General features: G+C 36.7%; 15 protein-coding genes, 1 long non-coding RNA gene and 2 pseudogenes across 21 annotated transcripts in view; 9 read left to right on the top strand and 9 right to left on the bottom strand.

The window, feature by feature from the left end:
* Positions 1-5,228: 5,228 nt before the first annotated feature.
* Positions 5,229-8,521, top strand: LOC125211100 (glucose-6-phosphate 1-dehydrogenase, chloroplastic-like). Of its 2 annotated transcripts, none has more exons than XM_048110793.2 (10): positions 5,229-5,604; positions 5,812-6,071; positions 6,190-6,284; positions 6,360-6,474; positions 6,783-6,988; positions 7,085-7,234; positions 7,314-7,434; positions 7,507-7,736; positions 7,805-8,005; positions 8,088-8,521. In XM_048110793.2, exons 1-10 carry the CDS (start codon positions 5,406-5,408, stop codon positions 8,335-8,337), a joined length of 1,827 nt encoding a protein of 608 aa, XP_047966750.1. In that variant the 5' UTR covers positions 5,229-5,405; the 3' UTR covers positions 8,338-8,521. The 2 variants fall into 2 exon arrangements, with proteins under 2 accessions (XP_047966750.1, XP_047966751.1); XM_048110794.2 differs by having other exon boundaries at positions 5,230-5,604; positions 5,839-6,071.
* A 4,498-nt stretch (positions 8,522-13,019) lies between these two features.
* Positions 13,020-15,697, top strand: LOC125211622 (ACT domain-containing protein ACR4-like). Its single transcript, XM_048111498.2, has 7 exons — positions 13,020-13,291; positions 13,446-13,491; positions 13,598-13,712; positions 13,806-13,873; positions 14,309-14,905; positions 14,989-15,093; positions 15,163-15,697. Exons 1-7 carry the CDS (start codon positions 13,218-13,220, stop codon positions 15,505-15,507), a joined length of 1,350 nt encoding a protein of 449 aa, XP_047967455.1. The 5' UTR covers positions 13,020-13,217; the 3' UTR covers positions 15,508-15,697.
* Positions 15,698-17,499: 1,802 nt separating this feature from the next.
* On the bottom strand, positions 17,500-20,810 carry LOC125215186 (peptidyl-prolyl cis-trans isomerase A1-like). Its single transcript, XM_048116526.2, has 7 exons — positions 20,657-20,810; positions 20,361-20,567; positions 19,528-19,678; positions 19,352-19,440; positions 18,749-18,803; positions 18,567-18,652; positions 17,500-17,817 (listed from the first exon to the last, which is right to left on the bottom strand). The coding sequence occupies exons 1-7, from the start codon at positions 20,678-20,680 to the stop codon at positions 17,665-17,667; spliced, it is 765 nt and encodes a 254-aa protein (XP_047972483.1). The 5' UTR covers positions 20,681-20,810; the 3' UTR covers positions 17,500-17,664.
* An 816-nt stretch (positions 20,811-21,626) lies between these two features.
* On the top strand, positions 21,627-24,119 carry LOC125215862 (uncharacterized). The gene is made up of 10 exons (XM_048117431.2): positions 21,627-21,866; positions 21,976-22,047; positions 22,259-22,338; positions 22,467-22,566; positions 22,648-22,701; positions 22,780-22,857; positions 23,000-23,097; positions 23,187-23,244; positions 23,617-23,738; positions 23,808-24,119. Exons 1-10 carry the CDS (start codon positions 21,663-21,665, stop codon positions 23,965-23,967), a joined length of 1,026 nt encoding a protein of 341 aa, XP_047973388.1. The 5' UTR covers positions 21,627-21,662; the 3' UTR covers positions 23,968-24,119.
* A 140-nt stretch (positions 24,120-24,259) lies between these two features.
* Positions 24,260-31,703, bottom strand: LOC125198990 (uncharacterized). Of its 2 annotated transcripts, XM_089069208.1 has the most exons (13): positions 31,328-31,703; positions 30,946-31,002; positions 30,778-30,845; positions 29,353-30,177; positions 29,149-29,242; positions 28,834-28,995; positions 28,656-28,757; positions 27,987-28,520; positions 25,943-27,897; positions 25,723-25,843; positions 25,548-25,608; positions 24,901-25,049; positions 24,260-24,789 (listed from the first exon to the last, which is right to left on the bottom strand). In XM_089069208.1, exons 1-13 carry the CDS (start codon positions 31,401-31,403, stop codon positions 24,461-24,463), a joined length of 4,533 nt encoding a protein of 1,510 aa, XP_088925334.1. In that variant the 5' UTR covers positions 31,404-31,703; the 3' UTR covers positions 24,260-24,460. The 2 variants fall into 2 exon arrangements, with proteins under 2 accessions (XP_088925334.1, XP_088925333.1); XM_089069207.1 differs by having other exon boundaries at positions 27,987-28,757.
* Positions 31,704-39,691: 7,988 nt separating this feature from the next.
* Positions 39,692-40,686, top strand: LOC125215863 (uncharacterized). The gene has a single exon (XM_048117432.2). It carries the CDS (start codon positions 39,799-39,801, stop codon positions 40,567-40,569), a length of 771 nt encoding a protein of 256 aa, XP_047973389.1. The 5' UTR covers positions 39,692-39,798; the 3' UTR covers positions 40,570-40,686.
* Positions 40,687-43,308: 2,622 nt separating this feature from the next.
* LOC148930634 (uncharacterized) lies at positions 43,309-48,347 on the bottom strand (annotated as a pseudogene).
* A 21,143-nt stretch (positions 48,348-69,490) lies between these two features.
* Positions 69,491-71,896, top strand: LOC148930633 (protein FAR1-RELATED SEQUENCE 5-like). Its single transcript, XM_089066568.1, has 4 exons — positions 69,491-69,891; positions 70,465-70,569; positions 70,684-70,875; positions 70,990-71,896. Exons 1-4 carry the CDS (start codon positions 69,491-69,493, stop codon positions 71,894-71,896), a joined length of 1,605 nt encoding a protein of 534 aa, XP_088922694.1.
* A 770-nt stretch (positions 71,897-72,666) lies between these two features.
* LOC148930632 (uncharacterized) lies at positions 72,667-75,340 on the bottom strand. The gene is made up of 11 exons (XM_089066567.1): positions 75,296-75,340; positions 75,077-75,148; positions 74,901-74,981; positions 74,658-74,732; positions 74,493-74,561; positions 74,211-74,348; positions 73,942-74,108; positions 73,665-73,845; positions 73,468-73,590; positions 73,136-73,279; positions 72,667-73,044 (listed from the first exon to the last, which is right to left on the bottom strand). Exons 1-11 carry the CDS (start codon positions 75,338-75,340, stop codon positions 72,667-72,669), a joined length of 1,473 nt encoding a protein of 490 aa, XP_088922693.1.
* On the bottom strand, positions 75,337-76,905 carry LOC148930631 (uncharacterized). The gene is made up of 5 exons (XM_089066566.1): positions 76,633-76,905; positions 75,963-76,547; positions 75,654-75,740; positions 75,473-75,544; positions 75,337-75,357 (listed from the first exon to the last, which is right to left on the bottom strand). The coding sequence occupies exons 1-5, from the start codon at positions 76,903-76,905 to the stop codon at positions 75,337-75,339; spliced, it is 1,038 nt and encodes a 345-aa protein (XP_088922692.1).
* Positions 76,906-92,912: 16,007 nt separating this feature from the next.
* Positions 92,913-100,527, top strand: LOC148930630 (uncharacterized; annotated as a pseudogene). Its single transcript, XR_016136261.1, has 8 exons — positions 92,913-93,308; positions 93,655-93,798; positions 99,319-99,378; positions 99,553-99,632; positions 99,762-99,861; positions 99,943-99,996; positions 100,075-100,240; positions 100,312-100,527. The product of XR_016136261.1 is annotated as an uncharacterized LOC148930630 (transcript).
* Positions 100,528-100,751: 224 nt separating this feature from the next.
* LOC125215861 (uncharacterized) lies at positions 100,752-108,362 on the bottom strand. 3 transcript variants are annotated; one of them, XM_089067032.1, is made up of 13 exons: positions 107,987-108,362; positions 107,605-107,661; positions 107,437-107,504; positions 105,809-106,687; positions 105,605-105,698; positions 105,290-105,451; positions 105,112-105,213; positions 104,443-104,976; positions 102,398-104,352; positions 102,178-102,298; positions 102,007-102,067; positions 101,398-101,546; positions 100,752-101,286 (listed from the first exon to the last, which is right to left on the bottom strand). In XM_089067032.1, exons 1-13 carry the CDS (start codon positions 108,060-108,062, stop codon positions 100,961-100,963), a joined length of 4,584 nt encoding a protein of 1,527 aa, XP_088923158.1. In that variant the 5' UTR covers positions 108,063-108,362; the 3' UTR covers positions 100,752-100,960. The 3 variants fall into 3 exon arrangements, with proteins under 3 accessions (XP_088923158.1, XP_088923157.1, XP_047973383.2); XM_089067031.1 differs by having other exon boundaries at positions 104,443-105,213; XM_048117426.2 differs by having other exon boundaries at positions 104,443-105,213; positions 105,809-106,633.
* A 6,393-nt stretch (positions 108,363-114,755) lies between these two features.
* LOC125212378 (uncharacterized) lies at positions 114,756-115,705 on the top strand. Its single transcript, XM_048112534.2, has one exon. It carries the CDS (start codon positions 114,838-114,840, stop codon positions 115,606-115,608), a length of 771 nt encoding a protein of 256 aa, XP_047968491.1. The 5' UTR covers positions 114,756-114,837; the 3' UTR covers positions 115,609-115,705.
* A 2,887-nt stretch (positions 115,706-118,592) lies between these two features.
* LOC125209878 (BAG family molecular chaperone regulator 6, mitochondrial-like) lies at positions 118,593-119,093 on the top strand. Its single transcript, XM_048109454.1, has one exon. It carries the CDS (start codon positions 118,593-118,595, stop codon positions 119,091-119,093), a length of 501 nt encoding a protein of 166 aa, XP_047965411.1.
* Positions 119,094-119,748: 655 nt separating this feature from the next.
* On the bottom strand, positions 119,749-120,090 carry LOC125209877 (auxin-induced protein 15A-like). The gene has a single exon (XM_048109453.1). It carries the CDS (start codon positions 120,088-120,090, stop codon positions 119,749-119,751), a length of 342 nt encoding a protein of 113 aa, XP_047965410.1.
* Positions 120,091-126,005: 5,915 nt separating this feature from the next.
* LOC125208972 (protein MICRORCHIDIA 7-like) lies at positions 126,006-131,092 on the top strand. The gene is made up of 17 exons (XM_048108521.2): positions 126,006-126,380; positions 127,540-127,614; positions 127,703-127,737; positions 127,811-127,982; positions 128,145-128,229; positions 128,324-128,399; positions 128,596-128,724; positions 128,798-128,896; positions 128,966-129,067; positions 129,161-129,325; positions 129,397-129,544; positions 129,629-129,740; positions 129,820-130,102; positions 130,189-130,310; positions 130,391-130,454; positions 130,561-130,683; positions 130,861-131,092. The coding sequence occupies exons 1-17, from the start codon at positions 126,059-126,061 to the stop codon at positions 130,924-130,926; spliced, it is 2,178 nt and encodes a 725-aa protein (XP_047964478.2). The 5' UTR covers positions 126,006-126,058; the 3' UTR covers positions 130,927-131,092.
* Positions 131,093-133,324: 2,232 nt separating this feature from the next.
* Positions 133,325-133,893, bottom strand: LOC125217031 (glutaredoxin-C5-like). The gene has a single exon (XM_048118854.2). It carries the CDS (start codon positions 133,872-133,874, stop codon positions 133,509-133,511), a length of 366 nt encoding a protein of 121 aa, XP_047974811.1. The 5' UTR covers positions 133,875-133,893; the 3' UTR covers positions 133,325-133,508.
* Positions 133,894-140,850: 6,957 nt separating this feature from the next.
* LOC125210885 (uncharacterized) overlaps positions 140,851-142,336 on the bottom strand; it is a 1,747-nt gene continuing 261 nt past the window's right edge. The window contains exons 2-3 of the long non-coding RNA XR_007174413.2: positions 141,273-141,966; positions 140,851-141,200 (exon numbers count right to left, since the gene is read on the bottom strand). This is a non-coding gene — a long non-coding RNA (uncharacterized LOC125210885). The remainder of the gene's footprint in view (positions 141,201-141,272; positions 141,967-142,336) is intronic.

Here is a 142,336-nt window from a genome sequence, read left to right as displayed (position 1 = left end):
AGAGATCAATTTAAATATATTCACACATTCTAGTACCAGTTAATAGTAGGATAAAATCGCCCTGCAATATAGTTGGTGTGTCACTACCAAATTTAATACTATCAACAGATTTTGCTTTCAATTTTCAAAACTGGCCAAAATTACTTTTTCATCTTTAATCACATTAGTGACGTATTAATCTCACTACAAAAATAAAGTAGAATCAGATGTGAGAATATATGAACGATGTGGCGTCAGTTAAAGGCCATATAATATTGCAAATCTGATTTGGATTTCACTATTTGCATGACGAAAGAAAGCATGCATTTCATTTCTAAATAATTAAATAGTAGTAATTAATTTTAAATATAAAAATTTAATTAATTAAATATGTATGTTCTACAAAGACATATCTGTATTAATATATGTAATGATAATCAACGACCATTTTATTACTCCATCAAGATTTTCAAAATGATATTTATGAAAATTAGTAACATAAAATCTGTCCTTTAGGAAGAAACATAGGATAGTGGGTTTTAGCTTTACATTTTTCATGCTGGAGTTAGATTTTTGAATAGTTGAATGGGCCAATATAATCATGTGCAAGATATATACAATTAAATAATATTTGTTGAAAAAAAAATCTTTGCTTAGCAACGAAGAGATGCACATTGATTTTTCTCCACAGACATATCACATTCCAAGACCTAATTGAAAGTGAATTCTTTTACCTACTCTGTAGTAGTAGTTATTTCAACATTTAACTTTATGAAAGATAATTTATGCATGCTTAGATGAATAAATCATTTGAGTTGGAAGTTGTGACAATGCTTTGATCTTAAACATAATTACGAAAATTGACTCAATCTTCTTCGCTTGTAAATTATCAAATAATTAAATGCTGACTAACACATTATGTGATAGATTTACATTCTGGAAAACTGTCAATAACGTAGTTTAGGAGATTGCTTTAATCGTGTGCATTAGCTTATGTCATGATATATGTTTTCCATTTGGTTATGTTTTCCTTTCTTTTTTTCATAGGTAAATGAATATAAATTTAAAAATTACGTTATATTTTCTTGTGTAACTGAATTGTCTATTGATTTTATTATGTAGGAGTAGTGTTTTTGGATAAAGCGTTTGATTTTGTTATTTTTATCAATGTTTTATGAATAAGTTGCTTATGAGTTATGTCTACTTTGTTGTTAGTCAAATTTGAGCTCTAATTATTTCTTTTGTGCATAAAATGAATAAATCAACAAAGGGTAGTGCTTTCACTTTTTTCACGAAATATAGGGCTTCAAGTTTTGGTGCTGAAAACGACTCAAGAAAGATAGTTTGACTGCCGGTCCGTATTATAAGGCCGATATATTGATTTGACCTCTAAATGATTTTTATACTACTATGTTTAAGGCACTTCTGCAAAAAGCGACATTGTTTTCATTTTATTAAGGTTGTGATTATAATTGAATTTATACTTTTCTATTGGTCGAGGACTCGAGAGTGAAGAGACATTAACAAGATTATAATTAAATTTATAGTACTACTTTTCATTATAGTAAAGTACTACTACTATAACTGAAGAGACGAATTTTTTCTTTAAGGAATTGTCGGTATATACCTTTCATACTTGAACCTCGTTTTGTGAAATTATTTTTAGTAATGCTATTTTGTCAATTAAAATAAAATAAAGAATAAATTAAGTATATTAAATTTCGCTATAACCACAACGACTGAAATGTAATGCGAAAATCCAAATATGAATATGACTCTTTGACTGAAATACCATTATATACTAGGAGTACTACTCCTCTTTTATATTTTTGTGAAGTTAATAATTCAATCAAAAAGTTTGGCGTAGATTCCACCTAAAAAGACCTTGCACATAGCTAACAGCAACAATGTTGTCTCATGTGGTAGGCGCACGTGGATTTTAAGTATTTGAATATTCGCTATATATAAATATATTCTTTATTTTTCATAAAATATTTGTATATCATGTCGACAAAATACTTTTGGTAGCTCAACTTGTTCGGATCTACTTATATCTCTATAGGTATTTCAATTTTAATTTGATTTGAACATTTTTAAAGTTACTAAAAGTTAATGAATAGTGGACACATGAATCATTGTGTATTAGTATCAACTAGTGTCACACCCCGTGCGATGCACGACCCATTTTATTTTTATTATATTTAAATATGAAAATGACGGAAACTTTAAATGGTTTATATATCCAATACTTTGCAACCACACTCATTGGCTTAGCCTCTATTGATAATAATAATTTTAGTAATAACATCGCTTTCTTCATTGAACGCTGCTATCTTCATCATCAATTACTTTGAAAGATTGTAAGAGTTTTTTCTCTACCTGAGCAAAAACGCTAATTAATCTTTTGAGTTACAAAAATATTGTATGTACGTTTTTACACATTGGAACAGGCGCACAGTTGATTGATGACTGGCTGCTTCTTCATGTCAAACAATATGATCTCCCATATCTTTTCCTTTTTCCTTCACTCTTCTTCATTCGACATGATTTTCTTTGGTTCGTCTTCGTAACATTGTTCTTTCTGTGTTTTGTATTAATGGAAACATTGTTTAGTATTTGTGCTGATGAGTCGAGATTCAACTGCATCAGTGAAGACGGAAAAGAGAGAGAACATTGTTGCTTTGTCAATAAGCTCAATAGTGGGTGGTATTTATAGATGTTTGCTTAGAACATGTTTATCTGTACTGCTTAGCACAAAGCTCGGTATTATTTATATACCAGCTACACCCTTCAATTGCAAATGAAGAAAGAGAAGAGTGAGAAAACCAGCTGCAGCCTGCAAAATAGCGGCTCCTTTTTTTTAAATGCAGAAAAACTCGCTTGGAATTAAAAATTGACTTAAGCGTGTGAAGTTGGGTTTCTTGGTTTTAAGATTATGTTGATAACATAAAACATGTGTTAAATAAATTAATTGGCATTTTTGTGAATATCTTCATGTCACTTTAGATATTGATAGATTATTTTGTTTAGAATAAATAAATATAATTAGAGAGTAAAAAAATATAATTAACAGTTTAATTTGGTCAAAAAATGAGATTAAACCCGTTGACCGTTAAATATTAACGGAATTGTTAACGGAGGACCAATTGTGATCCAATTTGAAATGTACAAGACCCAAAAATTCAAAAGATAATGACCAAGAATCATAAAATGAGCATATGTTCAGGACCAATTTTGGCCCTTATATAAAAAAATATATCTAAAATTTAGCCATAGAAAATCGCTTCCAACATCACACATATATAAATTTTCAATTCAAAAAGGAATATACCCCTACAATCAAGCCCTAATTAAAAACTGTTCTCAACATTACATATATACTACATTTCTTTATATTTCGAAAATTCATTACCTATTCCAATGACATAAATGGAACATAAGCAACATCTCTCCTTTCTTTATTCTTCTTCATTGATGAAAACTTTTCCCATCTCTGTCCGCCGGAAATGCTATCGCCACCTAGCATCTTTGCGACCGTTGTGACTCCCTTCACCACATACATTTCATCCCTTTTTCTTTGTCGCTTAGTTCTTTTTAAAGAAGATCAAAGGTTAGAAAGTTCATTTCTTTTGTAGAAGATTAAGGTTGATCAAGGCAAAGGAATCATGGCATGGTGTAAAGTTTTTTCCTATTATAAGAATAAAAGCATCTAACTCTAATCTTCTATAAAGGAGAAATTGGTGAAATAGTGAAATTTTAGTTACCAAATACCATATAAATATAGTATAAATATCTAAACTTTTCACTTTTCCTAGACGTATAACATTAATATTGCTTTTATGTTGTTTATTAAAATGGATAACATATCATTAATATTTTAAAAGTATATAGTAATATAATGTAACGTATCATAAGAATTAATCCTCCACTAAATCTATTGATATTAGCATTGATCTCCTACCAAATAATAAATTCTAACATCGACTCAATTAAATTTATTAAAACATACAGTAGATTAGTATTGATACAATAATAAAGGACATCAATTTCAAGAAATTTATACATATTTAAAACCGTATACTTTTTCAATATATGTTTTACAATTTTGCACTAACTACATTTAAATTAAATTATAATAGAATTTTTGTTATTTCTTTTAAAACTCTTCTTATATATGTATAAATAGATATAGATTAATAGATGATATTTAATATAATTATTTTCTAATAGTATTACTAACGGTGTTTATTTTTTAATCCAATTCAAGATTATATATCTTTTATATTTTTAATAATGTGTCAATAAGATATATAAACAGTCGTATATTCTTACTAATTCTCTTCCTATTATACACAATCATGAGAGTAATGGTAAATAACTGCAAAAATAATTACTCTAGAATTTATTCATATATGATTGGTAGTTACAAAATTTATAAATATTTAAATTTATACCCAAAATTTATACATATTCAAAATATAGGCCAAAACTGGCCTTTTATATATGTATGTATAGATAGATAGATTATAAAAATAATTACTTTTGCAATAAGTAACTTACATGCAAAAGAAATTTATTGCATAAACTATCTTTCAATAGATTTTAAAATTTGATCAGTGATAGGTTCACAAAGATAGGCAAGGTCCAAATTCTCGTCGCACAAAGCCCAAATAAGTGTTAAGACTTCAAGTAATAGAGTTTTAGAAAACGTTAATCGAATAAAGAAAAATACAAATTGGAAAAAAAGGCCTTCACGTCAATGGTCCGAGGAATCTTGTTTATATATAATGATAAAAAAATTGTTACATTTTTTATATAAATATCTTTAGGAAAATTAATTATATTCTTTTTCATATAATATAATACGACCAAAATTACTAATTTTCCCGGATATTTTGTCATGGTTTGGCACATTTAATTTTTACACATTCATATTTATTAATTACTAAGTCTGTTCCTGAAAATTTGATACATATTACCATTTCGGTCCGTCCCTGAAAATTTGATACACTTCACTTTTACCATTTTTGGTAGTGGACCTCATATTCCACTAATTTATTCATACTCACATTTTATTATAAAACTAATACTTTAAAAGTAGGACCCACATCCCACCAACTTTTTCAACTCACTTTTCATTACATTTCTTAAAATCCGTGTCGTGTCAAAGTGTAGCAAATTTTGGGGGATGGAGGTAGTAAAAAATAGCGAATTAAATGAAAAAAGCAAAATTGAATTTGCATCTTCCCGAGATTCCATTGGCGGAGCCCAAATAGCAACAGAGAATCAGGAGAAAGAAAGCAACCTTTCGGAGCCGTCAAGAGTTTAACCCTTTCGACATTTCCTAAGCTTCATTCCCCTTTTCTCCCTTTTCAATTATCACAATAATCCATTGCTGTTCAACGATTGAACAAAACACTGATCAAATGACTGCTCTCCCTTCACCAAATCACTGCTGCTCCTCTTCCTCATCCGCTTATTCTCTCAATTCCTCTATTGGGTTTCGCCAGATTCATAGAAACATCCCTTTCTCGCTGATTCCTCACAACAAATTTGGGTTAAAAAACGTTTCTTTCCGATCCAAATGCACCCCTTCTCTGCCTGATGCCGTTCTCATGCAAGATGGTCAGTTCTTGTTTGAATTCAATCGCATTGCTCTTGTAAAAATTTGATCTTTTCAATTCTTGAATGCTGATTTATTGATGATGTTCTAATTTGGGATGTTTAGGTTTCATCTTTATTGAATGTATTGAGTCTTGAAATGGAAAAAGGCTGCATTTTGTTATGCTGAATTCTGTGAAATATTGAGATTTAGTACTCACATTTTTGCAGTTGTATCTAAAATTTTGAGCTGTTTAGGTGCTTTGGCAACAAAATTGGTTGCCACCAATGAAGCTTCTTATCCTAAGGAATTGAAGGAGGGGTTGTTGACAGTTAATCCTCCGGAAGAAGATGAAAACACCGTTGATTCGGATGCGAAGGGTGATGGTTCGACTGTCAGTATTACTATTGTAGGGGCCTCTGGGGACCTTGCCAAGAAGAAGATATTTCCTGCTCTTTTTGCACTCTACTACGAGGATTGTCTTCCTGAGGTGTGCCCGTTATCCATGCCATTGTGTCGAGATGCGTATTCATTGCAAAATCGAAGATTGAATATGAAAGTTTTGGCATGTGGTGCTTGATATTGATATGTTTTTTGGTTGATTTCAGCACTTCACTATCTTTGGTTATGCCCGTAGTAAGATGACTGATGCGGAATTGAGAGATATGGTTAGCAGGACGCTCACTTGCAGGATCGACAAGAGGTATTGCTGCTAGTTATTCGCCTACGTTAGGATTAGTCCCCAGGAAATGATCCTTATGGTTCGTGTTTTCTGTAGGGAAAATTGTGGTGAAAAGATGGATCAGTTCTTGAAGAGGTGTTTCTACCACTCTGGTAACTATGACTCTGAGGAAAATTTTACACAGCTTGATGGGAAGCTCAAGGAGCATGAGGTAGTACACTCAACATAGCTTATATTAGTTAGAAATTGGAGGTTTCTAATAGATATGTGCTTATTATGGTTGTTGTGGATTCTGGTTGGTTTTTATTCGTTTAGATGATTCTTCACGCTTCATATTTATGTGTATTTTAAATTACTTAGAGCTATTCTATACACCGAGTCTTTAGTGATAAATGAGGAAATGGTAAACAAGCCCGGATCATAATGTGGAAGTGACAAACTTCCATTTGAGATAGGATAAAGTTGTTCAGGTTGGAGAATACGTCCCTTGTATTTAATTGTAATGATTTGATTCTGTAGGCTGGAAGGATTTCAAATCGACTTTTCTACTTATCAATCCCACCAAACATATTCGTAGATGCTGTAAAATGTGCTAGTCGTTCTGCCTCTTCAGCTAATGGATGGACCAGGGTCATTGTCGAGAAACCTTTTGGTCGAGACTCTGATTCCTCCGCTGCATTGACTAGATCTCTCAAACAATACTTAGAGGAGGACCAAATTTTTAGGTAACTTACGTTGTTGCATAGATTGCATTGTAATCGTACACGAGTGAGTTTCCAGTGTTTGACATGTGCGTTTCTGTGTCTCGTTTACACCTGCAGGATAGATCATTATCTCGGAAAGGAGCTAGTGGAGAACCTTTCCGTCTTACGCTTCTCCAACCTTATTTTCGAGCCGTTATGGTCAAGAAAGTATATAAGGAATGTTCAGCTGATATTCTCGGAGGACTTTGGGACCGAAGGAAGAGGAGGGTAAATATGAAACGTCGAACTGGCACCAAACTTCCCTCCGAACTTTCTCCCACTAAATCGTTTCATGTGTTTGTTTCAGTTACTTCGATCACTACGGAATCATCAGAGATATAATGCAGAACCATCTCCTCCAAATACTAGCGTTGTTCGCCATGGAGACGCCAGTGAGCTTGGATGCCGAAGATATCAGAAACGAAAAGGTATTTCCGTTTATCCTAAATGTGTGAATGAAGTTCTCCATTAAGGTTCGCGACTAATTTTTGATCGATCAGGTTAAAGTCTTGCGGTCCATGAGGCCTATACACGTAGATGATGTTGTCGTAGGACAATACAAGGGTCACACGAGAGGAGGGCAGTCGTATCCCGGATATACAGATGACAAAACAGTGCCTGAGGATAGCTTAACCCCGACTTTTGCAGCTGCAGCGCTATTCATCGATAATGCTCGATGGGATGGCGTACCTTTCCTAATGAAGGCCGGGAAAGCCTTGCACGATAGGAGGTTAGAAAAGTTCGTATCTTTATCGACCCAACTTTTTTTTGTTGTATTTCACTTTTTTCGCCTCACAGGGCTGAGATACGAGTCCAGTTTAGACACGTTCCTGGCAATTTATACAACCGGAACTTCGGCACTAACACTGACCGGGCAACAAATGAGCTCGTAATCCGTGTCCAGCCCGATGAAGCGATATATCTGAAGATCAATAACAAGGTTCCGGGGCTTGGAATGCGATTGGACCGAAGTAATCTCAATCTTCTCTATAAAGCAAGGTATATCGAAAACATCTTTGCAACCGTTGAAAAGATTCCGGTTCGAAATTCTTGACTAATGCGTCGTTGTTATGGTCGATAGGTACGCCAAGGAGATACCGGATGCGTACGAGAGGCTCGTTCTAGATGCCATCGAAGGCGAACGGAGGCTCTTCATCAGGAGCGACGAGCTAGATGCTGCTTGGTCGCTCTTCACGCCGGTGTTGAAGGAGATCGAGGAGAAGAAGGTGATCCCGGAGTACTATCCGTACGGGAGCCGAGGCCCGGTCGGGGCACATTACCTTGCGGCTAGGCACAACGTTAAATGGGGTGATGTTGGCGTTGATGAATGAAATCTTGATCATTTTTTTCTAGCTTACAAATGAGGAATTCTTGTTTTAGGTATTTTTTTGAGTTCATTATTGACTTCACCTTTTGTTGATTAGATTTAGCAAAAGATTTATGTTGAATTATTGTGACTTTGAAGGTGAATTAATGTACTCGTAAGCATTTGTAGGCACATTATATTTTCCTAAATACACTATTTTGCATTATAATTTCATTTTAATAAAATAAATAGTATTACTAAATAAATTGGGTTTAAAATTAATAATATGTAATTAAGAATAAAGTTAATTAATTGTTTGAAATAAAAAAAATACTACTAGCAAAATTGAAGCAACGGAATATAAAATTAAAATTAGTACAACACACAAAATAGAATTTAAATACTAAACAAATTACACAACATTAATAAAAGTACAAACTGAAAAAATAAAAATGCAACCTACTCCACCAATTAAATATAAAAAAATTAACAAAAATGATAAAAAAGAAATATTAAGAACGAAACTAGAATTTGATCATTTCTGCTACCAATTGAGAAATCAGAAATATACGTACATAAAGATAAGATGAGATAAGATATATACTATAAAAGAAGAATAAGAAAGAATAAATTAACTATAATCATGTGATATGGTGCCTCAACTTTAATTTCTTTGTCTCTTTTGCAAAATTATTAAATAATTAGCTACTTTCCCAATTTATTGTCCGATAATATTATGGATTAACTCTGTATCTATGCAGAATCCATCACCGGGGATCTTCTTTGGAGCATATCACCCAAAATATTAATTGTATATAAGTACAATAATTTACAAAAACAATTGCAAATCATTTTCATATAAAAACATTTATCATAAATCAGGTTTATTTACCAATTGCTTGCCCACACACAATACACTTGAAGTTGGAATCCAAATTAGATTTAGTGTCACATAATCACATTATTGTACATTCAACACCTCAATATAATATTTAAGATGAATAATTAAATTTCTTATTATTGCACTAAAGTACATTGTTTACATACTTGATAAGAAATCGACAAACAAGATTCTCATTAAAACATTCTAATATAAGTGACACTATTTTCTTTCTACATATCTGTCATTTGTCAACATTGATTTTAGAGAAAATGATTCACAATTATTCATTTTAAAATGGGCAATCAAAATTAGTAGGAAATCAATAAAAATGTGTGTGAAACATATCTAATTCCTCTATTTAGTCAAAGATGGGATTGGATTAATTTACATTTAATCATTAAATTCACACATGACTTGCAGTTTGTTTTGTAGATAATTATGGAGGTATTCAAGGAAGCTGTTTCTAAATCTGCTTGGAAAGATAATATTTTCCTTTATTATTACTGGAGAATATGTATGTAATATACTTTAATATTCATTTCAGATTCATTAATATTCATGGATCAATTTATGTACATTATAGTATGTCATTATTCCATATACGTTGATAAATACGGTTTAATATAAGATTCACTTATTAGAATCTGATGCAGAAAATTGTCATGGCAGGGGCTATATATTCAAATTTGAGATGTGATAATAATTTTCTTATACTTTATCATTTTAGTAGGGGCTTTTGCACATTAATTCACACAGAATAATAACAAAATTATAAAATTATACAACTAAAAAAATAAAAAATAATAATTTGGGAAGGCTTAAACCCTCCCTCACGCTTTATGTGTTTCAGCCAATGATAATAGTTAAAGATTAGTATTCCTATATAGAATAAGAAATTATATTTCTTTCTCTGTAAATATAAAGTAGTATAATTGAAAATATTATAGGATATATCAAATTGGATTGGCCTGTTATCTGGAAAGTGAGAAGTTAAATATTCAAAATTATAATCTGGATCAAATCAGTAAATAATTAAGATTAACTAACTTCCACGATTATGTAATTTAGAGGTAGCAAGATATGATTTATTATAGAGTACCTCTAGTTGATAGTAGTATTTTATTTTGAAAAAATGAAAAATGACAAATCATAAAGAATACGAGGATCTAAACGGAGGAATTAGTCCATTGATTTGTTACATTTTCTCCTAATTAGATTATAATCTTAGTCATGATTAACTAATTGGCTCCTAAAATTTAGATATGGAATTAGTCAAAAGATCTACATCGACTTTATGTTTAATTATTTATTGTATTACGTTGAGGCACGCACATATTGTCTCACGGTCAACTTTACCTATGCAAATTGTGATTATGTAATGCAATTACAAAACTAAAAATATGATCCCATATGGCCAATTAAATTACGTTTTATTAGCTATACTATTTCACAAGAACGAGATTATAAAGAAAATAAAATAAAATTACTTTGCATTGATAGTGTAAAAAATAATAGGGCACCCTTAACACCGGCATCGTATCACAACATGAAACGCTGAAAATTGTATTTTACGAGTGGCATAATCACGTATTTTAATGTGATACAAACAAGATGTTGCACAACGATTCACACAAAAAATAATATATTAAGGCCCACATTATTTGTATTTATGTCCGCAAATGCATGACAGGTCAGTGAACTCGGTGGCGATGGCCGCTGCTGGTCACTATTTTGCACTACAGTTCACTCAAAATACTAAAAATCGGTCAATAACTAGTACAAGTTAAAATAATGAAATTTATTCGCTTTATAGCGGCTTAAGAGCACTCCCAATGGAGTTCCCTAAAAACTCCCTTATTTCTCCCTAACTCCTGCCACATCAGCGCCACATCAGCACCAAAATTTATCCCCAGTTTTTAGCCAAGTGCTACATTGGTTTCTCCCTTATTTCTCCCTTATTTCTCCCTAACTCAACATTTCATTTTTACATCATTATTTTTTATATTATTTAATTTTCCCTACAAATGTATTTAATAAATAGACTAATAATGAACAATTCATCGTTGTATTAATCATTGGAAAATATAATACAACGAGAAAAAAAAAACTACAAATAAAAAACGCAAATAAACAAAGATTTAAAAAAAAAAAATCTAAGACGGAGGGGCCGGAGGGGCGTCGGGATCGAGCCCCAGCGTACTCTGCAGGTGTTGGATGCATTTCCAGAGGGCCGCCTTTTCTTCAGGGGTCCCGCCGCCGGTGAAGTACAGCGTGTACATCTGGGTCAGATTGGCGACATTGCTCGAATAAGTGGCTTTTTCTAAGTCGATGACGGATTCCGACGCGACTTCCGACGTTGCGCCCTTCCCCTTCCGCCTCCCCTTCGCCTTCTTCACTCCCTCCGGGCGCTCGTGCGGACCATCCCCACTCAAGTCGATGTGGGCCGCGCTCCCCTCGCTCTCCGAAACGCTAAGTCGCGAGCGCACCGATTTCCCGTGCAGCGCGTCGTGCATTCCCGTCCGGAATTTGGGGAGATCCTTCAGCTTATCGTAGATGTTCCAATACTTGAAGCCCTTCGTCGACAAGTACTGGCTACTATACATCCGGATGGCCTCATCTCGGACCATGTGCTCGTTCTGGCCACTCGTCATGTGAGTCATCAAGTTAGAATAAATACCGTTGAAGTGCCCGCAGTCCCTCATGAGGCGCTCCCAATGCCGACGGATCGCCTCGCTGCCATGGTCCTTCATTGAGGCAGTCTTGTGGCTCCTGTACTTCGCGGCAATCCGCTCCCAGAATATGATCTCAGTCTGGTAGTTGCTGCGCTCCGCGTCCTGTGACGTGTCCGCCCAGCAGTCGGCTATCAGCTCGGACTCTTGCAGAGTGTAAGTAGTCCTTACCCGCTTCGGCCTCTCATCGGAACCCGTATCAGTCGCAGCCGACGACGCCGGCGCCTTCCCCCTCCCGCTCCTAGAAGGCGGCTCGGTGGGCGTTTCTTCCACCTCGAAGTCCTCCGCGCTCAGTGTCGCGGCCTGAGATTCTTGGTCGCCTGGGGTTGATCCGGGGGTGTCGAACTGGGGCCGATACACATCGTCGGCTGGAAAGGGCATTCTGCCGGCAGAGTTGAAGTACGGAGAAAGTCTCCGCGCCGGAGGAGTCTGCAAAGGAGACGGACCCCCGTATGGAAGTTGGCCGGGAGGAGAACCCATCGCCAACAACGACTGCATCCACTGCTCGTTTGCTTCATCCGTGTTGGGAATTTGTGAACTCGACTCTTTCCCCTTACCCTTATCCTTACCCGATCGGGAACTTTTCTTCCAAAAGCTCATAATTTTGATGAAAATTGAAGATTGGGAGAAGAGATTGAAAATGGAGAGAATGAAGATTGTGGGTGATGAATGGAGGAAGTGGAGGAAATATTTATAGGGATGGAATGTAAAATAGCCGTTGGGTTCAAAAAAAAAAAAAAAAAATTTTAATTATCGCCGATTATCGCCGAGCGTCGCCACAGTGGCCGGCGATCGCTCGGCGATAATCCGGCGTTAGAACGCCACTCGGCGAAGCAACGGCAACATTATCGCCGAATTATCGCCGACTTCGCCACAATGGCCGGCGATAATTCGGCGATAACCGGCGATTTATCGCCGAGAATTCGCCACCTCCATTGGGAATGCTCTAAGCCCTTGAGAGGGGAGCACCGGCCGCGGCACGTCACACTTGCCTCGGCCAATCACGCGACGCGCACCGTCATTTTATTTTTATAAAAACCTCTCACACACACATTTTTTAAACATGTGCATTTTATCACTTCAAATGTGTCCCTCCAAAAAAAATAAGAAAACAAATTAAACAGTCCCTCCAAAATCTCACTGTCCCATTTCTCACCCAAATTACCTTCTCCCTCTTTCCTTTTCCTCCTCACAATTCAGCAAGATTCAATTTTTCAGTCGTTTTAGCCTCTGAATTTCTGACCCCAGAAAATATTTTTTATTCTCTTCCCTTAAAAATTCTTTTTCCGAGAAATGTATTGCTCGTCTTCATCAGTCAGTGTCGATGACGAGTTCGAGAAGCTTGTTTCTAGAATGAATCCACCGAGGTAACAACTCATTTCTCTTTAGTCTTCTTCAATTCTCATCATTTTTCTGTTTTTTTTTATCTGAATTCGAAAATTGCATGCTGGAAATTACATTCTGTGTTTTTGTTTGATGAAAATTCGATTCAATCTTTGTCTTGATTTGGGGATTGTGTAGGGTAACTATTGACAACGCATTTGATGAGAAGGCAACGCTGATTAAGGTATCAGAATTATGTTGTTTTGCTTCGAATTTGGAATATTCTGTCACTGTTTGATTGAAAAGGAATTAGGTTTATTAGGGTGTGATTTTTGGGGGAAAATTTGTAGGTTGACAGTGCTAATAAGAGGGGAAGTCTGTTGGAGGTGGTGCAAGTTCTTACTGATCTGAATCTGCAAATCAAGAGGGCTTACATTTTCTCGGATGGTGGATGGTTTATGGATGGTGAATTTTGCTGAATCTTTTTGTATTGATTGGGAATGTGATGAAGTTTTTTGTGCTGAAAGGCTACTTGTTTTTTTTGGTGTCGAAATGCAGTTTTTCATGTCACGGATGAGTTCGGGAATAAGGTTTATGATGATAACATTTCGGAGAAAGTTCAACGGGTATATTCATACAACTCTTTTTGTCCAGAAAAAATCATTGATTCGTATAGATTATATGGATTGTTAACTGTTAAGTTTGGGAGAATTTATGAATGCTGATGTTTATGTTGTCAAGTCCCTTTGTTGGCTTTCCTATTGAGGTTTTATGTTCTTTTCTCTCGTTAATTGTTGCGATTAGTATTATATGCAATGCAGTTTAGAACTAGAAGATGATTTCACAGGAAAAAAATGCATCACGAATCATATCTACGTCTAAATGTCATAGGTCCTGATTTCTATTGTATGATCAGTATTATATGCAATGCAGTTTAGAACTAGAAGATGATTTCACAGGAAAAAAATGCATCACGAATCATATCTACGTCTAAATGTCATAGGTCCTGATTTCTATTGTATGATCGATAAAAAAAAAAGCACTCTTTTACTATATTACAGTCGTTGGGACCAAGAGGGTGCAGCTTCCGAGCGTTGGAGAGATCTGTTGGGGTGCAGTCCGCTGGAGAGCATACAATGATTGAGCTTTCTGGTCCAGACAGGCCAGGATTGCTCTCGGAGATCTTTGCCATTCTTGCTGACCATAAGTGCAATGTAGTTGCCGCAGAAGTATGGACCCACAACTCAAGAATGGCTTCCGTTGTTTACATCACTGATGCAGCAAATGGCTTGCCAATAGATGAAACTGATCGGCTCGATAACATCAAGCAGCTTCTTCTCTATGTCTTAAAAGGCACCAGAAAATGGAGAAGCGCCAATACATCTGTCTCCGTTGGTTCCACTCAGACTCAGAGAAGGCTGCATCAAATGTTGTATGCTGACCGTGATTACGACAATCAAGATGCTGGTAGTGTGACAGATGAACGGATCAAGCCCCTCGTGACTGTCGAAAACTGTGTAGAAAAAGGATACACGGTGGTGCACATGAGCTGCCCCGATCGTCCTAAGCTCCTCTTTGATACAGTATGCACCATAACCGATATGCAATACGCGATCTTCCATGGAACTGTAAATGGCGAAGGGCCGGAGGCTCAACAGGTAACATTTTACCGTATATTCAGAGCAGTCTAAAACTTTATCTGGTTCTTGTCTGTCTTACTTTCACTCTGTATCGTTGCTAGGAATATTTCATCCGACATAGGGACGGATGCCCCATTAGTTCAGAAGCGGAAAGACAGCGCCTAGTTCATTGCCTCGAAGCAGCAATTAAGAGGAGATCATCTGAGGTACAATTGGAAAAAAAACTATGTTTTTTACTAAGGGATTCCATATGACTTTGCATATTTGTAATGCAGGGGATAAAATTGGAACTATGCAGTGATGACCGAGCTGGCCTTTTGTCAGATTGCACCCGTATATTCAGGGAAAATGGCCTTTCAGTCACCCGAGCTGAGGTCACAACGAGGGGCACGCAGGCAGTGAACATTTTCTACGTGACTGATGCATCGGGAAGCACCGTCAAAAATGAGACCATCGAGGCAGTGAGGAAAGAAATCGGGATGACCATACTACGCGTGAAGGAGGATGCCTACTCAACCTCACCGCCTCAGCAGAGCGGCGGATTCTCTCTAGGTAGCATCTTTCTCTCGAGATCCGAAAAATTCCTTTACAATCTAGGCCTTATAAGATCATGCTCATGAAAAAGTTAGCTCTTGGTGTAAAATGTAAATATTAGTTGGCTTATTAGTAAACATATACCTTAGTGCAGTTGCAAAATCAGTTTGGTTAGGGCTGTAGAGCTTATTGTAACTGTATATTTCAGTGTTTTTGGGCTTCATTTGTTTGTAATTACATTAATATTCTCATGGTAATATTATGTTAGTCCCATTATTTTTGGAGTGAAAATTAATGAATGTAGATTTTGATCCATAAATAAAGAAACAAGAGGCATTTAATTTGGATGAATTGTTGTTGGTGAGGTTGTTTTCCAGCCACAGGTAATGTGATGCAAATAGGCCAACCATGATGAAAATGATGACTTGTAAAATAAAGATGGCATAAAAATATATACTCCCTATTTATTATTGGCATATATTATGTTATGTGTATATTACTACATGTGGGGCCTTATTGTTTTGTAATGTGGCTGTTGTGTGGGTGGGAAAAAGTGTGTGAATTATTTTCTTGGCCTTGGGGAATTGTCAAATGTGTCGTCTACTTGTGCTGGTCCCACAGACAAATATTCAATAATAAATTTATATTGGTTGTCTTAATGAGTGGAATTTTCAGTTATTATTCCTTCTTTTTTTAAGAAAAAAGCGTGCAAAGTTCCAGAAAAAACTAACTAATATAAGAAACACTTAACTTATTATGTAGAAGCCAAATATTAAGTTATGTGGAGATGGAGACTCCAGTACATGAACATAGTTATTCACTAAATAAGCATAATGTGATAAGTAATCAGTAGCAAATATTATTTCTTTTTAACAATCTGTTTAATTTTGTTAATTGTGTTGTTTGATAAAAGGTCTCATAATTTCAGTAGGGGAGTTTAACGGTAAATTATTAAACTCTAATTCAACAAATGAAATTTAGTATTATATGATATTTTTTCGTTGCATGAAACATGACATTATTTTAGTTGACGTTCGATAGTGTTAGTCATCAAGTTATGTCTGTGTTGAAATCTTTGGTTACAAAATCAGAACAAATCAATAATTTAATTGTTAAATTATAAAACAATAGCTCGTGTAATTTATAGGCAGATTTCAAAACTTGTAGCATATGAAAGCCAAAATTTAATGGAAGTTTAGAGCATCCTCAAAGACGGTTGTCCCGGCGGACTTCGGAGAGGCTTTGGGGAAGGGCATGCGGGAAGTCCAGCATTGGGGCGACGGAGGGCGGATACGGATATCCTGTGCGGACACGGGAAGGGCGTGCGGACGTCCGCCATTGCGGCGACGCGCGGACTTCCCATTTTTTTTTAAATCTATATATACGACTCGTATTTTCCCGTATTCGAGGTGAAATTTTAATTCCGAAAATTGTTTAATTTGGTGAATTTGTGATTTTTTTTTTATTGCGGGAAGTCTGCGCGGGAAGGCTATGGGATGTCCGCCACTGTGCAGTGGGAAGTCCTTATGACGTGGCAGTGCTGGGAAGGCTATGGGAGATCCTTATGGCGTGGCAAGAGGTGTTTTTAGGAAGTCTGTCGGTAAGGCTATGGGATGTCCGCCCCGACTCCACTGGGGATAACATGCAAATTACGAATTTCAGATTGAAATCGTGCAAGGGCATACAGTTAACTTGTACGGAGGAATAGAAATGATTATGCTAATTGTTTTTTTGTTAACGTCAGTAATCAAAACCAGAAGACAAATAACAATGATCTTGATTTGACATTAAATAATTGAAAATGTCCCACGTAAAAAGATTTGTCATTATACTCCATGACTCAATTATTTGCACTATAAATAAACAAATTTCAAGTAAACTATGGCTAATTGTTGTCGGTATGTGATTTCGACCATCAATAACAAATTTATCAAAAAAAGAAAACGATTAAATTGTTTTGAAGTGTTGATTTATTCATTGCACAATCATAGGCCATATATGAGAATGTCCATAAAATAGACTATTTAATAATATGATTAATGAATGTTTTTGAGGTGAGACTTGAGACAACCTAAGTGTGAATAAATGTCAAGGAGAATTAATTTCATTTATTATCGAAAAGTTAACATGACAAGTACAAATACAATTCCCTCAACATAGAGAAATAGTTTGACAAAGCCTCAACTGTCCTCTTAGGATTATCCCATCACAAAAAAGCCTCATTCATTGGCCCTAAATCACCCTTAAGCCACTGGAAGTTCACCGCAATCGCTTATCACAACCCTGAGCCTCGGACGATCACCTCTATCGGTTTCTTGTGATTCAATCGTCCTAACAACATCCATACCCTCCAGAACTTGTCCAAATACAACATGCTTCTGGTCCAGCCATGCAGTCTGCAATGAAATTTAAAAACAAAGTGTCAAACACATTCGATGAAAAACTGCATCATGTTTTGTCTAGACTGCACATTTTGATATCTGCTTTTCTTTTTGTGGCCAAAAGAATTTGTTCAACCATCAGTTTAGTTGAGATTGTGATGAACTGAACTAGTATGCCAGCATTTACAGAACATACAGATATACTATGAGATATGAAGTTGTTAAAAGGGAATTTTCTACTCAAAGTGAAAGGAATATAAACAGTTAAGTAGAGCTACCATGTTTAAGAAGAAAGGTGAAAGGGAAAGAATTTAGTCAGAAATATGAGTACACAATTTATCTCACAAAGCCGCTGAGAGGCTTCTGTTTCAGGTAGGTAGGTTGCATATAATCTAAAAAATTGATGAAAAGCACTATTGTGCTCAAGGAAGTAGAGAAAGAAGTCCAAGAGACATGCTAAATGTTCAACAAATCTCAGACTAAAAAAACTAGAAAACCTTATTAAGAAAAGAGCCATTCCTGTCAACAAAAGACTAAACAAACTATGAAATCATATTAAGTAACGAGCTATTCTTATCCACAATTATTAGTGTCGTCCATTTAAGATATCTAAGAAAATTGGAAAAGTAGCAGGTCCAAGAGCATGTTGTTGTTTGTCCTTCGGAGAACAATAACTGACCAGATGTATAGTCATCTATGTTTAGTACTTTCATAGTACTATGTTAAGGTTAAATGAAAGTAAGTCGAACCAGAATGCAACATACCTTGACAGTACAAATGAAGAATTGGCTGCCATTGGTATTGGGGCCAGCATTTGCCATGCTAAGAACTCCAGGTCCAGAATGAACCACTGCAGAAATAGAAGGGGCTTATTAATCAACATAAAAAATGGGGAAAAAAAATAAAATTTAGTAAACTGGTTGTTAGAAGGAAAGTTTAAACTCACGGTTAAAGTTCTCATCTTTAAAGGTACGTCCGTAGATGCTTTTTCCACCAGTGCCCTGAAAACGTGGACATCCAAATAATAGTCATTATCATTAGCAATGCAACACTGCAAAACCTTACATCTTATAAATTTCGTTAGCATAAAAGCAGAAACAAAATAAACACCAAAAACATAGCCAAAGCTAGCAGGACATCAAGGAAGAAACCAAGCTAGTTTCAATTAAAATTGGGAAAAGCTGGAGGCAGAGGATTAAGAATAGCATTATGTTTGATGAATTCGGGCTGCAATATAATCAGTGAAGTCAAGACATTAGAACCAATCCTACAGGTTAGGACATAAAGTTCCTTACATATTGTTAGTATCATAAAGTTATCAGGTTTGGATCCAAAATCTCAACAGGTGCATGCGATGCTTCTGACATTTAATTTGACAAAGTAAGTCATGCACGCTAATTATTATCTTGTTGGCTTATTGCAATCACTTCAAAAATACAAGATATGTGTTTAAAATTTTCTTTCAATCACAAATATAATGTAAAAGCATTCCAAATCAATAGTTACAGCATTAGAAAGGAAAATTGTGCCAGATAAAATAACAGCTTACATTTCCTTTGTCAAAATCTCCTCCTTGAATCATGAAATCCTTGATAACACGGTGGAATGCCGAACCCTTGTAACCAAATCCCTTCTCACCTATTCAATCAAATATTCGAACATAAAGCAAAAATTAATTTAGTTAGATAACAAAATGTCCTCGACTGTGAGTCAGTAGTGACATACCTGTGCATAGAGCACGGAAATTTTCTGCAGTTTGTGGCACGTCATCACCATACAAGCCAATTACAATTCTTCCCACAGACTTCCCTACTGGGTTTCCAATGCTTATATCGAGGAAAACTTTGTTGGTCACTTTCGCTTGCAATGCAGCTTCCTGAATGAAGAATGAAAACAGCTATGATGTAAACTTCAGATGTATAATAAGACAATAGATGTTATCAGCATAAAGAAAAGGAAGTTTTTGCATATTGCTTGCAATAAATGTAGCACATATCTTTTGAAAATTGACTGAAACATAACATAATTTCTCCCTGGTAGGATTATGTGTATTGTTTGTCATCATTGTTCAACTCAAATCTCTGAAGTAGATTGGAACTTTTCTGGAGATATCCCCAATAACCATTTAAACTTCTAGCTGATGGATTGATAATATAAAATACTTAGAAACATAATGGATACCAAGAAACAGCCTACACATGAAAGATATAGTTGATCTATTAACTTATAAATGCCAAATGCAATTACACTAGATACATTCTGGATTCCTCAAAATGCGATTGGTGGCTAATTTCAACATTATTAAGAACAGACACTGTGCAACTATCTCGAAAAATGTAAACCTCACAATCAGAGTATTCACACAGATAACAAACATATCACACCCCAAATTTTCACAAAGGATATCACAATTTCTAGTGTGCTCTAACTTTTAGGAAAAACAGAAGTTACGACTCAACAAACACAATCCATAACCACAAAAGGCTAGAACACATGAATCTATAAGCTTATATAGAATATCAAGCCAAATCCGTAAAATCATCGAGAAACAGGCAAACCTCAGCCACAGCTCGGACTCTGAAAGGCATGGAGGCGCTTCTGCTCCTAATCGCACAACGAGGCAGCGTCAGACCGGAGAGAGAGCTGGATGATGACAGCGAAGAAAATGCACATTTCGGAGGCTTGACAGACGCGAAGGAGCAAAGTGAGCTCGAAATTTTGACCGGCGACACGCTTCGTGGAGTTGAAACCGAGCTGATGTTGGACTTAAAGCAAAACGAGGATAGAATTTCAACGCATAGAAAGGATTTGAGTAAGAAATGGAGAAATTAGGGTTTGGAGGATGTAGACATACCAGAGATGCACATGAGGCCGCCATTGTCGGTTCTTCTCTCTGCTGAAGTGACTGCGTTTGCGTAGAGAGAGAGAGAGGAGGATAGGATTAGGAGGGTTTAGCAATGGCTAGCTGTAGTTGAATTTGAGATGACGGAGATGACGACATTTTAAATTACAACTAGGGTGTTGTATCTTTTGATATTGACAGGTAAGTCCTTTCAGAATATCCGCTCTCACATTCTTCACCCTTTGGAATATTTTACTCTTGCCTAGGTCATAAATATAAAATAGTAGTATCTGTCCAATTTATGAGTTACAAATAAATTTAAAAATTAAATAGTAGTAGGAGTATAAAAATTGGTAATTTATGAGAATAATTGATAAAATTGTCTTGAAATGAGAGTAATATAGTGAACTGGCGAGGGAGTCTGATTAAATATAGTAGTATTAATTTTTGGTTGGTTTTTATTCTAAGACTATCTCATTGTTAGAGTAATCATTCGCATTGTCTACGTTAAAATAATTGTTTCCTTGCCGAGCCAGATTGGTGTACATTCTCACATTTAAAATATGAATCGTTTTAAAGTGGTATTGTAATAACTATCATCATTAAATATCAAAACTAAGTATTCAATCACGCAAAATATAAGTCGTCGTAGAAGGCATTCTAAAATAGTGAGACTGATATCTAATTCTTGCATTAGAAATATGAATAGTCTTACAATTCATAATTTCATGTTATTTACCAAATTATATACTTACTCTTTATCCCTGCTATTTCGTGGGCAATACTCACGGCGTACTATGACTATTACTCTCTTCGTTTCTTATTATGTATATCAAGTTAATACATAACGAAGTTTAAAAAATATTAACGAAAATAACTGAAAAAATGTATAAACGCCATTCATTTTTTTTTTAGGCGTGGAGTATCTCATTTTGATATGAATTTATAAATAAAAAAATGAATAAAAATATTAGTATTGAATAAAAAATGTTAGTATCTCATCCAATGAAGAAAAAATATGGCAACTCCACAAAGATGGGTGCAGCTCTCAGTCACAGCTGAATCCTGTTCAACTCTTTTTGGGTTTGGCTGCTTCAGAAGAAAACGAGTCTCTGCCGTCTCTACTTCACGCCGCCGATCCCAAATGGCCGCCGCCGCCGCTTCCTCCGATCCACCTAAAATCATCGATTCCCATTTGCACGTCTGGGCCTCGCCCCAACAGGTGTGCATCTCCCTCATTCTCAATTCCTAACTCAACCCAAATGTCAAAATTTTTACTTTTCCTTCTTTCATTTTTTTCAATTTCCCTCTTTTTTGTGTTTGATGTTAAGGCTGCAGAAAAGTATCCATATTTTCCGGGTCAGGAGCCTACATTGCCGGGTCATGTTGAATTCCTGCTTGAGGTATGTGCTTAGCTTCGAATTTTGCTGTAATTGATTTTTATTTAACCTAATTTGTCCTAATAAGTTGAGCCCCAATTGGAGCTCAAACCGAATTTCTAGTGAGATTGGTTTTTTCAACAACAGTTTGGAAACCTGTAGGATTCAATTTCAGTATCTGAAAAGTTAAGCCACTATCTTGAATTTTTAACTGAACTGAACATGCTAAAATCAGTGCATGGGGCAAGCTGGAGTGGATGGTGCCCTTATAGTGCAACCCATTAATCATAAGTTTGATCACTCATATGTCACAAGGTTAGTTTCTCCTTTGATGCTCTCGGAATTCGGATTGAAGTAGCATTTTACGAGTTGTGTTAGTTTGAAGCTGAGATCTTTTTATGTTGTTCAATAGCTTTCTTTACATGGGGTTAGTTTTTGGGCAGTGTCTTGAAGAAATATCCATCGAAATTCTTTGGTTGCTGTCTTGCGAATCCGGCTGAAGATGGAACCGGCGTCAAACAGCTGGAAGAGCTCATTTCCGAGGCTAGAAAATCTTGAGTGTCAATTTATCATACACTTTTTGGTTCTGTAAAATCATATTCACATTCAAGTATGTCGTTCCAGGATGGCTATCGCGCTGTGCGATTCAATCCGTACTTGTGGCCATCTGGTCAGTTGGTATTGTTCTTGCCCGAGCTCTCTTGTTGTATGTTTTCTTAGCAAACTGCCGGAGTTAATATTACTGTGTCCTTGCAGATGACAAATGAAGTTGGGAAGGCGATGTTTGCCAAAGCTGGAGAGCTTGGTGCTCCCGTTGGTTTCATGTGTATGAAGGTTTCCAATTTGTATAGATTTACGATCATTGATGTTTTTCTAATTCGTGATGTCACGATTTCAATCCGCTTCGTTGTTGATTCATAGCGTATAACATTTGAAGTTTCTGTTTAACACGAAAACATGGAAATCTTGTCTTCAGGGTCTTGATCTGCATTTATCGGAAATTGAAGAACTGTGCACGGAGTTTCCTTCGACAGTTGTTTTACTTGACCATTTGGGTTTCTGCAAACCTCCAAAGTAAGCTGCAAAACTGATTAGTACTATGATGAACTTTCATTCAGCACAACAAATGTAACATTTCTACTCTTCTATGCTTATTCCTTCAGAAATCAGGAAGAAGAACAATTATTTTCGAAGCTGCTAAACTTATCTAGATTTCCACAGGTAATGTAAAAATTAAACCCAGTTTCTTCATTTATTGTAGTTCTCGTTCCCTATGACCAACTGCTTATACTCTTCTCCTTGTCTAGCTTCACAATTTTCACGTTGTTTTCAAGGAAACGGGAGGAAGGTTAGCAATAGGTTTAACCATTGGTGTTCCTTTATTTAGTCTTGTGAGTCCGTAGGGAGGGGAAATACGAAATACTCCTACATGCTAGGGAGACGAGTAGTGTAGTGGCGGGTTTGGTTCTTCTACATTCATTACTTCTCCTTTTTCACTTTCATGGACTGAACAAGTTTTGAACTTCTTGTACTCAATCATGTGCGTTATAAATCATCGATCACCTAAAGTAAAGTTCCCCTTCGTGTAAACAGGTGTACGTGAAACTCAGCGCTCTCTTCAGAGTGTCGAGATGTCCATACCCGTATGAAGATTTGTCCGATCTTGTAACAAAAGTGGTGTCGAGCTATGGTGCTAACCGCATCATGTGGGGAAGGTAACATACATCCTCTTGTAGATTCGATAGAAGCAGAATGGACGAGTAACATGTTCGAAATTGAAACAGTGACTTCCCTTACGTTGTCCCTGAATGCGGTTACAAAGAAGCAAAAGAAGCAGTGTGGCAACTTCTTCAACAAGCGCAGTTGTCATCTTCTGAGTCGGAATGGATCATGGGTCGAACTGCTAATCAGATACTCTTCAACAATCCGTCATCGTCTTCTTAGATATCGAGCTGAACGCTCCCTGGTGCATTTCCCATCTCATTGATAGTAGCACCCAACTGGAGTAGCTTCATGGTTTGATCATGCAGAATTGTAATAACCAAACTTATCTATCTTCCAAATTGAGGTTAATGAAGCTCCATATATTAATTCAAGTCTATAGAAGAACAATTTTTAACGAATCTAAAATTCATTATTTTTCCGATTGACTTGTAAAGTTGTATAATGAACCAAAATTTAAAAAAATATTATTAAGACCCTAATACATATATCAGCATAGTAAAATAAGGAAGACTGCATTAAATTATTGCCATTTCTATGAAAAATGTTTATCATCGACTATTCCAATTGACCTCTAAAGGGCCAAATGCTTCTTCTCACTCAACTCAACCCCCAAAATAAAATAAAGAATTAACCTCTACAAAAACTGTACAAAACTCTAGTCATGTACAATAATTGTGAACAAGATCAGTACAACACATTCCTTTTCTTCTATTTAATCTTCAACATGCTGAATTTCGCCCATCATGATCCGATTGCTAGTGACCTTGAAACCAAGAAGTGCAGGATCAATCTGTCTGCCTTTCTTGCCCTTCTTTTTGTTCCGAGCCCCAGAAGCTCCATCCAGCGCCTCTGAAGCTGCTGCTGCTGAAGCATGCGTTTCTTGAGGTGTTGGCTTCTTAGCGCTGCTTTTAAGCATATCACTGAATGATGTTTCCAATACATCGGCATCATTACAGGATGATGTTCTTCGGAACTGCACATCTCTTCTGCTAGCCGCTTCAACATTTCCTACAGCTGTAACACCCACCTCCCTTCTCACTCCTGCAACCATGTGGTGAATTAGAGAACATTATTGTGATTTAACAATCACACAAAGTTAACATCCTCCTCAATGTTTACTCAAAGTTCTACAAAATTTATGCCACATCTTACCATCAGGAGTTACTGCACTTGGAACACTTTTCCCTCTGACTGAGTCAACATTCAGCTCTGACAGCGCTTCCTGAGAAGATGCAGCTCGTGATACAGGTGGACGCCTCAGCAAGACATTCTCTGGTCCTTTAGAACTGGACGATCTCAACCTATTCACAACTACACTAGTGAGAACTGATTCCAAAAACAAGTTGTCTGCAGCAAGGTCAGGCAAGCATAAAAGATAGGCATACTTCGAAGACATGAATATAAGGCCAATTGAAGTGCAGATATCTGTAAAGATAAAAGCCAGATAGAGTTGATATGATTTCAACCCAACTATAAATGCAACTTGAATCCCTAGCAACGTACATAAACATCTAAAATAAATGCTTATGATTTCAGGTCGACCAAGCAATTTTAAACTCAACTCTTTCTCATCACATCACACCGCTTCTATAGAATCTTCATGAACCTATTCATTCAGCTTTACTTAAAGCTAATCCAACATGCCTCCACACATCAAAAAATCTTTTGGCCCACATATAGTAGCTGAATATGAGTGTAAGAAATTATAAAGTTCACTGCTAGTATACTTCTATAAAGCACCAATGGAAATTAAGCTTTATGAGTGTAGCACAAAAGGCAAGCAGCCAATTTTTTCTTACCTATCCTTAGCAGCGTCTTCAGGAACAGAATCATCTGATCCAATTTTGATATTCTGAACACCTGACCATTTTATCCACATCAAGTGTTTGTCAACTCTAAAGGATATGAAGGAAACAAAAAGCATATAAAGAAAATTAAGGACAAGAAAATTAAGGAATCTTTAAACAACAATACCAGCAGAGCCAAGTGACTTATTCCTGCTTAGGACATTGACTGGCATTTCCCTTTCCCCTCTGTCATTAGAAGTTAAGCCAGCCTGCTCAATTAAGCCTTCTTGAGCATCAGAAATTATGCCCTGAACATTGCCTTCATTAGTGAGCATTTTTGTTCTTTCTACATTGGTAAGTGCTAATATAGCTGCCACGATGTTTGTACTAAAACTTTCATTGCTTACCTCATCAACAGCAGCAGCAATCATTCCTCCACGTTTAGATCGATAAGGCAATCCACCAATTTCCAGGATACTGCTTATTCCCTCAGATGGTCGATTCTGTGGTGGCAGACCTGAATCAGAATTAAAGGACCCAACAGTGAATGAGTTGTTGAAACCAGATTCCTGGTCTGAAAGAGCACCGAATGACTGGTTTGACATGCTCCTATGGCGATGACCTGAAGGTGGCCTTCTCTCATTTGGTACTCCATTAATCATATCAGTGTGGTCACTTGATGCGTGGCCAGTTTTCTGCTGTAGTAGCTCCATAAGCAATCGCTTAGAACTGTCATCATTTGATCCAGCTGACATCCACAAACTAGGGTCTTCAGTATTTCTTTTGGCATCTATCTCTCTCCTCTGCCTTTCATTATGAAGGTGTTGTTGAACTCTAGACTCCATCCAATCATTCGGTAAATGACCATTATTATCAGACCAATGGCCCTCTGTTGTATCCATTCGTGACTCATGAAATTGATTGGAATGTAAAGGGTGGTTTATATGCTGAGAAAACATGCCTGACGAGAATCCTCCGCCTTGACCACTAGATTGAATCCGTGCAATCTGCTCCTGCATTTCTAGGCCACGAGCCAATGAATTCACAACATCACGATTTACCCCAGCAGGACCCACAGGCAATGACATTGAACGCTCAAAAGGTAACATGCCAGGCTCATAAAGACCATGTTGGAGTCTGTCATGTACAGAAAGATTGCGTTCAAGAAGGTTGAGATGCTCCTCCGGAGGTGGAATTTGTTGGGAATAAAAATCCAATGGACCAAATCCAGCAGTGATGGCTCTATTAGTGGCAGAGGGATTTCTGTGAAAATTACCAGCATCATCAAGCGACCACCCAGGGTTGATTGGCCTTTCTTCCATTTCCAATCGCTGCCTTAGCCCCAAAGGCAACTGCCTCCCATGCAGCTGATCTTGCTGAATGATCTGTTGATCCAGGGGGTGAATTTGCCCATGCCTTCCGTGTGACAAGAGATCCACTAAATCATTTTGATGCCCTTGATGAGGCACTTGACCAAATTTTGCTTGAATTAGCTGCTCAAGGGATGGATCAGAATGCCTAGAAGGAAATTGGGAGCGTTGTTGCCTATCATTCAGAATTTGCTGCTTCAACAAAGCCTGTTCAAGAGCAGCACGAGACTGCCCACGACCTGACTCGCGCATTTGACTCTGCAGCAACTGCTCAAGAAGAGCCTGTCTTGCCTGAGACTGCTGTTGCTCTTTCAACAACATTTGCTGCTGATGGAACTGCTCTTGTTGCTGCAGCTGCTGCTGTTGTTGAAGTTGGATCTGCCTCTGCTGCTGCCGCTGAAGGGCTAATAGATGTTCCATATCTTGCCCCATTTGATTACCAAGCTGTTTGTGGTGCATCAACTTAGTAGATGGGGCCCCTTCTAGCATTGCATCACTCATGTGCGTATTAAGGGAAGGCACCACACCATGCTGCTGGAGATGCTGCTGCTGAAGTTGCTGCTGCAATAGCTTCTCTGCTATATCAAATTGGCTAAATTCTTGGTCCATTCTGGAAGATAGGCGACCATCCATGACATCTTGATACGAATGTGAGCTGCTGCCAAAAGCATCATTCCATGCCTCTGGGGCGTGAGCCTGATTAGCCATGGCACTGAAAGGGGAAAGTCTACCACCAGGTCCTGCATTTACAAGTTTCTCCTGCACGCCTCCACTGAATGGAGGTGCCTGTTCACTCCTTGTGTGTGTACTGGCAAGCTCAGACCATCTAAAAGGATTCATTTTATTGTCATTCTGATTTGACAAACCAGACTCTGTCATTTCATGAGGGAGATGCGACTGGTTCCCACTATTTGAGGCAGATTCCCCATATACTCTCGACGTCTTTCCTATCGTACTGCCACCACTACCAGGTCTTCCAGGAAACACGATTTCTGTTTCAAAATAAAGATAAAAGAATTAGAACTATATTCCATTGTGATGATAAAGCAAAACTAATAAAAAACAGTAACAATGAACCGACCTTCATCTTGGACGCCAAAATCATTGAAATCTTTTCCCTGAGAGTACATGTGTTGTGGCAGATGACGATGACTGTCAGGTACATTTGACTGACCTTGATGTGAAGGGATATTATCAAACTCATGTAACTGCCATCTGGATCCATCCACTACAGTGGAAGAAACAGATTCAGGAACTGGAGCACCAGCTTGTAAGCATGTTTCAGACGCACCCTCCATTACAGCTGACTTTTCTAAATTGGAACTCAACTCATTTCCACTACCATACTCATGTCCAAATTTCAATTGAGGCATAACATCTCCCAATTCAAGGAAGGGTGAGTCATCAGGCGCATCTTCCAAACGAACAGGTAAGTCGGCCCCAAAAAACCCTTGCTCAAACCATGAAATGATGTCCACCCCAAGAAAAGGTCCTTGTATCTCCCCTTGAGGATCCTGATAATACAAACTCAATTCCTCTGGAGGGATTCCTCTATCCAGCTGATATTCATTGGCTCTGCTCCCAGTCTTGTGCAGCTCATCAGACCAGAACTGTTCTGATGTTTGAACAGATAAAAGAGAGTTTGATTCACGGAGTTTATTGTTTACATCAAATGGTGAGACAGATTGGAGACTCTCAAACAAAGGGTGATGATTGACAGCAGCACCTGCAACCTTTAGCTGCAACTCACCATATTGAGCACCATTTAGAGCTTGCAAACGGCCAATATCCAGTTCTTTCTCGTTCATGTTCTCTAAAACTTCATATTGTTCTTCATAATTAACAGTTTTCTCTGTAGTAAAGTTAAAAAATATTTGAGTAAAAGTATAGACTTCAATATCATATTCAAAATGCAGTCTAGTTCTCACCATTTAACAGACCTCCTTTCGATGAAGTATCGTAGAATATGCTATCAACACTAGCTTCATGAATATCAGCTGATGATTTATCGAAGTTATCTGGTATATCTTCAGTGACATCAGCAGAGAAGGAAACCTGTCTTCCGTTGGAGAATTCAACGTCTGCCACTTCTATAAGAAGCATAAAGAAATATTATAAACATAACCAAAAGGGATAGAGAAGTCAAGGCAAGAAATATTAGTGATATAACCAAAAGGAATAGAGAAGTGGAGGCAAAAACGGGCATATTAAAAGGACAAGTGCATCAGTTATGCATAAAACACCTGAAAAGCTATCACCAGATCTGCCCGTCTTAAGTGCACTGTACAAGGCTCCACTGCTAGTTATTTTACCCTTCCATATGTCACTCAGTACAGCCTGTTACAGAAAACATAGTTCGTCAAATTTCGGCAAGGCATCCTGTCTAAAAGTATCAATAATTTAGGAGAAAACTTATGAATAGATATACAAGGATTCATAAGCCACACCTCTTGCTCAGCGTCCGGAGCAACAAAAGCTAAAGGATCTGCAGCCTCTAATTGAGTTATTGGGGGTACTTCCTCAAAAGTGTCTGGCACAGGGGCAAGGGATGACTCCAGCTTTTGCTTACGATATATGTCAAGTAGTTTGCCTCTGGGGTAAACAAATTTTCCATTTTTATCACACTGAGCAGCACCAATTGGAGAAGATGATGAAGGTCTTCCAATGGAAGCAGAAGATCTACCACGCCCTACAGTAAAGCCCACATTTGAACCATCAACTCTTCCCCTTTCAGGTCCAAATCCAGGAGCAGTGCGTTGACCAGATCCAGCAGGATTCCCCTCCATCCTATGCCGAGGCCTCCACTTATCACGAGAATCAGTTTCACGCTCAGGACCAGAACGACTATTTGAAACAAATGGTTGGCTTTCATTATGGGACTCTTCCTTCTCCACATCTGTCCTTTTATCCCCCCGAGAATCCTTTTCTTTGTCATCAGGGCCCCACCTTAAAGACCATTTGCTATCACGCCTTGTTTCATGGCCAGCACTGCGATTATTAACATCATGCCACCTGTCAGTTGCTGGCAAAGATCTGTTCTCAGTAGGTTCTCTGGCCGGAGCATTGTCAACCCGTCTGTCCATCTTCCTGCGATCCTTTCGCCCAAACGTTCCAGTTTCCCTTTCTTCTTCACGCCAGCGGCGAGCACTGTCGGGTTCAGGAGCAATCTTTCTCCAATCTTTTTTTTCCTCAGGAACATCTGAGCGCCAAACCTCCTTTTGGTTCAAATCAGCAGAGGTGCCAAGAGACAGAGAACTTGGGCCACGGGCTTCCTGATGAGAAGAAAAATAATGTGATTATCTGAACATAAAAGAAAAACTAGAAATGTAGCGAGGAAACCAGTAGTTTTAGTTCCTCAAGATCAAAAACCAATACCTTAATATTAAAAATTCTAGTTAAGTGGTATAACATTTGAAGTGGTCAGTTTTAGCAGGCTTTGCAAAGCTATAATATATGTTCAAAATGAAACATTTTTTTACAGGAGGCTAGAACAAAAATACGTGTATAACTAGACAGAAGGCTTGCAAAAGGCATCAAAACAGAAACAAAAAATTGAAAATATTAACAATTATATACATGTACAAAATTGCCAAGCCAACAACATTGATACAGTGCACACTGCACAAAAGCCTTCATCAATCTAGATATTGCATATTAGTATGTGAAATCTTCAAGTCTCCAGCTTAAAAAACAAAGATGTTCATCTAACATGTGTCTATTGATTCAATCACGAATCAAGGCTGAGAACTAGGAGATATTATGAACTATCCAAACTAGTAATCCTCTAATCCAGTTCATCAATGAGTTAATTTAAGAAATCAAGTGACAAATTCTATCAGGTATGCATGGGGACTGAAGATTATCAGATTTACCATTTTTGGCTCATTTGGCTTAGCATACAGCCACTGTGGGGACAGAGGAATCTCAGAAGCTGCTTGATCTGCAGAAAATACACATAGATTTAAGGCAATAAGATGTAAGGATACAGAAGATACACAAGGTGCCAGGTAGAATAAATTGGCAAGCAAAACAATTATTACCCTTTGACTCATCCAGTGATCCCATCAACCCCTTGTCCTCATCATTTCCAGTGGAAGCTTCAGTACCGAAAATATTACCAGAATATATCAGTTACAGATTTTTAAAAATAAAGCGAAAAAAACAATCAGAGCACAAGTAAATAGACTAGAATTCACTCAATCCCAGCAGAACCAATCAATCTTAAGAACTCACTCGATAAGTTGATACTAAATCAGAAGTGAAGAATCTGATTTGAAACCCTAGGATATAGGTCGATAGCTACATTGCAAAAACAGATCCAAAACAAAGCACGGATTCGCACATGATATAGTCAAATCCAAACAAAGCGAGCAAATCGATACAATCACTAGTCGATAAGAATTCAAAAAAATCAAAGATTACCTTTCGGAATCCAAGATTGATCGGACGGCTTCGAACCGATGAGATCCTCCGGGAGATCCAGTTTACTTTCCGCCATCGCAACAAATTGATATTCCAGAGAATTTCAGGTAACAATCAAACACAACGAACGGCGAATCACACACGAAACAAACAAATAGTGAGAGCGAGATTGAGAGAGAAGTGAATCCGCGAGTGGCGATACAGAAATATCAGAGTGAGAAAGATTCCAGATGCAAATTGGGGGATGTATGCATATGTGATATGTATAGGTAGAGCGAGAATTAGGGTTTGTGAGAGCAATTGGAAAATGCAGAGAGAGAAAATGTGATTGAAGAGGAAAAACAGAGAGGGTGAGGGTTTGGGTGGTCAGAACAGCCAAATCAAATAATCGAGAATTATTATTTTTTTATTTTCGAATAAATCTCAGATTTGCAAAAGGCCCCCTTTCAGTTTTTCCTTCTATTAAAGCCCATTGAAAATAAATTGGTATATGAAGGGAAAAAATTATGAATATTGCTAAAAATGATAATAGATTGATTTTTATAGATTGACTAAAGTAAACAAAATGAGGCTTTTATTTATAGACATAGAGGAGAATATTTTCTTTTTTGAAAAAGTTGTAAAAGGATCATTTTCCGTTACAAATTAGGTGGTTGTTTATAAACTCGGCTTGAATTGCTTTTATGGATTCATTCCTTTTTATTTTTTCGGCAAACAATCGATTGACATTTGTATTCAATTTACTCCATTAGTATAATAGACGGATAATACAAGCTAAGATTTCGAAAATTTAATGTTAGAGATGTACTAGCCCCTTTGTACCATAAGTATTGAGTCGTATTCATTTTTGGGTCGTCTCATACTCTCATTATAGTTCAGTCATTTCTCTTTGCGGGAAATCCGATATACTTAATTTCGTTACTTTATTCATTCTCTTATTCTACTCTCTCGTATTGTATTTTCATTTCACTTAACTTACTACATATTTAATTTTGAATCTCCATACTCAAAATATGAGGAATGATATGCTACATTCCTAATGTGAGCACCACTCTCGTTTGACATGTGTTTAGTGTTGCTTGTTTCGATTTATATATTTAATTTGATTCTACTACATTAAAAATGTTATTGAATTTTTTAATTTCACAAAATTCATAAAAATTATAGTTCGATTTGCTAATGTTATCTCCAATTTTAAATAAATTAATAAAATAACAAATCAAACTTTGATTTTTATTAATTGTGCAAAATTAAAAATTTCAATAATATTTTTAATGTATTAGAATCAAACTAAATATATAGATCAAAATGAACAACGTTAAACGTGCATCAAACGAAGTGGTGCACACATAAGGAGTTCACATATCATTCCCCCTCAAAATAAAACATCTCAACACTATTAGTACGAATCTTCTGACAATAAAAAATACGTTAAGTGGCAAAGTTGAATACTGCAAGACTCTCACTGGCGATATGGCTTGAGTTTAATTCGGCACTAAAGTATATCTCTTTATCTCGTGTAGTTGGTTGTCGTTTTCTTTCGATGGATTATATTTTTCATCTCGTGACAGTGTAGTGGTCCCACTTACGTATAATATAATACTCTATCTACTATGTGCTTGTCTAGCACACGGTATGTAATAAAGAGTTATAAATCGACGATATCTTTTATTATATTGATATTATTAACATCATGTTTAGTATGATATGTTTGGTATGGTATGTTAAAATTAAATATATGTAATAGTAAGTATTTGTTATGATTCAGAGTTGTATTAATTAGACCAAAACTTTGGTAAGTAGACACTTTTATGATGCTTTTATTTGTATTCCCGAATTTTAGTTGAGACGCTAACAATAAAGACACTTTATGAAGTGTTGGGGGTATAATCAGACATACAAATTAGTACTCCCTCCGTCCCACGTTACTTGAGTCACTTCTTTTTTGCACTCGTTTTGAAAAAATAATAATAAATAATTAAAATGAAGAGAAAATAAAGTAAAAAAAATGAATAATATAGTTAAGACTCTTCTCTACATTATTCTCTCTCTTACTTTTTTTTCTCTCCATTTTAACTATTTATTATTATTTTTCCAAAACGAGTGAAAAAAGAAATGACTCAAGTAACGTGGGACAGATTATTAGCATTAAAAAGTGTCCTTATATCCAATTTTTTTTTGTTGCAATAATTATTTGAATTTTCAATTTTTAAAATTTTAATGAAGTTGTATGCTATGTTTTGGTATGAGAAAAAAAAAACACGCTTGGCATGACTCTTTAGTATTTTTTTTAGAGTGAACTACAAAAATGATTCCTGAACTTTAAAAATATCACCAGTAGTCCTTGGACTAAGGGTTAATATCAAAAACGGTCATTTTGCACAGTTTTTGTTATTTAATAATTTTTATAATTAAAAAAATTTATTGATATTTAAAAACTAAAATTTAAAATTTAATTTTGTAAAAAATCTAATATTGAAATAAAGAAACAAAGTGAAAGATGACAAAAGGGAAGAAGAATGATAATTTTGAAATAATATCAAATTTAGTACATAACTGAAATAATATCATATTTAAAATGTTAAAAGTGTAAAAAGACCAAATTGCCCAAAACCCCTCAAAAGGGCATTTTCGTCTCGAAACAGTGCAAAAAGACCATTTTTGAGATTAACCCTTAGTCCAGAGACTGCTGGTGATATTTTTAAAGTCCATGGATCATTTTTGTAGTTCACTCTTTCCTTTATAATTAAAAATACTCCCCGTTTAGGCAGATCCCCAGCCCGTGAACTTTATACTTTTTTTTGAAAAAATTGTCAAGACTAAGAAATGACATAATTTATTCGATTATTCAGTATCGAACAGTAATATGTTTATTATCGAACAATAATATGTTTATTTTAACCATTTGTATAAATCTTACTTACTGAAGTACTATGATATATTCATTATTCGGGAATCTTTTACTTGATTATGTTTATTCAAAATTATTTTAATTCTTCATTATATATTTCTATAAAAGAATGTTAACAAAATTCCCATAAAAATACTAGTCGTTAATATAATTTATTTTACGAACAAGAAGATTGATTTACAATTATTGTAAACATGTACACTGTAGTCAGATACCTAATAATGTGTATAGAAAATGGAGTACTGGTTAATAACTTGATTAGTTTGAAAAAAAATTCACAGCTAATTCTCGATCTATGTTTTCTTAAATATTTCTTTTTAATCTAAATTGACCTCGCTTGTTCAATTATTCAATAATTGAGCACGTTGTATTATGCTAACCCTATTGTATTTGTATATACTTTACTTCATATTAGAATTAATATACGTATATTTTAGGGGGCTTTTTTTTTATCGAATGTAGTATATATATTTCAATCAAAATATTATGTTTATTTGATCTCTATATTTGCTATCTCTGATCATTAGAGAGTTCTATTTCTATTTCTCTATATATTTCTTTTAGCATTATAAACATTTTTCCACTAAAAACATCATAAACTGTAATTTATTAGATTGACAATTATTGTAAACACATGTACATGCCTAAAATTGAAGTAATATACTCCATGTAGTACTAATAATTAATTTTCGAATCTACCTCATTCTCTCATAAATTTCATTTTGTATCGATATTATTATCAAAATTCACTCCAATGATTGCGTCGAGATATTTGTAGTATTATTTGCTAGGATGACAAGCTATCAAACATTTATGTTTTGTTAATGAATTTGGAAAATTGATAGTACAACACGCGACTAATACTAAATTGCTGATTACCTCTAATATCACTCTCAAAATTAAATTTTGTTCAAGAATATTAAAGTTCTACACGAACACGTTTGTAATTGTGACCAAAATAAGTAATTAAACGTGTTTATTTGCAACAATTGGATTCTAGCAAAGCGATTATATAACTTTATTAGATGCTAATCAAGTGAAATAAGATGGGTTGGTAGCCAAAAACTACTATAGCTTTTGGTTGATTTAGGTTTTACTACGAACTTTAAATTTCAATATGGTGAAAAAATACATAAACTTTGAACTTATAATAGTAGATTTTTTAACGAATTAAAGCTTATGTATTTCGAAGAGTATAATTTTTTTTACTGAATTATAAGTTCGTCCTATAGACTACATCGTTTAAGGCTATTGACAGTTAGATGACGTAGATATCCTGGTGTGCCAAGTAAAATTAAGTTTTGACAAAATTTAATTTTATAGGAAATTTACTGGAGTATTACAAGTTAAAGTGACATTTAAAAGTTATGGTAAAAATCTGAATAGACCAAAAAGTGCTATTAGTCCAAATAAGATTGATAAAATAGGATGCATATTTATGTATTTTTTGGTACTATGTTTTTGTATATTTGGAATGTTACATAATCTATTGTTATGGGGATAATCATAAGAAATAAAAGGAAAGTATACATTAGCTAGGGGTGTTCAAATGGATAGCGGGTATTGGGTAATTTCAAACCCGACCCGATACACGCTGGGTATCGGATACCCGTGATAAGGCTAATTTCATGCATCGGTTATGTGGTGAAAAACACTGTATTTTGTTGGGTTTAACGCAGTTTTTAAGCCAGGTGTGTGAAGGAGACGCTAGATCCAGGAAGAGCTGGAGACAATGGACTAGAAAAGAAAAATGAAGGAAAGTGAGCAGAATTGAAGAGAAAAAAATGGCTAGACGAAGGAGGTCAATAGCTGAGGGCAACAAAGACTATTCATACCTCGCTGGACCTACTTCAATGCCTATAAATAAAGGAGCATGCAGCACATGCGATAGACATGATTTTTGCTCTTAGCTCACACACTCACACACACACTTGGGAAATGGGAATTCTGGGATAGTTTAGGGTTTCTAAGGGGCTCATCTTCGGCGAAAGTCAGTGGTAACACCGTCCTCTCGGAGGGCGAAGAAACAATCTGTTTTTCATTCAGCTTTTCGCACTTTTATTCCGTCGAACTTCATTGTTTTGGAAGTCGATTTGGTTGTTGCTACTTATCAGTTATCTATGCATTTAGTTTATGTCATGTTGGTGTTTATCTTGTGTTGATTTACGATTCTGAGCTTTTGTTTGAGGTTTTAATTTCGGCAGTTGAATGTTATTCTCTGTTTTGGATAATTCTGTGTTTGATCTGGGAAAGAGGTTGTGGATCTGAATTGTTGTTGTTGATCGGTGGTTGTTTGGCGAATCTGTAGCTATGGATATACTTTTGGTCGGAGTTTGTGTCGGATGCTTGGATCCGGAGTGGATTTAGCATCCGAGGTTGGATCTGAATAGGGGAATCAAGTTGTGCATGGATTTCGAACTCTTTTGCTCTCTTTTCATTTTACTCCGTCTAGTAGCCGTAGATCTGCTTAGTTTTTAATTGTTCTTCGTTAAATTGCTTAAAATCCAGTCTGCTTCGTTTCCGATTCACGTTCCATCTCTGTTTTACTGAAATTTTATGCAAATTGATTGGAGAAGATGATGTCGCTGTTAGTTAGTACTTTAGTTAGTTGTTTTTCAGCTTTTCATCCGTACTTTACCTTTTCAGCAAATGGTCCCCACCGTCAGTTTATTTCTCAGGTCTAGGTAATTTAGGAAATAATTTCTTAGATCTAGTGATTGCCTTGTTTTCCAGTTTACATGCATGATTTCTGTTCTGCCTAGATCTAGCTGTTAGCGTAGCAGATTTCAACTCCAAGTTAGTTTAATTTCCTCAACCCAAAAATGCGTGGCAGCAGCCAACCCAAAAATAGTCCCGAATCCTTGAGCATGCTTAATTACGCATTCATCTCTGTGGGATCGATCCCTACTTCCCTGTGCTAATTTTAGTATACGTGGTTGAGGGTTTTTGAAGCGATATTCTGTGTGTCCGACGACCGAGATCTTCCAACGATCCGTGAGTTCCTAGACCTTGTGATCTAGTGGATTCGCTGGACCTAGGAGACTTGTTATTCCTTTCTGTGCACACAGTACTTAGCAAAAATATTCAGGCTTCAACCCGCTACCCGAAAAAATCGGGTACGGGTTCGAGTACTCTAGGCATGGTAATATCGGGTATCAGGTATACCCGTATAACCGAAATACCCGCAATACCTGATTTAATTATTGTTTAATGCCTTTTAACCCAATACCTATGACTACACAAACTCAACCAACCATCCATTCCACCTCCGATGTGGGACTACTAAAAATTCATGCAAGAATGAAACATCTTTGGAAGAGATTATTATAAACATAACATTTACTAGAAAAATTGATGGTTGAATTTTTTAACTATAAACATTGTTCACTTCTATGATACACAAAACAAATGCTTATATACAAAACCCTATGTATATACACGTATACATATTTTTGTGATGAAAATTGTACAACCAATCAACCAACTGAATTATAAAGAAAAAAAAAGGGTTATTTAAGGTTATTAGTTCTCTAAATGAAAATAAAGAAACAAAAAAAGTCGTGATAGTAGCTATAAAATCAGTAAAATATTTACATATCTATTTGAAAATACTTGATGAAATTTCCTTTTGTAAACAAGATTTACAATCATTTTTATTCAATGATTTCTACTTGTTATCATTATTACTGGAGGTATAGACTATAGTGCTAAAATAAATAAATTATTTCACCATTACTTGTCCATATATTAATTAATTAATAGTAATATTTAAATAAAAAAATAAGTAAAGCTAACTTTTATCATCCGGTATTAAATAAAGTATTCAAGTATTAATTATTAAATATTTAATGTTAACTTGTATGGAATGCATGCTAATCCCACAATGTTAATCCCACATCGGTCATGTATAAAAGAATGAATTAGACAAAATCTATATAAAAATTGTAGTGGTCCATTGCATCTAGCAGCACTCAGCGGGTTCGAATACCCGCAGTTGCGGGTTCAGGTATCTGATGCGGGTATTCGGGATACCCGTTTAGCCTTGCGGGTCAGGTTTAGGTACTTAAAAAGTGATTCTTTCGGGTTTGGATACCCGCAAAATTGGGTGCGGGTACCCATTTTGACACCCGTCATTAGCCATCCACAACGTTGTCTCTTATATATCTCTTAACTCCCTCATCTCTTTACTATTTATGGGCTTCACTATACTTTTTCACTCCATCTCTTAACTAAGAGACAATATCTACGTCCCTCCATCTCTTAACCATCTCATCTGTTAACTATTCATTCAATTTCATTTTTTTATTTTTATTTTCAACAAATCCAATTAATAAAAAACACACTTCATTAAATAAAATAAAATTATAATTTAAAATTCTTAAAATGTAAAAAACACATAATTAAAATTCTAAATAATAAACACACATAATTAAAATCATAAAAAAAACAAAAGACCACACCATTAAAAAAATGGAGGCAAAACGACATTTCAAAATATAGATTTACAATTAAAAATCCTAAAAATATAAAAAAACACATAATTAAAATCCTAAAAAAATAAAAACACATAATTAAAATTTTTAAAAAATAAAAAAATACACCATTAAAATATATGGAGGCAAAACGACATTTCAAAATATGGATTTACAATTAAAAATCCTAAAAATATAAAAAACACATAATAGAAATCCTAAAAAAATAAAACACATAATTAAAATCATAAAAAAACAAAAAAACGCACCATTAAAAAAATAAAATCATAATTAAAATGGAATTTTTTATATATATTTTTTAAATTTTTGAATTTTTTCTGAATTTTTTTAAAAAAATAAAAAAATCAATATTAACGGATATAAACGACGCCCACTCGCGGGCCGACGAGTGGGCGTCACGAACGAACCACAGCTCGCCACGTTGCCAAGGTGCGTGGCGAGACGTCTCGTCAGCTGCCTCTTCGGAAGAAGACGCGGGACGCGATGAAGACGAGATGGCGATGAGACGGAGCTTGCATCGCTGTCTCGCTACGAGATGGAGACACCCACGCGTTGCACTGTGGGTGCCCTAACTAAGCATATCAATAATATTAATTCTTGATTAAGATTTGCCATCAATATCCATTCAATTCGTTTGTTATTCTCCTTTTTTATCTGACAATCTTCAATGATATGATTTCCAAATTTTTACAATTAGAAACATACGGAGTAATTTTTTTTCATATTTAAAATTTAATCTGTAATCTATAATAGTAACAGAAAAGTACTAATACAACTAACATAAATTTTGTAATTAAAAACTAAAAATTACTGTATTAGGAGAAGAAGGCTCCACTAGGATCCAGTAAATTCCACTGGATCAGATATTGACGAAAATATCCCGTGACGAACTTTCCAGAATATTCGAAATCTGCGTTTTTTCCTTCCTTCCCATCCCAATTCCCATATATATGATCATCATTTCACTCAAAATTATCATTAACAAACAATCAAAATCAATCAAAATTTTCAGCTCAATTACATTTCTATTCCAAAATCACTTATATTCCCTCTTTTGAATCTCAGAAATGTATAGTCCGTTCTTCACAAATCACCGGAGGTACCAGCAGCCCTACCCGACTTACCATCCATTTCACTCCGTTTACCACGCCGATCCAGCGGAGAGGTCCGCAGCGCCGAAAGTAGTTCGGATTCCTGTTCAATTTGGTGGATCCGAGCGATTAGACCGGACGGAGTCGGCCGTGAAGATACAGAAGGTTTTCAGGGGGTTTTTGGCGAGGAAGAGCCTGCGGAAGGTGAAGGACGTTAAAATGGAGGTGGATGAGATCGAGGAGAGGCTGAGGAGGCGCGAAACCATGGAGTTGGTGAAGACGGACGCGAAGGAGCGGTTACGGATGAGCGAGAGTTTGATGTCTCTGCTGCTGAAGCTGGATTCGATCCGCGGCGTGGATCTCGGGGTTAGGGGATGCAGGAAGGCTGTGATTCGTAAGGCGATCGGTTTGCAGGAGCGGATTGACGCGATCGTCGCCGGCGAAATTGAGGGCGGGGAGAGTGAGTGTGGCGCGGAATTGGAGGAATCGTGCGGGATGGAGAGGGGTATGGGGGATTGTGAGGAGAAGGCGAGTGGCGGAAGAGAGAGAGAGTTGTTGGAGATGGTGGTGAAGGAGAATGAGAAGATGGTGAGGATGATGAGTGAGTTGTTTGAGAGGAATGAGGCGCAGACGAAGATGCTGAACGCGCTGACGCAGCGCGTGGGGATGTTGGAGAGGGTGATCGTGTGTGATAGGTTGAGGAGGAAGAAGAAGAAGGCCGCGCCATTGCCCTGTACAGACAAATAATTGTATGTTGTTTACTTATTGATGGAAATTCGTATTTCTTTGATGTATTTCACTAATTCGTATTGTAATTGACGGCGGGCAATTGCAACACTCGTATGCATTTTATTTTGTTCACAACTTTTCTCGTGTGGAGTCTATTGGGCATTTGCAAATTGCAATAGTTCTTTTATTCCGTTCTACCGGAACAGGTAACTAAACAGTTCTTCGCGAGAGAGTTATGCGAGGGCGGGCAGGTAACTTGACGTTTTGCATTACGCCCTGCCTCGGACCACAGTGAGACGCACTGATGATTTACCGTACATAAGAGCGTGAAGCTCATTTTTCCTATTTACGAGAGATGTTGCGTGAAGCTCATTAACGGCATAAGAGCCTCCACAGTGGGAGGGCCGCGGCCCTTGGCCCGGGTTTGGGCAGCCCGCGGCCCCCCACTACTGAGGCGAGAGGTGGACGCGGCTCGGGGGGTGGACGAGTGATGGCCGAGGCTCTTGGGCACGTGGCTCGGCCTGCCACTGCAAGGGCCTAGAGCCGCAGCCCGAGCCATGGTTTAAATGTTTTGCTTTTTTTGTTTTCTTCAGTTTTTGTGTTAATTTTCGGGTTTTGGAGAAGATGAAGTGGAGAGAGAGGGAGGGAATGTGACGAAAATTAGATGGTAAGTTTCAAAAAATTTTGCATTAATTTAGCATTAATTTGGGAAACAAATCAATCTCAATCACTAAATTCCTATTAAATTGATCAACTTTTTAATTAATGATTGTGATTTCAATTCACACCCTAATTATGGAAACAATTAAAATTCAAATTTTCAATAAATATATTTACTTGTAATTGTCAAAATTTTTAAAATTAATTTAGATTTTTTATAATTATTATAGTCCAATAAATTTTATTCTAGTTAAATTAAAATATAATAAAAAATGTAAGAAAATAATTTTAATTGGTGATTCGGAGGGCCACCATTGTGGTGGCCAAGTTTTGAGGGCCAGAGCCAAGTTTGGTGGGCATGCCCAAGAAATGGTAGCTTGGGCCCACTGTGGACACCCTAAATATATGTTGTGTGAAGCTAGACATGCTATTCAGCATTTTTTTAATACATTATTATTTTTGTAAAATAGGATAAATATTTTGAAATTCAAAATTCTTCACACTATTCAAATATAGTATTTCTTAACTAATGAGTTTCTACTTATTTTTTATTTTTAATCATTCTATATCACTTATATATATTAAACTGAACCTATACATATTCCAAAAAATCTCTTTAATCAAATTTCTTTTGGGATATACTTTTTTCGTCCAGTTTAATTCGATATAGATTTTAAGAAATGCGAAAAAAATAATAAATTAGTCTCATTTCCAATATTGGTATTAAAATAAGAATATGGTCATAATAATTTAATGTAGTGTTTGGTTATTTACCAAAAATGATAGAAAAAGATAAATGAGATTTTGGACAGTGGATATTTCAAAATAACTAATGGGACATTATCACAAAATTATGCAGAGGAAACATTATTTTAGGAAATGTTTTATTGAATGCATATGGAGTGTTTTTTTTAAAAATAATTATCGTATTATTCATCATTATATATTCCTCTGTTTCCATTATAAGTCACAATTCTTGGCAACATGGTATTTAAGAAATGTAAAGAAAAATGGATAGAAAAAAATTAGTGTGGAATATGAGTCCTACATGTATATATTAGATTTAAATAAATGTGAGTGATATGAATTAGTAGAACGTGAGACATTATTATCATTTATGGTAATAATGAACCGAGAATCTTATTCACGGACGGACTAAAATGGAAAAATGAGTCTCCTATTTGTGGATGGAGGGAGCATTATGTAGAGTCCGTTGAGAACTATTTTGAATTTAGGATTAATAGCTTATACACTGTGATTAAATTTCTATATAGCCCATATTGTTGAAAAGTATATTTCTCCAAATTCTGACTCATAAGATTCAAATTCAGAATTAAAGATTGATGATATTTTTTTAAATCTAATTTTGGCCTAATATAAAACTAAATTAATAAGGAGTTTGTTACTATAACTAATGATGCTCAAAATTCGGGATTATATAAAGATAAATTAATAATTTGTGTATCTTACAATAATAATAGTTCCCTATTTATTTTATTGACCTCTGAACTTATTAAAAATAGCAAATTAAACCTTACTTGGAAATTCTGCTATATGTGAAATCTATAGTAACAGAATCCTCCACTAGAATCCAGAAGAATTCCTCTTTTTTTCCGAATTGACCATAATACCCCGGGATGAACTTTTCCAGAATTATCGCCCTTTTCCCTCCTTTCCCATATATACGATCTTCAATTCTTCATTCTACCAAAATTAAAATCACCAAACAATCAAAATCCATCAAAATTTTCTGCTCGATAAGATTTGTGGTTCAAAATCTCTAATATTTGATATTTCTCGTGTTTCGAATAGAAGGTTGGCCCACAAAATTTAAAAATTCGGCATAATCGCCCGGTCGGGCGTTTTTCACATGCCAAAATGCCCGGCCCGGGCGTTTTCCCTGTCCCCGGGCGATTTTCACAAGCGAAACGCCCGGTCGGGCGTTTTTCCCGAAGCTCCCGGCCTTCTCTGCGCGACTTCCGTAAAACCGCCATAACTCCCTCATTCGGACTCCGATTGGGATGTGCAAGATACCCACGCGAAGCTGTTTCCAAGACAAAGACAATGGTGGTAGTTTCATAGCTTTCGGATGTCATCTCAATAGGAAGATTTCCATTTGAATCCAATTGGTCGGCCCTCGTTCTTCAGCACAATCCTCAACTTTGGCTCATCCGTCCTCCTAGGCTCCTCCCGCTTGGACTTTTGAATGAAAGTTGCGAGTCCATCCCGAAGCCGCCTCGTCATGGCCCTCGTCATGGGTCCAACACGTGAGGTCGTATCATCCTCCCCTTCTTGGAAAGGATTTGTCCTCAAATCCGAACTCCCTACAACATCAAACGGACTCAAATCAGTGACGTTGAACGTGCAACTAACATTATACTCACCGGGCAAGTCGATCACGTAGGCGTTGTCGTTGACGCGTTCCAACACAAGAAAAGGCCCATCTCCTCTAGGGGCTAGCTTGCCCTTGGTCTTGTCGGGGAAACGAATCTTCCTAAGATGTACCCACACCCAATCGCCGGGTTCAAAAACCACCTTCTTGCGTCCCTTGTTCACGTGGCGGGCTACTTGCTCTCCCCTATCTCGGATCCTCTCTTGCACTTGAGTATGCATCTCCTTCACGAACTTAGCCTTTTCCTCTCCCCCTACATCAAGCATAATTGACAAAGGCAAATCCACCGCGGACAAATCCAACGGGGTGAGGGGGTTAAATCCATATACAACTTCAAATGGAGACAATTTAGTAGTGGAATGAAAAGTCCTATTGTATGCAAATTCGGCAATAGGTAGACACTCCTCCCAAGACATATTATTCTCAAATACTAGAGCACGAAGGAGGATTCCTAAGGACCTATTCACTACTTCCGTTTGTCCATCCGTTTGGGGATGAGCGGTAGTAGAAAAAAGAAGCTTGGTTCCAAGACTTCCCCAAAGGGTCTTCCAAAAGAAACTCAAGAATTTGACATCCCTATCACTTACAATTGTTTTTGGAATCCCATGCAATTTGACCACCTCCTTAAAAAACAAGTTTGCAATGAATTTAGCATCATTCGTCTTCCTACATGGAATGAAATGAGCCATCTTGGAGAACCTATCTACCACTACCAAAATGCTATCATTCTTCCGAGAAGACATGGGTAGGCCTAGCACGAAATCCATGGAAATGTCTACCCAAGGTTGTGTAGGTATAGGTAAAGGAGTATAAAGTCCAAAGTTACTAGACTTAGACTTGGCTTGCCTACACTCTATGCATTGACCACAAAATTTCTCAACATGTTTCTTCATACAAGGCCAAGAGAAATGTTCACTCAAAATGTCAAAAGTTTTTGACACCCCAAAGTGTCCCATCAAGCCTCCCAAATGAGATTCCTTAATCAACAAGTCACGAAGAGAGCAATTAGGAATGCAAAGCTTATTCTCTTTATACAAGTAACCATCCATCCTATAATATTTATCAAAAGATCCTTTTTCACATGCTTCAAAAATAGTGGCAAATTCGTGATCATGTCTATATAAGTCCTTAATGAACTCAAAGCTAACATACTTTGAAGCACACACAACAAGCACTTGTTTTCTCACATGCATCACATGATTATCAATCAAGACATCATCACTTGAAAGAGCATGAGGCTTCCTAGAAAGGGCATCGGCAACAACATTTTCCTTCCCCTTCTTATATTTGATCACATAAGGGAAAGTTTCTAGAAAAGCACTCCACTTAGCATGTCTTTTATCAAGTTTATGTTGTCCCCCTAGGAACTTAATGGATTCATGGTCGGTGTGTATTACAAACTCCCTATGCATGAGGTAATGTTGCCAATTCTCTAAACACCTCACTATAGCATACAACTCCTTGTCATATGTGGGGTAGTTTAATTGGGCTTGGCCAAGCTTTTCGAAAAAATAGGCTATGGGCTTCCCCTCTTGCATGAGCACTCCTCCTACCCCCACTCCACTAGCATCACACTCTAGCTCAAAAGTCTTGTCAAAATTGGGAAGGGCTAACAAAGGAGCATGAGTAAGGTCATTTTTTAAGGTGTTAAAAGCTCTTTCTTGCTCCTCTCCCCACTTAAACTCCACATTCTTTTTCACAAGGTGATTAAGGGGAGATGCCTTAGTAGAAAAATCCCTCACAAACCTCCTATAGAAGCTTGCAAGACCATGGAAAGATCGAACTTCACTCACACTCTTGGGTGTAGGCCACTCCCTAATCGCCTTCACTTTCTCCTCATCTACTTTCACACCATCCCTCCCCACAACGAATCCAAGAAAAACAACCTCATCAACACAAAAAGTGCATTTGGATAACTTGGCATATAAGGCATGCATTCTCAACACTTCAAGCACATCCCTAAGATGATTAGCATGCTCTTCTACACTCTTACTATAAATCAAGATATCATCAAAATACACCACCACAAATTTTCCAATAAAAGGACGAAGCACATGATTCATCAAACGCATGAAAGTGGAAGGAGCATTAGTCAATCCAAAAGGCATAACAAGCCATTCATATAAGCCAAATTTGGTTTTAAAAGCGGTTTTCCATTCATCTCCTTCTTTCATGCGAATTTGGTGGTACCCACTTGCTAAATCAATTTTGGAGAAACAATGAGAGCCACATAGATCCTCAAGCATATCATCTAACCTAGGTATAGGGTGCCTATACTTAATGGTGATCTTATTGATGGCTCTACAATCCACGCACATTCTCCAAGTTCCATCCTTCTTAGGTACCAAAATAACGGGGACGGCACAAGGTGAGAGAGATTCTCGAATCAAACCTTTGGCAAGGAGTCCCTTGACTTGCCTTTGAAGTTCTTGAGTCTCCTTTGGGTTTGCTTTATATGCCGCCCGGTTGGGAAGAAAGGATCCCGGTACAAAATCAATTTGGTGCTCAATCCCTCTCACGGGTGGGAGCTTGTTTGGAAGCTCGTCCGGGAAGACATCCTTGAAACCTTGCAAAACACTTTCAATCAACAAAGGACAAGGATTAGTGTTAGTATTTAAACATAAATCGTTCCGGACCATGAGGAGAATGGTTGAACGGCTTTTTAGTGCCCACCCAAGGTCGGGAGTCCTAGCTAACAAGCAACCTTTTCCCTCCCTTGCTTGTGGTTTTTCTTGTTTAGGTACTTTATTTTTACTCTCACCACCCCCACTCTCACTTGGCTTTTTTAGCTCACCCTCACTCACAAGCCTTTTCTCTTTATCCCTTTCCCTTTCCCTTTCCCTTTGTAGATGTTGGTGTGCCTCAAACACATCCTTAGGTAAGAGGGGCTTCAACCTAACCTTCAAACCATTCACCATGTAGAAATATTCATTGGTGAAACCATTCTTATACACCCTCCTATCAAACTCCCAAGGCCTTCCCAACAACACATGACAAGCCGTCATTGGAATGATATCACACATCACCTCATCCTCAAAGACACCATTCTTCAAAGGAACGAGACATTGATCCTTCACTTTTAGCTCCCCGGACTCCCCTAGCCATTGAAGCTTGTAAGGATTGGGGTGTTTGTCAACCTTCAACCCCAACTTGGCCACCAATTGTTCACTCGCCACATTAGCACAACTACCTCCATCAATAATCACCAAACAAGTTTTAGAGTATACCTTGCAATTCATATGGAAGATGTTGCACCTTTGTTCTTTATGCTCCTCAAGATCGGGTTATACATTGAGCATCCTTAGCATCACTAAGGATTTTGACCCCTCATCCTCTTCTTCTCCACTAGAATATGACATTCGTGGCTCTACACTCGCCTCCTTGTCTTCTACCACCACGTCTTCCTCATCCTCACTATGCACGCTACCATCTTGCCCAATAACCATGACTCTTTGGTTGGGGCACTCACGAGCATAGTGACCATAGCCCTTACACTTGAAGCATTGTACCTTGCTACTCTCCGTTGAGGAAGGGCTCTTGGTAACTTGTGGACTTGAGCTTGGAGATCCCTTGTATGGTGCTTTGCCTTGAGTAATAGGTGAGCTCTCCATCTTTTTGGAAGGGATACTCCACTTGTTTCCTCCCATCCCGGTTTGACTAGAAGCCACTCTTGCCTTGCTAAGAGCCACCTCTTTACCTTGCCTCTCAAAAGTCTCGGCAAAACTTAGTACTTCCCCCAATGTGATTCCCCTCAAAGCCTCAATTTGGACTTTATGCTTCAAGGACGTGTTGAGACCATGGATGAAACGGTCTTGAGTGGTTTCCTCTGATTCATTTACTCCAATCTTGTTCATCAAAGCAAGAAGTTCATAGTAGTAATCCATCACACTCATGGATCCTTGCCTTAGGTCTTGAAGCTCCCCACGAAGCTTGAGATAATAGGACCTCGGTACAAAGGACTCCTTCATGATTCGGCACAACTCATCCCATGATCGCACCTCTCCCATCCTAACTATCCTCCTCTTTCTCAACACATCATTCCACCAAGTGTTAGCATTACCCCTAAATTCGGCCAAAGCAATCTTCACCTTATCTCCCTCGGAATAGTTGTGGAGGGAAAATATTTTCTCCACTTGAGATTCCCACTCCAAGTAGGCTTTGGGATCGAACTTTCCATGGAATTCGGGAAGGTTGTGTTTCAAGGTCTTGGACGGATCATCAAACCTTGGTCGGGGCTCCTCCTCATAATACCTATCCCTCCTAAATCTATCCCCATAAGGCTCCATCCCTCCATATTGATTTCCTCCTCCATAGCGACCATACCCCCCATTTCCTCCTCCCACTCGCCTATTGACTCCATTTCCCCCCCCTCCCCAAACCTTCCATTCTCCAAATTGTTAACCCTATCCCGAACATTCCCTCCTTGCCACCCTTCATACTCATCCTCTTCAACATTTTCCTCCGGGATCTCATTAGGCACAAAATTGCCCATAGGAGTGGGAGGCCTCGTCCCCCGCTCTCCCTTCCAAGTGTTGAACTCCTCAAATAAAGTTTTTTGGGCGGCAAGCATGCGGGCTTCGGATTCTTTTGATTGAGCAATGGATTCTTTTGCTCGCACATCCATTTGGATCATCATCTCTTGTTTGAATTCCTTCATCATACGGGCCATCATGCTCACAAGATCCCCATCGGGTATAGGGTGAGTCATGCTTGTTTCCTCCCCCTCCGCACTTGTCCCCGCCATTTTGTTGGACCGGGTGTGAGGAAGCATAGAGTAAGTACCTACAAATCAAACAAACACTAGGAACTAGTCCTAGAGGTTAGTAATAAAAGAAAGTAGAATTTAAGAAGATGAACTCAACCTTGATGTCCCAAACCCCCCTCAAATCACTCCCCAATAACTCTCGACGACGGCTTAGAATATTGTGAGAAAGGTGGATTCACTCACACTCACAACTCCAATTCCAAGATTTAAGTGCTTGAGGTGGATCAATCAAGGTATACTCCTTGATCAACAAAATCAAGAAGACAAAGCCATAAACACATATTAGCAAGATGCAAGTCAAAGAAAAACAAACAAGGGGTGACACTTTTGCTGAAATTTGGCTGATCTTTATGATTTTTTTTGGTATTGATTCCCGCTCCCAATTTGGATGAATTTTGGTGGATAGATTCCCAAACAAGTCTAGATCAAGGGAAAAATGGCCATATATAGTCAGATTTGATGATTGGATATGTTTTGTATGGTTTTCCCCAACTATGCCAAAACAGGGCAATAATGTTAATCTCCACGGTTAACTAGGCAAACGAAGGAAGTTTTTGATGAAATTTTTCAGGTACGTAGGTCACATAACATAGATCATACACACCAAATTTCAGCTTAATCTAAGCACAATTGATCAATCCGATCATCCCAACAAAACAGAGCAAAAACAAAGGACAAAAGGAAAAATAACCCAACCCAAAGCAACAATAGATCAAACACCTAGTGGGTACTAGGCTCTGATACCAAATGATGTGGATCCATGTATTTTGTGATCCATTTCCCAAGGATTTACCCAATTTGTAGGTGATTGATCTAATATTTTTGTGAAGTAGATTTTCTATTGTATCAATAATGGCAACCCAACAAGAATTTAGGAAACTAAGATGATTAAAGCAAGAAGTAACATTGGATAGGGTGGAAATTGAGATACATAGTCATTGATGAGGTAAGTTAAGACACTTACAACATACTAACATGCATCCATGGCTAGATCTTCAAGGAAACCACAAACCTTGAAGCATACCTCTACTTGATCCATACTTCACTAAGAATTGATGAACCAAGCAACCTAAATCTAGGAGTTGGATAGGAAACCCTCTCAAAGAGGAACAAATCTCTCAAGCATATAATTCAGCAAAAACCTCAAAGAAAAGAAATGACATCAAGAGGTATTTATACTATGGGTCCAAAAATAGAAGGTTGGCCCACAAAATCTAAAAATTCGGCATAATCGCCCGGTCGGGCGTTTTTCACATGCCAAAATGCCCGGCCCGGGCGTTTTCCCTGTCCCCGGGCGATTTTCACAAGCGAAACGCCCGGTCGGGCGTTTTTCCCGAAGCTCCCGGCCTTCTCTGCGCGACTTCCGTAAAACCGCCATAACTCCCTCATTCGGACTTCGATTGGGATGTGCAAGATACCCACGCGAAGCTGTTTCCAAGACGAAGACAATGGTGGTAGTTTCATAGCTTTCGGATGTCATCTCAATAGGAAGATTTCCAGTTGAATCCAATTGGTCGGCCCTCGTTCTTCAGCACGATCCTCAACTTTGGCTCATCCGTCCTCCTAGGCTCCTCCCGCTTGGACTTTTGAATGAAAGTTGCGAGTCCATCCCGAAGCCGCCTCATCATGGCCCTCGTCATGGGTCCAACACGTGAGGTCGTATCAAAGCGTTTCATGCTAAGTCCACTCTTGGAATTAATAAGAAGTTAATTAATTAAGTCAATAGCAGACATTTATTAATTAATGGACATTTTAATCTTAAGCGCAGGAAATAAAAGTTAAACGGAAACCCGGATTACTTGTAATTTCGGATTTGGATGGGGAGAGTTCAATATTACTTCTGTGTTGGCTGCTCGTAATATTCCAATTATAACTTGTATTAAATTGTGGGTTCAATTTATTTAGTAAAAAGTAAATTGGATGAGCCCATATCCAAAACCTTCCATAGATCCCTGTCTGGGCCCAAAAAGAACTTAATATAAATAGGAGAATAAAGGAGACAAAAATATCACAATTTTATCATTAAGTCCTAGTAAGATCAGCCCACATTGAAAAATTTCAGCCCCTAAGCTGAAGGAATTTTCGAATTCCTCTCCTGTTTCAAAAAGGATTTCTTCTGTCTTCTTTATTTAAGTCCTAGTATTCTAGTAAGATCAGCCCACACTGATATTGGGATACAGTTCGGGAACCAGAGAGAAGATTTGTGGTCTAGTACTCAAAGCATCACGTGGAGAAGAAGCTAGCCATCTTCAATTCTTAGGAGAATTATTTAGGTATTTTTTTGCTCCGTAGAAAAGCATGTTTTAGGTTTCAATATTCTTAAAGCATGATTAATTCAAGTTATGAGCATGATACATGTGAAAATTACGCGAATAGGTTTTGTCTAAATAATCTGCTAAATAGATCTGATTATTATGTGATTGTTATTTATGCGCCCGCTTCCGCTGCCAGTTCCATCAATTGGTATCAGAGCCAGTCTTTAGCTCTAATTATTTGGATTTAAATTTCGCGAAATTCATGTATGCATGTATTATTTGATTACGAAGCACGTTCTTGTGTTATTGTTATTTTTGTTTATGCATGTTGAACTCAATAACATTCGAATCATAGAACTTGAATTATTCGAACGCACGAGATGTTCGATTCGTCGGCGCTTGCGCCGGGACGAATCGCACTACATGCGATCGGAGAAGGGTTGTCGATTTGAGTGGGAGCCGAGGATGACGGGGCTGGGGCGACGCGCCACCGGCCAAACCCGCCAAATCCTATCCGGCCCTGAATCAAATTCGAGCATCGCCGACGAACAAGTGGGAGCTTGGCAGGAGGTCGACCGGCGATGCGCTGACGAGTATGGTCTCGTGCGCAACGCCGGAGAACCATCGCCGGTGCCGGTGCAACCTGGAAAACGCGCCGATCAAGGATGAATCGATGCGGTCACACGGCGACATGAACACGAGCATGGGCTCGTCCACGCCGCCGTCGAGACCGCGGTGCAGGTCATCCTCGAAGCTAGCGGCGCAAAGGATGTCGACGATGCGACAAGGTGGCGAAGCCACCGGAAAAAGTCGCAAGAACCCTAACCCTAACCCTAGATACCGCCTGAACCCTAATTCGCGCGAGGCGCAACCGGAGCAGCGCCGCCATCGGCGGCGGCTGCTGGTTCACGCCAGATCGACGTGAAGCAGAGGAGTTCGCCGGAGCTGCGCGGCTCTTGCCGCGGAGAATGCTCGACGGAGACGGGGATTCGCGGCGTATAATTGCCTCGAAGAAGAGAGGAAGCGGCGCGCCTGCCGGCGGCAGTCGGGCGGCGATCTCGCCGCTCCGGCGAGTGTCTCCGGGAGGATATCTTCAAATCTTCGTCGTGTAGATTCGTGCCAACCTCGAATCGCAAGATATTGACGAAAGATTATTTTAATTATTATTTAATTGATTAATTAATAGAACTCATTAAAAATAATATTATTTAATGAAATAAAATATTTTGGGAAGATTTCCCTAGATTTTAGGAATATTTGGATTATTTTCTATATCTATGAATATTTTATATCCTAGATGATGTAGATAAGAATAATTTAATAGTTTCCTAAATATAATATATCTAGAATCTATAATAAGATAGATATATATAAGATTACATTAAATAATATAATTTAATTTTCTTCCTAATCTTGAACTTGGAAATTATATGAATTTAATTTTTCATATCTAATTAAGATTATAAATAATATACTTTATTTTAGATATATCTTATAGTATGGCATGAATAAGAATTAAATTCTAGATTAATAATTCCTGAACTAAGATACTAAAGATAATAAAAGATTTAATTATCCAGTCAATTAAATACCAACAGAATTTAATTAGTCTTAATCTGCCTTAAGGCTAAAGGATAATTAATGAAAAACCATAACTAAAATATCTAAGCGATAATTATGAACTATAAGTTTATATATGGTCTCCATCGGTTGGACTGCCAAATTTTGTGAAGCTGATTTTCTAATATTATCGCCACCTACAAAGTAGGGACAATAATCCTACGAAAACAGTAAGTTCATAAGGGCGGACTTCTCACATAATAAATAGAATGAACTAGAAAGTGGTTCTCAATATTATTGCCACCTGCAAAGTGGGGACAATAATCCTAAGGAACTGCAATTTTCAGGGTTCAATCAGAATTTATGAGATAGCTTGATTTTTGTTATCAGCACATGAACATTGTTATGGGAGTGTGTTGTAGAAATAAAATTCTGTAATGCTAAATCTGATGGTCGTGCTTAGGCAGCATTAGGCGTGTTGACCTCCAAAGGAGGAAGATATTGATACGTCGGTGTTGTGACCAGTAAAATTTCCAAAGTTTTGATGCGTATTAACCTCCAAAGGAGGATACAATTTATTAATTTTGCTGTTGTAAGATTTTGAAAAGTTCTATGGTTAATCTACTCAATTTCCTTACATAAGTTTATGACAAATAGTAAAATCTTCTGTTTGCAGTGCAATAAAATCCGTCAAGATATCTTTTAATCCTCTTTCTGCCATTCTCAAAGAAAACAAACTCGAGGGCCAAAATTACATCGAATGGAAACAAAACTTGGATATCGTTCTCACAGCCGAAGAGTACAAGTTTGTGCTCACTACTCCACGCCCAGCTGTGCCGGCAGCTAATGCCGTGCAAGCACTGCGAGATGCGCATAGACGGTGGCATAAGGCGAATGAGATGGCTAAGTGCTATATGTTGGCTTCTATGTCATCAGTACTCAAGCATCAGCATTCTGCCATGGAAACTGCCGCCGAGATCATGACGAATCTCGCAAATCTTTTTGGTACTCAGAATCGAACGGCTAAGTCTCAAGCCTTTCGGAGTATCATGACGAAGTCTATGAAGGAAGGCTCGTCTGTGAGGCAACACGTCCTCGAGATGATGAGTCACCTCAACCAGATTGAGGTGTTGGGAGGGACTATCGATCCCGAGTCCCAGGTTACTATAATCCTTCAAAGTCTTCCCCCTAGCTTCCAACAGTTCAAGCTCAATTTCGAGATGAACAAGCGGAATTACACTTTGGCAGAGCTGCTGACTGAACTTCAGTCGGCGGAGGACCTCATGGTTCAAGCTAAGGTAGCTATGATGAGTTTGGCGCCTAATTCCTCTGGCTCTAAGCCTAGAAAAGGAAAGAAAAAGGCGCCGAACCTAGTGGCAGCTAAGAAATCTAAGGGAAAAAAGAAACAGCGGGGTGACAAGAAGCCTACTGGAAAGTGCTTCAAATGCGGAGAGAAGGGTCATTGGAAGCCAGATTGTCCTAAGAAGGGCAAGACTACAGGTATGACCATGCTCTAGTAGTCGAGTCTTGTTTGGCTTCGACATCTACTCATACTTGGGTTATTGATACTGGAGCAACTGATCATATATGTTTTGATCCTGACTTAATGCAGGTGACAAGACGGCTACATGATCGTGAGATCGAAGTCCAGCTGGGCGACGCTACGAAAGTGGCGGCTGTTGCAGTGGGAGACGTTTATTTGCGTTTTTCTAGTGATAGATTTTTGATTTTGAAGAATGTTTTGTTGATACCTTCCTTTAGAAGAAATTTAATTTCAGTTTCTAAATTGTCTTTTGATGGAAATTCGATTTCTTTTAATGACAATTGCGTTATTAAGAAAGATGGTTCTTATATCTGTCGTGGTATCATGAAAAACAATCTGTACACAATCACTTCTACATAATTTAATCAACGTAAATCAGAACTCAATGTTACATCGAAAATTTCTAAGAAAAGAAAAGAACCTTCAACTTCAATGAATGAAACGTACTTATGGCACCTTAGACTTGGTCATGCCAATTAAAGAAGGATTCATGCGATGGTTGATCAAGATCTTATTAAAGGTCTTGAGAAGGAACCGTTTTCGAAAGTGTGAGTCATGTCTCGAAGGCAAGATGACTAAGAGACCTTTTAGGTCAAAGGGGAATAGGGCCAAGGAAGTACTTGAGCTCATTCATACTGATGTGTGTGGACCAATGTCAACCGAGGCAAGGGGCGGCTATCGATATTTTGTCACCTTTATAGACGACTTCTCGAAAGTTGGATATGTCTATTTGATGCGCTACAAGTCTGAAACTTTTGACAAGTTCAAGGAGTTTAAGGCTAAAGTAGAGACGCGTCATGGTAAGACTATCAAATGCCTGCGATCTGATCGCGGAGGCGAATACCTAAGTGCCGAGTTTTTGGACTACTTATCAGTGGCGGGAATTCAATCCCAAACGACTGCGCCGGGCACACCCCAGCAGAATGGCGTAGCTGAAAGAAGGAATATGACCTTATTAAATATGGTCCGCTCGATGATGAGTTATGCACGGTTACCTACTTCATTTTGGGGGCATGCGTTGCTTTCCGCAACCTATCTCTTAGACCACTTACCTTCTAAATCAGTTCCTACTACCCCATATGAGTTGTGGAATGGGCGAAAGCCCAATCTAGAACATCTCAGAGTATGGGGGTGTCCGGCTCATGTATTGGAAAAGGATCCAACTAAGCTGGAATCTAGGACGGAGGTTTGTGTGTTTATAGGATACCCTAGAGGAACGAAAGCTTATGAATTCTATAGTCTCAGAGATCAGAAAGTGATTGTGAGCACTCATGCCACATTCTTAGAGGAAGACTATGTAATGAATCATAAGCCCAGCAGTGAGATAGCTCTTGAAGAGCTCACTCAAGTCACAACTTCCATTAACCAAGAACAACTACCTAGTGTAACAACAATTCCAGAAATTTCAACTAATACTCCAGATATTGTAGTGCCGCGCCGCAGTGGGAGGGTCTCTCATGAGCCCGATAGATACATTGGTTTGGGTGAGTGCATGGATCACTCCTCGGACAACAATGTACTTGATCCCTGGAATTTTGCAGAGGCGCAGGCAGATGTCGATCATTGCGAATGGGTGAAAGCAATGGATTCGGAACTACAGTCAATGGTAGACAAAGACGTCTACGATTTGTCTGTCCTACCCGAAGGCTGTACTGCCATTGGGAGCAAGTGGATATACAAACGTAAACGTGGACCCGATGGACGAGTTAAAGTCTTTAAGGCAAGACTAGTGGTCAAGGGGTATACCCAAAAGGAAGGCATCGATTACGATGAGACCTTCTCCCTAGTGGCCATGCTCAAATCAATCCGTATACTTTTGTCTATAGCAGCTTACATGGATTGGGAAGTATGGCAGATGGACGTCAAGACTGCATTTTTAAACGGGAGTCTTGAGGAGACCATCTCCATGGAACAACCCGAAGGCTATGTGGTAAAGGGCAAGGAACACATGGTTTGGAAGCTTAAGAAGGCCTTTTATGGCCTCAAGCAAGCATCTAGATCATGGAACCAGTGTTTCGATCAAACAGTTCAAAAGTTTGGATTCGAAAAATGCCCCAATGAAAGTTGTGTGTATAAGAAGGTTGAAAAGGGAAATGTTGTGTTCTTAGTTTTATATGTAGATGACATTCTTCTAATTGGAAACAATAAAAAGATGTTGTCATCAGTGCGAACTTGGTTGTCCAGCCAGTTCGAGATGAAAGATATGGGTGATGCGGGACACATTCTCGGTATCAAGGTTCTTAGGAACCGAGCTAAGAGAATGTTGTGCTTATCCCAAGAATCTTACATCGATACAGTACTTAGACGCTTTAGCATGCAAGATGCCAAGAAAGGTTTTCTACCTTTTAGACATGGCATCCATTTATCTCAAGAGATGTGTCCTAAGACAGCATCTGAGATAGCAGAGATGAGAAGAATACCATATGCCTCGGCAGTTGGTAGTCTCATGTATGCTATGCTTTGTACTAGACCCGATATCTGCTTTGTTGTTGGCATGGTAGCAAGATATCAATCCAATCCCGGCCAAGGACATTGGACTGCCGTAAAGAACATACTCAAGTACCTTAATCGGACTAAGGACTATGTTCCAGTTTAAAATGCAGCCGAGCTCTGTCCTTTAGTATATACAGATTCAGATTTTCAATCTGATGTAGATTCGAGGAAATCAACTTCCGGATATGTGTTTACCTTAGGAGGTGGAGATGTAATTTGGAAGAGTGTAAAGCAGAAATGCATTGCGGACTCTACCATGGAAGCCGAGTATGTGGCCGCTTCGAAGGCTGCAAAAGAGGCTGTATGGCTTAAGAACTTCCTTATGGACTTAGGCGAGCAAGTACATAGAGAGGAGTATCATATAATTCTGGTGCTGTGGCAAATTCAAGGGAACCACGAGCTCATAAGGCGAGCAAGTACATAGAGAGGAAGTATCATATAATTCGAGATATAGTGCAGAGAGGAGACATACAAGTGGTCAAGATTGAGTTAGAGAACAACCTGGCAGATCCTTTCACGAAGGCATTAGCGGTAAAGCCGTATGAAAGCCATGTTGAAGGAATGGGAGTTCGACTAATTCAAGACCTCAATCCGCTTTCAGTATAAGTGGGAGATTATTTAGACGTTAGCACATTTTTTGTATACTCGAAAGTGTTTTGAGTATAAGTGGGAGATTGTTAGAGTTTGTATACTAGAAATCACATTTCGAGTTATTGAATACTGTAAAACTCTTATTTTATTTTCCAATATATAAAACAGATTATTTTTTGTCATAATGTTGTTATGTTTTACATTTAATGGATGTTAATGCATGTTTAAATGTATAAGTTAACTTAACAAAGTCTAAGTCTTTGTTTTAGTAGACCGGTTGTGGGCGTCGTCCACTTTAAGGTTATACGGTCAGTTCTAAACAAAGAAAAAGATGAATTTCACAACCTAGTTGGAATTTGACTATCCAACGAGAAAGGTTGCAATGTCAGTCCGCATATTTCTAAGCCTTACTGAAATAAGATGATATTGGTGTGGTATAGCACTGAACGGATCTAACAGCAAGACTTGCCTTAGGCTATCTACTGAAAGGCGAGGTCTTGATAAATATTTATTTCTTAATCAATGTAGGTTAGCATTGAGCATACGGTATTGATTATGCACTGCTTTGACTTATCAAATGGTGCGGGTTTTTCGTAACCCAATTATCCTGATATATTGGGTAGTGGTGATCAATATCTAGCGGTGCTAGGATTGCTATTATATTGAATCGTGCGCGAGCTGAGTCTCGTTTGATAATGTCCTCAAGAGGAGCGCGAAACAAGGTTTTATTATTCGGAACCTAGCTAGTTGGAGTGTGATTACTCTATAAATAATAAATAAGCATTTCATGCTAAGTCCACTCTTGGAATTAATAAGAAGTTAATTAATTAAGTCAATAGCAGACATTAATTAATTAATGGACATTTTAATCTTAAGCGCAGGAAATAAAAGTTAAACGGAAACCCGGATTACTTGTAATTTTGGATTTGGATGGGGAGATTTCAATATTACTTCTGTAGTGGTTGTTCGTAATATTCCAATTATAACTTATATTAAATTGTTGGTTCAATTTAATTAGTAAAAAGTAAATTGGATGAGCCCATATCCAAAACCTTCCATAGATCCCTGTCTGGGTCCGAAAAGAACTTAATATAAATAGGAGAATAAAGGAGACAAAAATATCACAATTTTATCTTTAAAATTTTCGAAAATTTTCAGCCCCTAAGCTGAAGGAATTTTCGAATTCCTCTCATGTTTCAAAAAGGATTTCTTCTGTCTTCTTTATTTAAGTCCTAGTATTCTAGTAAGATCAGCCCACACTGATATTGGGATACAGTTCGGGAACCAGAGAGAAGATTTGTGGTCTAGTACTCAAAGCATCACGTGCAGAAGAAGCTAGCCATCTTCAATTCTTTGGAGAATTATTTAGGTATTTTTCTGCTCCGTAGAAAAGCATGTTTTAGGTTTCAATATTCTTAAAGAATGATTAATTCAAGTTATGAGCATGATACATGTGAAAATTACGCTAATAGGTTTTGTCTAAATAATCTGCTAAATAGATCTGATTATTATGTGATTGTTATTTATGCGCCCGCTTCCGCTGCCAGTTCCATCACTTGCTCCCACTGACTGACACAACCTGTAGGTAGTATTGCAAGTCTTGTAAAACATGTTGTCTATCTTAGATTGTAATATGGAATCTATCACCTATTCAAAGATGATTATCCAAATTAACCAATACTACATTGTAGTTAGAGGGATTATGTTCAAGTTAATCTAAGACCGAGTCTTACGACACTCTTAGACCCAAGAACTTGTTGTGTTCCAGTGGAACGCTCCCACTACGAGATGGTTCTTACAATCTTAGGTACTGAAGTTGATTTTATTAGTGCAAAAGTTTCTAATGGTATGACTTCTTGGTAATGTGGAAAATCTGATATCTCTCTCCTTATTTTGAGAGTTATCACGCTGTTAGGCTTGTAGTTCATTTCTTGATCTTCATACAAGAATTATATCTTTGAAGATTACAGAACTTATAACCTTACATCATTTGGGACAAACCTTAAAACATGCTTCAGTACTCAACTCCAATTTCTTGGACACTTTTCCAACACGTGTTGGAGCAACATTACACCTTGAGATGTGCTAGACTAGAGACGCTCTAGTCCACAACTCGTGTTTTGTAGAAGGTACTGATGTTGGTAGTTTCTTTAATGTTTATCCTACCAATGATAAGATTTTAATGAGTACAACTCATCACATAATCAAACTTGTCTTAGAAAGACTTTGCTTCCTTCTTACATAACTATCACATTCATTAGATGAATCCTTGGATTCGTTAATGGAGATTAGACTCTCACTACTGATCATAACCCTTTGCTCGTCTCCTTATGGTGTAAACCATTGAGACTTGCTAGTCTTTCTATGTTGCACTTCTATAAGTATTCTGAATCTCTTGAAAAATCAAATGATTCTAACTCATAGTGGATCAAATAGACTTTCTCAACTCTCAAGCTATTTAACGAAATGTTAAAATCTTGATAGTCTAGATCAGTTCGAACAATTTCTAAGTATTTTCTTGGCCTTAAGGCTAAGAGCCATAAATACTTTATCATTCAATGATTAAGAAGTTGATGTGTTGTTGAATACTCAACCTTGTCGCACTTATATTATTTTAATACTATGATACCTTAAGCATCAACCATAAAACAATAGTTAAGCATTAATAGCTCTCACTGCAACAAAAACCTAACTGGATCAAGATCTCTTACTTAGAAGTTGCATTGTCATGTAAGTCATTGTCCTTCTATAAAATAGGTCAATCTAACCCACAAAGCATCTTTTCTCGCTTTAAACAACTTTGATGACAATCAGGCTCTCTCATTTCCACATCTAGTCTTTTGTTCAAATGAACTAGGACTTAAAAAATGCAGCCTTTATGAATTTGTCATTTATCATGTTACTTTGCTCTAACAGTAACATAACGACTATTATTCTGAAGATTTTCTACTTTTCAGTTAAACCTTCTTGTAGTCATTTCTTGTTACTTTAGGCGATGACTTGTGTCAGAAACTATTTGAGTGATCAAAAGATCCTCAAAACATTCTGTCACTTTAGGATATTCCAATCGAATCATCTTGACAGATTCTATTGATATCCATCTTTCATCGTTATTAACCAAGACTTGTCGAGCTACTTAAAGGAAAATAGCTTGACCCTATTCCTCAAAGAGCTTGTCAAGTACATGCATAATGCATTCTCGAACATTCTTTGTGGAATTATGTCGAGGAACTTATCCATTTTCGTTTCCGGTGTACATAATTTAGGCATTCGAGTTTTCTTTCTTTAAGGATCGCAGACAAATATTAAATGACATAATGAAGATTTGGCAAACAAACTTATTATCACATACTCATGCTCAATACATAATCACAAATAACCACAAAACAATTATGTATCTTACAACAGCAAAATTAATAAATTGTATCCTCCTCTGGAGGTTAATATGCATTAAAATTTTGACAATTTTACTGGTCACAACACCGACACATCAATTGCATCCTCCTCTGGAGGTTAATACGCCTAATGTTGCCTAAGCACGACCATCAGATTTAGCATTACAGAATTTTATTTCTACAACACACTCCCATAACAATGTTCATGTGCTGACAACAAAACCAAGCTATATCATAAATTCTGATTGAACCCTGAAACTCGCAGTTCCTTAGGATTATTGTCCCCACTCTGCAGGTGGCAATAATATTGGCAACCACTTTTTAGTTCATTCTATTTATTATGTGAGAAGTCCGCCCCTATGAACTTGCTGTTTTCGTAGGATTATTGTCCCTACTCTGTAGGTGGCGATAATATTAGAAAATCAGCTTCACAAAATCGAGGGTGAGAGGATGTGGGAGGTTGGTTGAAATTAATTAGAGCTTATTTCGGAACTTCCATTTAAAAAACCGATTGCTATTGTTGATGTTCCAAATATACCCCTATAATGTAAATCAGACTTCATAATAATGTAACACGGAGAATGATATATGCTATTAATCTAATCCATCCATCAAGTTAATCCTAAGGCTATAATTATATTTGAACTTAACACTAAAGGATCATTTGGACCATAGTGCACCCCTATATATATATATATATATATATATAGGGAGATGATCAAAATAAGTATGTGTTTAAATCCAGAAATACAACCCAAATCTTAGCCCTAGGATTAGATGATCTAATGGTTAATAATTAACCAAAAATACGGAAGGTCATAATTAAGCAGTTTTAGGTCATATTATAAAATTTGGATTTATGTCATGTTAAGATCATTTTAGGTCATGCTTTGGTAGCATGACCTACAAATAAACTAATTATGACCTAAAAATGCCCTACGTATGACTTTGTTCTGCGTTTCTGTATTTAAATCTGGTCTTCATAGATCAAAACCCTATATATATATATATATATATATATATATATATATATATATAGGGAGATGATCAAAATAAGTATGTGTTTAAATCCAGAAATACAGCCCAAATCTTGGCCCTTGGATTAGATGATCTAATGGTCAATAATTAATCAAAAACACGGAAGGTCATAATTAAGTAGTTTTAGGTCATATTATAAGATTTGGGTTTATGTCATGTTAAGATCATTTTAGGTCATGCTTTGTTAGCATGACCTAAAAATAAACTAACTATGACCTAAAAATGCCCTACGTATGACTTTGTTCTGCGTTTCTGTATTTAAATGTGGTTTTCATAGATCAAAACCCTATATATATATATATATATATAGGGGTGCGATCATATCATAACTCATATTTATGTGATAACCTAATAACCCTATCATTTTATGGGTCAAAAGTATCATTTTTACTAAAAATGATATTTATACACGATAAAATGATATTTTTTTAGCATGCATAAAATGATACTTTTATTCCATAAAATGATATTCTGTTCCATAAAATGATATTTTTCATCCATAAAATGAGGGTTATTAGTTATCACATAAATATGAGTTATGATATGATCGCACCCCTATATATATATATATATATATATATATATATATATATATATATATATATATGTAGGGGTGAGATCATATCATAACTCATATTTATGTGATAACCTAATAACCCTATCATTTTATGGGTCAAAAGTATCATTTTTACTAAAAATGATATTTATACACGATAAAATGATATTTTTTCAGCATGCATAAAATGATACTTTTATTCCATAAAATGATATTCTGTTCCGTAAAATGATATTTTTCATCCATAAAATGAGGGTTATTAGGTTATCACCATAAATATGGGTTATGATATGATCACATCCCTATATATATATATATATATATATATAGTCTCATTATTCACAAATCCAGTCTTAAAGACCGAACTAGAGACCAAATTTGGGCCCTTAGATCTAGTGTTTAATGGATGAGATTAGACCTTGCTATATTAATTTCACTCCTTTATTAGGTAGACAATTTACTTCAATGTAGGGGTATTTCGGTCAAAATCCATTCAGGGTAAAAATTTTATGGTTTACTCTTTCATTCTCATTCCCGCTGCTTCGCTCAACCATTCTTTCTCATTTCCCGTTCCTTTTCTTCTGCAAATTGATACTCCAACGCTGCTTCTCCTGCCAAAATCGATGCCTCCACATCTTCTTCTTCTGCAAATCAACGACATCAACGCTTCTGTCACTCTCACGGTTGTCGCGCCCCTTCATCGTTGTCACCTCATCTTAGCCGTTGTCGATGCGCCATCGCGGCCACCGTCGGTTTGCGCTCGGAGTTGTCCGGCTCCACCGCTGCATATTTCCACTCAAAGCTACATTGTTGTCGTCTTCTTTGCGCTGCATCTGCTCACCGTGTTCATTGCTGCTGCCAAGTCACCACCATGGACAAAATCGCCTCGCCGCTGTTTCTGAGTATAAATTATTTTTTAGATCTTGAGTTGATGGCCATAATTGGTTAAAAAATGCGATCAAAACAAGTGAGATTGGTGCGGAAAATGTGATGCATTTTGTTTGATTACTCAATCCATTTGTTCAATAATTGAGGGGTGTTTTGGTTTACTGAAGCGGAAGAGAGGAGATTGCAGAAACGAAGTATTTGTAGAAGAATGTGAATTGGATGAAGATGAAGTAAAAACCTAGTCTAATGAAGTGATAAATTTTTTTAATGAAGTAATACACTTACTGGAATAAATTGCTATTGTCTATCGTAAATAAAGTAAAAAACCTTGTTCAACAAATTCGAAAGAAGCATGTGTTAAATCGTTTGAAAATCTACTGGAATGAAGTAAAATCTTATTCGAATGAAGTAATGACTCATTTGAATGAAGAAATAAACCTACTGGAATGATGTAAAAATTTGTTCATTTTCAATTTGTTACGTACTAGAATGATGTAATAAACTTGCTTGAATGAAGTAACAACGAACTCGAATGAAGTAAAAATCTATTCATTTTTAATATATTATGTACTGGATTGTAGTAATAAACCTATTGGAATGAAGTAAAAACCTACTTAAATGAAGTAATACCTATTCGAAATAAGTTTTGCATTGGTATTTTTCAATTTATTACTTCATTTATTTGTTTTCTAAAAATATTGTGATACATTTATTTGTTTGTAATTTATTACTTCATTTTAGTAGGTTTGATACTTCATTTTAGTGGTTAACTAAATCATATAAGAGATGAAGTTTATAAACCAATGCTCTAAAGGATTCAGGAGCAGATGAGGAAGAGTGATCACTACTTCATTCGTACGTGCATTTACTTCATTCAAAAAGTATATCACTTCATCACAATAGGTTTTTAATTTATTGAACTTCAAGTGAGTTATTACTTCAGTACACTACCTTATTAAATGGGGTAAATCCAACAGCAAATCTTTACATACAACACAATTCAGTTTATATTACTTCATTACATGAGGTTATAACTTTATCGATGTTATTTAGTTCATTAAAATTGTAATTCTTTGCAAACTATGCATACAACACAGTTAAGTTCATTTTACTTCATTCCAATAGTTAATTACTTTATTCTAGTAGATTATTACTTCATTTCACTTTGAATTTGAATTTGTCTAACCTTTTTACAAAATTTAAAGCGAATAGACAGTGTGAAGTGTTTTCAAAATGAAGTATTTATTCTTTATTATGATGTACGTCAGTGTTGATGAAGTTATAACCTCATTTAATAAGGTAATGGACTGAAGTAATAACCCAATTGAAGTTCAGTGAAATAAAATCCTATTGTGATGAAGTGGTATACATGTTGAATGAAGTAAATGCACATATGAATGAAGTAGTGATCACTCTTCCTCATATGCTCAAGAATCCCTTAAAGTAATTAATAGCCTAGATGAATGAATGAAGTAATAACCTATTTGAATGAAGTAATAAGCTCATTACTACCACTTGACGTTTAACGCAGTTAACTTCTTGGTTCATTATTTAGTAAATACAGTTGATGACATCATTACCCCTTGGTGTTTAGCACAGTTAACTTGTTATTATTACCGTATTTCAATAAAAATGTCAAATTACTTCATCACTATGTCCATTTAGTTCATTATATAGTGAATATAGTTCATTACTATTGCTTAACGTTTAACACAATTAAATTTTTTTTTATCATTACTATATTTCAATAAAATATCGAAATTACTTCATCACATAGGTTCATTTAGTTCATTATTTAGTAAATATAGTTCATTATATATATAAATAGGTTCAGAATAACCATACAGAGACTCCATCATAAAGCACCATACATGTCTAGATCTAGACACTAGAGGAATGTAATTGATCTGTCATTTAATTTCATCTCTCTCGCGTAAACACATATACAATGCACCTGGAAAACACACCTTGCTCCAAAGCAGACGGCAAACAAGAAAATTAATCCAAAATCAATAAAGAAAAATTAATCCAAAATCTTTCCTAATCTTGGAAACATAATTAATCACCAATAGGTGAAGATTATTAATCAAAGGCTTAGCATTAATATAAATATACATATTGATATAATTAATCTACTCGCCCCTACTCGCCCATAGGTATGGACGATAACTAATAAATATAGTATCGATCTTTCAAAAGCGACATTGAGAAGCTGCGGCGGCGCCAAAGCGATGAAGACGAACACCGCCATGATAGCGACGAGGATGATGAGAAGCGTCAGCGGTGGCGGCGGTAGTGCTGAGTGCTGCAATGGCGACGAACACCATGACATCAGTAGCGTTGAGTGCTGCTCAGTGACGAACAGCCTGGAGCGAGGCGACGGAGTGCGAACTGTTGGTTGTTCAACAAACTGAACAGCGATGCCGGTTGAACGCCAACAGCAGCGAGACCTTCTCCGAGACAACAACGGCGTCGCAAAGGGAAGACAGCGGTGAGATGAAGGAAGGATGGAGAAAGAGAGATTTGATCTTCCAAAATTACCCTTTTATCAATAAAAAAATCAAATAATATGTCATTATTAATAATCATTAGATGTGATTAATGGTTGGATGAGATTTGGTCTCTAGTTCGGTCTTTAAGAAGGGTTCGACATTGATCACAACTCTCTCTCTCTCTATATATATATATATATTGATAAGGCTCGTTTCATGCATCGGTTTAGGGTTAAAATTCTGTGCATTTGGGGCGCTAATGTGCGTTATTGAGTTCAGGTGCGTAGTAAATCTGTCGGACCCAGGAGTTGTTGTTACCTGACCTGGCAGATGCAAAAGAGATGAAATTGAAGCAAAAATCAGAAGTCGTCGTTCAGACCTGGGAGAATCAAAAGTTGGCGACAGGAGCAGAATGGAGCGAGAGCAAATTATTTTAAAGAGTCTTACTCAAGGGTAGGAGCGTAAAATCACCAGAGGGGATACCCTAGGGATCAGAGCCTCACATATATAAAGAGCTCAACCATGAAGAACAAAAAGGGGGGGTGAACAGCCACTTCTACGCTCTCCTAGCTCTAGTTCTAGTTCTCTACTTCAAATTTTCATCTTCGATTGCTGCGCACTTGGACATGGAGGATTCTGGCCACCGTGGTTCTCATCGTCATCGTTGTTATTTTGCTGTGTAACACCGCCTTGTGGAGGCGAAGAAACAATTTTATTTGCTTTCGTTTAGTACCTTGTTGATTTCTAAGTTTCACAACTCTAGTTTCTTGCTTTGATCTACTGGATTCAGACCTATTTCTAGTTATTATGGAAGTTTATGTTTGCTTTTGGTTGAATATCTCTGAGTTTATGTTCATCTCTTGTTTTTAGCTTTCGTTTTTGTTTGTTGTTGGATGTTTGGAGCTGAGATCTGTGTTTGTTGTTGGAGGTTGGGAATTTGCATATGAAGATGTTTGGATTTGTTGAATCTTGGTGTTTCGGAGTTGGAGTTTCGCATATTTGGTGCTTGATGTTTACGTTATGCATGATTATGGCTATTTACTTTCTGTTTCTGCATCCTTTAGGTCCAGTAGCGTAGATCTGTTAGTTTAGGCTTTAATTTCTCGTTTTAAGTCTAGATCTAAAGTTTGCTCTGTTTTCATGGTGTTTAAAACTCTGTTTTATCTGCTATTCTCGTTTGATTCCTGAAGAAGATGAAGTTGTTGGTAGTTAGAACCAGATCTGCTTTATGTCAGTACTTTTCTGCATGTACTTTACTTTTTCTGCATATCTGCTAGACCTGTCAGTACGATCTACTTTGTCTCTTTTACTTTTCTGCATGCTTTTCCAGACCCTGGTAGTTTACGGAAATTTGTCTTGCTTTTCGCTTTATACTTGTCTGTCCAAATTAGGAAAGTCTGTCTAGTTAAGTTTACTCCAGTTGTCTTAGAACTTTAAAATATCTCATCTTTCTCTGAGTCATGTATGTTCCGTACGCTTTCGTTTCTTAGACCCAATAGGTAGAGTAAAGTCCTTCTGATCCTTTAGACCAAGTAGGTAGAGTAAAGTTCTCATGATCTATTAGACCAAGTAGGTAGAGTAAAGTTTCTCTTATCTCTCAGACCCAGTAGTTTTAAGTTCTCGACCCACAAAAATTGCGTGGCAGCAGCCAACCCTTTATTTTCCAAAACATCCTCAAATGCAATTCCGTAACACCTGCTTCCTCGTGGGATCGATCCTTTACTTCCCTGTGCTAAGTTATAGTATAGTGGGTTGAGGTTTTTGAAGGGACAGAGTGCACCCAACGACCCCTTTCTGATAGTTCCACGATCTTCTAGCCTTCGAAGTCTAGTCGAATCCTCTGGACCTGTTAGATCGAGTGATATCACACACAGCACTGCACTTCTAGGACCTGTCATATATATAGGATTGTGATCAATTGAGATTTTTTATGCTAATTGAGAAATGAGATGCAATATCAGCCACTTATTTTTATTAAATGAGTGGTCCAGATTTTTCCACATGGAAAATATCTTTAGATTAATTAATTATGAAAGGGCAGAATGGTAATATCATAGTAAATTTTATTCAATAAATATTTTTTTAATTTTTTATTAAATTTTTTAAAAAAAATTTAAATTATTTTTTAATTTTTTTTAACTTTTTTTATAATTTTTTTATAATTTTTATAATTTTTTTTTAATTTTTTTAAATTTTTTTTATTTTTATTTTTCGTTTTTTTATTATTTTTTATTTTTTTAAATTTTATTTTTCAACTACATATACAACTCATGTCAACTACACACATATAATGTCAACTATGTGTACAATCCATGTCAACCACATACACAATTCATGTCAACTACACACATATAATGTCAACTATGTGTACAATCCATGTCAATTACATATACAATTCATGTTAACTACACAATATAATGTCAAATAGTATTTATTGAATAAAGTTGTTGACATTTGATGTGTAGTTGACATGAATTGTACATATAGTTGAAAAAAAAAATTTAAAAAAAATTAAAAAATTAAAAAAAAATTAAAAAAATTAAAAAAATTAAAAAATAAAAAAATAGTAAAATTACAATTATGCCCCTCTGTTGACATAAACTACATGCTGTTGACATGTCACAAATATTCTGGATGAGTGGCCCATATTCCATCTCATTTCTCAATTTAGCTAAATAATCTCAACCTAACAAGACTCTCTCTCTCTCTTTATATATATATATATATATATATATATAGAGGAATGATCAAGGTCTAACTATTTTTAAGTATATAATTAGAGAACAAATCTCAGCCACACATCTTGTTAATCTAGACTAATCCTATGGTTTAAACAAAATTTCAGATTTTTATGAAAAAATACTTGTCCAAGGGCATTTTGGGAATTCAATATTTCAATATGAATTAAAGAATAAAAAAGAACATCATCGTGAATTCAATCTTCCGAATTCAATCTTCCCAAATCATGCGCAAATCTCAACCAAATTTAGCTTAGGATTTCTTCCAAAATATGAGATTCCCAATCGAATTCATTCACGATAATCAAGCATGAATTACTGTGAGATTTCTGAACCAAATTCATGCGCAATTTCTCAAGTTTGAAACAAATTCAGCTTCCCGATCCAATTCGTTCACGATTGATCAGCTACGTTTTTTCATCGTGATTGAATTCATTCTTCTGTGATCAGCGTGATCGTTCAGGATCGATCAGCGTGGCAAACCGAAGGTATCAAATTCGCTCACGATTTTACTCATTCTTCACGTTCATTCCTTCATCGCGACGTCTGGATTCCTTATCCCATGGATTCGATTCTGATACATTCATCGGAAGATTATTTCGATTCCGATTCCTCTTCATCGGGAGAGGAAGGAGAAACTGAATCTAAAGGTAATTATCAATTAAGTGTTGTTGCTCAGCATGATTAGATTGTGTATGATATGAAAAACGTTAGAATGAACTATATGTGACGATCAGTGAAGTAAATATGCTCAATATGCGTTGTAGTGTAGAAATATGCTTTTTAGTGAGTAAATATGTACTATCGTCTATTAATATGCTTTTTAGTGAAGTATATTATACATTAGAATGAAGTAAAACATCATTAAAGTGAAGTATTCCATTGCTAGAATAAAATATTTGTGATTCATGGTTAGAGTGAAGTAAAACATGATTTAAGTGAAGTATTCCATGGTTAGAGTGAAGTGTCTGTGATTCATGCTTTAAGTGTTCTATTTTTTTCATTTTAGTGAAGTAAAATATGATTAAAGTGTAGTATTCGAGTGTTAAAGTGAATTGTTTGTGATCCATGTTTTTAGTGCTCTGTTTTATCATTTTAGGGAAGTATATTATCCATTAAGTGAACTATTTTATGCTCACAGTGGTTCATGCTTAAAGTGCTCTATTTTTGCGTTTTAGTGAAGTAAAACATGATTACAGTGAAGTATTTTATGCTCACAATGAAGTATATATTTCTTACAGTGGTTTACGTACCAAAATGTCCCGATGATTTGAAACCAAAAATTGGACAAAGTTTCATGACCCTTGATCGTGCATTGGACTTCTACAACAATTATGCTTGATATGTTGGGTTTGACACCCGTAAGAAGGGATCGAAAAAGGAAAAAGATGTCATTACTTGGATTTATGTGGTGTGTAGCCGAGAAGGTACAAAGCAAAGAAAAAATGAACAACATGAGGTGAAACGCAAGCGTTCTTCTATTAAGTGCTTTTGTAATGCTAAAGTGTCTTGGAAGTTTTTTATGGGTATTGGTTATGTTATACAAAGTTTTGTTGAAGAACATAATCACGAGATGGTTGAGGAACGCCATAAGCGTTTTATGAAATTGAACCGCAATTTGGATTTAGTCCATCAGAAATTCATACTTGATTGCGCTAACGCAAATATCGGTCCAACTTTAAGTTTTAGCTTACTCAAGGAAGTTCTTGGTGGATTAGATTATGTAGGGTGTACTGTTTTAGAAGTGCGCAACTACAGACGTGACCTTAGAGCATACGTGGAAGGAGCTGATGCACAAATGCTATTAAATGAGATGCGCAGGAAGAAGGAACTTTGTGCAACATTTACCTATGAATTTGAGGTCAACCCAAAGGATAGACTGACACGTTTGTTTTGGTGTGATCCAACTGCCAAGAGAAATTATCATTTGTATGGTGATATTGTTTCTTTTGATACAACATACTCAACAAATAGGTACGTGCACACTAATTATATTCATATGCCTCATAGTTTACTATCTTTCAATTCAATGAAGTATATTGAGTGTATAATGATATATATTGTTCATATAGTGAACTAGTAAATGATTATAGTGTATTGTTTATTTCTGCATGCTTATAGTGTTGTTTTTCAATTCAGTGAAGTATATTAAGCATTTAGTGAACTACAATAAGCTTACAATGAAGTATATTGATCATTTAGTGAATTACAATATGCTTACAGTGAAGTGTATTGAGTATACTTATATTGCTCTGATTTTTCGTTTCAGTGAAGTAAAATGTGCTTAGAGTGAAGTATTCCTTGATTAGAGTGAAGTGTTTGTGATCCATGTTTATGTGCACTATTTTATCATTTTAGTGAAGTAAAATATGCTTAGACTGAAGTATTATAGAGTTAGAGTGAAGTGTTTGTGATCCATGCTTAAAGTGCTTTGTTTTTCCATTTCAGTGAAGTAAAACATGCTTAGAATGAAGTATTTCGTGATTAAAGTGAAGTGTTTGTGATGAAAGTATATTCTGCATGTCTTATAGTGATTTTAACATGTAGGTACTGCATGATATTTGCTCCTTTTACGGGCAAGGATAATCATGGTCGCCCTGTGACATTTGCTGCTGGCCTTTTGTCCAAGGAAAATGCCGACTCCTTTTCATGGTTATTTAAATAATTTGTGAAATGTATGGGTGTGGCTCCGAAGCTAATCGTAACCGACCAAGACTTAGGAATGAAAGTTGCTATTGCAGAGGTTCTTCTTAATACAAGACACAGGTGGTGCATGTGGCATATAATGAATAAAGTTGCTGACAAATTGCCAAAGAACATGTTTGGTAGTGAAGAACTAAAGAAGGAATTGAATGCATGTGTTTGGTCGGAGTTGATAGAGCCTGATACATTTGAAGAATCTTGGCATGCTATAATGGAAAGATATGGGCTGGCCAATAATGACTGGTTTTTGTCAATGTTTGCATCCAGAAAGTTTTGGGGTTCCTGCCTTTTTCCGTGATTTTCCGATGAGCTCGTTGATAAAGACAACATCTTTGTCTGAATCACAGAATAGAATAGCTTTTTTAAAAGGTACTCAAAGTGTCGGGCTAACCTTATGCTATTTTATATGAACTATAACCATGCTTTGGAGGCTCAAAGAAGTAATAGTGCAAAGCTTGAATACTATGATTCAACAAAAGTGCCTATTTTGCAAACAGAATTGGAAATTGAGAAACATGCATCAACAATATATAGTGGCAGTGCTTTTAATGCAATTCAAAAGGAGATAGTTTATGCATGTTTCTCTTTGTCTTGTGCAACTCTAGGAGTGTCTACCAATAGAGAGAATGAAGTATATAACATAAATGACAAGGATTCAAACTCATGGACAGTGACTTACTCCATTGGTGATGACACCTATTTGTGTGGATGTAAAAAGTTTGAGAGACTTGGTCTATCGTGCAGCCATATATTTTGTGTGTTGAAATATAAGTTTGTTAAGTTAATACCCGAGAAGTTGCGTGGATGGAGATGGTTGAAGTCACAGTTTGTGAAGCCAGTACATGGAGGTTTTTGTGATGATCATGAAGTATTCTCTGCTGTAGACGAGAAGAAGATTGCATTTAAAAACATGTATGCATTATTCTTTGAAATAGCACAAAGTATTGAAGGGAACATTGACCAAATCAATGCGTTTACTGCAATTATTGAAGAAGGTAAGAAGCAGCTTCTTGGAGAATGTGTTGTTCTGTCTTCAATAGAGAAGAGAGCATTGATTGAAAACTTCTATGGCTCACGAGTACCAAACTTTATTGAAGTTCATCCTCCTAATGTTGTCAGTACAAAGGGAAGTGGAAGTAGGAGGAAATCAAAGAAGGAGGCAGGAATCAAGTTAGCAAAGAAACCAGGCCGAAAGTGTGGAAACTGTCATGTGATAGGACACCATGATTCGAGGAATTGCAAAAAGGTGAATGAGAAGACAAAACAGAGGCAGTGAGGATTTGGAAAGAAATAGTTCACTCTGGTTTTAGGAGGAGAAGAACAAGAAAAAGAGTAGAAACCAATGTTGAAGCTTGTTGTATTGTTCCAATAGTTCTGTTCCAAAATTTATTACTTCACTCGCATATTTCTGTTCTTCATTCCTTTAAATCTGTACTTCAGTCTTATAGTTTCTTCATTTACATATTGAATTTGAATTTGTTTAACTTTTGCAAGCTTAAATAGAATAGACTGAAGTGTTTTTATAATGGCTTATTTTTTCTTTATTATGACGTTTATCTTAATCTTACTTTGATATATTTTACATTTGTCAATCACTTATCAATAGATCTCAGAAATGAACTAAATATGGTACCCAATGCAGTGTTTCAGGCTAACACTGAACAACATTTAAAGAGAAAAAACCAATGTTGAGGGTTGTTTCTTACTTCTGTACTTCAATCATGTAGTTTCTTACTTCATTTACATTTTTGAATTTGAACTTGTTTAGACCTTTTGCAAGCTTAAAGAGAATAGACTGAATTTTTTTTATAATGTCTTATTAATCTTAAATAGAACAGACAAAATATATAGTACGAGTAGATTATTAATCTTACTTTATATTTTCCATTTGTCGATAGATCTTTGAAATGAACTAAGATTTCTGAAATGAACTAAATCGGTTACCCAATGCAGTATTATAGGCTAATAATGAACAACATTACAAAGTGTGGTATTTTATTCAAAATTGCTCATAACAGATGTATGTCAAATACAAAATTTGATTCATTAATTCTTCTTTAAATATGAAGCAATCATTTTCTCAACATCAATTTCAATGTGTTTGCTTTCCTCTTCATAATACGCTGATGTAACAATTTTGTTGTTGAAGCTTTCGTGGCTGTTTTCAGCTAACAGCAGTGCCGGACAATATTTTGCCCTCAAGCTTTGAAGCACACCTGAGCTTGATTTCTTCAAGCCGCAATTCCAGCAACCTTCACGCTCACCCTTGTACGTTTCCATATGCTGCATCAGAAATACTCCACAGTCTTCAACGTTATCAACTGTCCTCCATGGCATTTTCAATCTCTCCATTTTGGCGTTGGAAACGATCTTGCAATATGCGTGGAGACCATCCTTTGTGAGGAAGTGACAAAAATATGATCTCTGCATGTACAAAATAAATACATGGCAATTGTAGTTGTGTGTATTCATATGTATGTGCTATAAAATTCAATCATAAGAGAAGAATACGAACCAATGTTTCTGGAATATGACCATAATTAATTGTGAGGTCGTTGTCATCCCCGTTTGCAGAATTGTCTATTATAGCAATAGCATTTCTCTTGAAGCAAAAACAAACAGCATAATAATGCTGATTTGAACATATGGGGAAGAAGACCTATTGAATGAAGTAACAAGCAATATTAATGAAGTAATAAAGTATACAAATGAAGTACTGCACAATCTGAAAATGAAGTAACATGAAAAATGAATGAAGTAATAAAATGTATGAATGAAGTAATAAAATGTATGAATGAAGTAATATAGTGTAGAAATGAAGTACTAATGAAGTAATGATGCTTGTACCGTGTTCACATCTTTCCATTTGAAATATGGAATTTCCTTCACCTCTCTGTCCAAGTTGTTACAGAAGTTTGCAATAACTGTGTTGACATCCATGGATTGAGGCTTTGTCACAATGGTGTACAACTGCATATTAATATTAATGTAGTTAGGATCTTCACAACATACAATCTTATTATATTTCAATAATTTGTACTTACACATGGATAAGTGGTGAAGAATAGCCGCCTTGATGAGTATGGTGATCGGATTTCTTCCATGTTGTTGAGGTAAGAAGCCCACGCATCTATAACGCCAACAACAATCAATTGCCGAGGTATCAAAGAACACATTTCCATCTTTGTAACTTTCACAACATCGTCGTCATAAACAAGTACAAATCTGCACATTGTGTAATACATGTTAGAATTTCACATTCTATTGTTGGATATGTTAATAGTGTGATATACTATTAGAAAACAATATTAGAAATCATACCCATGTCTTTCATGTGTTACAAGAATCCAGTAATATGATTCTTTCTCATCTTTACTGAGCTTGTTTGTAATCTTAACTGGTCTGTCAGCGAATGGAGATCGCAATGCATGAGAAACAGTTTTCTCTGCTCTAGTACGTACCTCCATTCGACCCTTCAAAGTTTTGATCTATTGTTTGCAATAAATAAATCACTTGTAACACATTATTTATTAACCACAAGACAAACTTCAGAGTATATATTATTAGATTCTTAATTTGTACAGGATTACCTTGTTAGCATTGTAAACAATGATCTCAGTCCCCACCGGCTTACCAACTAGAGGACCACTATCCATGAAATCATCATCAATGTCTATATCCTTGTAAGCATCAATAACTGATTGTATTTCCGCAGCGACATTAATATTCTATTCACCAAAATATAGATATAAATTTTTCCATGATGTAGTGTATCATATTAATAATGAAGTATTATATTATTAGATAGTTCATTCAGAGATATGTTTACTTCATCACAACCAAATATTACTTCATCCAAAATAAATTTATACCTTTGCTCCATTATCTGTATGCAATCTCATATTTGCTCCATGTTGAACTACACACGGTGTATTAAAATCCTGGTAGTGGCAATACGTCCATTCAAAAAATGTTTCATTTCAAGGACAATTTACTTCTTCATATAGGAGGCATACTACTAGCTATTGTAATATTACCTCTGCCACTAGATTAGCTTCTAAGTTTCCCCTTAGTCCAACATCAACATTGAAGATTGATGGTGGAATATTCTGCTGCAAGTAGTATTATATAATCACATAGTTCATTTAGTAAGATGTTTACTTCATCACAACTAAATATTACTTCATGCAGAATGGATAATTATATAACTAGAGAGTTCATTCAGTGAGATTTTTACTTAATCACAACTAAGTGTTACTTCATCCAGAATAAATTTATACCTTTGCTCCATCTTTTGGCTCATTATCTGTATGCGATCTCATATTTGCTCCATGTTGAACTACACACGACATATTAAAATCCTGGTAGTTGCAATACGTCCATTCAAAAAATGATTCATTCAAGGAAAATTTACTTCATCATATAGGAGGCATACTTCTAACTATTGTAGTATTACCTCTGCCACTAGATTAGCTTCTAAGTTTCCTCTAAGTCCAGCATCAAGATTGAAGATTGATGGTGGGATATTCTGCCATTAGTATTAGATAATCAGATAGTTCATTCATTTAGATGTTTACTTCATCACAACTAAATATTAGTTCATCCAGAATGAATAATTATATAATTAAATAGTTCATTCAGTGAGATTTTTACTTCATCCATAATAAATTTATACCTTTGCTCCATCATCTTTTAGCTCATCATCTATATACGATCTCATATTTGCTCCATGTTGAACTACACACGGTGTATTAAAATCCTGATGGTTGCAATACGTCCATTCAAAAAATGATTCATTTCAATGACAATTTACTTCATCATATAGGAATACTTCTAGCTATTGTAATATTACCTCTGCCACTAGATTAGCTTCTAAGTTTTCCTTAAGTCCAGCATCAACATTGAAGATTGATGGTGGAATATTCTGCCAGTAGTATTATATAATTAGATAGTTCATTCAATGAGATGTTTTCTTCATCACAACTAAATATTACTTCATGCAGAATCAATAAGAGCCAAGAACAGCTTCTTACCTTGTCCAAATCTTGGACAGGCATGAATTGCACAGCCTTAAAGATGTAGCTTTCGGGATCTATGTCCCTTGTTGGTGTAGTATCAACCTGTATATAATAAACAGGTATACAAACAAAACCCAATGAACAAGTATTCTTCATTTTAAAACCCCATTATGGAGGAAGTCAGTTAGTTACAAAAACCATATAATACAACAAAAAGGTTTAGTTCATCCCAAATACATGCCATACTAATGTGTTTTATAAATTACATCACAATAACATAAAATTCCAAGCACAACATCACGACACAACCCATCATCAACTTACGTTTCTTCCATGAATCTCTAATCCTAGATCAAACGATGGCCCTTCTGTTTGCCATTTCTTTCTTTGTTCAACCACCCTCATTACTTTTTCTACAGCCTCAATAAACTCAGGATTGTCGAGGTCATCTTCTTCCATTGCTTGAGACATGGACTGTACATCATTGGCATCTTCTTCCGGCTCCATCTCATTCAACCCCATCATCTTCATTGTGCATTTGGCTGCAACTTTAGAGCACCCATCATTCTTTATCTCATCTGCACCATCTTTCAACTCCGTCATCAGTTCACCAAGGACATCAGCAGCCTTTCCCATAAGTGTGATAACTGTAGTTCTACGTTGGGTTGCCTTAGAGATATCATTGGGCTTTGCCGCAGAGGAGGACGCAATATTGACCTTGACAACGTCTTCAGACAGGTAGCTTGTTCGGGGATCAAAGATTGGCTCCTTAATGCCTCTGCCGAATGGCCCGGGCTCAAGCTCCATTTTCTGGCATTGGTGGATTAACGTGCTTGTCCAGCCCTTAATGGTTGGGAATGTTCGGGTAACATGCCTCGATCGAAGCACAATCCTATCAATATAACATGGCTACAAAATGAAAGCTATCATTAGTAAAGTTCATATTTAAAACATATTTATTCAATGTTAATAAAATTTTGAATATAAAACTTACCACCAGAAATGAAATTGGGCCAGTGAATGGTTTGTCCTTGTTTTCAGCCCAGGTATTATAGGCCTTGAGTAAGCTATCAATGACATAGCCACACCAGTTGTATTCCTTGACATTATCAATGTCATGGATTACCCCTTCAATTTGCGTGTGCAAGTATCCATCTGCCTTAGGGTTGATCAAGATTGTATCAACCAAAATCAGGAATATCTTTCTGAACTTCTCCCCTCCACTGACATCACTTAACATCTTTTCTATAAGCATATCTGCACCCATTGTAGACCTCTTTCAACCTCCAGATTTTGCAATCTCATCTATGAACTTGTTGCTCTTTTGACGTCCATTATGCTCTAACTTCAAACTACCATTTGGCAACCCCAAGGTAGCCCGCACATCATCATGCCCAATATGTAGTATACCACGTTGGTAAACTACACCGCATGTATCTTGATCAAAATGATCAAGAATCTCAAATGCGAGCTTCGCTGGGATTATAGTTCAAGTTGAAGTGCAAAAGACTTCCAAACCCAATATCTTCTACAGCATCTCTTTGATCACCATTAAGCGATTCAATCGCTTCAACAAATTTCCTAGGTCCTCTCTTAAGACATAGGATTCTCTGGACAGAAGGTCTACTTGCATCTTCTTTAGCATCATTACGAACAAACTTTTTACCTTTCTCTTTTCCTTTTTTAGCATCATTTCCTTCTGTATTTTCCGATTCTGCAACTTTGTTAACAATCTTCTTTCTTCGCTTTTCCTTATCCTTATCTCTCTGTTCCCCACCAGGTAAAGCACCTTCTGTTTCTCTGATTCTCTTTGCGCCTAACATATGCAAGTAAAATTATTTAGTTCATCAGTTAACTTATTTAGGTCATTGCAACTAAAATTTATTTTAAAACTAACCTTGGTTCTCTGTATTTGCTGGCTTATCATGCTTATGTTTAGTCCTCAATTAATCATTAAAGTCATTACCACCGCATACTTTGTTCATATTCATCATTTCTGAAAAAAGTGGACTATTTTAGTGAGTGAATTAAATTACATGTTGTATTAAATCAAACCATAATGGAAGTTTTGGAATTTAACCTTGAAGCTTCTCAATGGGTGTAATGGTTTTCTCTATAGCCTTCAATTTCTTGTCCCCTGCATCAACATCATCATTAATAAATACAATTAATAGTACTAGTTAACTACACCATGTCAATTTATTATTTCAAAACAAAAATAGCTTAGACTTCACTTTTTACCTTCCGGAATAGAATTTTTGAGCCCTTTAACTGCATCTAATTTCTCTACAGATGAACCTTTGGCTATATAAAAAGTACACAACACATTGAAAATTAAAAATTAGATAAAGATCAAGATCTTACTTAATCATATGAATTCAATACTTCATTCATCTATGCTTTAATTTAATTTTTTACTTTTGGTAGCAGAGATTTTAGAACTACTTGCATTCTTGCTAGTTGCAGAGGAATTTTTATCTATACATAACAAACACAGAATTAATATACAACATATCATCCACAATAATAGATAATTCTCTTGGAATACTATGTAACCTCATTTATTATGATTTTTTCACTTTATATTACTTCATTTTTAGAGTCTGATACTTCATTATAATGTTATATTACTTCATTTTAGTAATAAACCCTATTGTATAAACATAATATTTATATTACTTCAATACAGTAAATAGGTAGTTCATAGTTAGAGTCTGTTACTTCAGAATAATGTTCTATTACTTCATTAGAGTCTGTAACAGGGAACATGAAAAAAGTAATAAAATGTATGAATGAAGTACTTGCCTAAGTAATTTGAGAGGATTTCTAAAGAAATCTTCGAATTCATCTTCTTTTTAGATGAATTTTCACCTATACATGAGAATAGAGAATAAATTTACAACATATCATATACAATTATAGATAGTTCACTTGGAATACTCCGTTACCTCATTTAATATGATGACAGATAGTTTAATATGATACTTCATTGTCATAACTTATTACTTCATTATATGAATTCAATACTTCACAAAAACTAGATTATAGTTAATAGGAAAACAGATGAGTTGCATTACCTCATTACATAAGATATGTATGTCATTTGAATATGCAAACAATGCATCAGTTAATTTTAGTTCTAAATCCTAAACTAATACAAAACAGTAAACATATACTTCATTTTTAGAGTCATTTAATTCATTCAAATGTTTTATTACTTCATTTTGGTAATAAAACCTACTGTATAACTTATTACTTCATTATATGAATTCAATACTTCACAACAACTAATATACAACATATCATCCACAATTATAGATAGTTCACTTGGAATAATACTATGTTAATTCATTAAGTACACATTAAATATCAATTCATTTTTTACCTTTTGTAGTAGGGATTTCCGTAGGGATTTGAGTAGAACTACTTGCTTTTTTCCTAGTTGAAGAGGAATTTTTACCTGTACATAACAAATACAGAATTAATTTACAACATATAATCCACAATTATAGATAGTTCACCTGGAACACTCTGTTACCTCATTTAATATGATTACAGATTGTTTAATATGATACTTCATTATCATAACTTATTACTTCATTATATGAATTCAATACTTCACAAAAACTAGATTATAGTTAATAGGAAAACAGATGAGTTGCATTACCTCATTACATAAGATATGTATGTCATTTGAATATGCAAACAATGCATCAGTTAATTTTAGTTCTAAATCCTAAACTAATACAAAACAGTAAACATATACTTCATTTTTAGAGTCATTTAATTCATTCTAATGTTTTATTACTTCATTTTGGTAATAAAACCTACTGTATAACTTATTACTTCATTATATGAATTCAATACTTCACAACAACTAATATACAACATATCATCCACAATTATAGATAGTTCACTTGGAATAATACTATGTTAATTCATTAAGTACACATTAAATATCAATTCATTTTTTACCTTTTGTAGTAGGGATTTCCGTAGGGATTTGAGTAGAACTACTTGCTTTTTTCCTAGTTGAAGAGGAATTTTTACATGTACATAACAAATACAGAATTAATTTACAACATATCATCCACAATTACAGATAGTTCACTTGGAATACTCTGTTACCTCATTTAATAAGATTACAGATAGTTTAATATGATACTTCATTATCATAACTTATTACTTCATTATATGAATTCAATACTTCACAAAAACTAGATTATAGTTAATAGGAAAACAGATGAGTTGCATTACCTCATTACATAAGATATGTAGGTCATTTCAATATGCAAACAATGCATCAGTTAATTTTAGTTCTAAATCCTAAACTAATACAAAACAGTAAACATATACTTCATTTTTAGAGTCATTTACTTCATTCTAATGTTTTATTACTTCATTTTGGTAATAAAACCTATTGTATAAACAAATGATTTATATTACTTCATTATCATAATTTATTACTTCATTAAAAAGAATATATAGTTCATTTTGATGAAGAACACAGCAGTTAAGTTTAATCCAAAAATCCTAAACACATCAATAAGAAACACAATATTAATATACAACATATCATCTACAATTTTAGAAAGTTCACTTGGAATACTCTGTTACCTGATTTTCATAATTTATTTCTTCATTTTACAAATTTAATTCCTAGGTTTTACCTTCTGGATCTGAAATTTTCTTTCCAGCATCTGCATCGATGTTCCGAGTTGCTTGTTTCATATCCAGCTGCTTCTGAGTCGATTTTTGTACTATTTTGACAAAAATCAGAATCGAAGGTAGGAATGAGATGAACTTAATGAAATAAATTAAGAGTAAGAACCTTGAAAATCTTCAGATGTGTATTACCTTCACCAGATTTCCGGCCAGAACGCAAATTGCGGCTCGAATTTTCCGTTGAAGATTTACGAGTATCAACCATTTTCTAAATGTGGATTCGATGTAGATGCTTAATGGTACAAATGCTGAACAGATGTCGTCAATTTTAGTCCTATATCGCCGGAGATGAGTGGTGAAGATGAAGATTAGCCGTCGATTTTCCGATCGCTAGGGTTTTCTGCGAGAATTTTGAGAGAGAATTAAGTTTTGCAAATGTGAGAGGAAAACCTGAAGCGGGAGGAAATTTCTGAGGATTTTGATTTTTTACCCTAATTCTGAAATTACATAAATACCCCCGCTGAAGTAAATTGTGTATACAATGAAGTGCGAAAAATTACCCTTACTTATCTAATCTAGCCCTTGATTTTCTTGATCTTGTGGCTATAATTTGTTCTCTAGTTATGTACTTAATGGGCACTTGCCCTATATCACTACTCTATATATATATATATATATATATAGTCCTATTAACCACAAATCCACCCTTAAAGACCGAACTAGAGACCACATTAGGGCCACTCATTTTTCTCAATCTTATGGTTATGATTAATTTACAATTAATTTAATATTTTATTAAATAAAAATGTTTTTTTTTTTAGATTTTTTTAATTTTTTTTAATTTTATATTTTTAAAATTTTTTAAAGTTTTTTTTTAATTTTTTTAATAAAAAAATTATTTATTTTTTTTACTTTTTTTATTTTTTTTTTATTCGATAAAAACTTACTGGAGTAAATAATGAACTATATTCACTACATAATGAACTAAATGAATGTATGTTATGAACTTATTACTTCATTCAATCGTGCTATTACTTCATTCCGTTAGTTTATTACTTCATTTATTCATGCTATTACTTCATTCTATTAGTTTATTACTTCATTCCGTTAGTTTATTACTTCATTCAGTCATGCTATTACTTTATTCCATTAGTTTATTACTTCATAATGTGTTATGACATAATTATCTTTCAGTTGGGTTTAGGGTTATTACTTCATTCCGTTACTTTATTACTTCATTCAGTCATGTTATTGTTATGAGCTTATTACTTCATTCAGCCGTGCTATTACTTCATTCCGTTAGTTTATTACTTCATTCAGTCATGTTATTACTTCATATTTATTAATTCATAATTTGTTATGACATAATTATCTTTCAGTTGGGTTTAGGGTAATTACTTCATTCCTTTGGTTTATCACTTCATTCATTCATGTTATTACTTCATTCTATTAGTTCAGTACTTCATTTCCGTTAGTTTATTACTTCATTCAGTTATGTTATTACTTCATTTCATTAGTTTACTACTTCATTCTGTTAGTTTATTACTTCATTTTATTATTTTATTACTTCATAATGTGTTATGACATAATTATCTTTCAGTTGAAGTAAATTCAGTATATAATGAATGCGAAAAATTACTTCATAACATACATTCATTTAGTTCATTATGTAGTGAATATAGTTCATTATTTACTCCAGCAAGTTTTTATCGAATAAAAAAAAATCTTAAAAAAAAAATAAAAATAATATTTAAAAAAAAAAATTAATAATTTTTTAAAAAAAATTTAAAAAAAAAAATTTTAAAAATAAATTAGAAACGTTTTTATTTAATACAATATTAAATTAATTCTAAATTAATCATAATCATAAGATAGAGAAAAATGAGTGGCCCAAATTTGGTATCTAGTTCGGTCTTTAAGAAGGGTTCGACATTGATCACAACTCTATATATATATATATAGGTTTGTGTTAAAATGAGAACACCTCTTAAGGTAACACCATACCATCAATCCTAGCCAATCATTTCTACACATGGACGAATAATCAGCTGCCATGTGGCAATCATAAAAATTGCTCAAGGGTAAATTTTCGCGGACTACAATATCCAATACGCTAGACTGCAATTTTTCCCGCCTGCAATATTCAATACGCTGGACTGCAATCTATAGATTGCAGTTTAGTGTATTGGATATTGCAGTCTAGCGTGGTGTCACAGTGTTATTTTAAGAGTGTTGTCATTTTAACGCACCCCTATATATATATATATGGAGATGATCAAAATAAGTATGTGTTTAAATCAAGAAATGCAGCCCAAATCTTGGCCCTATGATTAAATGATCTAATGGTCAATAATTAACCAAAAACACGGAAGGTCATAATTAAGTAGTTTTAGGTCATATATATTAGGGGTGGCGAAACGGGTTACCCGCGGGTACCCGCACCCGACAAGTCGGGTACCCGTACCCGATTTTAGCAAAATTTATTGTCCCAGTACCCGCCTCGTGACATACCGGGATTACCCGATACCCGTGACGGGTATCCCGTACCCGACATTGCGGGTACCCGGACCCGACCCGAAATCCTAATAAAAAATTTGAAAATCATAATAATAACCGTCAATGTTCCCTAATTTACTTTATTAATATCGATGGTAAACGTTGAATAGATTGAGAATAAAAGTAAGGGGACACTCTATAGCTAATTCTGATGAATTTTCAATTGTATGTTCGTTGGAATATAAAAATGTTTTAAATGAACTCTTAGATTATATAAAGTACTCCCACTGTTCCGCCTTTATAGAGGCATTTCATTTTCTTCACCCATTTTAGAAATATAATAATATAAATACTCTTTTCTACATTATTATTTCTCTTACTTTATTTTTTCTCAGTTCTAACTATTTATTATTAATTTTTCAAAATGAGTGCGTATATGACTATTATTATTTAATTATTTACTTTTTTTTTCTCCACTTTAACTATTTGAAACACCTTTATTTATATGGAACGGAGGGAGTATTAAAAGATGGAATATGACTAATACTAATAATAACGGGTATTACGGGACTAACGGGTATACCCGTACGGGTAGTGGGTATACCCGCTACCCGCAAAATTCTAAAATACACTACCCGATCCCATCTCGTTTCCCGTTATCGTCGGATAGCGGGTACCCAATACCCGGCGGGTAGCGGGTCGAGATGGAAATTACCCATTACCCGCTACCCATTTTGCCAAATTCTGTCAAAAATTACCCATATATATAGGGACGTGATCAGATCCATAAGTCAAATTCTATCAAAAATTAAAACAAATTTCACTTATTGACCATAGTGCGCCCCTATATATATATATATATAGGAATGCGATCAAATACAAACTCTAAAGATGGTACAAACTCCAAACTATGATCTGGACCATTGAAAAATATCAACAGATCACAAAAAAGCATCAAAAGGAAAATGTCAATAGAGTTTTGATAAGGTTAATTTCATGGGATTTAGGCCGATGGGCCTTGACACCTCATGGTAATTTCTCAGTGTCCTCGGCCTGGGAGTTGGTCAGAAATAGGGGAGAAGAAAGGGAAGTGTTTGAGTTCATTTGGGATAGAGGCATAGGCCCAACAATATCGGTCTTTCTTTGGAGACTCTTAGCCAACCGAATCCCGGTCGATGAGAAAATCCAATGGAGGGGCGTCTCTCTTGCATCTAGGTGTCGCTGCTGTGTGAATCCAGACATTGAAACAAGGTTACATCTCTTTGTAAACAGTGAGGCAGCTTTTAGGATATGGGAACATTTTGCAAGATGGTTCCCTTATGCTCCGGAGTTTGCCAGGAGAGGGAATCATTTGGAAGGTCGATTGAGGTGGTGGCAAAGGCACACGGGGAACAAGAATAAACATCACCTTTGTATTTTGATCCCTTGCCTGATCTGCTGGTTTATTTGGACTGAAAGAAATGGGTGTGTTCATCAGGAAAATGTCTTCAAGGTAGAAAATGTTTGTAAAAGGGTTGTTGCATATTTGAGAAACTTGGTGTTAGCAGGGTTCCTGGGGCCAGATCAGTGGGTTGGCTGTGTCCCGAAAGTGGACTTTATGGAAGCACAGTCCAGGAAGAGTAAGGTGCGAAAGGTGGAGAAGGTGGTGTGGAGGCCACCTGAATGGCCATGGCTGAAGGTCAATACTGATAGGTCGTTTGAAGGATGCACGGGTAGGGCAGGGGGTGGAGGAGTGGTGCGCGATCACCTTGGAGACATCGTGGAGGCATTCTGCATCCCGGTGGCTGCATCCTCAGGTTTTGAGGCTGAACTGAAATCTCTTTTAGAGGGTGTGAAAATGGCTAAACGTCACAGTCTGATGCTGTGGCTGGAGACGGATGCTGAGATGGTGCGGTCTCTACTAGAAAAGAGGCAGTTGGGCCCTGCTGATACAAGACACACTATGGCAAAAATCGGCATGGAGCTAAAAGAGCTTCAATGGAGAGTTTCATGTATTAGGAGAGAAGGTAACAAAGTAGCGGATTTCCTTGCAAAAATGGGAAGAGATAGCCAGGAGTTGGAGAGATTTGAAGGAGGTGCTGTCCCAAGTCGGGCGAAAGCTCTTGCTAGGCTTGATCAACTCGGCATGCCGAGCTTTAGATTTTGATTTCCTTTTCGTTTTAATGTACGTCACTTGTATGAACCATCCACTTTTGGGAATGGTTATTTTGTAAAACCTTGGTTGACATGATATAGATGGGATGAGGGACCTACTCAACCCTCCACCAAGAAGGCTAATTTCATGCATCGGTTATATAGTGAAAAGCATTACATTTTGTTGGGTCTAACACGGTTTCTAAGCCAGATGTGTGACAGAATCGCTAGATCCAGGAGATGTTGGAGGAAACAGTCTAGCGAAGAAATGAAGTAGAAGTGAGCAGAACCTAAGGAAAAAAGAAGGCTAGAAGAAGGGAGTCAATAGCTGAGGGCAACAAAGTCTATCTATACCTCGCTGGGCCCCACTTCAACGCCTATAAATAGAGGAGCATGCAACACACAAGATATCACTCTTTTTCGTTCACTCTTAGCTCACACACAACACACACTTGGGAAATGGGAGTTCTGGGGTAGTTTTAGGTTTCAAGGGGTCAATTCTTCAGAGAAATTCTGTCGTAACACCGTCCGCGTGAGGGCGAAGATACAATCTACTTACTTTCAGTTCTTTTGCATTCTATTTCGTTCGAACTTCACTTTTGGAAGTCGATTTGGCTGTTGATGTTACTGATTATCTATGCATTTCTTAGTTTTCGTTATATTTGTGTTATTTCGTGTTGATCTACGTTGATCATGCTGTTAAGAGTTTTATTTCAGCGAGTTGCATGTTGATTTCTGTTTCTGTCATTTTGGTGCTCGATCTGGGAATTTGGCTGTAGATCTGCGGTGTTGTTGTTGAACGGAGGTTGTTGGTTGAATCTGAAGTTATGAAATGTTTTTTTTGGCTGGAGTTTGTGTCGGATGCTTGGATCCGGAGTGGATTTAGCGTCCGAGGTTGGATCTGAACAGGGGAAGTCGAGTTATGCATGGATTTTGAGTTTTCTGTTTGCTTTCTGTTTTGCTTCGTCTAGCATCCGTAGATCTATTTAGTTTTTAATTGTTCTTCATTAAATCGTTAAAATCCAGTCTGCTCTGTTCCGATTTCGCTCATGTTGTTTTCTTCTGAGTTTTTATGCAAATTGGTTGGAGAAGATGATGTCGCTGTTAGTTAGTACCTTAGTTAGTTGTTTTTCCAGTTTTTCGTCCGTACTCTGCTTTTTCAGTTATGGTCCCCACGGTCAGTTTATTTCCCAGATCTAGGTAATTAGGATAGTTTCTCAGATCTAGTGATTGTTCGGTTTTAGTTTATGTGCATGCTTTTGTTGTTTAGCCTAGATCTAGCTGTTAGTGTAGCAGTTTAAAATCCCAAGTTTAAGTTTAATTTCCTAAACCCAAAAAAAAATGCGTGGCAGCAGCCAATCCAAAAACAATTTCCAAATCCTTGAGCATGATTATTACGCATCCATCTCTGTGGGATCGATCCCTACTTCCCTGTGCTAGGTTTTAGTAAAGTGGTTGAGGGTTTTTGAAGAAGTGATATGTGTGTCCGACGACCAGGATTTTCCGACGACCAGTGAGTTCCTAGACCGTGTGATCTAGCGAATTTGTTGGACCTAGGAAACCTGTTATTTCTTTCTGTGCACACAGTGACTACCCACACACTAGTTGTGTCCTCTTCAAATGGCGCCGTTGTCGGGGAAGGATGGCGTTTATTGTTATTGCGTTTGAGGATTTGGTGTAAATAATTTAATTTCTGTTATTTTGTTCTCCTTGACAGTTTATGAACGCAGGCTTCCATTCTGGAAGTTGGGCTCATCTGGGTCAGGGAGCGGCCAATACAAGTGGCGAGTCAAGGAATCTACGTCTACCATCACCACCAGATCAGGTTTAAGGACGAAAGACCCATTTCCGTTCGAATCAGAAAGTGAGAAGGAGTGGAACTCATCAGGAGAAGAGGACGGAGAAGAGGACCCGAAGTCGTCCACCAAAACAGAGCAATCCGAGACTAAGGAAGAGGAGGACGTGAATATGGCACACATAGTGGACCCCGATCCGGAAATAGGTTCGCTCACCGCGCATCTAGACGGCGAGCCGGCCCATGCCATAGTCTCAAACCCGCGCCGGAGGTCTATTGATATTAAGACAAATGTGCTCGGAGTTTTGCCCACATTCTCTGGACAAAGGAACGAATGTCCTTATGAATTCCTAAACGATTTCAGTAAGTTGTGCAGCATTCAAAAGAGACCTAACGAGGCGACTGAGGAGGACTACCGTTTACGTGCAGTTCTGTTTGCCCTCAAAGGGGAAGCCAATACTTGGCTACTGAGGCTTCCACCAGACTCGATTAACACATGGAAAGATTTCAAGCTGGAATTCTTGGATTATTTTTTCCCCTCCAACAAGACAAATGCCTTGAAGAAGGAGATTCAGGAGTGCAAGCAGGAATATGATGAGTCTCTGAGTTCTTATTGGTCCCGGTTCAAGGGATTGCTGGATGCTTGTCCGAACCACAGGATGATAGAAGCGGAGACCTACTATCTGTTTTACGAAGGTGCAAATCCTGAATCAAAGGACTTGATGAATTCCTCGAGCGGGGGAAACTTTACCAAGAATAAAGCAAGTGAAGCCAGAGAGACTTTGGGAAGGCTGATTGAGGCGAAGAAGGCCTATGATAACCAGCGAAGCATATTGAGGAGAGGGTCAGCCAATGCAGTAACGGAACAAGATGACAAGAAAGTGGAAGATAGGATCGATAAGCTGGAGAAAGCATTGCTGAATGCAATTGAGAAATACAATCCGCATGCTCCAGCAGAAAATGAGAAACCCCCTGGTCCAGAGGAAAGGAAACTTCAGCCGTGTTACAGTCAGCCCTGTGAAGGGGAATGCCAAGCTCAAGCAAATTCGATGGGAAGTTGGAATCCAGACGGAAGTTGGAACCAAGGAAGACAGAGGGATGCTCCATGGAGGACTCACCTAAATTTTAGATGGACTGACAATGATCAAGGTCAGCCACCCCCACTTCAGCTCACGAATTATGCACACCCTCCGGAGAGGCAGTCCAACTGGTCAGGGAAAGGTCAAGAGGGGCAATTGCAACAGGGGTACAGGAATCAGGACCATACTAATTGGGGAAATAGGAATCAGAACAATCCAGGGAGCTCCCATGTACCACCTCACCAGAGAAATAACCAGGGAAACTACCAGAATTCCCAACCGAATCATCAAGGGAATCAAGGGTCTAGCAACCAGTACAACAACCATCAAGGGAATCAAGGGAACTATCGTCAGAACCAAGGTCAAGGACCGAATTTTAATCAATTCAACTCCAGGCCACAAAGGAGTTTGGATGACATGGTCCACGACCTAATGAATTCACAGCAGTTCATGCAGAATAACTTGCATTCCAACAATGACGTGGTGCACAAATTGCAAGACGCTCAGTCTGAACATAAAGCCGCCATGGACATGATGGCAAAGCAAGTGTCCCAGATCGCAGTTTTCTTGAATGAGATGCGAGGAAATGAAGGGAAACTTTCTGCCACGGTCAAACCACCAGACCGAGCAAACATTAGTCAAATCACCTTGAGATCTGGGCGGGGCTATGAAGGACCGACTTTGGAAATTGACGAGGAGGTACCTATGCAGGTTAGTGAAAGGGAAAAAAGTCAGATGCTTCAAGGGGATAGCCCTAGACCCAGGGAAATCCTTGTTCAGGATGACCTCCAGAAGGGAGATTTAGGGGGATCCCTACCTCGACCAAGAGACCCATTCTTCCTAGATCCAGAACCTGAAGTAGTAAGCAAGGAAGGAAACAGGGAAGTTGGTGAAACCCAGGCTGGGACTTCCACAAATGCAGTAAAGCGAACAAAACCATTTCCATACCGAGGGGAAGCAAAGAAAAAAAAGGATGATACAGAGGATCTCATGAAGATTTTTAGCAAGTTGGAAATCAACCTGCCATTCTTGCAAGCCCTAAAAATGTCTGCTTTCAGCAAGTTCATCAAGGAATTTATCGCAGGGAAGACCAAACCAGACGGGAAGATTGTGATCGGGGAGAATGTGTCTGCTGTGATACAAAAGAGAAGAATGCCCTCAAAATGCACAGACCCAGGTATGTTCACATTACCCATCTCTCTAGGGGACATCAAGGTCAAGCATGCCATATATGATCTAGGGGCGTCCATCAATGTTTTACCGCTTTCGATCTATAAGAAATTGATAGGAGTAAGGATGGTTGCTACCAAAGTAGTGATCCAGTTAGCAGATAGAACTTGCATTTGTCCTGAAGGTGTTTTGGAAAATGTCATAGTCAAAGTGCATGATTTTCTATATCCTGCGGATTTTTATGTGATCAAGATGAATGATAATGAGTCTACTGAGTCTAGTGGCGTGCTTTTAGGGAGACCATTTTTGCGTACTGCTAAGACCATTATCGATGTCTTCGATGGAACAATTTGCTTGGATTATAATGGGGAAAAATATACGTTCAGCATAGATGAGGGGATGAAAAGGCCTTTAGATGTTGAGAATCTGTATGCTATTGATGTTATTAACCCCCTGGTCCAAGAATATCTTGAGACGGAATTTATACAGGAACAAATTAACAACTCGGAGTTGAGTCATTCAATTGACAGAGAAGTTGTAGGATGGTGTGTAGCAATGAACACAATGGAGTTGACAGATGAGGAACTCACGGAGGCCATCATGGAGTTTTGCAGAAGTCCCGAGTCAGCCAAATCTAAGGGATCGGCTCACGTGGCTAGTCTGGAGAATTCTCCTGGGTCTGGGAAGGAGGCATTACCAGAAATTGCAGACAAAAATCTCTTGCCCCAGGAGACGAATGAAACAAAGAAGGAACTGAAGACACTTCCGCCAGGCCTCAAGTACGCTTACTTGGAGGAGGATGAGACATTCCCAGTAATAGTCAACAGTAACCTGACCAGGGAGCAGGAGAAGGGGTTGTTGGAAGTCATCAAAAGAAACAAGAAAGCCATAGGGTGGACTCTCTCGGATTTGGTAGGAATCAGTCCAGATCTTTGTATGCACCACATTCGTCTAGAAGAAGGTGCGAAGGCTCATCGAGATGCACAACGGAAAATGAATCCGAACATGCGAGAGGAAGTCCTAAAGGAGGTGTTAAAATTGCTTGCTCTAGTGATCATCTACTCCATTCCGGACAGCGAGTGGGTCAGTCCTGTCCATATGGTACCTAAAAAGTCTGGAATACAGGTTGTTAAGAATGAAAAGAACGAGTTGGTGCCCACTAGACTAGTGACGGGGTGGAGGATGTGTATCGACTACAGGAAGTTGAACGAGGCCACAAAGAAGGATCACTTCCCCCTACCTTTCATTGATCAGATGCTAGAAAGACTGGCTGGCAAACAGTATTTTTTGTTTCCTTGATGGATACAGTGGCTATTTCCAGATCTACGTTAACCCAGAGGACCAAGGGAAAACCATGTTTACGTGCCCCTTTGGTACGTATGCATACCGAAGAATGTCGTTCGGATTATGTAATACACCTGAAACTTTCCAGCGGTGTATGATGAGCATTTTCTCGGATCTGCTGGAAGTATGCATTGAGATATTCATGGACGATTTCACCGTATACGGGAACTCATTCGATACTTGTTTGGCCAGCCTTGATCTAGTGTTAAGGAGATGCCAAGAGAAGCATTTAGTATTGAATTTCGAAAAATGCCACTTCATGGTGACTGAAGGCATTGTCCTGGGTCACGTGGTTTCTGAGAGAGGAATACAAGTAGACAAAGCAAAGGTAGATGTGATATCAAAGCTACCATACCCTACGAACCAAAAAGAGGTTAGAGGCTTCCTAGGTCACGCAGGGTTTTATAGGAGGTTTATCAAGGATTTCGCAAAAATCGCGCAACCACTCACTCATTTGTTGCACAATGATGTGGAATTCGTCTTTGACGAAGGATGTAAGAAGGCATTTCAGTTGCTCAAGGACAGACTTGTATCAGCACCAATTATCAGGGCGCCAGACTGGAATCACCCTTTTGAGATAATGTGCGATGCGAGTGACTTTGCTGTGGGAGTTGTCCTAGGACAGAAGATTGGTGGAAGAAGTTATGTGATCTTCTATGCTTCCAAGACGCTGAATCAGGCTCAGAAGAATTATGACACCACGGAGAAGGAAATGTTGGTTGTCGTACACTCGTTTGAAAAATTCCGACCCTACCTTCTTGGGTCGAGGGTTATAGTCTTCACGGATCACGCAACAATAAAGTATTTACTGGCTAAGAAAGAGTCTAAGCCGAGGTTAATCCGTTGGGTGTTGCTCTTGCAGGAGTTTGATTGGGAAGTGAGAGACAAAAGAGGAACGGAGAATAGAGTAGCTGATCACTTGAGCAGAATATATCAAGGAGAAACAGAAGAGGCCATACCCGATGCCTTCCCTGAAGAGCATTTGTACTTTCTGGAGAAATTTCCTAGACCAATTGGCTGGGAAGCAGTTTTGGCTTTAACCGGTCTAGGGGAATCTGATAAAGGGAAGCGCACACTTAACGCAGAACCGTGGTTTGCTGACTTAGCCAACTACTTGGTCACGGGAGAGGTGCCAAGATCAGACGAAGTTTCCCGGGCCCAGAGGATGAAAATCAAAAGCGAAGCCAAATACTACTTTTGGGACGACCCCTACCTGTGGAAGATGTGCTCAGATCAAGTGATTAGACGCTGCATTCCCGAATGGGAACAAAAAGATGTGCTAATTCATTGCCACACTTTGGCATGTGGAGGTCACTTTGGACCAAGGAAGACAGCAAGGAAGGTTCTGGACAGCGGTTTTTATTGGCCGACATTAAATAAGGATGCCTTTGAGTTTTTCCAGTGTTGCGAGAGATGCCAACAGACGGGGGGAATTTCAAGGAGGGACGAGATGCCTCAGGTCCCGGTGATCGTGTGCGAAATTTTCGACGTGTGGGGAATGGACTTCATGGGACTGTTCCTATCATCCTGTGGGAACACTTATATATTGGTTGCAGTAGACTATGTGTCTAAGTGGATAGAAACTAAGGCCACCACAACATGTGAATCGAAGGAGGTGGCAAAATTTCTGAAGGCCAATATTTTCAACAGATATGGAGTTCCCCGAGCCATCGTCTCAGATCAAGGAACTCATTTCTGCAATCGCACATCGAGGCTCTGATGAAGAAATATGGTGTTCACCATAGAGTGTCGACTTCGTACCACCCTCAGTCTAATGGCCAAGCAGAGATTTCTAATCGCGAGATCAAGGCGATATTGGAGAAGACTGTTAATCCGTCAAGGAAGGACTAGAGCAAGAGGCTCGGTGACGCATTGTGGGACTACAGAACTGCTTTTAAAACGCCTATTGGAATGTCGCCTTACAGGCTTGTGTTTGGCAAGATGTGCCACTTACCTGTGGGTATTGAGCACAAGGCGTACTGGGCAGTGAAAGAGTTGAACATGAAACCTATAGCTTGCAAAGAAGAGAGGAAGTTACAATTACAAGAATTGGAGAAACTTAGGCTGGAGTCATTTGAGTCTGCCATGTGGTACAAAGAAAGGACAAAGTTATGGCATGACAGGAATCTCCGGGTCAAAGAACTTCATGTGGGACAGAAGGTGCTCCTTTTCCAATCCCGGCTCAAGCTGATGCCAGGGAAATTGAAGTCTAAATGGATCGGCTCATATACCATCGTCGGCCTCCGTGCGAACGGAGCAATGGAGATCCAGGGAAGTGCCTCTAACTCTGTCCCTTTTCTTGTTAATGGTCATAGAGTGAAAGTCTATAGGGATAATTCTGAGCTGTGTGTGGTGGATGAAGTTCCACTACACGCACTCTCTACTATCGCCTAGACGGACGAGGAGGTATTCTCGATGAATTCCTGGGTCAGGTAAATGGTTGACATTTTTGAAAATATGTGCTGAACCAGGGGATCTCGAGGATACTCAAAGGGAATGTGTAAATAGTTTAATTGCTTTCGTTCTCTCTCTAGAACACAAACCTTAACCAAAAATTCGACCCAGTTTTTGTCTAATTTCAGATCTGTAGTAATGGATTCAACCCAACTCACCGGAAGTTCGCAGCAAACGGTGTACGACGCAGCCCTGTTGGCAGAATTGACGCAGAAATTGGGGAGCGTCGAGAAAGCGAAAGAAGTATACGCCCTGTTCTCCGCTAGCCTAATGACATCCGTGGCGATCATACCATCACTAACGATTCCGGCAGATTCGGCAGCACAACTGGCAGTTCTCCATGAAGAAGGGCCTCGAGACTCTGGATCTCAACATGTAGAAACCGCTTCACGGGAGGCGGAAAAAGAAGAGGTGGTGCAAGAGCGGCCGGAGGATGGTGGACAGACGAACACCGGAGCAGAGGTGGAGACCGAGAAGCAAGGTGACGAAAACCCTAGTTCTGAGGGTAAGGAAGATGGTGAGGGGGAAACCCCTGTTATAGATGACGTTGTGGAGGGGGAAACCCCTATTGTGGACAGTACTGTTGAGGGGGAAACCCATGTTGTGGAAGAGGTAACTGAGGGGGAAACCCCTACGGAAACTGGGGATGAGACCCCAACTGATTTCAGGGGTGCGACCCCTGAACCCATGGAAGAGGGGGCAACCCCAAGTGATGTCAGGGGGGAGAACCCCATTTATATTGAGGGGGCAACCCCGATGGTGGATAATCAGGGGGAAACCCCGGAAAAATTGATGGAAGAAACAGATCTACATGTGACTGGAGTACCGGAGCCCGCTGAGGGAATGGCTGAACTTGATTGTGGACCTGGTGGATGACCAGGAGGAAGACGAACCCCAGATAGACGAGAGGGCAGAGAGGAGACGAACCAGGAGGAGTCTGCTCGACGAAGTTGATGACTTAGTTCCTGATGCTGCGGAAGCAGAGGAACGTCGCCTGGCCACGAAGAGGACAAGAAAAGGAAAGGCAGCGGCGACCTCATCTACCCGGTCAAGGAAAGCTCCCTCCGTCAAGGAGGTTGAGGAGACCCTTTCCCAGTGACCGAAGATCCCTCTGACGAGGAACAAGACAAGCCTACCCATGAACCAGAATCTGAATCTGAAAAAGTTGAAGAAGAGTTTATCCCAGGACGCCCGGAAGTTTGGCTGACTAAGGAGCTGCTAGAGGCGATGAGGCAGTTCGACGATCAGAAAAGGACCACGGTGTACAAGGAAAGATGCAGCGCCGGGAAGATGGCTAAGTCTGGGAAACAATACAGCCCTAAAGAGCTTAAAATGATTGCATGTGACGAGGACTTCCGCGCTTGTATCTATTCGATCGGATTTGAGTGGTTACTGAAGCACAGCCAGGAGAGGGTGCCGGTGGACCTAGCAAGGGAGTTTTTCTCCACTTTCCGATTGAAAAACACCACTGATCTTGATGCAAACTCCATAACTTTCAGGCTTTTTAATGAAGAACATGAGATGAGCATCCGGGAATGGTCTTTGAGAATGGGGTTGTTCACCCAAGCCGAGGATGATGAGGGGATATGGAATGATAGGATGATCGGTGTGCCGAAGAATACGCCGGGTTTCAAAGTGCAAACAGCATGGGAACTGATCACCCACTCCAAGGCGGGAACGTTTAAGTCCAGCTACTCCAAAGCCTTTCACATCGAAGACCGAATCCTCCGCTTTGCTCAAACGTTTATCAGCTACAACTTGATGGGAACCGTTAATTCAGCTCTTACAACTACCGACCTTTACTTTACTTGGTGCATGGCGAAGGGCGTGAAGGTGCACCTAGGTTATTGGCTGGATCAGGCATGCCACCAAATGGCGAGCAACCCTGCGCCTCATATGTATACCTCCAACGGAACATCGAAATGAAGATTTCCAAGACCGCTCCTTTGGTAGTCATGTGCGAACCCCCGGAGATTTTCAGTGTTGATTATTTTTTCAACAAGGGGTTGCTACAAGCTCATGACGCCAAGACCTTCTTTTACTCGATAGGAGACAAGGTAAAGGCGGAGACTGGAGAAGCTGAGGAGGCCATGTCAAGTGAAGATATTGAATAGTTGCGTAAGGATGTCCAGGATATGAGAAAGGAGATGCAGTTGATGAGGAAAGAAATGGTGAAGGAACTGGGGGGATTAGAAAGGAATTGAACGGAAGTCGGGAGGAAGTGAAGACCCTGAGGGGCAATATTGCAAATTTGGCGGTGAAGTCTGCCAAACAAAATGAGCGAATGACGGAGGTGGTGGAGCTTTCAATGAAGATGTTGAAGTGGTTGCAGCAGACACTCCCCTTGACCCAGTCGAAGGTAACTCCTGGGTCCAGCAGCGAAGTCAAGCAGCCCGTCCAGAGCAGTCCCTCCGTCAAGCGACCACAACAAACGCTCAAGCAGATGATCTCCCCACCCGTTCCCAAGCAAGTGTCAGTCCCAACAAAATCAAAGTCTCTGATGAAGAAGCCAGTACCCGACCAGCCAGAACAGGAAGAAGAAGAGCCGGAGCAGCCGGCGAAGAAGAAGGTGAAAATGACCCGACCCGGAATCCCACCCCAGTCTGGCTCTCGAGGGAGCCAGCCCCAGAAGTGAGTCACCCCCATGACCAAGTAACTTTTATTTTTTTTTTTCTGCTTTCAGTTATCTGTTTTTGTTTTTGTTGCCTATTTGTGTTATGTATTTGTCTGTGTTTTCTCCCACTTAGCCCACTGCTTGGTCTAAGTGTGAGAAGTTTGTATTTTCTGTTTTGTTGTGTTTTCTCCCACTTAGCCCAATGCTTGGTCTAAGTGTGAGAAGTTTTTTGTTTTTATATATAAACTGTTGTTGTTGTTGCTGCATTGATCTCTCTGTTTCCCCCCTTCACGATGATGGCTTGGGGACAAGCTTGAGTGAAGTAGGAGGGGGAGAGGAGTCGATGCATGTATTTGTCCGCATGATAAGAGTCTTTAGGTCTAGTTTTGTTGTGTCGTGTAAGCCAGTGAATATAATACGGCATGATCCCCTTAGTGAAAGTAATTGAAAATAGGAGGTATTTCAACTTAGAAGTCTTTTCCTTTAATAAGCCAAGACAATCTGAATGAAGCGAGAATGATAGAGGATGCCTTTACTTACTTAGTTGTGAAGCCCCACTATAATAGCGAGTTATAAGCCTTAAATAACTTCGAGCTAACACATGTTAAAGGGCCGTCACTGAATGCTCAGGGAGAAGAGTTGTGAAGGAGAAAAATAGGGGGATTGGGTTATGAAGGTATAAGCTGGACGAAGTCCAGGGGAAGGTGTTATAAGCTGGACGAAGTCCAGAAGACAGAAGAGGAAAATGGAGGAATAAGCTGGATGAAGTCCAGAGAAAAAAAAGGGGAAGCAAAAAAAAATTAGAGGAGAAAATATATATATATATAAAGAAGGAGGTATAAGCTGGACGAAGTCCAGGGGGAAGTTGTTTAAGGGCAGGAACAATAATAACCGGACTCAGGAAAAAAGGAGGAACTCTCATAACCGACGCTTCAGTGGTGTGGCAATAACTTAAGAGAGAATCGATCCTAACATCCCTGGTGAGGAATGAGTGATCGAGTGAATCCAATAATTGGGTAAGTAAAAGGCTATCTTGACGAACTGACAGATTGGCTAGGTAGAGGAAGGGAAAGGGCCTATTTGGAGGAGTGCAGCCTGTTGGATTGACCTTAATCTTGTGGGGACGGTTGCCTAAAAGTTGAAGCTAGCTCATGCATACGTGTTTATGTGTTTATGTGTTTGTATGTTTTTTCTTTAAGTGTTTTAGTTTCAAATTGTGTCTAGGTCTAGGAGTCTGTCTAGAGTCTAAAGAGTCGGTCAGGGGATAACCTTGCTTGAAATTCGCCTTATTCTTTTTCTTGTCTTTATACTTGAGGATAAGTATGGTTTAAGTGTGAGCAGTTTGATAAGGCTAATATCATGCATCGGTTATATAGTGAAAAGCATTACATTTTGCTGGGTCTAACACGGTTTCTAAGCCAGGTGTGTGACAGAATCGCTAGATCCAGGAGATGCTGGAGGAAACAGTCTAGCGAAGAAATGAAGTAGAAGTGAGCAGAACCTAAGGAAAAAAGAAGGCTAGAAGAAGGGAGTCAATAGCTGAGGGCAACAAAGTCTATCTATACCTCGCTGGGCCCCACTTCAACGCCTATAAATAGAGGAGCATGCAACACACAAGATATCACTCTTTTTCGTTCACTCTTAGCTCACACACAACACACACTTGGGAAATGGGAGTTCTGGGGTAGTTTTAGGTTTCAAGGGGTCAATTCTTCAGAGAAATTCTGTCGTAACACCGTCCGCGTGAGGGCGAAGATACAATCTACTTACTTTCAGTTCTTTTGCATTCTATTTCGTTCGAACTTCACTTTTGGAAGTCGATTTGGCTGTTGATGTTACTGATTATCTATGCATTTCTTAGTTTTCGTTATATTTGTGTTATTTCGTGTTGATCTACGTTGATCATGCTGTTAAGAGTTTTATTTCAGCGAGTTGCATGTTGATTTCTGTTTCTGTCATTTTGGTGCTCGATCTGGGAATTTGGCTGTAGATCTGCGGTGTTGTTGTTGAACGGAGGTTGTTGGTTGAATCTGAAGTTATGAAATGTTTTTTTTGGCTGGAGTTTGTGTCGGATGCTTGGATCCGGAGTGGATTTAGCGTCCGAGGTTGGATCTGAACAGGGGAAGTCGAGTTATGCATGGATTTGAGTTTTCTGTTTGCTTTCTGTTTTGCTTCGTCTAGCATCCGTAGATCTGTTTAGTTTTTAATTGTTCTTCATTAAATTGTTAAAATCCAGTCTGCTCTGTTCCGATTTCGCTCATGCTGTTTTCTTCTGAGTTTTTATGCAAATTGGTTGGAGAAGATGATGTCGTTGTTAGTTAGTACCTTAGTTAGTTGTTTTTCCAGCTTTTCGTCCGTACTCTGCTTTTTCAGTTATGGTCCCCACCGTCAGTTTATTTCCCAGATCTAGGTAATTAGGATAGTTTCTCAGATCTAGTGATTGTTCGGTTTTAGTTTACGTGCATGCTTTTGTTGTTTCGCTTAGATCTAGCTGTTAGTGTAGCAGTTTAAAATCCCAAGTTTAAGTTTAATTTCCTCAACCCAAAAAAAAATGCGTGGCAGCAGCCAATCCAAAAACAATTTCCAAATCCTTGAGCATGATTATTACGCATCCATTTCTGTGGGATCGATTCCTACTTCCATGTGCTAGGTTTTAGTAAAGTGGTTGAGGGTTTTTGAAGAAGTGATCTGTGTGTCCGACGACCAGTGAGTTCCTAGACCGTGTGATCTAGCGGATTTGCTGGACCTAGGAAACCTGTTATTTCTTTCTGTGCACACAGTGACTGCCCACACACTTGTTGTGTCCTCTTCAAGTTTTAACGGTAGTCAAGGATTGATGTTGTGCTGATATTGTGTTGATATCAAAATCTTGAAATTTTACATTGTGTTGATATTGTATTGAAGCTGTGTTGAAGTTGTGTTGAGGAGTTCGGAGTTTGTACAATATATAAGTTTGCATTTTATCACTACCCTATATATATATATATATATATAGAGAGAGAGAGTTGTGATCAATGTCGAACCAATTTTAAAGACCGAACTAGAGACCAAATCTGGGCCATTAGATCTAGTTTTTTTGATGAGATGTGCTGCTGCGAAATTTTTTTCTTCTTCATTACTAGCCCATGTTACTTCATTATATAGGTTTATTACTTCATTCTGTACTTCAAATGCTTCTACACATACTTCATTCCAACAATTTATTACATTATTCAATGTGTTTATTAAACCATATTAGCGTCATGGCGTTGGTGATAGATATTGTAGAGAGAAAGACCGACACACAACGGCGAAACCACATTTACGTACTGGAATGAAGTAAAAGCTCACTAGAATGAAGTAAAAACCTACTAGAATGAAGTAATACATTCTGGAACGAAGTTAAATCTTCGTAACATGTTAGTATGACTTATTTACCTTCGGATGAATTAAAATAGGCTCGTGATGAAGGCGAAAATAATTTATAAATTTCTGTATTTTATCCATAAAAAACTAGATCTAAAAGCCCTAATTTGGTAGGGTTCGGTGGTTCGGTCTTTAAGAGTGGATTTGTGGATAATAGGACTCTGTATGTATATATATATATATATATATATATATATATATATATATGTTTGTGTTAAAATGACAATCCCTCTTAAAATGACAATGTGACACCACTTATACAGCAATATTATAAACGCTACACAACAATATTACAAACACTACAAAGCAATAATGATTGGCTAGATTGTTGTATAGCGTGTCGGATATTGCTGGACAAGAAAAATTGTTGTATAAAGAGCAACAAATTGTTGGCCGTCTTTTTCAAAAAAAAAAAAAAAATTTGCCACGTGCAACTTATTATTCGTCCACGTGTACAAATGATTGACTAGGAATGGTGGTATGGTGTTATTTTAAGGGGTGGTGGCACCCTAACATGCCCCTAAGTATCCATATTTTCTGGGTCAGGAGCCTACATTGCCGAGTCATGTTGAATTCCTGCTTGAGGTATGTGCTTAGCTTCGAATTTTGCTGTAATTGATTTTTATTTAACCTAATTTGGCATAACAAGTTGAGCCCCAATTGGAGCTCAAACCGAATTTCTAGTGAGATTGGTTTTTTCAACAACAGTCTGAAAAGATAGTCACAATCTTGAATTTTTAACTGAACATGTTGAATCAGTGCATGGGAGAAGCTGGAGTGGATGGTGCCCTTATAGTGCAACCCATTAATCATAAATTTGATCACTCATATGTCACAAGGTTAGTTTCTCCTGTGAGGCTTTCGGAATTCGGTTTTGAAGTAGCATTTTACGAGTTGTGTTAGTTTGAAGCTGAGATCTTTTTATGTTGTTCAATAGCTTTCTTTACATGGGGTTAGTTTTTGGGCAGTGTCTTGAAGAAATATCCATCGAAATTCTTTGGTTGCTGTCTTGCGAATCCGGCTGAAGATGGAACCGGCGTCAAACAGCTGGAAGAGCTCATTTCCGAGGCTAGAAAATCTTGAGTGTCAATTTATCATACACTTTTTGGTTCTGTAAAATCATATTCACATTCAAGTATGTCGTTCCAGGATGGCTATCGCGCTGTGCGATTCAATCCGTACTTGTGGCCATCTGGTCAGTTGGTATTGTTCTTGCCCGAGCTCTCTTGTTGTATGTTTTCTTAGCAAACTGCCGGAGTTAATATTACTGTGTCCTTGCAGATGACAAATGAAGTTGGGAAGGCGATGTTTGCCAAAGCTGGAGAGCTCGGTGCTCCCATTGGCTTCATATTGTTTGAAGGCGATGTCCATACCCATATGAAGATTTGTCCGATCTTGTAACAAAAGTGGTGTCGAGCTATGGTGCTAACCGCATCATGTGGGGAAGGTAACAGACATCCTCTTGTAGATTCAATAGACAAGAAGAATGGACGAGTAACATGTTCGAAATTGATACAGTGACTTCCCTTTCGTTGTCCCTGAATGCGGTTACAAAGAAGCAAAAGAAGCAGTGTGGCAACTGCTCCAACAAGCGCAGTTGTCATCTTCTAAGTCGGAATGGATCATGGGTCGAACTGCTAATCAGATACTCTTCAACAACCCATCATCGTCTTCTTAGATATCGAGCTGAACGCTCCCGAAGCATTTGCTATCATATTGATAGTAGCCCACTTCTCTATGACTGACCGCAACCGGAGTAGCTTCAGCCTTCATGGTTTGATAATGTAAAATTGTAACCAAACTTATCTATCTTCCAAATTGAGGTTTGAGGTTAATGAAGCTCCATATATTATTTCAAGTCTATAGAATAATTTTCAACGAATCTAAAATTCATGATTTTTTCAATTGACTTGTAAAGTTGTATAATGAACAAACCCTAAATACATATACCAGCAAACTAAAATAGGAAGACTGCATTAAATTATTGCCATTTCTATGAAAAATGTTTATCATCGACTATTCCAATTGACCTCTAAAGGGCCAAGGCTTCTTCTCACTCAACTCAACCCCCAAAATAAATTAAAGAATTAACCTCTACAAAAACTGTACAAAACTCTAGTCATGTACAATAATTGTGAACAAATCAGTACAACACTTTTTCTTCTATTTAATCTTCAACGTGCTGAATTTCACCCATCATGATCCGATTGCTAGTGACCTTGAAACCAAGAAGTGCAGGATCAATCTGTTTGCCTTTCTTGCCCTTCTTTTTGTTTCGAGCCCCAGAAGCTCCATCTAGCGCCTCTGAAGCTGCTGCTGAAGCATGAGTTTCTTGAGGTGTTGGCTTCTTAGCGCTGCTTTTAAGCATATCACTGAACGACGTTTCCAATACATCGGCATCATTACAGGATGATGTTCTTCGGAACTGCACATCTCTTCTGCTAGCCGCTTCAACATTTCCTACAGCTGTAACACCCACCTCCCTTCTCACTCCTGCAACCATGTGGTGAATTAGAGAACATTATTGTGATTTAACAATCACACAAAGTTAACATCCTCCTCAATGTTTACTCAACGTTCTACAAAATTTATGCCACATCTTACCATCAGGAGTTACTGCACTTGAAACACTTTTCCCTCTGACTGACTCAACATTCAGCTCTGACAGCGCTTCCTGTGAAGATGCAGCTCGTGATACAGGCGGACGCCTCAGCAAGACATTCTCTGGTCCTTTAGAACTGGATAATCTCAACCTAATCACAACTACACTAGTGAGAACTGAATCCAAAAACAAGTTGTCTGCAGCAAGTTCAGGCAAGCATAATAGGCATACTTCGAAGGCATATGAATATTAAGGCCAAATGAAGTGCAAATATCTGTAAAGATAAAAGCCAGATAGAATTGATATGATTTCAACCCAAATATAAATGCAACTTGAATCCCTAGCAACATGCATAAACATCTAAAACAAATGCTTTTGATTTCAGGCCGACTAATCTCATCACATCACACCGCTTCTATAGAATCTTCATGAACCTATCCATTCAGCTTTACTTAAAGCTAATCCAACATGCCTCCACACATCAAAAAATCTTTTGGCCCACATATAGTAGCTAAATATGAGTGTAAGAAATTATAAAGTTCACTGCTGGTATACTTTAAATTAAGCTTGATGAGTGTATCACTAAAGGCAAGCAGCCAATTTTTTCTTACCTATCCTTAGCAGTGTCCTCAGGAACAGAATCATCAGATCCAATTTTGATATTCTGAACACCTGACCATTTTATCCACATCAAGTGTTTGTCAACTCTAAAGGATATGAAGGAAACAAAAAGCATATAAAAAAATTAAGGACAAGAAAATTAAGGAATCTTTAAACAATACCAGCAGAGCCAAGTGACTTATTCCTGCTTAGGACATTGACCGGCATTTCCCTTTCCCCTCTGTCATTAGAAGTTAAGCCAGCCTGCTCAATTAAGCCTTCTTGAGCATCAGAAATTATGCCCTGAACATTGCCTTCCTTAGTGAGCATTTTCGTTCTTTCTACATTGGTAAGTGCTAATATAGCTGCCGCGATGTTTTTACTAAAACTTTCATTGCTTACCTCATCAACAGCAGCAGCAATCATTCCTCCACGTTTAGATCGATAAGGCAATCCACCAATTTCCAGGATACTGCTTATTCCCTCAGATGGTCGATTCTGTGGTGGCAGACCTGAATCAGAATTAAAGGACCCAACAGTGAATGAGTTGTTGAAACCAGATTCCTGGTCTGAAAGAGCACCGAATGACTGGTTTGACATGCTCCTATGGCGATGACCTGAAGGTGGCCTTCTCTCATTTGGTACTCCATTAATCATATCAGTGTGGTCACTTGATGCGTGGCCAGTTTTCTGCTGTAGTAGCTCCATAAGCAATCGCTTAGAACTGTCATCATTTGATCCAGCTGACATCCACAAACTAGGGTCTTCAGTATTTCTTTTGGCATCTATCTCTCTCCTCTGCCTTTCATTATGAAGGTGTTGTTGAACTCTAGACTCCATCCAATCATTCGGTAAATGACCATTATTATCAGACCAATGGCCCTCTGTTGTATCCATTCGTGAATCATGAAATTGATTGGAATGTAAAGGGTGGTTTATATGCTGAGAAAACATGCCAGACGAGAATCCTCCGCCTTGACCACTAGATTGAATCCGTGCAATCTGCTCCTGCATTTCTAGGCCACGAGCCAATGAATTCACAACATCACGATTTACCCCAGCAGGACCCACAGGCAATGACATTGAACGCTCAAAAGGTAACATGCCAGGCTCATAAAGACCATGTTGGAGTCTGTCATGTACAGAAAGGTTGCGTTCAAGAAGGTTGAGATGCTCCTCCGGAGGTGGAATTTGTTGGGAATAAAAGTCCAATGGACCAAATCCAGCAGTGATGGGTCTATTAGAGGCAGAGGGATTTCTGTGAAAATTACCAGCATCATCAAGCGACCACCCAGGGTTGATTGGCCTTTCTTCCATTTCCAATCGCTGCCTTAGCCCCAAAGGCAACTGCCTCCCATGCAGCTGATCTTGCTGAATGATCTGTTGATCCAGGGGGTGAATTTGCCCACGCCTTCCGCGTGACAAAAGATCCACTAAATCATTTTGATGCCCTTGATGAGGCACTTGACCAAATTTTGCTTGAATTAGCTGTTCAAGGGATGGATCAGAATGCCTAGAAGAAAATAGGGAGCGTTGTTGCCTATCATTCAGAATTTGCTGCTTCAACAAAGCCTGTTCAAGAGCAGCACGAGACTGCCCAAGACCTGACTCGCGCATTTGACTCTGCGGCAACTGCTCAAGAAGAGCCTGTCTTGCCTGAGACTGCTGTTGCTCTTTCAACAACATTTGCTGCTGATGGAACTGCTCTTGTTGCTGCAGCTGCTGCTGTTGTTGAAGTTGGATCTGCCTCTGCTGCTGCCGCTGAAGGGCTAATAGATGTTCCATATCTTGCCCCATTTGATTACCAAGCAGTTTGTGGTGCATCAACTTAGTAGATGGGGCCCCTTCTAGCATTGCATCACTCATGTGCGTATTAAGGGAAGGCACCACACCATGCTGCTGGAGATGCTGCTGCTGAAGTTGCTGCTGCAATAGCTTCTCTGCTATATCAAATTGGCTAAATTCTTGGTCCATTCTGGAAGATAGGCGACCATCAATGACATCTTGGTACGAATGTGAGCTGCTGCCAAAAGCATCATTCCATGCCTCTGGGGTGTGAGCCTGATTAGCCATGGCACTGAAAGGGGAAAGTCTACCACCAGGTCCTGCATTTACAAGTTTCTCCTGCACGCCTCCACTGAATGGAGGTGCCTGTTCACTCCTTGTGTGTGTACTGGCAAGCTCAGACCATCTAAAAGGATTTATTTTATTGTCGTTCTGATTTGACAAACCAGACTCTGTCATTTCATGAGGGAGATGCGACTGGTTCCCACTATTTGTGGCAGTTTCCCCATATACTCTCGACATCTTTCCTATCGCACCGCCACCACTACCAGGTCTTCCAGGAAACACAATTTCTGTTTCAAAATAAAGATAAAAGAATTAGAACTATATTCCATTGTGATGGTAAAGAAAAACTAATAAAAAAACAGTAACAATGAACCAACCTTCATCTTGGACACCAAAATCGTTGAAATCTTTTCCCTGGGAGTACATGTGTTGTGGCAGATGACGATGACTGTCAGGTACATTTGACTGACCTTGATGTGAAGGGATATTATCAAACTCATGTAACTGCCATCTGGATCCATCCACTACAGTGGAAGAAACAGATTCAGGAACTGGAGCACCAGCTTGTAAGCATGTTTCAGATGCACCCTCCATTACAGCTGACTTTACTAAATTGGAACTCAATTCATTTCCACTACCATACTCATGTCCAAATTTCAATTGAGGCATAACATCTCCCAATTCAAGGAAGGGTGAGTCATCAGGTGCATCTTCCAAACGAACAGGTAAGTCGGCCCCAAAAAACCCTTGCTCAAACCATGAAATGATGTCCACCCCAAGAAAAGGTCCTTGTATCTCCCCTTGAGGATCCTGATAATACAAACTCAATTCCTCTGGAGGGATTCCTCTATCCAGCTGATATTCATTGGCTCTGCTCCCAGTCTTGTGCAGCTCATCAGACCAGAACTGTTCTGATGTTTGAACAGATAAAAGAGAGTTTGATTCACGGAGTATATTGTTTACATCAAATGGTGAGACAGATTGGAGACTCTCAAACAAAGGGTGATGATTGACAGCAGCACCTGCAACCTTTAGCAGCAACTCACCATATTGAGCACCATTTAGAGCTTGCAAACGGCCAATATCCAGTTCTTTCCCGTTCATATTCTCTAAAACTTCATATTGTTCTTCATAATTACCAATTTTCTCTGTAGTAAAGTTAAAAAATATTCGAGTAAAAGTATAGACTTCAATATAATATTCAAAATGCAGTCTAGTTCTCACCATTTAGCAGACCTCCTTTTGATGAAGTATCGTAGAATATGCTATCGACACTAGCTTCATGAATATCAGCTGATGATTTATCGAAGTTATCTGGTATATCTTCAGTGACATCAGCAGAGAAGGAAACCTGTCTTCCGTTGGAGAATTCAACGTCTGCCACTTCTATAAGAAGCATAAAGAAATATTATAAACATAACCAAAAGGGATAGAGAAGTCAAGGCAAGAAATATTAGTGATATAACCAAAAGAAATAGAGAAGTGGAGGCAAAAACGGGCAATTTAAAAGGACAAGTGCATCAGTTATGCATAAAACACCTGAAAAGCTATCACCAGATCTGCCCGTCTTAAGTGCACTGTACAAGGCACCACTGCTAGTTATTTTACCCTTACATATGTCACTCAGTACAGCCTGTTACAGAAAGCATAGTTCGTAAAATTTCTGCAAGGCATCCTGTCTAAAAGTATCAATAATTTAGTAGAAAACTTATGAATAGATATACAAGGATTCATAAGCCACACCTCTTGCTCAGCGTCCGGAGCAACAAAAGCTAAAGGTTCTGCAGCCTCTAATTGAGTTATTGGGGGTACTTCCTCAAAAGTGTCTGGCACAGGGGCAAGGGATGACTCCAGCTTTTGCTTACGATATATGTCAAGTAGTTTGCCTCTGGGGTAAACAAATTTTCCATTTTTATCACACTGAGCCGCACCAATTGGAGAAGATGATGAAGGTCTTCCAATGGAAGCAGAAGATCTACCACGCCCTACAGTAAAGCCCACATTTGAACCATCAACTCTTCCCCTTTCAGGTCCAAATCCAGGAGCAGTGCGTTGACCAGATCCAGCAGGATTCCCCTCCATCCTATGCCGAGGCCTCCACTTATCACGAGAATCAGTTACACGCTCAGGACCAGAACGACTATTTGAAACAAATGGTTGGCTTTCATTATGGGACTCTTCCTTCTCCACATCTGCCCTTTTATCCCCCCGAGAATCCTTTTCTTTGTCATCAGGGCCCCACCTTAAAGACCATTTGCTATCACGCCTTGTTTCATGGCCAGCACTGCGATTATTAACATCATGCCACCTGTCAGTTGCTGGCAAAGATCTGTTCTCAGTAGGTTCTCTGGCCGGAGCATTGTCAACCCGTCTGTCCATCTTCCTCCGATCCTTTCGCCCAAACGTTCCAGTTTCCCTTTCTTCTTCACGCCAGCGGCGAGCACTGTCAGGTTCAGGAGCAATCTTTCTCCAATCTTTTTTTTCCTCAGGGACATCTGAGCGCCAAACCTCTTTTTGGTTCAAATCAGCAGAGGTGCCAAGAGACAGAGAACTTGGGCCACGGGCTTCCTGATGAGAAGAAAAATAATACTCCCTCCGTCCCACAAAAGATGTCACACTTTCCTTTTTAGTTTGTCCCACAAAAGATGTCACATTTCCCTTTTTGGAAAAAGTTCTCTCACATGAATATAAAAATTATATTTTCTCTCTCCATTTAACACACAAAACAAAACCTCCTAAAATCCCATGCCATCCCACAAGTGTGACATCTTTTGTGGGACGGAGGGAGTATGTGATTATCTGAACATAAAAGAAAAACTAGAAATGTAGCGAGGAAACCAGTAGTTTTAGTTCCTCAAGATCAAAAACCAATACCTTATTATTAAAAATTCTAGTTAAGTGGTATAACATTTGAAGTGGTCAGTTTTAGCAGGCTTTGCAAAGCTATAATATATGTTCAAAATGAAACATTTTTTTACAGGAGGCTAGAACAAAAATACGTGTATAACTAGACAGAAGGCTTGCAAAAGGCATCAAAACAGAAACAAAAAATTGAAAATATTAACAATTATATACATGTACAAAATTGCCAAGCCAACAACATTGATACAGTGCACACTGCACAAAAGCCTTCATCAATCTAGATATTGCATATTAGTATGTGAAATCTTCAAGTCTCCAGCTTAAAAAACAAAGATGTTCATCTAACATGTGTCTATTGATTCAATCACGAATCAAGGCTGAGAACTAGGAGATATTATGAACTATCCAAACTAGTAATCCTCTAATCCAGTTCATCAATGAGTTAATTTAAGAAATCAAGTGACAAATTCTATCAGGTATGCATGGGGACTGAAGATTATCAGATTTACCATTTTTGGCTCATTTGGCTTAGCATACAGCCACTGTGGGGACAGAGGAATCTCAGAAGCTGCTTGATCTGCAGAAAATACACATAGATTTAAGGCAATAAGATGTAAGGATACAGAAGATACACAAGGTGCCAGGTAGAATAAATTGGCAAGCAAAACAATTATTACCCTTTGACTCATCCAGTGATCCCATCAACCCCTTGTCCTCATCATTTCCAGTGGAAGCTTCAGTACCGAAAATATTACCAGAATATATCAGTTACAGATTTTTAAAAATAAAGCGAAAAAAACAATCAGAGCACAAGTAAATAGACTAGAATTCACTCAATCCCAGCAGAACCAATCAATCTTAAGAACTCACTCGATAAGTTGATACTAAATCAGAAGTGAAGAATCTGATTTGAAACCCTAGGATATAGGTCGATAGCTACATTGCAAAAACAGATCCAAAACAAAGCACGGATTCGCACATGATATAGTCAAATCCAAACAAAGCGAGCAAATCGATACAATCACTAGTCGATAAGAATTCAAAAAAATCAAAGATTACCTTTCGGAATCCAAGATTGATCGGACGGCTTCGAACCGATGAGATCCTCCGGGAGATCCAGTTTACTTTCCGCCATCGCAACAAATTGATATTCCAGAGAATTTCAGGTAACAATCAAACACAACGAACGGCGAATCACACACGAAACAAACAAATAGTGAGAGCGAGATTGAGAGAGAAGTGAATCCGCGAGTGGCGATACAGAAATATCAGAGTGAGAAAGATTCCAGATGCAAATTGGGGGATGTATGCATATGTGATATGTATAGGTAGAGCGAGAATTAGGGTTTGTGAGAGCAATTGGAAAATGCAGAGAGAGAAAATGTGATTGAAGAGGAAAAACAGAGAGGGTGAGGGTTTGGGTGGTCAGAACAGCCAAATCAAATAATCGAGAATTATTATTTTTTTATTTTCGAATAAATCTCAGATTTGCAAAAGGCCCCCTTTCAGTTTTTCCTTCTATTAAAGCCCATTGAAAATAAATTGGTATATGAAGGGAAAAAATTATGAATATTGCTAAAAATGATAATAGATTGATTTTTATAGATTGACTAAAGTAAACAAAATGAGGCTTTTATTTATAGACATAGAGGAGAATATTTTCTTTTTTGAAAAAGTTGTAAAAGGATCATTTTCCGTTACAAATTAGGTGGTTGTTTATAAACTCGGCTTGAATTGCTTTTATGGATTCATTCCTTTTTATTTTTTCGGTAAACAATCGATTGACATTTGTATTCAATTTACTCCATTAGTATAATAGACGGATAATACAAGCTAAGATTATTCGAAAATTTCTCTTTTTGGATCGTCTTATACTCCCATTATAGTTCAGTCATTTCTCTTTGTGGGAAAATTCGATATACTTAATTTCGCTTACTTTATTCATTTTCTCTCTCTCTCTCTCTCTTTCATATTTTAGTCATTTTCATATTTTATTCTCTCATTATTTGTCTACTTTGTTTTCTCTCGTACTATTTTATTTTCATTTCACTTAACTCTCTGTATATATTTATTTTTAATCTTCGTATTCAAAATAAAACATCGCAACAATATTAGTACGAATCTTTGACCTTAAAAAATAGTTTACGTGGCAAAGTTGAATACTGCAAGACTCTCACTGGCGATATGGCTTGAGTTTAATTCAGCACTAAAGCATATTTCTTTATCTCGTGTAGTTGGTTGTCGTTTGCTTTCGGTGGATTATATTTTTCATCTTGTGACAATGTAGTGGTCCCACCTACGTATAATATAATGCTCTAAATACTACTCTTTCATACTATGTGCTTGTCTAGCACACGGTATGTAATAAAGGGTTATAAATCGATGATGGTATCTTTTATTATATTGATATTATTAACATCATGTTTTGTATGATATGTTAAAATTAAATATATGTAATACATTAGTTATAATTCAGAGTTATATTAATTAGACCAAAACTTTGGTAAGTAGTCGCTTACCTTGTGTTTTTCTTCCTCAACAAGTTGAATTATCCATATATTCTTTTAATAGATGCATGCAAGTAGGACTGAAGAATGAAATCAATTTTATAGATATAGTAAATTATTATCGTATAATTTATAAGTTTAATTAATATATATTCATGGTGTTAATGATTTTATTTAAATATTCACACAACATAAATTACTTACTTTTATATACTCCCACCATAGAGTGGCACACACCCACATAAAGACTAACTCTATTAATCTATACATCTATACAATATATAAAAAGAGAGTTTTGGGGTGTTTAGGGAAATAAGAGGAATTTTGAGGATATTTAGGAAAATACTTATTTAAAATAGATATTAAAATGAACTAAAAGTATATAAAATGTGTGATTAAGGGTTTGTTGGTTATTTAGTTTTCATAGTTAGTGGATTAGTGGTATGGTCGAAATTTTCTAAAGTAAATTTAATTTAATATTCTACTTGTATGTTGTTTAACATTTGATAGTATTCTCTTTCTATTTTTATTACAGAAGTTGGAAAGCTTCATAATCAACATTCAAAGGACGACATCTAAGAGAGTATCAGATTCGATCGAAGCATGATTGGGCTTCCGTTTCGTTTTTCTCCTCAACAACCAATGTCGCCTCTTCGAGGTATTTACTCTGTTTTTTTTCTTTGTAATTGTTGTTAGCGTTAAGAAAATAAGCTGAATTTAATGCTGGTTTCTTTTAGTTTTGTACGTATTGATTGTCGTGTTTGGAAGAGATTGTGTAGATCAAGTGAAATTGTGAGATTCTATTGCTAAAAGTATATGATTTGGGGGTTTTACTGTTGCATTTATATATTCTTCGTAATTGTGTAATCAAATTGGTGATATCATGAATATAAATATGATATGATCGTTTTTTAGTTCTGTTAATGTTGATTGTGATTTGAAGTGTATGACATTCTGCAAAATAATTGGGAGTTTTTAAAATTGTTTAGATTTTATGTTGGCAATTGTGTATTAAGCATGACAAATGATGTTGTGTTATTTCAATCATATCGAATTTGTATCTGTGCAGTCTTGTTTTTCAAGTGCTACTAATAAGAATGTCAACTGGTAGAAATGTTTTCATTCATTTTGAGTGTGTTGAGGGTAGATATCGCAAGTCGATGTATGGGATCATATACTTTGAGCAAGAGAAAATTGAAACATTTTCTCACCTAGCATAGTTTGGCAATGGCCACCTAAGGAAATAATTTACAAGCTTTGTTGAGATTTATTAGAAAGTCAATGGAAGCCAAATGAGAAAAAAGAATAGCTTGAATACATTGAGATTTCATTCCAATTTTTTTTTTAATTATTTTTCAAATACTAGATTGCCATTTAATTTTAAAACTTTTATTAAATTAAATATATATAATTTAAAGGTAAGTGGAGTTAGCGGGAGGTTTTAATATGTCAATTAGTGATAATCTTGGAGGTATAACTGTATAAGAGTATACCGTTCAGAGATAATAAATATTTGGGATATAGTACATTGTATGTTGGTGAAGTTTTAAATTTACGGCTATGGATCAAAGATGATGTTGTTTTTCTCAATCTTTTTTATCAATTTGTAACTACAGATTTGTACGTTTTGTGAGCATGCCCGAGATTTTTGAGAGAATTGTACATATAGAACGAGAAATTTTGCAGATTGATAGTTCAACTCAATCTAATGAAAATCCTACGGCGGGCGAGGAAGGTATATAGGCATACCCTATTAATGAGAATATCATATGTAGTAGGGACATATACAATATAGTGGATTTTCTCTCTTAGACTATACTACTTGGTAGTATATGATTTACATATCAAACACATTGTGTTATTAGGGAACATATCAACAGATGTTTTAGTTTAAAGTTAATGTAGTGTGTAAAGAAGTTTATTATGACTATTTATTATGGTTCAATATTGATTGCATAGTTTTTTATTCTCTTATAACTAAAATTGTTACTCATATTTTTCGTTGTTAATATTGATTCTAATTTTATTTAATTCATTTAAATTTTAGTATCAATTAATATTTTAAAAATATATCAATCTGTGCATAGCACGGACATGATACTATTTAATTATAAGACCTGAGATATATGTAGGGATTAACTATCATTTCGAATATGATTGGCCTATCTTAGGTGATCCCGAAATTCAAATTTTGAGATAATATAAACTTGAATGTATCTAAAATATTTGAAATACTAAAAATTTTGTAACCAATTAATCCGAACTAGGCCAAAATATTTGGGGAAAAAACCCGAAAATCTGTATATATATTAAGCTATAAACATTTACAACTAGTAACTGAATAAAAAAAAATTAATAGTATAATATTTGAAAAAAGTGTACATTATTCGAATTTTCAATTTTTTGAATTTTAATGAAGTACTATGTTTTGGTATGAGAAAAGAAACACACTTGGCATGATTCTTTACCTTCTTATACTTTGTCAAGACTCAGAAATGACATAATTTATTCGATTACTCAATATCGAATAATATGTTTATATTAACCATTTGTATAGATCTAATTACTTCACTTCATAGTATGATGTACCATTCATTATTAATCGCGAATCCTTTACTCGATTATGTTTGATTGATTGATTCAAAATTATTTTAATTCTTCATTATGTATTTATATAAAAGAATTGTAAACAAAATTCCCATAAAAATATTAGTCGTTAATATAATTTATTTTACGAACAAGAAGATTGATTTACAATTATCTAAATTGACCTCGCTTGTTCAATTATTCAATAATCGAGGACGTTGTATTGTTAACCCTATTGTATATACTTCATACTAGTATATACGCATATTTTAGGGGATTTTTTTTATCGAATGTAATATATATTTTAAATCAAAATGTTACGTTTATTTGATCTCTATATACGCACATGCCTATATTCCACTAGAGAGTGCTATTTCAATTCAAAGATATTTCGGAATTCTACTTCTCTATATATATTTCTTTTAGCATTATAAACATATTTCCCCTAAAAACATCATAAACTGTAATTTATTAGATTGACAATTATTGTAAACATATGTACGTACCTAAAATTAAAGTAATTATATACTCCATGACTCCATGTAGTACTACTAATCAATTTTCGAATCTACCTCATTCTCTCTTAAATTTCATTTTGTATCGATATTAATAGAGTAAAAGTCAAAATTGGTCCTAAACATATGACCATTTTATGTTTCTGGTCCTAAACATTATCTTCTGGATTTTGTGGTCCTCAACATATGGAAATTTGATCATTTTGGTCCTCCATCAACATTTCCGTTAAAAACTAACGGTCAACGGATTTAATTCCAATTTTGACCAAATTAAATTTTTAATTCTGATTTTTTCCTCCCTAATTATTTTTGCAATTCAATTTCATCTTCTTATCTTCATCTTCTTCCTTCCTCTTCTTTTATAAATTCCATTCATTATTTCCCACTGAAAATAAAATAATAACATAAAGTAGTGTAGCTTTATGTCGAACTTGGGTTTCTTGGGCTGGTGCTTTTCTCTTTCTTCCTGGTCTTGTTCCTTTAATCTGGTTGAGGAAAATGGAAGTAAGAGTGAGAGTGGGGGTCTGTGTTTTGGTCTGGGGAATGAGGATTGTGAGATGAAATAAAGTAATTGCTTCTTTTATTTGCTCCAATAACAAGGGATCATTTTACTCCTATTTTTACTATAGAATATTACAGCAAAACAATTGGGAATGAAGACAGTTGAACCAAATCAAATCTTGAAATGCCGGAGCACACCACAACCTGGTCTGTTGTGGTGAAGCAGGGCGGAAGGAGCGGGAATGACGGGGCAGGCGGTGGTCGTGGCGACGCAGATTTGCCAGAGAAGCAGAGAGAGAGGCGGGCGGCGGAGGGTGTGAAGCTCGCGGAAAAACTTGCGAGGACCAAAATTTCTAAAAGAAGAGGAAGGAGGAAGATGAAAGATGAGAAGAGTGGAATCGAAGTGCAAAAATAATTAGGGAATTAATTAGGGAGTAAAAAATCAGAATTAAAAGTTTAATTTGGTCAAAATCGGGATTAAACCCATTGACCGTTAGTTTTTAGCGGAAATGTTGACGGGGGATCAAAATGATCAAATTTCCATACGTTCAGGACAACAAAATCCAAAAAATAATGTTTAGGACCAAAAACATAAAATGATCATATGTTCAGGATCAATTTTGACCCTTACTCGTATTAATATTATTATCAAAATTCACTTCAATGATTGCGTCGTCATATTTGTATTATTTGCAAGGACGACAAGCTTTCATACATTTACGTTTTGTTACTGAATTTGGAAAATTGATAGTACAACACACGACTAATCCTAAATTGCTGATTACCACAAATATCACTCGTATATTAAATTTTGTTCAAGAATGTTAAAGTTCTACACGAACACGTGTAATTGTGATCAAAATAAGTAATTAAACGTGTTCATTTGCAACAATTGGATTATGGCAAACTGTTTGTATAACTTTATTAGATGCTACTCAAGACAAATAAGATTGGCTGGTAGCCAAAAAATACTCCAACTTTTTATTGATTTAGGTTTTACCATGAACTTTAATTTTCAACGTAGTGATAAAATACATAAACTACGGCGAATTAAAACTTATGTATTTCAAAGTTTGTGATTTTTTTTACAGAATGATAAGTGCGTTCTATAAACTACGTTGTTTAAGTCTATCGATGGTCAGACGACGCAGACATCTGTTGCACCATGTAGAATTAAATTTGGATAAAATTGAATTTAATAGGAAATTTAAAACTACAAGTTAAATTGATAGTATATTTTTTCATTTTAAAATTTATGGTAAAAACATCGGGTGAAAATGCTAGTATTATCCAAATAAGATTTGATAAAATAGGATGCATATTTACGTACTTTTTATTGTATATTTTTGTATATTTGTAATGTTACATAATCTCTTGTTATGGAGATGATCATAAGAAATAAAAAGAAAGTATACACTATTCTAACTAAGCGTATCAATAATATTAATTCTTGATTAAGATTTGCTATCAATATGCTATTCAATTCGTTTGTTATTCTCTTTTCTCATCTGACAGTCTTTAATGATATGATTTCCAAATTTTCGTAATTAGAAATATACGGAGTAGTTTTATTTTTCATATTTAAAATTTGGGTCTGATATTGACGAAAATACCCCGTGACGAACTTTCCAGAATATTCGAAATCTTCGTGTTTTCCTTCCTTCCTATCCCAATTGGCATATATATGATCATCATTTCACTCAAAATTATCATTAAGAAACAATCAAAATCCATCAAAATTTTCAGCTCAATTACATTTCTATTCCAAAATCACTTATATTCCCTCTTTTGAATCTCAGAAATGTATAGTCCGTTCTTCACAAATCACCGGAGGTACCAGCAGCCCTACCCGACTTACCATCCATTTCACTCCGTTTACCACGCCGATCCAGCGGAGAGGTCCGCAGCGCCGAAAGTAGTTCGGATTCCTGTTCAATTTGGTGGATCCGAGCGATTAGACCGGACGGAGTCGGCCGTGAAGATACAGAAGGTTTTCAGGGGGTTTTTGGCGAGGAAGAGCCTGCGGAAGGTGAAGGACGTTAAAATGGAGGTGGATGAGATCGAGGAGAGGCTGAGGAGGCGCGAAACCATGGAGTTGGTGAAGACGGACGCGAAGGAGCGGTTACGGATGAGCGAGAGTTTGATGTCTCTGCTGCTGAAGCTGGATTCGATCCGCGGCGTGGATCTCGGGGTTAGGGGATGCAGGAAGGCTGTGATTCGTAAGGCGATCGGTTTGCAGGAGCGGATTGACGCGATCGTCGCCGGCGAAATTGAGGGCGGGGAGAGTGAGTGTGGCGCGGAATTGGAGGAATCGTGCGGGATGGAGAGGGGTATGGGGGATTGTGAGGAGAAGGCGAGTGGCGGAAGAGAGAGAGAGTTGTTGGAGATGGTGGTGAAGGAGAATGAGAAGATGGTGAGGATGATGAGTGAGTTGTTTGAGAGGAATGAGGCGCAGACGAAGATGCTGAACGCGCTGACGCAGCGCGTGGGGATGTTGGAGAGGGTGATCGTGTGTGATAGGTTGAGGAGGAAGAAGAAGAAGGCCGCGCCATTGCCCTGTACAGACAAATAATTGTATGTTGTTTACTTATTGATGGAAATTCGTATTTCTTTGATGTATTTCACTAATTCGTATTGTAATTGACGGCTTGCAGTTGAATTGTTGACAACATTCGGACGCATTTTGTATTCCGTTCACAACTTTTCTCGTGTGTAGAGTCTAAAATTTTATAAACCATCAAATAATTTTAATTGTTGTACCGGAACACTTGCTAGAGAGTTATGCGAGGGAGGGGTGATGCTGGGTATCATGACGTTTTGCATTGCGCCCGCCTTGGGCCTATAGAGATGTTGCGTGAAGCGCATTAACGGCATATAGACATGCTATTAAGCATTTTTTTAATATATTTAATTACGTATTATTTTTGAAAATTAGTAAAATTATTTTGAAATTCAAAATTGTTCACACTATTAAAATATATTCATTAACTAATGAGTTTCTACTTTTTTTAATCATTCTATGTTCACTTATAAATATTAAACTGGACTTGTACATATTAAAAAAAAATCTTTTAATCAAACTTTACTTCATATGTTAGGATATACTTTTTCCATCCAATTTAATTTGATATAGATTTTAAGAAATGCGAAGAAAAATATAATAAATGAGTCTCATTTTCAATATTGGTATTATAACAAGAATATGGTTATATTAGTTTAATGTAGTATGTGGTTACTACTATTTACTTTAAAAAAATGATAAATGAGAGTTTAGATTGTGGATATCTCAAAAGAACTAATGAAACATTATCCAAAGATTATACAGAGGAAACATTATTTTAGGAAATGTTTTATTGAATGCACTAGGAGTGGCAAAATGGATAGTGGGTAATGGGTAATTCTCATCTCGACCCGCTATCCACAGGGTATCGGATATCCGCTACCTGATGATAACGGGAAACAGGGCGGGATCGGGTAGTATATTTTAGAGTTTTGCGGGTAGCGGGTATATCCACTATCCACGCGGGTATACCTGTTAGTCCCGATAATACCCGTTATTATTAGTATTAGTCATATTCCATCTTTTAATACTCCATCCGTTCAATATTAATAGAGGTGTTCCAAAATGAGTGAAGAAAATGAAATGCCTCTATTAAGGCGGAACAGTGGGAGTACTTTATATAATCTAATAGTTCTTTTAAAACATTTTTATATTCCAATGAATATACAATTGAAAATTCACCGGAACTAGCTATAGAGTGTCCCCTTACTTTTATTCTCAATCTATTCAACGTTTACCATCGATATTAATAAAGTAAATTAGGGAACATTGACAGTTATTATAGTTTTCAAATTTTTTATTAGGATTTCATGTCGGGTACGGGTACCCGCAATGTCGAGTACGAGATATCCGACACGGGTATCGGGTAATCCCGGTATGTTGCGGGGCAGGTATTGGGACAACAAATTTGGCTAAAATCAGGTACGGGTACCCGACTTGTCGGGTGCGGATACCCGCGGGAAACCCGTTTCGCCACCCCTAGAATGCACATGGAATATTTCTTTTATAATTATCGTATTACGTAGGAGATAATTCAAATGTCGGATGCGGATACCCGCGGGAAACCCGTTTCGCCACCCCTAAAATGCACATGGAATATTTCTTTTATAATGATCATATTACATAGGAGATAATTAAAATGTATTACGTAGTGTTTCATTATATATATTCTTTAAGCTGATTTTGAATTTAGGATTAATCACTTATAAACTGTGATTTCAATAGAGCCCACATTGGTGAAAAGTATATTTCTCCAAATTCTTACTCATAAGATTCAAATTCAGAATTAAAGATTGTTGATATTTTGTTTGGATCTAATTTTGGACTAATATAAAAATAAATAAATAAGGAGTTTTTTTTTAATCAAGAGCACCCAATTAATAAGGAGTTTGTTAGGGTATCCACATGGTGGCCCTATTGGGCATGCCCAATAAACTTGGTCCTGCTCATGAAAACTTGGCCACCACAATGGTGGGGAGGGTCACCAATTAAAATTATTTTCTTACATTTTTTGTTATATTTTAATTTAGCTAGAATAAAAATTATTGGACTATAATAAATAAAAAGTCTAAATTAATTTTAAAAATTTGACAATTACAAGTAAATATATTTATTGAAAATTTGAATTTTAATTATTTCCGTAACTAGGGTGTGAATTGAAATCACACTCTTTAATTAAAAAGTTGACCAATTTAATAGGGATTTAGTTTTAAGAGATGATTTGTTTCCTAAATTAATGCTAAATTAATTTTTTGAAAACTGCCATCCTCTTTTTCTGTCGCTCTCTCTCTTTCTGTGCACTTCATCTTCTCCAAAATACTAAAATTAACACAAACACCTGAAAAAAAATTGAAATCATGGCCCGGGCCACGACTCTCAGCCCGTGCAGTGGCGAGCCGCACCTCGCGTCCAAGAGCCTCGGCCATGCCGAAAGCTCGCCACTCTCTCGTCCACCCCCCCGAGCCAACTCCCTCTCTCCCCTTAGTAGTGGGGGGCCGTGCCTGGGCTGACTCCGGGCCAAGGGCCGCGGCCCTCCCACTATGGATGCTCTTATTCTAACTAATGATGCTCAAATTAGGGCTAATATAAAAATAAATTAATAATTGTGCATCTTACAATAATAATAATTCCCTATTAATTTAACCTTGATAGTGATTTGACATCTCAACATAATAAAAATATAGCAAATTAAAGTCAAATATATTTAACCTTACATAAATTCTGCTACTATGTGAAGCCTATAATAACAGAATCCTCCACTAGAATTCAGAAGAATTCCGCTTCTATTTGAATTGACCATAATACCCCGGGACGAACTTTCCAGAAATATCACCCCTTTCCCTCCTTTCCCATATATACGAATACGATCTTCATTCAACCAAAACTATAATCAAATCAAATCCATCAAAATTTTCAGCTCGATAAGATTTCTGTTACAAAATCTCTAATATTTCTGTTACAAAATCTCTAATATTTCTCGTGTTTGAATCTCGGAAATGTATAGTCCGTTCTTCACAAACAGCCGGAGGTACCAGCAGCCCTACCCCTACCCGACTTACCATCCATTTCACCCCGTTTACCACGCCGAGCCGATTACGGAGGAGATACGGCCGGCGGAGACGTCCGCAGCGCCGAAAGTAGTTCGGATTCCGGTCCAATTCGCCGGATCCGAGCGATCAGACCGGACGGAGTCGGCCGTGAAGATTCAGAAGGTTTTCAGGGGGTTTCTAGCGAGGAAGAGCCTGCGGAAGGTGAAGGACATCGAAATCGAGGTGGATAAGATCGAGGAGAGGCTGAGGAGCCGCGAAACCGTCGAATTGCTGAAGACGGACGCGAAGGAGCGGCTGCGGATGAGCGAGAGCCTGATGTCTCTGCTGCTGAAGTTGGATTCGATCCGCAGCGTGGATCTCGGGGTGAGGGCGTGCCGGAAGGCTGTGATTCGTAAAGCGATCGGTTTGCAGGAGCGGATCGACGCGATCGTCGCCGGCGAAATTTAGGCCGGAGAGTGTGACCGTGACGACGTGACGTGGCGGATAAAATTTGACTCTGGTTGTATGTATAGTGAAAATTTCATGATCCAGATATTTTAATCCAAGATCAGATGCATCGCGTGTCGCGTCAATTACTATAAATCAATTTTTTTTAATTAAAATAAGAGGAGTGCTATATTTTTGCAATTCATCCACAAAAAAATACTAAATTTGGGTATAGAATATGATTGGGCCATTTCCTCTAGGCGGCCCAGTGGGCTTTTTCCAAATCATTAATATTAACACAGATGTAAGATATGTTAAATGGAGTAGCAATTTTGTAGTGTTACATAGATAAAATACATGCATGAAAAAAATGTGTCTTTTCAAGAATATATTCTGCGCCCTATTTGGTTTGGTTCAAAACAAGTTCTGAAGTAGAAACATTAAAAATAAAATTAAAAATACTTAGCAATATATTTGTATTTTTGGTTATCTATATAAGAATACCTAATCATTGGTTATCTATATAAGAATTTTTGGGATTGACAATATATATAATAGCCTTTTCAAACATGTTCTAGATGTAAATTTTGAACAAAGCCTTCACGGTTTTGCTTTTTTAGACACTCACAACAAAATTGCGCCCTTTTGTTTCTAACAATATATATATAGTATATGATCACAAGTCACCGTAATAATCAATCTCCTTCAAAACATCTACAAAGCGATCAACTTTGCATGGAAACGTTAGGAGGCTCTCGTGACGATATCCATACTCAGATTCAGCTTCTTCAAGTAGACTCTTGAAGAGGTGATGGTTCAAATGCTTGGTTTTGATCACAAACCTGTTCTTCTCCCGCCCGATGTAGATCGGGACATACCCCGCAGGCGCCCGCGCCACCTTGTTTTCCTCAAGATTGAGAGGCAAAAATTTTCTCTTGATCATCAACATTAGGGAACAACCCTTTTTAAAAGATTTGCACCTCTTCCACAGCTTGAACAAACTCTTAACCAAATCCATGACTTTTCTTTGCATAAAAACAAGTAGTGTAATTTAGTAAATATATACAACACTGATGATAAGATTGATGTGAAGAAATGCAGAAGAAGGTTGCATTCATAAAATTAGAATTTTGTATTTATAGAAGGTTTCGAATTGGATACCAACATAGTCAACTTGTGAAAAATAAATAATGACAATCTTGTTTTTATATTTACATAAGTGGTTTATAAGATTTAGGAGGCTAGGATATTTGTTTGGTTGAAATTGTGATCATTAATTCATATTCCAATGCCTATATATCTATGCTACCGAAATTCAATACAGTATTTAACTGTATATTATGAATATCAAAATCCGTCACTAAGAGAATAAATTTGAAGGAAAATGAATACTTATTCATATGAATATGCATGTAGATATATACTACTCTCTTCGTCTCATAAAAGATGTCACACTTTCCTTTTTAGTTTGTCTCACAAAAGATATCACATTTCCCATTTCGGAAAAAGTTCTCTCTCACATGAATATAAAAATGATATTTTCTCTCTCCATTTAACACACAAAACAAAACCTCCTAAGATCTCGTGTCGTCCCACAAGTGTGACATCTTTTGTGAGACGGAGGGAGTATATGACTTTGCAATTTTTTATGTGTATGACTTTTTTATTTAGTGTCGTCATCTGTTTGTTCAAGTCTACCAGGGATTAGAAAAGCAGGTTGACGAAATTAGGTTACTACATTTTTTTCGGTAGCCGATCCATCTCTAAACCTTGCGACAGACCTTTTCCTTTTCCGTCCCTAGTATAACGAGAAGATGACTAGTCACTCTGAAAGTCAAACACCAAGATGAGCTAGCTATCTACACCTTACCGGCCTATTCATTAGGGAGTACCATTAAAGGAGAAAAAATAAAACGATAACTAACAATGTATAACGAAAAGGTGACCGCAGTGGTGGGCAGGCACGAAGAGACGGAGACAAATACTAGGATTCGAATTAAGTTGAATATTTTTTTGTTAAATGAATATTCTTTCTATAATTATAAACAAGTTCAAATTAATTTAGGTATTTCTTTGTTAAATTGATGTGAGTACTTTCTAAAACTATAAAGGACTCAAATATAAAGAATTACTCCATATAATAACGACTAACTATTAGGTTTATATAAAATGACAAACTTTCATGGGCCGGCGCCCATTAACTGCGATTAATTACAAATATTAATGAGGATGATTAATTTTAATAAAAGTGATTAAGGGTTAATTATTGTCCATAACTTGTGGCGCTTATGAAATGGGAGAGTAGCTCTAAATAAATATAGGATCTGAAAATATCATCGTAATGTACTTGAAGAGAATCTAGATGCTGTAATCTAAAATAATTGTAGAAAAGTCTAAAAAAATGTAGTGGACAAGGTCCTATACACATCACAAGAACCAAAATAGTTAAGAATACTTCTCCAAGTTTTCTTCTCCACATTAATCAGGGGCGGAGCCAGACTTTTAACGATAGGGGGCCCAAACAACTATTCTCTCCGTCCACAAAAAATAATCTCATTTATGAATGACACGAGTTTTAATGAGAAATTGGTAAAATAAAAGAGAGAGTGTATAAAAATGTGGGTAAAGTAAAAGAAATGAGAGAAAAGGGAGAAATGAGAGAAAATGAGGTGAAGTATAGGAAAGTTTTCCATTTTTATAAATGAAACTATGTTTTATGGACATTCCAAAATGAGATTTTTTACGTGAATGGAGGGAGTATTAAAATTCATTGAGTATGTTCAATGTTCGAAAACAACTCAATCATAAGCTATCGAAAAAGTCGTGCGTGAGAAATAGATATTAAGAAAAATATGAACAAATTTTTTAGGGCATAGCATTGATATTAATTTTACTTAAATATTTACGTGTCTATAGAATTATTTTTATTCTTAAATCATAAATATCATTCTTTATGAATACAAATTTAAATTGTCTATGTAAAATTACTAGAGAGAAAATCAATAATCTCTAAATAAATATGATAAAACTCAACCAGAATTATTAATTTAAGAAATTTAAAAACAAAGCCACAAATGAACTAAACATATTAAAATCAAATATACAAAAATCCCAAAGATATAACACATCAACTAAGAGAAAGAATGCACCCAAAAGGGTTTGAACCTAGCATCTCATCTCTCAAATGATTGGCTCCTTTCCACGCCAGCTGCGCTAGCTACTCCTATTATTAGTAATGCATGCCTGAATGATTTGTGTTAAAATGACAACACCTCTTAAAGTAACACGTGACACCATTTATACAATAATATTATAAACGCTACACAACAATATTCAATACGTTAAAGATTGCTGTCTAGCGTGTTGGATATTGCTTTCCAAGAAAAATTGTTGTATAGTGTACAACCAGGGACGGAACTAGACTTTCAAATAAGCCGGTGCTGAATTTTTTATTTTTTATTTAAAATAAAATAATAATTATTATTATAATAAAATATTCAACACAAATAAAATGTCTTTACAATTTTTATGAGACTCTAGATGATAATTGTTTTCGACGTGTCGCCATTTCTTGAAACCGTCGAAGAATGTCCTCAGTTTCAATTTTGTTAAAAATTTCTCTCTCAGTATATACAACTAAGATATCATTCATCCAACCGTCAATCAAGGATCAAACCTTTGATTTTCTAGAAAATATACAACTAAGATATCTTTCATCCAACCGTCAATCAAGAATCAAACCTTTGATTTTCTGGAAAATACAGGTTGTAATCTGCTGCCTCTGTTCGACAATCAGACTCCAAAGCTCGCTGCCTCTGTTCTGGTTTTAGAAGCAGAAGAACCACTATTGTAATTTTAGATTTGGGCTTCACTTAGGGCTGTTTATGTTTTTCATTATCAAACAAAATTACATGCCAATAAAATATAAAGGCCTTCTTCTTCTTCTTCTTCTTCTTCTTCTTCTTGGTTTCGACCAAGCCCCCGCTCGAGCGGTGGCTTGGCCGCCGGTGTCTCCATCCCTGTGTACAACATATTGTTGGCCATCTTTTTTAACTGTTTTTTTGCCACGTGCCAGCTTATTATTCGTCCACGTGTACAAATAATTGGCTAAGAATGGTGGTATGGTGTTATTTTAAGAGGTGGTGACACCCTAACATGCCCTACATGAATTATATATACAAATAATTCAAACGACTGGGCCCCCTGCCCCATCGTGGCTCCGCCACTGACATTAATACAAAAATACTACTCCTAGTTTTCTTCTCCACATTAATAAACTACTACTACTTCCTATTACAAGAAAACCTATATTACAAACCTATATTTCTGTTTATTTATTATAAAAAAAACTAAAATCCATTATTTTTTTTTTATATTTAATTCTATTATATTTAGTTAACAGATTATTCGGCCGTTTACAACTGACACTTAGATCGGTTATAATCGACTAAGAACCCCTAACAGATTATTTCTGTTTATTCTATTGCTAACTCATTATTTAATTGCTAACTACAACTAATTTAAGGCCATAAGATTTTAGATAATGTGTGGTCTACAATTTGCCACGTGTAATTTTTGTTTTTATTAATAAAATAAAAAAAGATAAAAAAAGCTCCAAATTAGAGTTTTGGATGAAAATGTCAATATAGTGTTTCGAAAATATCAACACAATGCTTTAAAAATGTTAACCCATTGCTTATATTGACATTCTACATGTATTATATTGACATATTTTATATAGTATGTTGACATTTCTGCTTGTACGAAAAAATTAAATTTTGAAATTTTTTTAAAATTTTGACGTCGGAACATATGCATGTAGGATATCGTTGGAATCCTTATGAAATTATCTTTAATTTGATATATGTTATATGAATTTAAAGTTTTGAGATTTTTTTTAAAAGTTAGTTATAACTAAACATGTAGTTAATTGACATTAATACCCCTATTGATATTTTTTGGAATTAATATTAAGGCCTTATTGATGTTTTTCGTTGATCGTATTGACATTTGGGGATTAATGATCTAAACCCTTAATTTGAATATCAAATGACTATTATTTAATTGTAGTTAGCAATTAAGTTATGAGTTAGTAATATAACACTCCCCATATATACAAAGATTCACAATAACATATGGTAGTACATTTAAGCCAAAGAATCTTATAATGCATTCAGTTTCTAGTATAATAATTTCTGGTTAATTTTTAACCAATCCCATAACTTTCAAAAAAATTTAAATATGGAAGGAGGGATTAAAGAACAATCACACATTAAAGAAGAAGGGATGCAGTCAAGGCTGTCAGCTCAACCAAACAGCGCCTTATAATATATTCAGTTTCCAATAATCACACATCAAATTACCCATATATAGCAAAAACGCTTGCGCACAAATTATTAAGTAACCAATAATTAGCAATTTAATGCATTGTATTAATTCTTAATTTCGATTACTACCACTCAAAATTATTAATGCACCACATGTAAAATTCACAAGATTTGAAAACCAATTCCCACTTAAACAAAAAAAATGGCTATGTACATTTTTAATGCTATTAATGACATTAATTTATGTTTCTAATCATACCATCAACGCTTCATAAAATATCCTTTTTGGTCGTATCTCAATTCAAATAAGAGAATACAAATAGAAGCGAAAAATTAAGATAATTTGTCCTCAACTTAGGAACACTTTCTTTTGCATCCCGAATTGTGATTGTTTTTCAATTTCCAAATGCAAATAATTGCATCTCAAATTTTTTTGTCCTTAAAAAAAAAATTTCTAGTGTCATTCAGATAATTAATTTTACATTCTTCCAAAATAAATATGAAACCAATTCCCTTTCATAATTATCTTCTCACTTTTCTACCATGAATAAAATGATTCCTTCCATATCTACATGATTATAAAGTGATTATATATTTTGAACTACTCAACAAGGTTAAGTAAAAATGCATGTATATAAAGATTCACAATAACATATGGTAGTATAATATTTTATTTAAGGCAAAGGAAGGCAAAGGATCTTATAATACATTCAGTTTCTAGTAGAGTAATAATTTTTGGTTAATTTTTGGCCAATCCCATGACTTTCAAATAATAGTAAATCTAACCAAATTTTGTAGTACTTTTCACAACTATCCCATACAACTAAAATTCCAATTAAATTTGTCATTTAAATAAAATATTTTTTTTACTGACTTCTGAACAAATTTACCATTACTCATCAATTACTAAGTGAGTATTATATAAAATGACAAAAATACAAAATAACCAAGAATTTTATCATAGATTTTTATTCATATGATACACTTGCAAAAGGTACCATAGTTAATCTTAATTTACCTTTTGAAAATTAAGATTAATTAGAACTCAATCAAAACAAATTCGCTAATTTCAAATTTAATATATGAACTCTTGATTTGAGATTACTACTGCTCAAAATGTACTAATACACCACAATGAATGTAAAATTTAAAAAACCAATTACTTCCTATAATCATTCCCTCCCATTCCCTTTCATAACACCCTTTTCAATTTTCTTTCATGATTAGCATGAATCTTTCCATATCTAAATATTTTGAACTACACAATAAGATTAACTCTCACAAATAACAATATTTTAATTTCTCATATTCCTTCCAAGATTAATATAAATCTTTCCATACTTTCCATATCTATTCACCACCACATTGTATTACATAATATTTGAAGCATACCAATAACCAACTCTATAATCAATATTTGCATATATTTACTTGAAACAATTTTGAAAAATTTGTATCTATCTCTTGTTGTGCCAATTGATATATAAATTGATTTAGGTAAAGATTCCTAATAGATTTAGTTTCCAAATCAAATCCACCAAGCCCTATAAAAGCAACCCCAAACCCCAACACCAAACCCACTTTCTCCACTTTCCCTCTCAAAAACCGTTACTTTCGCTCCAAATTCTCCTCCTCTCTCTCTCTCTCTTCAATTCTACAATGAAGCAAGAAACAATCTCTCTGAGCGACAGCAGCGATTACAGTTCCGGCGCCGACGAATTCAGGCAGCGGCGGATGGAGGCGGTTTTGCCGCCCGGGTTTCTCGAACCGATCAGACCGCTCGGTTTCACCGGTACGAGGCGGTTTGATGGAATGGTGAAGCAAGAGAATGTGTCTAATTCGAAGGAGGTGGTTGCGATTGCGGCTGCTCCGATCACTACGGTGGCTCCGATTACCGCGGTTGCTCCGGTGGCGAGTTGTAGGCAGTTTTGGAAAGCCGGCGACTACGAGGGCGGCGGCAATGGGGCTAATCTTTATGATGGTATGTTAACCTTTTTTTAAAAAAAAAATTTGTCATGTTTTGTTTTGTGGATTTGTATTTAACAAGTTTATTAGTTTCTTTAAATCTTTTGATAAAAATCTAAATTGTGTGAAAAACCACAATGGGGATGATTTTTAGGGGATGCTTTCAATCAATGGATCTATGTGGGGCCGGGGACCGTTGGCCGTCAACCCCACATTCATCATTGGAAAATTCCATTTAATTCGACACTGGGGTTTATTGTACAACGGTCGGAAAACTCTAGGAAATTTGGAATATTTCATTAAGATATCTTAATGAGTTGTCGTCGATCCCACATTCATCATTAGAAAATTCCATGAAATTCGGCCTTGGGTTTCATTCTACGATGGTTGAAAAATTCTAGTATTAAAGTTGAAAATTTCAGTACATCCAAATGAGTTGTTGTCGACTCCACATTCTATAGTAGAAAATTCTATGAAATTCGACCTTGAGGTTCATTCTACATCGGTCGAAAAATTTAGTTTTAAAATTGAAATTTCATTACATCCAAATGAGTTGTTGTCGACTCCACATTCTATCTTAGAAAATTCTATGAAATTTGACGTTGAGGTTGGTTCTACATCGGTCGAAAAATTCTAGTGTTAAAATTAGAAAATTTTGTTAAAAAATTACATTTAATTCGACCTTGGTTCATTCTACAACGGTCGAAAAACAATTAAATTTAGAAAATTTCATTAAATTCAGCCATTACCATTGCCCCATGTGAACTCTTTGGAGTTGATTCTTCATCCGCCATCCATTAGATTATTAGCAGGATGAAAACTTTGGGGCACTAGTAAATTTTCATATTTTGCTAAAATTAAGTACTCTCTCAGACCGCGAAAAATAGTTTCATTTTGCTATTTTGGGATATCCAAAAAAAGTAGTTCCATTTCTAAAAATGGAAAGTTCTCTCTACTATTTTACCCACTTTTTCTCTTTACCTACCTTTTCTCCTTTTTTTTACCTATCAATTTCTCATTAAAAGTCATGTTAAAAAGTGCTTCTTTAAATCTTAAGTGACTATTTCAATTCTATCAAGTGTTAACTTCATATCCTTTGTTTCTTCTAATTAATTGGCTTTAGATAGATTAGTGAATGGTAAATTAAAGTTCCCTCTTTTCTATTAATTTTGCAGAAGAAATGGATCATGTGAGGGTTCATCCAAAATTCTTGCATTCAAATGCAACCAGCCATAAATGGGCTTTAGGAGGTAAAAAAATATTTTCAATAACTGGATTATATTTTAGCAAGTAGTACTCCACTAACTAATAATTTAATGATTGATTGTTTTCTTCCAGCTTTTGCAGAGCTTCTGGACAATGCCTTAGATGAGGTAATTTGCATTCTCTCAATCTTACAACAATTCCATTTAGGGTTTAACTGCTTGACCTATTTGTGTGTGACAGAGTTGCAATGGAGCCACCTATTGCGACGTCGACATAGCAGAGAACACGAAGGACATGACAAAAATGGTGGTGGTGCAAGACAACGGCGGCGGCATGACTCCTAACAAGATGCGGCAATGCATGTCCCTAGGCTATTCCGCCAAGACCAAAATCTCGGGCACAATCGGCCAATGTAAGTACTCACAACATATACATTTTATAGTTATTATGGTCTGGGCATATAATATAAGGTCCTTTTTATTGATAAAAATAGGAAATCAAATAGACCCTTCATATGATCATATCAAAAATATTGTTTTCATCTTGTGCTTAGATAACATATTGTCTTAAACAGATGGAAATGGTTTCAAGACTAGTACAATGAGGCTTGGGGCTGATGTCATTGTCTTCTCGCGCTGTCAAGGGAAGTACGGTGGAAGGTATGTATATAATATATGTACACAGTTCCTTCTTCTGCTTCTTTGTCGTCTTCTTCTTTTTGACGTTGTGGGACTTGTTGCTTTTCCGTTGCAGCTCTACGCAGACCATTGGCTTGCTATCCTACTCATTCTTGCGTGGCACCGGAAAAGAAGACATTGTTGTTCCCATGGTATTGTACTTTTTCCCTTTTTTGTTTCCTTTCAAGTTCCTATAGTACTAAATGCCAATTTAATTGAATGCGGAAATATAAATACTAAAATGATACAATGTTGAAGAGATTAATTAGTTCATTGTATATATTCAGCTTGATTGATTCAAAACATTACATATGTTTTCTATTTTGAGATCTGAATTTTGTTTTTAAGATTGATTACGAAAAGAAGGGAGAAGTATGGAGTCAATATGTGAAATCTTCACCCGATTGTTGGGACAGAAACCTTGAGACTATTATTGAGTGGTCTCCATATCAATCTGAGGGGGATCTTCTTCAACAGGTACCTATATTATATACTAGTGCATAATTTCTTCAAATTTCCTAACTGTTTGGCTAATTACTCTTGTGTGTAGTTCGATTTCTTGAGCGAGCAAGGAACGCGCATTGTGATCTATAATCTGTGGGACGACGACTTAGGCTCACGCGAGCTCGATTTTGACACAGATCCACATGTAAAAAACTAGCCTCCCCCCCCCCCCCTTGTGATATGTTATGTTTAGTATTTGAACTGTCTTTTTCAGGACATTCAACTCCGGGGAGACGAGAGAAACGAGAAGAAGATCAAGATGGCGGACACGTACTCGAGCTCTAGCCACTTCCTCACTTACCGCCACTCTCTCAGAGTAAGTCCTTACATTAATTAGGATAAAATCAAAATCTAGGGTTTTCAGGGTTAGGGTTAGGGTTAGGGTTTGATCATGGTGATCTTCTTGCAGAGCTACGCCTCGATACTGTACCGTAGATTGCCACCTGGCTTCCGCATGATCTTGCGAGGAAAGGAGGTTGATCATCATGATATCATCTCTGATCTGATGCTGACTGAGTCCCTCGTCTATAGGCCTGCCCCTCGCCCCGACACGCCTCCTTCAAGAGATCCCAATGTAATGAATGCTGCTCCTTCATCACTTGACTAGCTACATACTAATGAAATTGATCTTGTTTTCTTGCGCAGATGTCGGCAACGGTGACTCTTGGATTTGTGAAAGATGCACATCACCATATTGATATTCAAGGCTTCAATGTGTATCATAAAAACAGACTCATTAAGCCCTTTTGGAGGGTTTGGAATGCTGCTGGTAGTGATGGGAGGGGAGTTATAGGTATGATGAACACATTATTTTTGTCATATGTTTATGAAAGATTGAATCTTGATTACTTGTTTGTTGATGATGATGTGATTGAAGGTGTTTTGGAGGCGAATTTCATCGAACCAGCACACGATAAGCAAGGATTTGAGCGCACGGTTGCACTCTCAAGGCTTGAAAACAGACTAGTCCACTTTCAGAAGAATTTTTGGTTTGATTATGTGTTATTTTTGTTTCAACCAAAGATGATGTAAAGAAGATGAAGAAGACTAACTTGAATGATGTTTTAGGTCTACAAAGTGTCAACTCATTGGCTATGCCCCGAGGCGCAGTTCCAAGAATAGCGTTTCTCCTGATAAGTCCGGCTCTTTTGAAGCCGAGCCAAGATCAGCAAAGAGGGCTAGTGATGGCGATGGTGAGATGCAGCCAAACCCGAAAAGAGCAAGAGAAGATGGACCATCTGCCAATGGACTTTCGGATCGAAAGGCACAATGTAGTACTACTGCTACTGCTACTACTACTAATACTACTACTCCGCGCCAACAGCCTCAATCAACACAACATGATGTTAAGGTAGGAATGTAGGATCATGTTTTGTTTTTTTTTTAAGGTTTTGTACATATGTTTTTGCGTTGTTAATTCATCCCTTTTTGAAATAGATCAAGCCCCTTCCTCGAGTTCAATCATGCTCGTTGAGTTCAAGCGGAGACGAAGCAGCCCTTTCCTCGAGTTCGAACATGGTCTTTGAGTTGAAGCAAGAGAATCAAGGCTTGAGAGAGAGGTATAAATGCATAAATATTAAGAAATCTCCTCATATATATAGTTGTATTAATTGGGAATGTAATAACCTTTCTCTTCTAGTTTGGATATTATGGTGCAAGAGTTGCAAAATGAGAGAGAGAAGTGCAAGTCACTCCAAAATGAGGTGAGCCCTTTGTTTACTTGGTTTGGTGTCCATTGAAATTTGATGGTTATGTAGGCAAATGAATGATAATGAATTTTTTTTGTTTGATTTGTTTATAATGATTCAGCTTCAAAATACAAAAAGGATGATTGCTACAATGGATCAAGAACAGGAAATGCTTGTTACTACTTTCGCGGATGAAAGGAGCCGACGAGAAGAGGAGGAGGAGAATTTGAGAAGTAGATTAAAGGTCCGTCTTCTAATTCACAAAATGGAAACATTACTGTTTCTCCTTAACTCACAAAATAACACTGCAGAAAAATTCGTGCCCGAAAGGAAATGCCCCACTTTTAAGTGGAATGGATAGAGTAATATATTTTGAGATTTATCGACTAATTAATTTTAATGTTGTTTTGTTTTAATGCAGGATGCTTCTGACACTATTCAATCGTTGCTTAACAAAGTGAAGAAACTGGAGGAAGGAAGATGCTGATTAGTCTTTAAATTGTTAAAACATTCACCCTCTTGTAATTGAGTTGTTAACTAGCTAGTATTAATTTTTTTTGTTATGAAGAGATTAGTCCCCTTTCCGTAAATGGTAAATTGTATTGGAATGTAATCCAATTGAATTCAATTCTAACAGTTTTTCGTGATAAAAATTTGTGAGAAAATTTAATGTTGATTTAATTTATTATAAATTAAATTGTGCTTACTAAATAGAGAAGAATGTGAATGGAGAAGAATACCAAAAGCTACCAAATGTTCTATAAATACCAATTCTATTAATCAAAAGTGTCACGGCCGTGGTGGAAAAAAGAGTGTTATCTCATGTGTCAAACGTGAAAGCATTCCGTACTACTACTAAACTTTCGGTTGACGATAATTCTACTAAAGTGGTGAAGGGCGACAGAGGAAGTAGACTGAGAATCATGCCAGAGATGGTGATAGTCTAAGAGTGGACCGGAGTTGATGGTAAATAGAGGAGGCATAGCAAAAATCAACGAAAAGTTCCAAAGTAGGAGTGTGAAATAAAATAGAGAGAAAATACAAAAGGAAGAAAAAAAAGACACAGAGACTAAAATACATTTTGCGCACATTATATACTACTATACTACTATTTTATTGTTGTCCTTATTGTTGTAATGCTATGGTTGTTTACAAATTATTGTTTTATTATTCTAATTTTAGAACACCATGAATAATATTTATATGTATTTTTTTTATTTGTATGTGTGTTTTTTCAACATAGTGTTAGTATATAAATTTTTGTATTTTTAATCTTACGTGATGTTGTTATTTATTTTATTAAATTTATTCACAATGTCAAATTAATAGAATGAATAGTCGCGCCGTCCACAAATGAAATTATATTTATTAATGGTTTGTGCAGTCAGCCAGATATTTCTTTTATTCCGAACATCTTGCTGCAGAACATGATAACAATTTGGGGGAGGAATGGAGCTACGAACGAGAGCAACATGCAACGGGGAAGATGCCATCTATCCTAAACAAACGAGATTTGCGTTTTGAAGAGTGGAAATCAGAACTGGATTCCATTTGAATCACTCTGGCACCATGATGGAAATCTGATCGTTGTTACTGACTTTAAAATTAGCTAACACAGTCAGCATTTCATCTATCATATTTACACACTTCGGTTTCGTCACTCTGGCATCATGTTGGAATACAAGATATACTCCCTCTGCCCCATTAGAAATGAAACGTTTTCCTTTTTGGTCTGTCCCATTAAAAATGAAACGTTTCTAAAAATGGAAATAATACTCTCTTTACTTTTTCATCTCTCTTACTTTACTCTCTCTTCATTACTCACAAAACAGCACTACATAAAATCCCGTGCCGAAAAACAAATGTTGCATGTTTATTGGGACGGAGGGAGTACGTTGGAGGAGTAATTTAGTTTGGAGTAAATATTTGAGAGATAATAGTATATAAGAAATGATTTAGGAGATGTAGGGAAACTAAGAAACTCTTTATTTCTCAAACTTATTAAGTTATACAAAATAGTACATCTCTCCCATATTTATAGGCATCCACTTTCTATTCTAGAATTATCTACTTAACTCTTATATATTCTAAATATCTAGCTTTTTCTATAAAAATCTACTCCCTTCGTCTTCAAAGAGCATGAACTTTGAGTTTGGCACGGATAGAATTTTTATTTTAAGTATTGTTACTATAGAATGGGTCCTAACTCATTAGATAGGTGAGTTTTTTTTTTTAAAATTGAAATGTCCATGCTGTTTGAGGAATGCCAATTTTTTAGGATTTGTAATTTAGTATGCCCTGCAAAACTTTGCTTCAATTTAATGGAATTAGTTTTTATAATGATTATCATATCGGAAAATTTAATTTCAGCCCATTCTTTAAATTAGATCTGTTGAGAATCTGAATAATTCTTATTTAGCCTTATATTTGTGTATAATTTCTTTCTCTCTCTCTATCTCACTCTATTTGCCCTTCCCTCCCTATAATTCACATTAATTTATTCATTCTTATATATCTCTCTCATTCACATCTATAATCCATATTTATATTTGTCTACATTTGATTATATGTGCTGCAGATTTAAATTCGAACCAGCACAACCCTTTTCATATATAGTGAATGCAAACTACCGTCTCAAACTCTCAATTAGTATATATTGCACGTTATATTATGTTTCTAATTATTTTAAAATGATACGTGCATAAAAAATTATATCCACAAATAATATTACTACAATTTGTTAGTAATAAATTTCATAATTTTGTTTGTCTTAATTTTATTTCCCCTGGTTTTGAGCAGTGAATTCCTCTGTTTTAAAATTAGAACTGATTCAAATATCTTAGTTCTGGTTAATTTTGGACTTCCATGCATGCATGCTCAATAAATTAACAAAAGAAATTACAGAAATACTAAAAATTCAAGAGTGAAAATGTAAAAGAAGATTGAAAATAATTAAGCTTCACATCATCTATACAAAGGACACTCCCCACATAATTGCTACAACCAATCCGATTTGAGCCCCTTTTCCTTGGCACTACAAAATCAATTCCCCAACGCAAGAAAAGTAATTCAAAGCCAGAGCGCGCCGGCTTCCTTGAGCAGCGGCACCAAAGCGCCGCCAATGTGGGCCGCCATGACGCTATCCATCGTCCCGACGAGTTTGCCGCCGACGAAAACCACCGGCACGGCGGCGGCGGCGCCGAGGAGGTGCGAGAGCGCGGCCTGGATGCCCCGGGCCATGGGATGGTGGTCGAGCTCGTAGACGGTGGGGCTGACGCCCATCCCGCAGAAGAGGCGCTTGACGGCGTGGCACATGCAGCACGTGCTCATGCTGAATATCACCACCGCGCTGCCCGACGCCAGCCACACCACCCTCTCCAGAGCTTCAGAGGAGGAGGAGGAATTGCTCGAATCTGATTGGTACTGCATTTTCATGATGCCTACTATTATATGATTAATTCTAGAGAGTGATTTAGTCCCAGGATACTCATGAGGACTGTTTATATAGAGGTTGGGGGAGAGGGCTACTTTTGTCTTTTCATGTCTCCACGTGTGTGTACCAACACTATAGCTACAAGGATATTCTATTTATTATAAAATTTTAATGATAAATAAATTAAATTTTCAGTTGCATCATTTTATCAAATTTGGGTTATTGAAACTGAATGACTGACAAAAACGCCTATATAAGAGCGTCCACACTCCCATATATGTGTCATAAATTTTATTCCGTAATTTAATCGTAAATTTTATTCCGTAAATATAGTTGTTTTTGAATTATTTTTATTGCGGCTGGCCTAAATCTGATGTGTCAGGTGAATTTTTAATGCTGCTGACGTTGCAGGGAGAGAGAGTGGCGGACCTAAAGCCACTATAGATGCTCTAAGTATACGATTATTATGACCCAATTGCTTTTACCAAATTTAATGTGCATCTGGCATGAGAGAATGGATTTGTTCATTGGCGTATCATTCAATTAGGGGTTATAGTAGGTGAGTAATAATTATAATAATAATAGTAATAAATAATAATAATAATAATGTTAATTATAAACTAGAATATACTAATATGTAGTAGAATTATGTACTCAGTCCGTCCGCGATTAGAAGTCCCAGTCAATTTTGCGTACCCGTTTTATATAAATTATAAAAAGTAGTTAAAGTGGAGAAATGGTAAAGTAAGAGGGAGAATAATGTTGACAAGAGTCTTCTCAATATTATTCTCTTTTTTACTTTACCATTTCTCCATGTTAACTATTTTTTTATCATTTTTATAAAATAGGTGTGCAAAAGTGACCGGGACTCCTAATTGCAGACGGAGGGAGTAATTGTCGTGAGTGTGGGGGATTTATTAGTGTAAGACTGTAAGTAGTTCTTTTAGTGAATAATGGGCTATGCCAACACCCATGTTTTTATCCAACGGTCTTTAAGTGCGTTAGTTAATGCTCAATATCCCAACTACATTAAATCCCCTCTTTGGAGACAACGTATACTGGACAAAATAATTAGCTATTGTTTATGATGTGGGCAGTCCACTTTTATTTAATTTGGCTAAATTATTTTTACAGCTAGTATGTATATTGGGGAATTTTTAATTAGTAACCTAAAAGTTCATGTAGTATTATATATCTATCAATTCGACGCATGTTTTCTATGATATTACAAATTAAAATTAAATTACATTATGCAGTGTATAATTATATTGAAAATTAGGTGCACCGTAATGTTTAACAAATAAACTAACATATCGATTGAGAAGAGTCTGGCTGTATATTGAATTATTTTTATTAGGACTTTGCATTAATTTGCTAGTGATGACATAGATAGTGTGTTCTTTAATAATTTATTATGCAGCTACTTCAAAAAAATACTTATGCAATTTAAATTTGGAGCAATATAGTATGACGTAATAAATCGCCGTTTTCTCAATTAATTGCTATTAATAAAGAGAGCAACTTACTGACATATTTTGTTAAAGCAACAATGTTTTTCCATATCAAACCTTTAGTGGAAAATTGTTTAAATTATATCTTTGAGTTGGTAGTATTATTTTAGTTGAAAATTGTTTAAAAATCCATGAAATTTGGATAATTTTTGGTTGATTCTGAATGTAACTCTGATCAAATGTGTAACATATTAGTGATATTTTTCAACCAAACAACGTCGTTTTCTTTATGAATAGACGACATCATTTAAATTCGTCACTGCTGACATCCACGCATGATTACTCAGGTTTCAAACAATTTAACCAAAAAAAATATCATGAAATAAAAGTCAGTCTTCATAATTTTTTTAACTGATGTTTAAAATTGCAGAACAAACCTAAATTTGACTAAACTGTATGTTTTTTTTTCCGACAGTATGCCCTTATTTTAATAGACCATGATCCACTTAGATGAGAGCCTTACTCAAATATGGGACCTAGTAACACATTTTTTTAGGTAAATAGAAATTAAAACATACTCCTACTATATAAAATAAAAATAGAACATGGCTTGTGTACTCAATAAGTCAATATTCTCATCTAACGAATATAAGCCTTTTCATTCGAAATCGAAATCCAGTACTTGTGAACAAAATTCCAAGAACTTATTTATTGTGTATATTTAAAGTCCAACAACTGTAGTGACATCATATAAAGGAAAAAATAAAGTTATGCGACCCTCTACATTATTGGGGTGGATATTTGATCAATATTGGGGTTCATATATTAATTGCGGATAACGAAAAAAAACCCTACAAATGGGCAATATTTTTTCATTGCAGATTCAGTGTTGATGCAATATATGGAAACAGCACTGTTTCTCATGACTCATGCCAACCGTGTAATAATATTTCGGTCCATAAAGAATTTAATAATGACTAGTCGTCAATTAATATAAAATCACTTTCCTATTAAAATGATCAATTAAACAGATATTTCAATCAATTTTCTATCGTACATAATTAGAGTTATAGATAGAGGCAAAACACCAACTAGTCGAAATGACAAGTGAAAAATAATTAGTTAGATATGATCTTAAATTCGGTAAAATATTTCTGATTTTTGAATTTTGGAATATTGTTTCTTCTACAAGGGAGTTTTAGAATGTTCAAAATTGTAAATACGCACATAATATCAATTGAGTTTAATTTGTTTTGTAGTTTGTCACATTTTACTTTTTAATTTGTCTAATTTTAATTTGTCTAATAAAAGATGTTACGTTTTTTTTTAACTCTCTCTCACATTAATATAAATATACTATTTTCTCTCTCCATTTAACGTACAAAACAACATCTCTTAATATCTCGTGTTAATCTCCAAGTATATCATCTATGATAGGACGGAGGGAGTAGTACATTTCCTATCTCATACTTTAGTCTCTGAAACATTTATTTTCTCTTCACTCTTCTACTTTTTTTTTTCTCTTATTTTACTCTAAGCCTAAATCTTTAAATATCAATTTTTCTTAAATATCGTACCAAAAAAAATGCACTTATCATTCACTCCCTCCGTTCAACAGTAATATAGTTATTTTTTCATTTTGGTACGTTCCATTATAACAGTCACTTCATTTTCTAGCAAAAGTCAACACATTTATTATCTCTTATTAATTAGTATTATACTTTGTTTTTTCCTCTATCTTTCTATATTTTTCTATCTCGTACTTTATCTTTTCATAATTTTTTATATTTAATATAATTTTTCTTAAATTACGTGTAAAAAAAATGACTCCAATGAGTGAGTATAAGAGCATCCTCATCCGTGCTCTTAAATAAGAGTACGGAGGTGGGCCCAGACCCACTTTTACTCCTTGTCCTTAGACAAGAGCACAACACTCACATCCGTGCTCTTCCGCAAGGACAAGCTCAAAGGTCCTACCATTCTATTATTCAATTTAAATAATTCAATTACTAAAAACATTTCTACAATATAAAAATACATTAAAAAAATAAAAGTTACATAATTAAAATCCTAAAAAATAAAATTTACATAAATAAAATCCTAAAATACAATTAAAAGTGAATTTTGGAGAAAAATTAAAAAATAATTAAAAGTGTGTAGAAATCGGATATAATTTATTGGGAAGTGAGAAAATATTTTTTTTATTTAAAAATATTTTTTTAAACTAAATTCGAATTTTAAAAAAAAAGAATAAAAAAAAAAGAATTTCCAATAGCTAAGTCGTTGGCCAATCACAGCCCGCCACGTCGAGCTGCTCAGCGGCACGGACGTGCTCTTAGCTAAGAGCACCGCCCTAAGACGGACAAGCTGCATTGGCGGATGAGCGGTGTCCCTGCCTCTGGCATGGACGGACGAGGCACCAACGTGGATACTCTAACGGAAGGAGGGAGCAGCTAATATGAGTTAACTGAATTTATAACATAAAACAAATTACACACAGCCAACTTTTAAATAAATAACTCCAATAAACATCGATTTACATTTTATTTCAAAATTCTTAAATGAGAGGAAACGAAAAAGGAAGGCATGTTCGTGGACCTGCATGACGTCATCATATTGAATTAGGGAGCAGTGACGCACGTGGGCGTAGTCCAGACTTAATAAAAGGGGTCCAGAAAAATAATATGAAAAGTTTTGAGGGGCAGAAAAAAAAGATATACGGATTTGTAGCTTTGCAGTTTGGCCCCCCCAATGCAGGGACAAAGTTGGCAATTCCAAGGCGCGCGTGCACTGAGTTGGCGACGGCGTGGCGGCGGAGACAGTACGGAAGCGGTGGAATCCGACATGAAACTAAGCTTCCATAACTTTGTTGTCTCCCCAACTTTTCCGTTTTTTTGCCTTTTTTACCTCTTTTGAGACAGTGATGCATGCATCTATTTGGGGGGTTGACTGAAATTGATAAAAAGTTTTGGACTCGATACAGAATATTTTCATTCTCTGTTCTTGGTTTATCATGTCATGCATGTTCATCCGATCCTTTATGCATATTCAATTATTCTTACAATATTTTTCAATTGTCACATCACGTATCATCAATTGAATCCTAATAGTACTATACTTATTGAAATTTTGATATTTATAAATTCAAAATAAAATGTTTAAAATTTTCATAATTGAATACCTACATTACATAAGCGAATTAATAACTAAATTACCTTTTTAATAAAAACAAAACCTAATTTCCAATTTTTTTCTTGAGGAGCTTGATGTTGGCATTCGGAGTTGGACATCATTGCCGTGTCCTTTTAAACCATCTCGACATAATTCCTGATCAACTTCGCAGTGCAGAATTAATTCAAGGAGGGATCCAGTCGCCTTCTGCAGATAGTGTGAGTGTGTGTGCGAGTGCAGTAACACCTTGTTTCATGTTCCCTAGGACAACACTTGTGAAGGCCCTGCTGTGAATGGCCTAACAGAGGATCCACCAAACGAAAGTTGTGGAGTCGAACATAGTGAAAAATATTGTCGATAGTGTCGAAAGAAAGAGGCAGTAAGATTGTCGTCGCTTACATTAGATGACAGGCGAAATGGAAGTGAATTAGAAAGATTGTCATCGCTTACATTAGATGACAGGCGAAATGGAAGTGAATTAGAGTTGGGTCAAAACTATCATACCAGAGGATTGACAATTGCTGAAAGGCCTAAGTTGATTTGTCTAAGATCCTAAAGATTCACTCTCATATTTTCGAATTACTGTCAGATATAAGACAATTTTTTATACATTTCGAAAAGGCCTAGATTGGTTTGTTTAGCATAAATGTATTTCTTGTTGGGCCAAAACTAATATTGTTGTGGTTTGTAACACACAATGAACAGCAAGGCCCATTATTTGCTTATCCTTATGCCTAGAGATGTCAATCGGGCTAACCCGTTCGGGTTCGGGCCAGTCCACTCGGGTTGCCGGGCTATTTGGGTGGTGCGGGTCATTCGGGTTATGGATTTTTCGGATCATAAATTTTCAACCCTAACCCTAACCCATCGGGCTATTCGGGCCTAAAAGCTTTCGAAAATAATCTCTCATATCAAAATTTTCTTCTATAAAATGATTTTAAATTTGAGATACTTTTTTCTTTTAGTATATAATCATATAAAATCTTCAATTTTCCATAGTTTTCTTCAATAATACTCCCTCCGTCCCATACTACTCGCACTTTTCATTTTAGGCCGTAAATTTGAGATTGATTTTTTTGTGTAATTAAATTAGAATTTTAAGTGTAATGAGACGTCACTTAATAAAGGACCTCTTAACTTAAACTAACATATTAATTAAATGCATTAATTCTAACTTAAACTATAAATAATGTAAGGAGTTTGTAACGTGCCGAAAAGTAAAAGTGCAAGTAACATGGGACGAAGGGAGTACTTGAAAAGAAGTCTTTCATCTCGATCAACTACAATATAAATTAAAGTATGTGTTCGTGTCATTATTATGGCATTGTTTGTAACTAATTCTTTATGGAAATTAAAAATCATATCTTATATGAATCATTATTAAAATGATAAATAGATTAAGATTTTGATGAGTTAGTTCTTAATTTTGTCTTGATTGGCTTTGGTGGTGGTAAGACACTAGTGGCAGATGATGGGACGGTGCAATAATGAGTTGAGATGGAAATTGAAAGCTGATATCGTGGGATCGAGTGGAAAAGTGTAGAATTAAGATTGAATAAGACTAATGATTGTGTAGAATGAAGATTGGGGATTCAAAAATATAAAAAACTCCTAAAACTTTATTTTATAATTAAAACTCACAACCCATCGGGCCGACCCGCAACCCGCTCAGGCCAACCCGTTTAACCCTCCAACCCATTCAGGCCAACCCGTTTAGCCCGTTTTGTATTCGGGTAAAAAATTATAGCCCTAACCCGCTCATATTACCGGGTTATTCGAGCCGGCCCACGGATTTCGGGTTGAATTGACATCCCTACTTATGCCGATGAGTTAACCAAACACATTTCAATTTAATTACTGGGCTAGCTATTAAGATAACAATTAATCCTTAAATTACATGATGTTTTCAAAAAGGAATAACTTGATGTTTTATGCTTCAAAAATTAAATAGTGAACAATTGGGAAACATAGCATTTCCCAATTGTTAATATGAATATCATGTCGACACTTCATAATAAAATATGTTTGGTTATTATCAATTTTGATTTCATTTCATTTCAATTTAGTATAGCTTTTCATTTCTAGTTTTAAGTATTTTTCTGTTACAAGCAAAAAAAATTTATTTTCATCCATTAATTCAATGGTTTTCCTTATTCCTTATATCAATACAATTTGTTGTTATTCATTGTTTACATGTTCAATAAATAGTGAATATACAACCAATCAAAGTTTTTAAAATTTCAAAATAAAATTGTAGTTATGTCTTCTGTTTTTGGCTTTCAATTTATTGGCTTCTCAGTTGTTTGTCAAAATACATAAACGTAATTTGATCAACATTTAATTTGAGTCCGTAAAATGCAAAATTAAAATAAAAACAAATATTGTAATTCTTATGTTGTAGTATCATATTATACGAATTTATTTTAAATTTATTTGAGTCGGTATTCCATAACTCTTGGGTTACCACTTGGACTTTTCTCGTTCATCTCCAACAAAGCTGTTGCAAGTTGCAACTGCTTGAAAGGCTTCTTCGCCTAACTAATTCCTCGGATCAAGCGTGGGCTCTTCCTTTCCTCTTCCAAACGGCCCTGGCTCAAACTCCATCTTCTGTCGTTTGTATAGGAGCTGTATTGTCCACCCCTTAATCGTTGGGAATGTACGTGTTACCAGGCGTCTCTTGAGCATGATCCTGTCCACGTAGCAAAGCTGCATTATATAAAAAATTAGTCAGCCAAATGGACATAAATTCACATAATATGAATTACAACAAACACTTACAACGAGAAAGGAGAGCGGGCCAGAGAATGCTTTCCTCGGATTATCGGACCACAGTTTGTATCATGTCTAGCACGTACCCACACCAATTATAGTCCCTAACATTCGGAAAGTCTTGAATTGTTTTTATAATCTGAGTGTGGCAGTAAGCGTCTCCAGGTGGATTAAGGAAGATAGTGTCGAGGACGATTAGGAAGAGCTTCCTGAAAAGATCTCCCCCCGGGTATCACTCAGCAGCCTAATAAAAAAAAGTGTCAGAAAACGAGCATGGGTAAGAAACATGGAGACACGATGCGGATGCTCCTATAAAATAAAAAGAGCTGTGTATGAGGTATTCTGTCCGCATCATCTTAAGGGGTTGTGTTGCCTGCATTTGCTAGTTCACGGGCTGACGGGTATTCCTCTCGATTCTCTCATTTCCTTTGGGAAGACCAAAAGTCATCTGCACGTCTTCGTCGGTTAAATACAATATACAATGCAGGTATTTTACGCCACAAGTATCGCTATCGAAATTCTCCAATATCGTCCGGGCTAATTTGGTAGGCAAAGCATCCACTTTGTACTTTGTAGTGAAGCAAGGCACCAAAGCCCATCTCTTCAACAGATTGGACATCATCTGTATAAACTCTCTGCTGCTATCCTTACTTCACCCTTTTCGTGCCTTTTTGGTTGGCTTGGTTTCAATATTCTCCTGCAACTGTCAAATATAAATCATTAGTTCATATCAATAGCATCCTTGATCCAATGAAGAAAGGCAATTTGAATAACAAGTTGTGTCAATTATAACACAATTACCATCAATGCTTGCACTTTATTCATTCACATCAACAACTAATTACCATATCAATGTTTGTCCTAAAATAAATACTACTTCATCCAATAATAAACAATATTCATCTAAAGTTTTGTAATTAGTCAAACATTCAACAATTATATATGTAATGCACAACACACAATTTAAAGGGTGTGATTCAACAATTATTCTGAATGTAGCAAAGTAACTAGGTCGATGAATGTTTTGCTAAGTGCATCAAGGTTCATAAGAATTTTATAACAAAAACACTATT

This window comes from Salvia hispanica, chromosome 3, assembly GCF_029641045.1.
Source record: "Salvia hispanica isolate PSC_SH4W2 chromosome 3, Shi_PSC_v1, whole genome shotgun sequence".
NCBI lineage: Eukaryota > Viridiplantae > Streptophyta > Magnoliopsida > Lamiales > Lamiaceae > Salvia > Salvia hispanica.
The sequence above is the reverse complement of the archived record's forward strand: the minus strand, read 5'-3'. Positions and strand labels throughout refer to the sequence as shown.

Excerpts from the sequence above, each read along its gene's own strand:
- LOC125211100 (XM_048110793.2), top strand. The coding sequence starts at position 5,406 with ATGACTGCTCTCCCTTCACCAAATCACTGCTGCTCCTCTTCCTCATCC. Across the intron at positions 6,072-6,189 it reads ACGAGGATTGTCTTCCTGAG|CACTTCACTATCTTTGGTTA; the intron begins GTGTGCCCGTTA and ends GGTTGATTTCAG. Across the intron at positions 6,989-7,084 it reads GAGGAGGACCAAATTTTTAG|GATAGATCATTATCTCGGAA; the intron begins GTAACTTACGTT and ends TTACACCTGCAG.
- LOC125211622 (XM_048111498.2), top strand. The coding sequence starts at position 13,218 with ATGTATTGCTCGTCTTCATCAGTCAGTGTCGATGACGAGTTCGAGAAG. Across the intron at positions 13,713-13,805 it reads TGGTGGATGGTTTATGGATG|TTTTTCATGTCACGGATGAG; the intron begins GTGAATTTTGCT and ends GTCGAAATGCAG. Across the intron at positions 13,874-14,308 it reads TTTCGGAGAAAGTTCAACGG|TCGTTGGGACCAAGAGGGTG; the intron begins GTATATTCATAC and ends ACTATATTACAG.
- LOC125215186 (XM_048116526.2), bottom strand. The coding sequence starts at position 20,680 with ATGGCGGCCTCATGTGCATCTCTG. Across the intron at positions 19,441-19,527 it reads TTTCCGTGCTCTATGCACAG|GTGAGAAGGGATTTGGTTAC; the intron begins GTATGTCACTAC and ends TTGATTGAATAG. Across the intron at positions 17,818-18,566 it reads TCTTCATTTGTACTGTCAAG|ACTGCATGGCTGGACCAGAA; the intron begins GTATGTTGCATT and ends ATTTCATTGCAG.
- LOC125215862 (XM_048117431.2), top strand. The coding sequence starts at position 21,663 with ATGGCAACTCCACAAAGATGGGTGCAGCTCTCAGTCACAGCTGAATCC. Across the intron at positions 21,867-21,975 it reads TCTGGGCCTCGCCCCAACAG|GCTGCAGAAAAGTATCCATA; the intron begins GTGTGCATCTCC and ends TTTGATGTTAAG. Across the intron at positions 23,739-23,807 it reads AACCGCATCATGTGGGGAAG|TGACTTCCCTTACGTTGTCC; the intron begins GTAACATACATC and ends AAATTGAAACAG.
- LOC125198990 (XM_089069207.1), bottom strand. The coding sequence starts at position 31,403 with ATGGCGGAAAGTAAACTGGATCTCCCGGAGGATCTCATCGGTTCGAAG. Across the intron at positions 29,243-29,352 it reads CTCCGGACGCTGAGCAAGAG|GCTGTACTGAGTGACATATG; the intron begins GTGTGGCTTATG and ends TTTCTGTAACAG. Across the intron at positions 24,790-24,900 it reads AAGTGCAGTAACTCCTGATG|GAGTGAGAAGGGAGGTGGGT; the intron begins GTAAGATGTGGC and ends ACATGGTTGCAG.
- LOC125215863 (XM_048117432.2), top strand. The coding sequence starts at position 39,799 with ATGTATAGTCCGTTCTTCACAAATCACCGGAGGTACCAGCAGCCCTAC.
- LOC148930633 (XM_089066568.1), top strand. The coding sequence starts at position 69,491 with ATGGTTGAGGAACGCCATAAGCGTTTTATGAAATTGAACCGCAATTTG. Across the intron at positions 70,570-70,683 it reads AATGCCGACTCCTTTTCATG|GTGGTGCATGTGGCATATAA; the intron begins GTTATTTAAATA and ends TACAAGACACAG. Across the intron at positions 70,876-70,989 it reads AATGACTGGTTTTTGTCAAT|GTACTCAAAGTGTCGGGCTA; the intron begins GTTTGCATCCAG and ends CTTTTTTAAAAG.
- LOC148930632 (XM_089066567.1), bottom strand. The coding sequence starts at position 75,340 with ATGAGATCGTATATAGATGATGAGCTAAAAGATGATGGAGCAAAG. Across the intron at positions 74,733-74,900 it reads AGCCAAAAGATGGAGCAAAG|CAGAATATTCCACCATCAAT; the intron begins GTATAAATTTAT and ends TACTACTTGCAG. Across the intron at positions 73,846-73,941 it reads GTAACACATGAAAGACATGG|ATTTGTACTTGTTTATGACG; the intron begins GTATGATTTCTA and ends CACAATGTGCAG.
- LOC148930631 (XM_089066566.1), bottom strand. The coding sequence starts at position 76,905 with ATGGGTGCAGATATGCTTATAGAAAAGATGTTAAGTGATGTCAGTGGA. Across the intron at positions 76,548-76,632 it reads GCCCAATTTCATTTCTGGTG|CCATGTTATATTGATAGGAT; the intron begins GTAAGTTTTATA and ends TTCATTTTGTAG. Across the intron at positions 75,358-75,472 it reads AAGCTAATCTAGTGGCAGAG|TTCAACATGGAGCAAATATG; the intron begins GTAATATTACAA and ends CACCGTGTGTAG.
- LOC125215861 (XM_089067031.1), bottom strand. The coding sequence starts at position 108,062 with ATGGCGGAAAGTAAACTGGATCTCCCGGAGGATCTCATCGGTTCGAAG. Across the intron at positions 107,662-107,986 it reads TCAATCTTGGATTCCGAAAG|CTTCCACTGGAAATGATGAG; the intron begins GTAATCTTTGAT and ends TCGGTACTGAAG. Across the intron at positions 105,452-105,604 it reads ATCTGGTGATAGCTTTTCAG|AAGTGGCAGACGTTGAATTC; the intron begins GTGTTTTATGCA and ends TGCTTCTTATAG.
- LOC125212378 (XM_048112534.2), top strand. The coding sequence starts at position 114,838 with ATGTATAGTCCGTTCTTCACAAATCACCGGAGGTACCAGCAGCCCTAC.
- LOC125209878 (XM_048109454.1), top strand. The coding sequence starts at position 118,593 with ATGTATAGTCCGTTCTTCACAAACAGCCGGAGGTACCAGCAGCCCTAC.
- LOC125209877 (XM_048109453.1), bottom strand. The coding sequence starts at position 120,090 with ATGGATTTGGTTAAGAGTTTGTTCAAGCTGTGGAAGAGGTGCAAATCT.
- LOC125208972 (XM_048108521.2), top strand. The coding sequence starts at position 126,059 with ATGAAGCAAGAAACAATCTCTCTGAGCGACAGCAGCGATTACAGTTCC. Across the intron at positions 130,103-130,188 it reads CAACACAACATGATGTTAAG|ATCAAGCCCCTTCCTCGAGT; the intron begins GTAGGAATGTAG and ends TTTTTGAAATAG. Across the intron at positions 130,455-130,560 it reads GCAAGTCACTCCAAAATGAG|CTTCAAAATACAAAAAGGAT; the intron begins GTGAGCCCTTTG and ends ATAATGATTCAG.
- LOC125217031 (XM_048118854.2), bottom strand. The coding sequence starts at position 133,874 with ATGAAAATGCAGTACCAATCAGATTCGAGCAATTCCTCCTCCTCCTCT.